Genomic DNA, 129,491 nt, shown 5'->3' on the forward strand with positions numbered 1-129,491 from the left:
CCACTGATTGATCGTTATCGATTAATTTCGCAGCCTATTGATTAGGGCTTAATCTATAGGTCCATGCCTCTCAGTGCTCCAATTATCGGAGACTCTCCATCTCTCTCGCTCTCTCTCTCTCTCTCTCTCTCTCTCTCCCTCTCTCTCTGTGTCTCTCTCACGAGCAGCAGCGTTTGGCTCGGAGCCACGCTCGCCCTGCCGCGCCAGGCTGTAATTATCCCCGGTGAGGCCGAGCTAACACAGCGTGGCGCGCCTGTGGGGAACCGGTTAGCCCTACAACACCGGTGGGGGCGCGTGACTGCCTGCTAGCGTGGCGTGCGTGTGACCAAAAGGGGGGGGGGGGGGGGGGGTATAAAACTGCTCATGCAGTTATTTCAGTAGTTTTGTTTTTCAGAGCTATTGCAAGTCCTCACATGAATAGATTTAAAACAACTGAAGAACGCACAGGAAAGTCACCTGTACTGTCATTGCTGAGGCGAACAAAGCAGAATCACTGACTGTAGACTTATTACACCACCACCCCACCCCACCCCACCCCCCAAAATGTTCCTATGTTTAGCAAGCCTATATGTCTATTGATTGCCCGCGTGCCCGTGCCTGTGCGTGCTTTCGAGTTGCTCATGCAAGTTTCTGCGTGTGTGAGTCGCAGTAAGCGATCCATAACGATCTGCAGGTGGATTGTGCTGATTAGTACCGGCTGCTGTGGACTGAGCTGCGTGCAAAAAGCTTCCTGCAATCTGAGCCTTCCGACCGAAAGCGTGTGTCTGTGCGTGCGCAGCGTCGTGCTCGCCTGTGTGTTGGCAGGCAGCCCTTTGAAAATGTGTGTCGGGGCTGTGTGGTTTCGTCTCCGTTTTTAGGCATAACTGACGAAACGAGTAGGCCACGGAAGATGTGCGTGTACGCGTGTGCGCGTCCCATGCGCACGTGTGATCTTGCCGTGCAAACGTGTGTGTTCGCCAGAGCGCTGCTTCAGTGTCTGATTGCAACAGCAGATGGCTGGATCACTGTGACCTCCCAGAGTGCGGCGCTTTTTAGTGTGCGTGCGCGTGTGCGTTCACGCTGTTTTGGTTTTTACAAGACACACACCTATGCGCACGAATCCCCGGCAAGACATAAAATGACAACCGGAGGAGGGGACCGCGGTTTTAAGCGCGTTTTTCAGTCGAGTCGGAGCGTTGTCAAAGGCACATGTTGTTCTCAGGCTGGCTCCAAACCACAAAGTTCACACACAGCCATAAAAGCGTAGCCATAAAAAAAAAAAGAGGTCTGCACTGGCTCTCCAGACCTGTTTTTGTGTCGCTCCCTCACTCAGCTAAGATGTTTTTCCTGAAGCTATACGACGGTGTGTTTTTGTGTCCAGCGCCAGAAAATTTGGTTTGCCCTGCGGTTTCTCGGTGCAATATTCCTCTTGATCCAGTTTTCCAGTCAGTGATGGAAGGAGCCGCTTGGCTTCAGCGTCCTCTGAGTCAGTACAGGAGGGAGAGAAATGAGCAAAGACCTGTTGTGTGCCGAGAATTTCTTCTTTCCTACTCCCTTTTGAAATTTCAACACGATTATAGGAGTAATATTTGCACGGTTTTTCAGTGTTTACTCCTTGGTGGACTTTGTGGTTCCTATTCAATTGTGCTTCCCAGTTAGGTGGACTGCGGGGAGTAAAAAAAAAGCCTGATTTGGGCTTTCATACACTTTCATTCATCTTGTAACTGACATTTCTGAAAACCAGCACATCAAGGCCTTGCACAGACCCATATTTATACTGATTGTACGACACAATCAGCACATGCCATGGTAGAGGTGACAGGGTTGCCAGGTTGGACGCTAAAATCTGGGCAGCATAAGTGAATGGGACATATGGTGCATTGTGGCTGAACATGTGGGGCATGACACTCACATTGCCAAGGCTAAAGATGGTGGTATATGTCCTGGGGAAATCAATGTTGGCCCGGTTCTGTAGACAAATTACTCTTCAACAGAAAACAACAAAAAAAAAGTGCTGGTTTAGCCTCTGAGAGCGCAAATTTGTCTCAGCCTGCTGAGTTCATTGGACTAAAAAGCCCTGAATATGGCAGTAGGTGACGGGTCTGGACTGCAGGCAGGCCACTGTAGCACTTTAAACTGAGCTGAGCTGCTTTAATGCCGCAGAATGTGGTTTGACATTGTTTTGCTGAGATAAGTAAGACCTTCCCTGAAGCAGACTCCCACCTGGATGGAAGCAGTTGTTGTCCAAAAAAAAAAAAGCTGTTTATATCATTCAGCATTTCTGCTTCCGTCACGGATGCGCAGGTTACAGAGGCTGGCTTTGGGTAGGCTATGTGCTGCTGATGTTCCCTGCGTTCGTGGTTTCTAGAGGGAATTTCTGATTTGGATTTTTATGCCACTGGACGGTTTTCTGTCTCACCTCAGTCCATCTTAGATAAACTCTACCTCACAGGCAGCGTTCCTTTATCTCGTCGATAGGGTTTTCTTTCTTTGTGTGGTAGAGTTTGAACTTGAATTTGTTTTCAATAGTGCACCCGAGCCCATGTGATGACTGACAGAATCATGTCTGCTCTTAACGCATTGCATTGGTGGACCGGTGGCGTAAAGATGGCGGCCATTCAGTGTTGGTTTGTAGAATACCTCTTGTACAAATCTATTTTACAGGATTCTCTCAAACTTTTATGTATCACGTGCCGAAGACGACTCTAAATTATTAAACCAATTGCCCCTTCAGTCTTTCAGAGTGATGAGCCCCTCATACTTTCAAAGCACTCAACCTGTCAACGATACTCTTTCTGTGCAAAAGTATCCCATTGGCCCGTTAATAAACCCAACCAAATGTTCCTCCAGATCTTTGCGTGACACGACTTGTCCAATTTTTTTCTTCTCGTCTCAGCTTTTTAAGAACTATGCGGCGTGATTTCAAAGTGAGCACATCTTTCAAAAAGGCAATAAAACTTCTCAGTTTAAGTATTTGAATTGTCGTCCTTGGGCTAGTTGTAGGGTTTCGGTTATTTGCCAGTCGCTGCGTGCTGCTTTAATTACCTTTCACACGTGCTTGCCAACTTTTGGGAGAAAACAGTTGAAACGAACATCTTTCTCAGCCCTTGTTCTCTCAAGGTGAGGCCATTCTTTTCAGAGACGTTCGTCGACATCCATCCACTGTCACGTTTGTGGGAAAAAAAGACTTGATTTAATGGCGCGTGTTGCATTCTGCACTCCATCCAATCTGTCAGCAGCTCGGAGAACGGAGCAACAGACTACGACCACTCTGACCTGCTAAAAGCACCATTGTTCATACATTCTAGCCCCCTATCTGTGCTAAGATATTATTTTAAAAAAGAGTGGAGAAACGGCTCACTGAGCTTTTTGAAAGGCAGTGATTTAAACCCACGGCCTCTCTCTCTGTCCCTTTATTTTTTGCGAGGTGACTTTGCAGCCACGTCTTCTGTCTACAGTCTCGGTTGCAGCAGCAGCAGCAGCAGAGCGGTTGCCACTCTCGTTTTTTTTGTGCACGCGGAACGCCACACGGCACCTTGTCAGGTGATGTCTGCGGGCAGTTCTGTGTTTTTGTTGTTTGTTTTCGTGCAGCAGCCGTCTGCAGGGGAACCCCTGCTGCGTCAATGGAGAGCTGCCTTCAAATGCATTTCCTTTTTTTTCCCCCCCAGATAGCTAATTTCACTCTGAAAGCAGCCGGGCTGTCAGATAAAAGCTTGGACTCAGCCCGCCAATTTAGGCTTGCTTAGCCATCTGAGAGCACAGAAACATGTGTGAACTAACAGCTATTTAGCATGTCTGCTTTATTGTCTCAGCAGAGAAACTGGACTGAGTCTGTCCTGAAGTTTTCAGAGCCCCCCCCCCCCCCCTCCACAAACGCTACTTTTGAGATGGAGATGTGTGATCATAGCCTCTGCTATCATGTGGTTTAGCAGCTGTGGTCATAGTGGGTAACTCACAGTTATGAGAGGTGAAGAGTGTGGAGCTGAGCGGAGCATTTCACCCTGAATTTGAGTTTAAAGAAAGTTTTCATCACTATTTCTATCGTTGTCATTTTCCAACAAATTGCTTGTCATTGGGTGTCAGGTGAATGTTTTGGGTTTTTTGTTTTTTGTTCCTTTGTCGTTTAACATCCGCCCAGCTACCTTTTCTTTTGATTTCACAGAGAGAGGAAGTCCTTCTTTCAGTTCCTCCGGCCTCTTAATCCAAACTTTTGGACAGTGTGGCCTTCGAGATGAGTTTAGCTTTTTTTTCTTTTTTTTTAAACGCATCCATATGTGAGCGCTCTGTGAGCTTTGTGTTTATTTGTGTATGACTGTCTGGTTTAACTCCCACTTTCAACAGCTGCGGCAAATACAGCCAGGGCTTCCATTGCCAAGTCTCCCTCGTACTCCTACTCTGCTTCTGTCTGTCTGTCTGTCTGCCGGCCTTTCTTTCTCCGAGTCCGTTTCTGCTTCTCTCCTACACACACACACACACACACACACACTCTCACACATGCAGGCACATGATGCACACACCTCAGGCTTGATATTCATAGCCTCCTCCTCCTTTACTTGACATGGGAGCCTTAACAGATGTGCCCCAGCCTTGAGCTGCCTCCCCCTCCATCCCCCACTCTCTCTCTCTCTCTCTCTGTGCGTCTCTACTGCCCTGCGTTTAACAGATTTATCTCATATTTTAGCTTGGACAAAACAAAAAAAAGAAAAGAAAAAGAAGCTAAACTGATATTTCACTTGAATATATCCTCATAGTCTCAATTGATTAAATGAAATATGCTGAAAATGAGCGGATAGTTAAGAGTTTAGGTCAGTTTAATTCAAACAGAACAGCTTTAAATGTTGTTGTCATTATTGTTATTATTCACATTTCCCATTTATTATCATTAAACAAATAACTTGGCCTATAAAGCTGATTCTCTACACTGTATATCCCTCATTTGGAAATACAGACTCTGTGTTATATTATTACCCCATACTGATCATTAAAGTAACTTTTTTTTGTAAGATTTTCATTTCATTGTTCTTGTGACTCAGATTATTGACGTATTTGCCGCCGAATGTCTGCTTAAAACCTGTATTTGAGTGTCAGCGGAGCTTGTGTGTGTGCGCGCGTGTGAGTGTTTCTGTGTGTCTCACCGTGTGTGCGTGCGCGCGCAGCCAGTGCCGTGCGCTGGAGGCTTATGGTAATTGCGGTCTCCCGACTGGCCTTCTGGGTAGAGTCTGCGCGAGTGGGAGTGGAGCGAGTCGCTCGGTCTCGGCAGCGTTCATACATTCTGTGCGGCACTCCCCGTACAGCTCCGTGCGTCCTCGGTGCGAACCGAGGGGCTCCGACCGGGCTGTTTCTCTACCATTCTGGAAAGAGGGAAAGCGGAAGGAAAAAGCGAAGCGGAATAACCTTCAGCGAACCCTCCGACACACGGGCTCCGCCGTCGCAGAGGACATGGAGTGACGGAGAGCGGGAGAAAGGGGCTTTTTCCGAGGACGGCGTGCTCCGTTGAAACCCAACATGGCGCTGCTGCGAGGTACGGCCGAGCTGAATTAATTTCTCCGCGAATCCGCCGACCTCGCCACCTGTATCCTTTTGAGGGCCCGGGTCGATCGGCGCAGAGCTTTCTGACTTCCAGGACCTTGAAGGATTTTTCTTTTGTGGATTTCTCCGTGCCCCGACGTGTGTCTTTTTTGTTGTTTTTTTTTTCTCCGCGGCGCAAGATCTTTCTTTTTTTTTTTTTGGTTGCTCTCTGGAAACCCAAGTGACATTTTTTTCAGCTTCAAAAAGTCCGCTTTGAATAGAAGATACGGGCAAGAGTTGTCCGTAGACAATAAAATCGAGCCATCGTGGTTTATATGTAAGATTTGTGTCGTTTCGTGACAAGTGGATAACCTGTTAGACACTTTTAGTCGTCTTTTTCTTTTTCTTTTTTTTTCTTTGGTCGGGATCGTCTGTCTCCAGCAGACGGGACCGTAACTGGGGCCAGTCTACGTACGCAGCCGATCGCTGCCCTCCGAGTTAACTTGACAAAAACAGGAAAGAGACGCGAGTCGGACCACGGCTGGAACTTGCACCAATTACCCAGGTGAGGCAATCAATGACATATGAGAACGTTTTTTTTTCCATCAACATGTGTGATGTGCGATGTGAAATCCCCTGCCCGGGGACAGAAAACGTGCTGCGCTGTGTGCGCTTTAATGGTACCTACTGTAACGGCCAAGATGTTTTAAATGATCCAGTGCTTTCACGTGACGTGCTTTTTTTTTTTTAAATCAAAAACAGCCTTCTTGTGTGTTTGAGTCCGATCCCGTTAATCCCGATGTGCTGCGCAGAGACTGGGAGAGGATCGGCCACTTCTAAGAATAGCGCATAGGGTGGTCTTTGTGCGTTTCGGCGGGGCAGTGGCATGTGGTTGATAAATAACACGCGCGCGCGCGCATACACACACACACACACACAGACGATGATCCCAGCGCGAGTTTTGTCTTTTAACAACTGTTCTGTCAACCGGACGGAGGTGAGAAGGACGTCCTGGAGATTAGCGAACTTGAAAGTGGCGCCGTCCTCGGCGGTGACTGTTGAGGCTTTTCGCACCCCGTTGTGTGACGAAGAGAGTGAGCGCTTGTGGGGCTGAGGGATGGAGTGTGTATGCACGCGTGTGCGTGCGCGCACACGGAACTTCTGCGCTAAACAAGGTTACGGAATCGAGCCTCGCCCTACCAAAGGCGAGCGAGCGGTGCTGTTGACACACAGCTCAGCTCGGCTCAGTTCAGTTGGAGGGCATCCCCGCGATGTATGCGTGCTGCTGTGACAGCTGAGTGTGTGCGCGTGGGGCGGGTGGGTGGCGGGGCTTTGTTTGCACAGAGTGGACGTTGATCAGTCGTCTCATCGGTCCCAGAGGTGGTGTTGGGGAAAGGTGCGGGGGCTTAGGGCCAGAGACTGGACGCGGGACTGCACCGCTCACCTTCCTGTCGAGTTGATGGAAACCGCTTTGGCTTTGTGCCATCTCTCTCTGCCTGTCTCTCTCATCACGTCTTGCAGATGTTCTCGGATATGACTTCCACTACACAGCGTGTTGTTCCACTCTCTCTCTCTCTCTCTCTCACGCACGCACACACGCACGCACACAGTCTTACTGTGCGATTCGTTGCTTTCCAGATGAATATTCGTTGCGCACGGAGGATCAGTGTGAGGCCAGTTAGCGCGTGTGTCACCTCTCACACTTTCATATCATCGACACTGCCTACTCTAATCAACATTCTCTTCTTATTTTCCCAACGATTTCCCTCATAGTTTTACGGGCTTTGCCTCAGCCGTTTTTCTTTCTTTTTCATCTGCATCTTTTAAATATTTATTCCCCCCCTCATGCACCTTTGTGGGTGACAGCAGTCAACTTGAACCACAATTTTATAAAGTTGCTGCCTAATTGAAACGTGTACTGTAAGGCGTGTTTGGATGTGTTCCAGACGGTATTATAACAATTCTTTAAAGCTCCTCTGCGGGCTACAAAGACCAGCAAAGCAGCCTTTAGCGGCACTTTATATATGTGTTTTAAGTTTATCGGGACCGGTTCCAAAGCGCAGAGAGCGACTCCTGTCCGGGGAATGTTCCCTCTCGTCCTGCCTGTCCTGGAGCCACACGGGCGCTAATTAGGGGGACGCTCTCTCCCGGGACGATCGATGCGCCTCATATTGGCTGGCTCCAGCTCGTTGACGAGCTTAGCGATGGAAACGGCGCCTGAAAAGACCACTTCGGTCAAAGCAGCCAATCCGCGCGGGGGAGACTGTGCGAGATCGCTCAGAACGCAAACGTCTGCACGGTTGACTGCGCGAACAGATTGGAGTAACAGGACGTCGCGTTGGGGGCGTTTCGAAGAAACGGGGCAGGGGATTACCTGGTCTGTGTGTGTTTGCTTGGGTGGGTAGGGGGGGTACTTTAAGGGGGCTTTGATGCAGAATGAAAGCTTTGTTGTGTTGGGATTAAACGGCGCTCTTAATTGGCGCAGCGAGGTAAAGGACACCTGCAGTTCGATTTTTTTATTTTTTTTTTATTTTTTAAACGCACAAAGGGGGGAAAAAACCTAAAACGTTTGGTAAATCTGGACTGTTTGGATGTGCGATAAGAGCATGTAGTTATTCCCTATAAATAGCTTGTTTTTGTGCTGCAGTGGCGCTCTGCTTCCTTGGCTTTAATTTGGATGCAAATGACAGGTTACAGAGACTCGCTCTTCCGTTTCAAGTGCGTAACGTTATGACCTCTGGTGTGAGTGTTTTTCTGTGCCACTTTGGTGGGTTTTAAATGTCTGTAAACATTAAGGGTGTGTGTGTGTGTGTGTGTGTGGAGAGAGTGACATCTCCGTCCTACCTCGAAACTTCTATTTGAGCAAACCACAAACTCTGATGGCTGCTGATCCTTCAGTAATGGACCAACAGACGAAGAAAAAATACTTCACATTTTGTGTGGGCCGAGTTTATTTTTAGTGCCCCCGTGTTTTGTGCATCATTTTTCCACTGCGCGGTGAAGTCGGCGTGAGACTGATCTGTTTTCCAGGTGTTGGAGCACATAAGGGGAGAGCTGCTTGCCATGCTACCCCCCCCCCCCCTCTTTTCTCTCCCCTTTCACACGAGAGGACTTCGCATTTCTTTCACCCGCGGTGTTTAATTGCCGGGGCCTATTAGCAGTCAAAATGAGGTGTGAAGGTTCTAATGTTCTTTTCTACGACATAAAGAAAGCAGCGCCACGAATCATCCGTCCAAGTTTACATAGTGTGGATTCATGATAAACGTTCCGCAATTTCCGTTGTGTGAATTAATGTCTGAATCATTACACACCCGAGAGACCACGCTTTAAAGCGGTCTACAGTAGTTACGGTTACTTGCAAGTTGATGGACGCACGCGCACACAAAAATAAATAAGAAATAACCCGAAGGCGGCACCAGCTCCGGGCCTGATGGGGCTCGTCGTCACGCTGAGTGATGTGTGACAGTGGTTGTGTCAGTGTGAGGCTCCGTGGGGCGGATAAAGGACCTGCTGCGCTGAAGAGAAAAGGGACAAGCACACCGCCTCCATTTTAAACCCATTAGCCTCCTGTTTGTCCCTATTTTCTAATCTGGAATCAATAGGGAACACGCGGGGAATATTACGCACAGAGAGAGTATGTCAATACAATCACGGGGCCACTTTTGCTCATCAAACCTAATGTGTTTGGAAGGGAAATGGGCGAGGAAATGGGTATAATTCGTGAAAAGAAATGCCGGTGTTGTGTTTTGTATCAAGACAAGAGGCACCGAGAGCTGTTTTTATTGTTGTCGCGCTCGCTTTTTTTTTTCTTCCTTCTCTTTTTTTTTTTTCCTTTTTCTTGCCTGGATATAAAACAACAGTCTTCATTGCTGCCGGCGCTGCACTCGCTGCCGAGGCGACATGCATGTGAACAAAAGCTGAGGCACGACACAGAGCCGCGGAGAGATCGGTTTTCCAGGCGCTGCGCTGCTCCCGGAGGAGACGTCACGGTTTGATTGAAGCTATGCTCCGTGCTGGCCTCCCGGGAGTTTGCGATGAAACGGGAGAGCCCCCCTCCCTCCCTTCCCTCCCCCCTCCTTTTCTCTCTCTCTCTCTCTCTCTTTCCTTTCAGCGCTCTACAAAGCTTTTTGTTTCGACGAGGTCTGGTGCGCACGGGTCACTTCCCCGCAGAGACGTGTCGGCCCCCGGTACGGTGTTACCCGGGCGCAGGGACGAGCGGGGACGCAGCCACATCGCTTTCTTCTCCACCCCTACAGCCGCCTGACATATTAAAGCTGATGTTTCCACAGCCGATTACCCTCAGATGTTTAAGTCGTGTTCCTAGACATTAAGCTCTCCCAACTGTTCAAAGCGTTAGAAGTCACCAAAAGCAACATCTGGACGGATTCGCTTATAAAAGCCAGACCAGTTTGAATGATTTGAATACAGGGATCTATAAATAAGATCTAAATCTCCCCAAGATTGCATTCAGCTCACTGACCTCGTTGTGGCCTATCGGAAGATTGATTTGGCAGCAGAGGACTGATGACACACCTCTCCTCCCTCCTCTGCGTCTGTGCAGGCACGGTCTTGATCGGGCCTCCTCGTTTGCTTATAGGCGTCGGTGCCTCGGGCATCTCTGACGAAATCCCACAGACTCTTGGCAGCGCAGCAGGGTAACAGCTCGAGGAGTTTATTACACCACTTGCCTTCAAAGCTGGAATGTGTTATCTGCAGTTTGGAAGGAGCTCGAGTTAGCTCCAAAGCTTTTTGACATGGAGTTGGAGGGTTTTAAACCACCAAGTCAATGTGCACGAGCCTTTCTTTTGGGTATCTCGTGCTCATATTGGTCAGAAATACGTAAAACATGCGTGACAGTAACCGAGCTTCCTTCAACCAGCCGTCCTACTTGTAAAAGTGCGCCATAAGTTCGGATGGTCTGCTTAGCGTTGTGAGATGGTTCAACGTCACGAGTTTTTTAGTCCGGAACGTTCAACACGAGAGCGATGTCAGCATTATTGAAACAAAAAGGCCAAGAAAGCTCCTTTAGGCTCGTGCATGCGCATCTCTATTACAATCGAGTCCTTTGGTGACATAAAGGGCCATTTAGTCCTCATTTGGCCCGGGATGAATAGAGCCAGTTCAGCGGGTGCCGCCCGGGCCCCAGTAACAGAGGGAGGGTGGGGAGGGGTGGGGGTGCGCACAATGTCACCGTTGTTGACGGCCGTGCTGCTGTTGCTGGGGGGTTTGAACCGTGCACCGACTTGCATGCGGCTGTGTAGCGGCCCGGGAGGACGCAGGGGCCCCTTGTTTACAACTCGGCCGCTAATAATGTGACAGCTGAAGGGCCGCCGCCATCTCCTTCCAGCTCTGCGCTCCAGCAGCAGCAGCAGCACTCTCCCCCCCCCCCCCCCCCCCCCCCCCTGCTCCCTCCGTTAAATCTAAAACTACAGTGAGAAACGGCGTGTCAACTTTTCACAGGGTCTTCATCGTGACGATCAATTGGACCATTTGGCACGCGTCAGCCTGATGATCAATAACAATTAAAATTGCGCTGGCGTTCTCTTCCTCGCCTTTTCTCATTACGACGCTGGGTGTTGAAGCCGGTGAGCGCGTGGCACGAGGCGGAGCAGTTTTTACCCGGGCTGCCCTTTCGGTCCACGCTCCTCGCTTATTCCTCTGAGATTTGTTCCCACTGATTCCTTGTTTTGCTCACCTGCGCGTTCAGAATTCCTCTCGCTCTGGGCGCACGTACCGGTGAAGTGTGTGTGTATGTTTGTGTGTGTGTGTGTGTGTGTGTGCGCGCGCGCGCGTGCGCCCGCATTTAATCCGTGTTTATCCTCACCCCACCCCCGTCGCTGCGGAGATTATCCTGCGTCACACTGCATTTTTTTCCCCCTTTAGAGCTGATCGGAGCTCTGCGCTTCAGAGAGCTTGGCCCTGGCAAAGCTCCAGGGACAAAGAGCGCGAGGGCGCCTTCAGCCGACGCACGGTTAGACCTAGATTCCTCGCTTCGCAGCCACTCCGCGCACCGTGAAAACGGGACGGCGCAAAGACCAGATCACAAAGACGGTGCTTGTTTGCATATATTCACATTTTCACCTCGTGTTTGCCTCGGTCTTGGTCGTGAATCAACTTGTGAGGAGAGATGGAAAAGCTTCTGCTGGTGACATCGCACCACTTCTCTCACCAGCACGCGCGCGCCGTCGCACAGACGAGCCCGCATGTGGTGCTGCTCTGCACAGGGAACAGGGAGGCCTCCGTCGTGGTGGAGGAGATGATGCGCGTTGCCGGTGTTTGTTTTCGTTCGCACACGGCGGGTCAAGGAGAGTTCAAGTCAGAAACGAAGGAAGAGGACGGTCTTGTTTCCTCTGATTTGTTGTTATCACTTTGTCCCGGTTTATTCGTCGTCTTTTAATGAGGACCAAGTGCAGAAATACAAACCCAGCTCCCCTCCAAAAAAAGAACCGGGGGGAGGAAGGGGAGCAGTGGTTTTCTGTTTAATCATGCGAGTCGGAGCTGCGCTCAGCAGTCTCCTTTTTAAACGCAGCACCGACCGCTGTGCTCCCCCCGTTGTTCCCCCCCCTGCCTGCTGCTGCTGCCGCTGCCGCCGACCAGTGTGATGGATTGGACGGCCGTCGGGAGTTGTTTGTTGCACAAACTATTCTTAGCTGCGGGGATGGGCGTCAACACGCTGCCTTTTCCTCCTTTCCTATCCCCTGCCTGTTCTCCTCTCTCTCCTTCCCCTCATGGTGTGATATTAGATCCGGATTTGGTCCCAGATTCTACTCAGACACCAGACTTGTTGGCTTCTCGTTCAAGGCTGTTGGACATTTGACTCCCCACAGGCCCGCATTTCATCTCTCCCATGGATTATTGATGCCAGTGTTAGATGAGCATTATTGCCTTAAGTATAGCCTAAAAAATCAGTCCACACCAGCCCACTGAAAATATCTATATGTTCTATTTGAGTGCTTTTGCAATATTTACAGGCTCGTGGCTCGGGCTGTTTAGTGCTTTTTAAGAATATGGGAGTACTTCAGAGCCTGGAAAATATAAGACATTTGAGTGGGCTATTCCGTGCAGACCATGCGGTTCGTCATTGACATTTGCCCTGTAGCCTCTCATCTTTGCTGGATGCTCTTCAGTTGATGTGCGAATATCCAGACAAGCCATGACTACCGCGCTGTGTACGAGATGACGTCAGAAGCCACCAGAAAGCATGTTTGTTGCCGCTGAGCAGTCTGTTCCCCGCTGTCTTTTTTTTTTTTTTTAAATAAAAAAATCTTTATCAACATAGAGCTATGTTTATGCCAGAGTGAAATAGGACTGCGTTGTCGGTTGAGGTTTTGTTTTGGTTGAACAAAACTGTCCATAAACTCTTGAAATCATCGCCTTACTGCACGTGTGACGCCTCACGCGAGACAGGAAACGGGAGAGATGAGATTTCTCAATAAGTCTCTGCGCTGGGGAGGTGGAAACGCACACGTGGCCCGCCCGCACGCACGCCCGCACGCACGCTCGTTGCGCTTCTGACCAAGCGCGCGCGCACCGTTTCGGTTCCGTCAGATGCGGATGTCGTCGAAACGGCGAGGAACTGTGCCCGGCGGGGGTGGATGGGGTTGTTGGGGGCTCTCAGCAGGCTGATTAATGTGCCCCGGGTCACGGCAATAAAAGCGGCGTGCCAGCGGCGCGGCAGCGAGGCGTTTTCTCTGCGGTGATCGAGGAGCCGAGTTTCTCCTCTGCTCTCCGCGAAGCCTCGCTTTTTCTATTTAAAGCCTCTCTTACTCACCGTCTCCCACTTCATTCCTCCGCTGGCTCCTGTGACAGGGCTGCTTTGTGGAAACAGCCGCACTAAAGAGCGATCAAGTCATTTCTCGAACTTGCACATTTGCCTTGAATTGGAAGCTAAGAGGGGCGATATCGTCACGTTTCTCCGTCATTGTTTGGATCGTGCCTCTCGAGACCAGGAAGACCACGTTAAGATGCCACTTGACCCAGTAAAGCCCATACATGTTCAGTGATGTAGCTGTTTTTAACCACGGAGCAGATTTATGAATACCATATTTGTGTGGCTGGTCAGGTGTCGAATCCCCCCCCCCCCCCCCCCCCCCCCCCCCCAAAAAAAGGTTGTGGTCTCACTAATGTAAGAGCACAGCTCTTAAAAGGTAGAGCTTTATTTTGCCACCATATGAACATAACATAAGCACAATTGGGAGAAAATTTCTCAAAAATTGCCATTACCACAGTTTTAAGTTTATTAAGCCCCCCCCCCCCCCCAAAAAAAAAACAGCACCAAACTGATAGGAGCACTGGTTCAGCAGCAAATTGTGGAATTTGTCCTTTAACAAACTGTGGCCAGCATGAATGATGTGTATCTGGATTGTGTGTATTCTAAGCATTCAGAAATGAAAGGACATTCCACACAGACAGAGCGATCTTGATGGCTTTTTTTCTATTGAACTTAAAAATAAAAAATAAAAAAAAAACCTTTTCGCATGGTGTTTTTCTAAAGCTGTTTTTTTTTTTTTCCCTTCCAAACTCAGTTCGGGGTTCGTGGTAAAAACTGTTCTTAGTTGTCTTCCTTTTCCTGGACTCTAGCTTTGAGTGTGTGCTCTGGTGTGAGTATGTTGTTGATCTGTGGCTCTGTGTTGGCGGGTGGTAAATGGTCTCCCACCGAAGTGGTCTGTGATGCATAATCTTCCCTCGCTCTGCTGGCTGAGGCAGCCGAGAGAGCAGGTCAAAGAGGGCAAAGGAAAATCAGTGTGTGAGGAACGTGACTGAATAGACGCGGCCCCGCTGTGCTCGTCAAGCCCACAGGGTGGGCAGTGTGGGGATAAAGGGAGGGAGGGGGGGGGGGGGGGGTGTTGACAGATGAGAGGGGAGCCCACTTACACATCGTCACTTGATTGAAATTCTATGTAGCTGTGATGCATACATTGATTTTCTTTTTTTTGGTAACCTTGCTTTTAAGTACGTGTAACCCTAAATTATAAAGTGTTGTTTCTTTAGAAACTGACAATTTTGTCTTGTCAAAATTTTTGTGGCAGTGGTATGGCAACATAGCTGTGGTGTGTGTGTGCGTGCGTGTGTGTGTGTGTGTGAGACAGAGCCAAGATACTGACTGCTAACCGTTTGTTCATCTCCACAGGGCAACATCTGTTCGTGATGTCGATGCTGAGGCACAAACTAATCTGGAACTGAGACAAGGAAACCACATCACACAAAACATGGCAAGTCCCCAGGTTCATTCTAAATATCAGTTGACACAATTCATTGTCATATGGGGGGGGGGGTGCTTTTGCATGCGTGCAATCTGAACCACAGCTGTTCTCATAATCAATTTACTCTCTTTTTCTTTTCTTTTTTTCCTTATCTTTGTAGGTGGATGCCAGGTTGACGCCCCTTGCGGCGATGGGGCTGGATCGAAGCACTCTGATACATGACGGTCTTCGGCTCCATAGTGGGGTCGTGTACCCGGGGATCAGAGCACTGTCAGCGGAGAAGAGCCGAGACACGCCATCCCTGCCACTCACTTATAACAGGGATGGTCTCCCAGAACTCATTTACAAGCCCGATGGTCCTCTTGACAGTCGTAAGGTTGCAAATGGATACTTGGGCCTCTACAAGAGCACCCATCCAAGTCTCCACAAGCCTGTGCTGGTTCCTGGAGCTGAGGGTCTAGGCTTGGAACGCAGAGTGGGGCCAGGAGAAAAAGCCTCAGAACTTGGCCTGGGTGGTGGTGGTGGATACCTCCGAATGCCTTGGCTTAGCCCTTACCCCGAGGCGAGCATGTATCCTTTCATGGACACATCCAAGTACGCAGCTCTAAACATGTACAAAGCCTCCTTGCTCAGCCAGCCCAACCCGTATCTTCCTCAGCACCTGCCATACCCACCTCTGTGTGCAGCCCAGGGGGCCAGCGTCACCTCTGCTGCAGCTGTTTCTGCTGCTGAGAGACTCTATTATATGCCCCCCTACCCTCCCTCCCCCATCTCTTCTCCCCTGGTGGCACCCCCGATGAGGATTCCCGCAGTCACAGTTGCCCCCACGTCACTGGTACACTGCCAAGACAAGGGACTTGGTGTTGCGTCTCCGTTTGCACAGCAGCTTCATCCTCAGCACCATCAGGCTGCTATGGACAGAGAACGGTCCCCGAGCAGGAGCAGCAGACCAAGCAGACCTCCCTCCAGGAAGGGCTCCAGCAACAACAATAACACCAGTAGTACCAGCACTAGTGGCACCAGTGTTGGGAATAATAACAGTGTACCTGCTGATTCCTCTCATATGTCTTCTCGCCTCCCCCAGCCTCCCCCTCCGCCTACTCTCCTTGACAAAGCACTGGATTTGCAAAGGCCAGTTGCCAGGATAGGACAACCATCCACCTCCTCCACATCTTCAATATCTGTGTCATCCTCCTCTACGCAGTCCATTCCTCATCCTTTCTCTGTTAGCAGCATGGCATCTGAGCAGCCCTGTCCTGCCCGACCCAGCCCCCACAAACCCAGGCCGAGGGATGGGGCCCCTGAGCACAGAAGTGCAGGGGCTGAGAAAGGACGCAGCAGGTCTCCTTCCAAAGTAAATTTCGAGAGGCCAGCTCCCCCACCCCAAGCAACCAAAGACTCAGCAGAGAAGCCACTTGATTTGTCTGGAAGAATGCTGGAGTTAGGACTGCCTGCCAATGGATTTCCAGTTAAGATGGACACTATCTCATCAGGTGCTCGTTACGGACTCCCACCTAGTCGGGAGCTACTAAAGGAAAATCTGTCCCTCTCTCCTTCCTCCCATCCTCATTCTGTTGTCAGCAGCACTTCTTCAAAGGTCTCAGAGAGGCCAGAAATGATCAGCACTTTACACTCCTCCTGGGTTGTACCAAGCCCATCTCCCTCCCACACTCAGCACACACTAGGCTTGCCGCCCTCTCCGAGGCCAACCGCAGATTTGGGCCTTTCACAAGCCAAAGGCTCCTCACCGTCTGTTATCAAAAACAAGGGCCTGGAGAGAGTTCTTCCGCAGCAACGAAGCTCATCCTGTCCAAGGATGGGAGAACCTAATCATAATGTTCCTTCCACTCAACACTGTAGCTCCTCTCTGGTCAGCTCAAGGGCACATTCTCCCAAACCGAACGGCGAGTGGGTCAAACATGGCCACAGTCAGTCAGAGAATCACAGAGAGGGAACGGAGAAGTCCTCGCAGACCACTAAGAGAGGCGAAACGGCTCAAGATGTGTCGTCCTACAAGAGGCCATGTTTAGAGAATGGTCACCTTTACCTTCCTCAAAGTGAAGCTTATCTGAACCACAGTTTGGCTTATGCCAACAGATATCTGCACTACCCCATCCCTGATGGCATGGCGCTACACTCTGTGCCAATTTCAGGGAAAGGCCCAGTCTATCCTCACCCAGTATTGCTGGGCAACAATAGCCTTTACCCAACCCACCTGGTGCCAAAACACCCTTTATCCTACCACAACCTCCCAGCTGGTCCAGGGGGGGAATACCTCACTTATAACTCACAGGAGATGGCCCATCCCTTGATGCAGACGCACACTGACAGCAAGCTCCCAGAGAGGGCAGATGCAGCATTGAAGCCTCGGGGACAGGAGAAATCTCGGGGAGCTGTGGAAGAAAGCGGGAACCACAGAGATCACAACACAGGGAAAGACACAGGCGAAGGAAACCAAATTAAGTCAGACAGGGAAGCAGGAGTTCAAGGACAGGGTGGCAGTCAAAACAAAAACTCGTCCTCATCTGCAGTATCCAGAGAAAAGATTGTCTGCATCGACCTTGTACATTCTGACACTGATATTGAGTCTACTCCGACAGTCCACAGACAACCCTCTGCTGAGGCTGGCACAAAGGTTAACCAAAATGAATGTCATAATAACAAAACTCTGACAAAGACTGACTATGAGCCAAAACACCAACACCATCCATATCCGATCCACTCTGGAGAGAACGCCAACCTAAAGCCGAGCCACACCGATGGACAGCCAGACCCTCTCTTTGGGAAGGCAAAGGTTCACCAGGATGCTGCCTGTCCTGTGGTGACATCGAGCACATCTCCAACTTCTCCGGGGCAGGTGTCCCAAGGAGAGGAGAGCTCAGAGGAGCAGAGCTCCAGCCTGGACCCTGGAGAGCAGGACCAGAGCACCTTGCGCTGTGCCCGCACCTCTGGGGAGCGCAGCTCTGGTAAGGACAAAGCAGACCGCGACGTCCGAGCTCCTCATCTGACGCATCACTGCGCTGGGTTTGCGAAGGAGTCGGAGCGGGAACAAGTGTGCAAGACGGAGGCTGAAAAGGAGGACAGTATTGTTGATCTTGGGGAGTCCCAAGGAGAAGGGGACGATGACGAAGAAGAGGGTGGCCAGACTTCATCTAAAAACTCTCGTAGATCCAGCCTGGCCAAAAGGATCGCCAACTCCTCTGGCTACGTTGGCGACCGCTTTAAATGTGTCACCACTGAGCTGTACGCTGACTCCAGCAAGCTGAGCCGCGAACAGAGAGCGCTGCAGGTAAGTGCCGTAGCATTTGTTGTGTGTCTTTACAGTAAATCAATTTGTTATTGGGCTCTAGAGAGGTCATTATGACCAATTGTGTTCATGTGCAGACATTTCAGACACACCTTGACGTATAACACATAAAACTACACAGAAATGAACCCCACGTAAGCCGCTGTCTATTCCTTGCTGCAACATTCAGAACTGCCTCTGTAACGATCCCTGCATGAAATTGGCGTACTCTGCATTTACAACACAGTAGAAAACCATATAAGAGCCGCCATGCTACTGTCTTGGCCATAGATTTGGCCTCCTCTTTAGTTTATCATTGTCTTGAGTTTAGGCCTTCTTTCAGGTGTGGGCGGTTCAAAGGTTAAACATGACTGCCATCTCTGTGTGTTGATTAGCGAGCAGCCATTGTAAAGGTTATTTCTGTGCGTGCGTGCGTGTTTGTGTGTCCGTACGTGCCTGTCCTTGTGTGACTGCCTTGGGGGCTAAAGCATGTGTTAGTGCTGACTGTGCTATACAGACACATACAGTGGCTTCAGAGCATGACTGTGACACCCTCACAGTTCACACTGCCTTTGGCTATGCTTAACCCCAAGGTTAGGGGCAGTGGAGGGCTTGTAGTGCACTTAACAACCAACAGCTGCCCTTTTTGGGGTTCCTCTAAGGCTTTCTGCATGCCCACACCCTCCAGTCACTATCCTCCCCCAACCCACCTCCCTCTGATGGCCAATGCTGCCCTGCCTGTTTGCTGTCCAAGGTCATAATTCTCCCCATCCCATTGGCTAAAAGACCCTGTCTCATAACATGCATCACATGACCTCTATAAACACACAATTACGGCAATATCCCCATACACTTGGCTCTCATCCAGTGTCATTCATACACACAGATTGAGTTACTCATTTTGAACTGTTATCTCTTGGGTTCCTCACTTTCAATGCTCAGGAATACAAAGAAACAAAGATATACCAACTATTTGCTCTGAGGCAGATATCTTAATAGGTTGCACATGTCTGTCTATGTTGTGAATGCACTCTAGAAAATGTGGGTTTTGTCTGTGTCATGCTTGTCGATGCACAGCTGCAACAAAGCTATCAACACTGCATTTCTGATCATGTGAAAATGGGATGTGCAAAAAAAAAAAGAAGAAAAGATTTTTTTTTTTAATGAGAGGGCTAAAACTGAATTAATGTTTTCAATTATCTTAATGTTATATTGATTTCCTGTTTTTTCTTTCTCAGATTTGCCACCCCGTACAGTTCAGAATTGACTTTGTAGCTTTGATGCAGTGTTACTTGACCTGTTGAGTCACTTTAATTTAATTGTGTCATTTTGTGGGTTTGTGGCTGCCTATTGTGTGTGTAAAGAAACATGTGGAGAAACGTTAATCAATTTAAAAAGAAAGATGAAATGCTGGACAGATATATTGAGCCCCCCATTCTAATTGCTTAGATGGAAGTCATATCACGAGAGGGGAGTAATATAAGCCAACCTGCAGCTAACTGGGAGGTCAGTTCTTTACATTTCTTATCACATCTGCCTCTGACGGGCTCTGTCTCCTTTTGTATCGCTGCACACTCCTTTCCCTGCTCCCTTCTTTCCTCTTCTTCTCTCCTCTCTCTGCCTCAGGGCTTAGATGTATATGTTTCTTAGCCATGTTTATGTTTCAGGAAGGGAGATGCCAGGACTTAAGCCCCAGAGCGCATGGACTCACAGTGGCTGCAGTTGTCTAACCTGTGTCTTGATGTCATGCTTGTGATTTATCTGTCTTCCTTTTTGTCCTGTGTGTGTTTGTTTGTGTGTGTGGGTTTAATTTCTTTGGCGTTTTCTTTTATTTCATGACAATGTGATTTCTGATGCAATTTTTATTTTTTTTTTTGCTTCTGTAGCTGTTGAGGCCAGATTGAGGCTTAGAGAGGTGTATGTGCGCGTTGTGGGCAGATGATGAGTGGTTTTCATGGGTTCTATCTGCATTTTTGTGTGTGTACGCGCAGCGGGCAATGATGCGGTTCTCAGAACTGGAGCTGAAGGAGAAGGAGGGCGGCGGCGGCGGTGTGTGTGTGTCTGCCTCGGCAGCAGCAGCAGCAGCAGGACGGGAGCTGGCAGACGGCCAGCATAGAGAGCAAGCGCTGGAGCACTGCCAGCACATCACCAGGCAGGCAGAGAGGGAGGGTGAGTAACAGCACCACACACACTAACACACACACACATCAAGAAGAGGCGCACAAACAATAGAAAAGGTGCGTGTGCACTCCCGCTCACGTGCATTTGCAGCAAATGCTGAGGCAAGTCTGGGGTCACTCTAAAAAAAGGCACAAAAACACATTTGCACACACAAGCCAGGGCAGGCCAATGAGCGCACAAGGGAGACGGTGAGGGGGAGTTTTATTTTCAAGAAGCCTTTTGTGTTTATCTGCGCAGAGAGGCGAAGGAGAGGGAGGGCAAGAAGGGAAGGAGGAGCAGAGATTGCGTGAGTGAAAGCGGGGGGGAGAGTTAGTGGGTGAAAGCGGATGGGAGAGCGCAACGGAAAGAGGAGGCAAAGGGGGGGTAGTTACATTGGCTGGGAGCCCAGCTGTGTGTTGGAGCGAGGCCGCGGCTGACGTGTGAGCCTAATTATGGCATGGAGAGAGACGGAGAGAGGGAGTCGGGGAGAAAGAGGGGAGGGGGGGGGGGCAGTGTAGAGTCACGCTCTATGTGAGAAGGGCGTGGTGCGGTCATGCTGTGGGGGTGGACAGAGAGGAGGGATGGGAGTCGCGGTGCGCAAAGTGGACGCAGGATGTTTTCTTGCCTGTCTACGCTGGAAGTGCAAGCGGCTGCACTGAACCATCAGCCCGCTGGCTCAGCTCACATCAGATTAAAAAGTCTTTACCCCATCAAAGTTTTACTGCCTGTCTTTAAAGCAGAATAAAAGCTGCCTGGTGTTTAACTGGCATTCTCCCTCTGTCAATCCCCCCCCCACCTCTTCTCGCTTTCTGTCTGGTTTGTGGCCCTTTCATCTTCCGTTGCCCACTCCTCTTGTTCCTCCGTGCCACTCTGCTTTGCTCAGGTGTCCGACCGGCGTACACCAACAACAGAGTTCCAGTCCTCCAGAGGTGCGGGGGCCATAGGGAGCTTTTGTCCCCAGGTCACGGGACCCAAGATGAGGCCCACCAAGGAGGGCTGAAGGATGGAGCCAGGAAGAGAGAGTCTGAGGAAGGTCTTTGTGTGCCTCCCACTCTCACACTGTCAAAAGGGTTTCTGGAGGAGAAGGCCTGCCCCGGCTTTGGACCCGCTAGGAAACGCCCAGTCGCTCTCAAGGCAGAGCAGGAAGACACACAGGAAGGAGAGAGGGCGTCCCACCCAGAGAAGAGAGCCAAGCTTTCTACGGGTGAGAATTTCATAAAACGTGCCTTGTCACCCACAATTCCACCCTGTGCTTTAAATCATCCTCTAACGCTTTTCATCTCCTTTCCATGCATCTCTCGTGCAGTTTTTGTTCCCCCTTGTGTGCGATGCTGAGTCCTCTCTTATCCCCTGTTCCTTCTTCAAATCTTCATATTCCTTTTGTTGCTCCCTCCTTCCCAATCAATCCCACGTTAAACCTGCGCCATCACGACGCTCGCGCTTCCTCTCCCTTCCCACTCTCTGTCCTGTTGTTTCGCTCTGTGTGGCAGCCAACTCTGAGGAGTGTTTAATCCTGCCTTTGAGCGGCGCGCGGGAGAGAAGCGAGGAAGAGGGACAGCCATTCTTTCTCCCTCTTCTTTCAACTCTGCCGTTCCACCACTGTGCTTACCCACCCTCTTCAAAGCTGCTCTTTTCTTCCACTTTCATCTCCTTTCTTTTTTCCCCTCATCTGTTTGGGTTACTTTTTCCTTTTTTTTTTCTTTTTTTTGTTGGCATGTGGTATCCGGCTTGCTCTGGCAGATGAGTCAAATACCCATCCCCTGTGAATTTCTTCAGAGAGAATCCTCTCTCTCTAGTTTTTATTGCTCTGTTTCTCTCCGATTCTTAACTTTTCTCTCCCTTTACTCCTCTGTAGGCTTTCTCTTGTGTGTGTGTGTGTGTGTGTGTGTGTGTGTTAAATTGAAGGCTTAGATAAGGTTTTGCCATTCATATGCATTTAGAAATTGAGGCTTTTGTTCTGTAGCTTTTATGTCCCTATTCACAGCATTCATGTATGTTGTAATTGGTGTCTTCAGGAAGACTGAAAAACATCTGTCTAAAATGTCAGTCACTTGAAAGAAAAACTGACATTTCTAAGGTTGTTTTGTCTTGAATTTTCCTCTCATAAGTGGGAGCGAGTGATCTTCTTTTAAGCATTCAGGTTTTACATTATTTTTCTGCAGATGAGCGCGAGCAGGCGAGTCCTGAGGAAGACGATGACGAGGAGGTGCGGAAGCTCAAGGTCTGCATCGAGCTCAAGGGACTGCGACTCAGCAAGCCTGCAGCAGGTGCTGCTTCACCTGACGGGCCCCACGTCAAACAGGAAAGGCCGTGGCCCCAGTCCCGGCTGGTGACCCCGGCCCAGAGCCAACGGGAACGCAAAAACAGGGCAGGAGAGCCCGAGGACAGAGCCACAGCGCAGAGGAATGACATCAACAGGAAATGGGGCTGCGAGAAACTGCTTAATGGTAAGAATGAACCACCAGTCGCACAAACCACAGTTGTTTTTTTTTTTTTTTTTTCTCTCTTTCTGAGTTCAGCTAGGGTAACGGAAATCTATCTTTGGCTCACGTTTCACTTTCTTCTTGAGCAGTCTGTCTGTTTAGGGGATTTCCCAAGAGCAGTAAGAGAAGTGTGGGCAGGAAAGGGGGGGTGGGGGTGGGGGGGGGGGGTGGCAGGCAGAGGAAACAAGGTAGGGGACTCTTCCTTCCGCCAGGGGAAAGGATGGGGAGTTGGAAAAGGGTCACGGGGACCACAAAACTCCAATTCAAGCCACCACACCCTCCCCTGAGTTTGGGCTTTTCTTCTTTTTTTTTTTGTGTTGAAATGCTCTGCTCTGTGAGGACGATGAAAGAGCAAATGAGGGAAGTGGCCGGTGGAGATACGCGTGGGCAGGTTCAGTGTGACTAATGTGTGATCAATGATTTTCTTTTCATTTTTCCTTTCTTTTCTTTTTTTTTTCCCCCCCCTCAAGACCAATCTCAGGGACGGGTGGATGGAGGATGCGGGCGGTGTATTATTAAAAGGAGGGTTTTTCCATTTTTCATATGCCCGAGCGGAGGCCAGGAGTGGCTCTGATGAAGAGCAGAGAATAAAAGAGCAGGGGAGATGCTAAAGGAAGAGAACAAACACGGGAAGGTTCTGGCTTTGTCGTCGCTACAGAAATTGTAGGCCTTGATTGGGCGCTGAATCTTTTTCTTTTTTTTCCCCCCTGTCTTTCAGCTTTATAGATAACATCACCGTGGTAACGGCTGTATTTCACAACAAGTACAGTTGTTCCACTGCGTGTCAGGGCTGTGATCTTTTTATTATTTTCTCAAAATGGCACTAATTTACTAATTGCACAAAGCACATTCATTTGGCGGTTAAAAATGTCAGACTCTACGGTGTCATTCCTTCTGGGATTACAATGCGACACTCAATCTCACTTTGCCTCTCTTTTGCTTTCAGTTTGGAGATAGTTTAATGGGTTTTTAAAAGGTTATTCTTCAAGTTGTACTGAAACCAGAATGTTATCCGAGTACATTGAAAATCACAAATGTATTTCCAATAAGCTGTTAAACCGTATCTTGACATTGCGGTTTCAAGGGCAGGTTTTTATTTTTATTTTTTTTGAATGAAAATGGATTATCGGCAGATCAAACCCAACGGTGCCACATTCGTTTGCAGATATTGCTCCCAGAGGTGTCCCTGCGGCAGTGAAAAAGTGCATGCAAGACACTCTGGGGGTGTTTATCTGAGCCTGTGTGGTGCGTGTGAGGGCGTTTTTTTCCTTTTTAAATTTTTTTTTCTTTGGCCAGCAGGCGTGCTGTGCTCCCAGACAGCTCTGTGTGCTCATTAATAAACCAACACAGGGTGAGAGATGGCCTTGCAATACCTTCCTGTCCTCCCTTTCCACTGAGCTCTCACACTCTTCCTCCCTCTTTTCCTCTCCTCCTGCTCCAGGAGTGGCTGCTCCTACCCTTCCCCCCAGCCAGCTGAAGGACAGAGCGCATCCGCCGAACCCCTTCTCAGGTGACCGTGGCCTCAAAGAGCCCAGGAGGGGCCCTCCTTCCCCAGCCCCAGAGCCGTGCATTGGAGGAACCCCTCCTCTCAAGCCCCGTCGCCATAGTGACACGGACAAACCCAAGGGCAAGCGACCGTGCAAGACCAAACACACCAGCCAGAGGGAGCGAGAACGGGAGAAGAGGAAAGAGGCCGCACCTAATAGCCCGGGCCAGCTCTCTGCGGCTGATCTGGGAGCAGCTGAGGATGACAAGGTGAGTGCTGATATGGTGTTTGGCCACGATACAGGCGTCTGGATGTTTGCAGCAACAGAGGCTGTTTCAGTATGCCTGTCGGCGCCTCTGATTATGCAGCTGGGAAAGGGAGGGAGGGAGGGACGGAGGAAGGAAGTATGTTTACAATGTTTAGAGGGCTGCTGGAGCTTTGACCTCCCCGTGCCCTTAGCGACTCCCTGCGGAGGCCCCGCGTGCGTGTGTGTTTGTCTCTGGCCTTAATTGTCGAACGTGTGTCATCTGTGCTATTTTGCGTGTGAGTGAGTGTCTACGTGTTGGCAAGCGCTCCCTGACAACAAAACCCCGGAGCAATTATACATCACGCTCGGTCCTGAGTGAGCGTGAGGAATGTGGCAGCCCTGGTGGAGCGCATGAAGTTCAAAGCGGAGGGGAAAAAAAAAAAAAAATGAGCACGAGGGAAAAATTGAGGGGAAAGGGGGGGGGGAGGCTATTCTTTTTCCGCCTGCGCTGCTCTCCTCCCCTGCTCCTCCTCAGCCTGACAGCTGCTTCGACATGGAATTCCACTGAGAGGGCACACACTCTCACACGGGCAACTCCCTTTTTGGTGTGTTGCGCTCTGGAGGGCTCTTTTGGTTTAGCGGTTAAAGAAAAGTAGCGTGCCAGCCTGCAGTGTTTCGGGTGGAAACGCTTGGTGCGAAAGCTGAGTTTGTATTTATTTGTTTATTTTTTTTCCTTTTTTAGATGTATAATGTGTCCTTCGGATACAGTCACATGTTGCGGAAATAAGAAAATAATCTTTACACGATTAGCATGATGAAGAGGTAATCTAGATGTCACGAGAGATAATGAGTGAAAATAAAGCTTGGAAACTTAGAATTATGGTTGGTTTATTTAGAGACGAAAGGACGTAGTTTGTTGTTTTTAAGCGAAGCGAAATGTCATTCTTAAGTCAAGTTTGGATGACTTCTGCTTGTGCAAATATGCGTAGTCTCATGCATGTGCCTTTGAGTGTTGCTGTCCCGTCTATGTGGCAGCGGCTCTTACACTTCTCTCCCTATCTCACTCTCTCCTCAGCTGACTGAGCAGCGCACCGCTCCGAGGAAGAGAGCCGCCTCTCCTAATCATTATCCCTGCTCTCCAGTCAAGCCCTGCTCCCCCACTGCGCTCTGTCCACCCACCCTGCAGCCCCAAGCGAACGGCAGAGCTCTGCCAGAGGTGGTGGGACTGCAGAGGACCCCCCCTGCCGAGCCCTCCGCTGTGCGTCCCATCCCGCCGGAGGCCCGGCGTCTCATTGTGAACAAAAACGCCGGAGAGACTCTGCTGCAGAGAGCTGCACGGCTGGGCTACGAGGTAATAGGCTTCACTTGAAGTCGTCCCCTCTCCTTATCTCTCGCTTTCTTTCTCACATTTTACGCTGTTCCACTTCGTCTCCTCCAGATCTTCACTCTCGTTTCTTAAACTGAGCTCATTTTCTCCCCCGACTTTGTTCCTGTCTGTGACTCTGGCAGACGTTGCGTGGCTCTTTTAAGAATTCTTCAGATTCCTCTCTTGCATCTCTCCTGTTCTCCCTCTTTCTAGCTCCTTGTGTTTTTCTTTTGTTTTAAATTTTATTTCATCATTTCTCTCTATCTCACCCTTACTCATGATTTTATCTTCGCACGCTCCATCTTTTTGCTCGTACACTCGTTCTCTCTCAGGTTTCCACTCTCTCCCTCCCCCCCTTTCCTCTCAGCGCTCTCTTTCTCTTCCTCTCTTTGTGACTCAGATTGTCGTTGGCACCCCCCCCCCTCCAGAAACCACCTCCTCCTCACCCTTCTCACATGTGCACTCGCTCAAACACACACACCACAGACTCTCTGCCTCCCCTCCTCTCGCTTCGCAACGCTCTCACATCTCATTAATTTTCCGTGAGGCGAAGTGTGACACACACACACACGCAGGCGCGCATGTACGTGCGCAGGCTGCATGAGGGATCACTGGGATCATTACACGGAGACTGATGCTCGCCGCCTCTCTCCGGCATCGGGAGTTTATTTTCCGTCTTTGTGCGTAGCTGCCGATCTTTCGCTCCTAATCCAGATACTCTCATTCTCTGCACACACACAAAAGAAGAAGCGTTTGTGTGTATTCTGCTGAATCGCTCAGCCCCCGTTGCTCTGAAAGCTTTTAATTAAAGTTGGGTGGCCCGCTGTCTTGTTCTCCCGTGCGTTTCCGTTCGCATGCCTAAACGTTTCTCCCTCGATGTTGACAGGTTTTACAAACTGATTTATTGATCCTACTAGTTTTAATACCTCTTGAGCCGTGGACTGCGCGGTATCCCCCTTTATGCTGTCCTAATGTGTGTGTGTGTGTGTGTGTGTGTGTGTGTGTGTGCACATGAACAGCAGATCCTTCCCCTCGGTGTAGCGTTTGTTGTTTATCCTTAAGTTGCTTCACTGTTGTGCGTGTTTGTTGGACGCTTATGATGACGAGGGGAGTGTGTGTCAGGGATTGTGTGCGAGGCTGAATGGGAGAGTGCAAGAGTGTGAATGAGAGGTAAGCACTGGGAGTATAATCGCGTTCTAATGGCCCTCTAATGTGCCGTGGTGACTGTGGTTAGCAGTGGCGGCGGCTGTTTTTCTCCCTGGCTTTCACACACACACATACATGCGCACACACACACACACACGAGGTGCAGCGCAGCAGCAGGGTTCAGTCAGCCGTGCTCGAGAGTAGCTGGCTCGTCTCTCTGATTTATGCGTCTCTCTCGAACGTTTTTTTCCCTCCCTCTCCTCTCCTCTTTTTTTTTCCTTTTTCTTTTTTTTTCATCCCCCTTCACATTTTTTCCCTTCCTGCGCTCCTCGTGTGGAGAGACAAAGAGGGAGGAGGGAGGAGAAAACCTGAGACTACACAAACAAGGCGCTGACCGCTGCGCAAACAACACCGCCAACCACCCCCCCTCACCCACCCCTCGCTCCCTCCCACCCTTTCTTTCTTTCCCTCTCCCTCTCTCAGGAAGCTCGTCTCTCACTGCCTGTGTGTGATAAGCCTGGGGCAGGCCCCTGGGGCTCCCAAGTGCACACACACACACACACACACACACACATGCATACACAAGGATGTGCACAGAGAGACACACCAGTTTAAGTATACTGCCACACACACACACACACACACGCGCACACAAGCCTGTAGCTGCTCAGAGCGCTTGTCTCACGCTGGTGTTTTAGCGCCGCAAGCTCTGGGCTTATCACACACAGGCAGAGAGATACGAGGGCCTGTGAGACAGAGGCACACACACAGCTCACATGCTGATTATGAGCGTGCAAGGAAATATGCACAGAAAAACACCCGCTCTGACCCAGTAAGCACATGCACAAGCATCCCCGACGTGTTCTTCTCCATATGCTGCAGAGAGACGACACGCCACGCTCGCTCGCTGCCGCTGCCGCCGCCGCCGCACACCCACACAGACCTGCGCGCACGCATTCACAAGCACCTCGTGCTTTCACTCGGACGCGCACAAAGTGCGACTCGGAGCCACCACAGAGAAAGGCTGGTTCTTTGCACACGCACAGGTATCCCTTCCTGTTAGACCTGCGCACGCAGAAGGCAGAAGCACCTCATGCGTGTAATCTAGCACACACGCACTGTTCTGTGCTGTTCCCGATGCCCGGCCGGCACTGTGCATATTTCATGTTCATTTAGGTTTGCAATCCGTGCCTCTGCACATGAAAGCCCACTCTCTCTGTCTTTCTTCCTCCCTCACTCCCCTTTTATTCTCCCGCTCTCCCTCGTCTGCCTTGCTCTTCGAACATTTGAAATGGTAATGAGGAGAGATTCTGCGGATGTCTTCATCCCTCTCATGCCGGTGCTCGGGGCCCCTCAGCTCTGCCCATTGAACGCTCAGATAAAGGTGCAGTCTGTCATTTATTCTCCCCCCTCGAAACACTTCTGATTTTTTTTTTTTTTTTTCCTCTCAAATCATAGTGGGATCCAAGAGAAGACTGAAACTGCATTTCATTTAAGTGCCCCGTTGGATCAGCATCTATGATAGCAAAACTTTCAGGGGAATCACTGCCAGTAGATTTGATTAGTTAATGCACGCTACCTTTAAAGATAAACTGACTGATGGCAAAAGTCATGAACGACAGGCTCTAATCTATAAAACAGAGTGCTCATCACACGAGCAGCATCAGCCTGTCCAATTTCATACTTCATGCTTTCCTTGGCTTGAGTCTACACCTCACCTCCAGAGGAATGAATGGTCTGTAGCCCGGTGAGAAGGACCAGTACCAATACAGTCTCCCAACTACCTTCAAATTGATGCTAAGTTGGCTCTTAAGCTAATTAGCCTAAGTTCACACCTATCTGGGCTCTGTGCAGATCCTTCCTCGAATACCAGCTTTCAAAGTGCAGTCCAAAACGAGGAACTCGGTGGATAGTGGAAAATGCACGCACTGCAACTGCAAATGAGCCAGGGTTATAAACCGCTTTGTGTAGCCTGTTCAGAGCGCAGAATATTTAAAGATGATTCAGCAACATGTTCATCATTAAGACTACGAGTCTACATGGAAATGCTTTGTTGTTGGTGTTTTTTTTTTTTGGTACCAGGCTATAAATATATTAATTTCTGCCATAAAGCTGTTTTTTTTTCGCCATGGCAGTCTATGGGATTTGACTCACTTTTGGAGGCTCATGTGGCCAATCAGAGAACTGATTTTGGCACTCTGGCATTTGCTTCCTTTCTTTAACTATATTAGGATTACCTGGTAGCTTAACGGGGTACCTAACAAGCAGGATAGCAGTCAGCAAGCTTACTAGCTCCACAAATGGCTACAAGACCAAGCTTTCACCAGCTCGTATTTTCAAGGGATCTCCGTCGTCTTTGCTGTGCCCCTTTGGTACTCCAACATCCCACCAGAACTGTCAACGACTTCCATAAAACCCCTTGGATGATTAGATTTGTATGTGGCTGATGAGTGTTAATATGCGGAGCAAATTGCTGATTGATAATGATGGCATTTCAGATGAACGAATACACAGAAAACGGATGATTTTTTTTATTTTTTATTTTTCTTAGTGGGGTTGATAGCATTTGAATGTGTCTGTGGTAGATTATTTGATTAACTCTGATCATCAGAGGCTGCGTTCTACTTCCAGCAAAAGGAAGGCTCTTGCACGCCACAAAGGCATACACTCGGTTTTCCACGCGTTTAACTTGCCTGAGCACGCACCAACTTTCCTGCGAATTTAATCACGCAGGCAAAGCCAGTCGTGCATCGACTACACGTGTGATATGCATTCATATACATGCACACATCCTCTGTATGCGGGGACTCGGGAGGCTGTGCTGCAAGGGGTTAAATGTCTGAGTGATGCATTGATTGCAGAGGAGCGCAGGGAAGCATTCTAGAGAGGGAGATTAGAGGACGGAGGGAAAGAGCAAAAGAGAGGAGGGGGGAGGGTTGTCTCATTTTACTGCGGAGGAGTGTGTGTGTGTGTGTGTGTGTGTCTCTGGCGGAAAGCCGGGGCTCTCGTGCTAAGCTCCTCGCTCTCTCCCAGCGATATTAAACACAGCTCCGGAGGTTTAGCGCTGTGCCTCCTCCACAGCCACACGCACACATAAGCTCTACAAAAATACACATGTGGAGACACACGCACACACTTTGGCAAACTGCATATCAACACTCCCTGCCCGTCAGTCTCTAACACTTGCTCTCAGTCACAAATACACACACACACACACACACACACACACGCACAAAGTGAGTGGAATCCCCCAGAGGGGAGCTTCAGCACGGCGCTCCTGAATCTCTCTCCAGCAGGCAAACAGAGTGTTGGCAGCGAGCGGAAAAACCAGCATATTCTAACCCCCCACACTCATTTCTCTTCTTCTTTTGCACTTTCATTTCCTCGCACTTGCTCACTATTTTGTCTCGATCCCGATTTCCGCTTCTCCCTCTTTTCCTCGCTATCGCGCCGTCCTCCCCAGTCGTTCTCAGTATCACTTCTATCGCTGCTACCCCCCCCAGTTTCACACTACCACCCACACACCCCGCCCTTTCATCTCTTGTTATTATCAGCTGTGGCCCAAAGGACGGCCCCAGCAGATTTCATCCACAGATTCATTTATCTGTCATCTGTTGGGGTGTTTGCCTCTCGTCTCTCTCCCGTTTCTCCGTCCTCTGCTCATCCCTCTGTCAGACTGTTTTTTCTCTCCATTGCCTGATTTTTTATTTATTTTTTATTTTTTTATTTCCTCTCTCTCCATCCTCTCCTCACTGAGAGCGAGGGAGTGAGAACGAGATAAACACTTGGACTAGATGGGAGACCAGAATTAGCATAGAAATGGAAGTTGGGAGTCGTTTCCCCGGTTCAGATGAGCAGCTCTCCTCTCCTGAGTACAGAACTGTTTGCAGGACAGGGGTATGAATGTGTCTGGATGACTCTCACTTTCATATACGTATATAAATACATGATAAATGATTAAAAAATGTGGGATTTTGTTTGTTTCTTAAAGGGTTCCCTTAGTCCCACATTAAACTGTATATCCACAAACAGCCATAGTGTAGAAACACACTTGTCCAACTTTGACAAACCCTGTATAGATGCACTGCCAGGCAGCTTTCTCTCTCTGTTTCCTCTCTGTTTAATAGCAGCAGACGCTCCTCCAGTCTAATAAAAAAAAAAGTCTGACTACTTAGTGCTGGACAGGCAACTGTCACCGCCTTAGACCAGAGAAAATGCTTCCAGCTCTTGAGCGCCTCTATCAAATCTCTTTGTTCCGCTTCCATTATGCTGTGTTCAGAGCCCAGCCATTGTAACTGGCTGCCACGGTGGCGTCCAGTCCCAGCCATGACACACACACACACACACACACACACACACACACACACACGTACGAGCGCAGTCTGGCAGGCAACATACAGTTGAGTCACTCTTGGTCTCCTCAATGTGTTTGGCGCCAGCTCTAGTATTATGGAGCATTTGCGAAGGCCTGTGCATGTTTGTCCGGCACAGGAACACACTCAGTTCCTCATTTCCCTAATTTTTCTCCCACAGGAACTGTAAAGGGAAGTACTGTTTGCATATGCGTCTGCTCCATGTGACTCGTGTGTTTGGTCTTGCAGCACTTGGTTCGTCATCAGACATTTAAAAAAACACACAAAAAAAAACAGTCCTTAACCCTGCTCTCCCTCTGTTTGCTCTGTTCTTTTTCTGCTTTAGGAGGTGGTGCTGTACTGTCTGGAGAACAGAGTCTGTGAGGTGAATCACAGAGACTACGCTGGCTACTGTGCTCTTCACGAGGCGTGCGCCCGTGGCTGGCTCAGCATAGTCCAGCACCTGCTGGATTATGGGGCTGACATCAACTGCAGCGCACAGGATGGCACCAGGTAAACAGGCGTTCATACGCACACATAAACCCAAGCTTGCATAGACTCCCTCCTTTGCACAGTGCAAACATGATGCCATTTATTTATTTTTCTCCGTCCAATAAGGCGAGCCAAAGTCATCAAAGCTGTGACCGGGGGTGAGCTTGCTCATAACGGCATTTCTAGGATTTAGTGAACATGTAGTTTTTAAAGTTTCCCCCAAGTGGCAAATAATGCTATTTAAATGACCTCATGCAACGCGCTAATTCTCATCAGTTGCCACCAAAGCGTGCGTACACAGATTTAAACTTGCCACTGAATAGAAAACCGAGTTTGGGAAGCAAACTAGATTTGAAAGAAGCACAAGATTTGGTTCTATATCTGATCCCCCTTTAACCTGTGCTCTTTTGTGTTTCCAGGCCGATCCACGATGCTGTGGAGAATGACCACCTGGATGTGGTGAGAGTCCTGCTGTCTTATGGAGCCGACCCCACTCTGGCCACGTACTCTGGCCGTGGCCTCCTGAAAATGACCCACAGCGACGGCATGGAGCGGTTCCTCTCTGGTAAATCTGATTTCCAACATACCAAAGTTGCAGTTAGCTCTGTGTTTGATTTTTCAGTGGAAAAACTGTGGCTTTTTTGTTCTTTTTTTCAAGGTTTATAGGTAGTAATACATTAGGATGCTAGATATTCTAGGAAAAAATGGACTGCACGCCATGCACGTGTAGATTTTTGGCCTGATTGTGTTAAGTGTTAAGAAAAATGACTTCCAAACAGCAGGCCCACAGAGAGTTGCACACCATGTGCTCATGGGCAAGTTTAATTCTGTAAATTGTAAAAAAAAACAAAAAAAAACAACAAATCCCCACACAAAATGAAATACACAGTTTGGAATCTACAAGCCAGAATATAATTAGGGTTATTAATGCCTTCAACTGACCTACTGGCAGCAATTTTCTGGATGGATGAAATGGATTGGGGAAAAAAAGGGCATATAAAAATAATAAAGCACCCTTTGAATACAGATCATAAAATGACAAATGCTAGAAAAGGGGGTGACAGGCCAACGAGGCACACCAGAGAGTAGACCTCAAGGTTAGGGCAGGGTAAACTGTTCAGAAGATTGGTCACCAACCCAGTTCCCAAAAGCCCCCATCTTGGCTCATTCACTGTTTGCTGTTCTTTCAATGCTCTGACCTCTGTGCAGCATTCCTGGCATGAGTCCCGCTCTGTAAATCCTCATCCTCCGCCTCTGAGCAACAGCTCGACATGTCCATCTCTGTCATCCCATCTCCCCTCCGGTGCCCTCCCACACTCCTCTTCCCCTCCCTCGGCCACCTGTTAGATAGGGAGTCTCAGCCCGCCGGGGTGCGGGCTGCTGCTGCTTCTGAGCTCCTCTATCTGGTTACTAAGCAACGGCGACTGTGTTTGCTCAACGTACGTGCGGAAAAAGGGGCTTCGCTTCTGCCGGAGAGTCTGCTTTCATATGCGAGCTCTTGTCGTTTCACAAGGCTGCCACGTTGGAGTCTGACATGGTCTGTGTTTGGAGCATGTGTGCTGCGAGAGCGCTTGTCTGGATGTTTGTAGTTGAGTTGAGTCAACATGAGTCTGTATACAGAAGGAGAGGGAAATGAAAGCCCTCACAGGCACACACTTCCTCTGTAGCCAGCTGCCTTATATTACCTGAGCACCTAACTATCGCGTGAGAGAAAGCAGAGGCTCGTACTGGGAGGAATGATCGTCGGAACGAGGGTGAAAATGAACAGGTGGCAGAGGGAGGTTTTGCACGCAGACAACTGGAAAGATGGTGTTGAATTTTGAATGGAGCGTGGACGGATAGATCGATGTCGGGAGAGAGATGGAGCACCGGAGAAAATGAGCGAGCGCGAGCGATTGCTGCCCTCCCTCCACCTGGTCCCACTCATCTGGAGGCCATTAATCCCTCCAAACACACGCCAGACGCCCCACGCCTCAGCACTGGCACAAAGCCCAGCTCTCACTCTGCAAATGTGCGCGTGTGCGTGCGCGCGTGCCGAATTCACACTCCGCGCCGGCTGTGTGTGCTGATGCAGCTCTCTCTGCTTGTTTGTTCCCAGCTCGCTCTCGCCCTGCGTGTGTATGTGTGTGCGCGCACTCGGCGACTGTGTGTGGTTCTTGTTTGATTCCTGGCAGCCGTCTGTGGCCCGGCTCTAAACTGAGCCAGTTCAAACCCAGCGGAGACAGCCACTCTCCTCCCCCGCTGTACAGCCGCTGGCCTCTGACCACCACCCCCCACCACCCCCCCTTTTTCCTCCCCCAGACACATTTGCTCTGTTTGTTTCTCTTTTCTCTCCTCTGACACTCCCCCTCCTCCCCCTCCTCTTCTTCTTCTTTTTTTTTTTTTTTACTGTGCTCTTTATCCATTTTTCTGCTGTAGCCTCCAAGGGCAATTGTATTTGCCTCGTTGCCTGTCCCCGGGGCTCTGGCTCTTGAATAACAGGCTTCGCCTCTCTCCTCTCTCCACAGATTATTTTGCTGACCTTCAGGGCCGCTCAGATGACGACCCAGGGCTTTATTGGGAATTCTATGGCAGCGCTGTGTGCGGTGAGTACTGATCAGCACTCTGTGTGTGTCCTGTAATGCTTACAAGATCTTTATTTTTAAATATCATCCGAGTCAGTACATCCCCTCCTTTAATCAAGGCAGATTTATGATGGTGTTGACTCTTTCTGTGTCAGAGTCTAGCGAAGAAGGCGGCATTTATGACATCCTGGCAGACCCCCCAGGCCCAGACGACGAGGAAGAGGATGATAAAAGGGAGTTGTTTGAGTTTGAGTTCTCTGACCGACCCCTGCTGCCCTGCTACAACATCCAGGTGTCCCTGTCCCAGGGGTGAGCTTTGATCTCAGGAGCAGACACGTTTTTCTAAATTCTTTTCGCTTCAGCCGGTCTCATTTCTCAGCACTTGTCCTCCTTTCAGACCGAGGAACTGGCTGCTGCTGTCCGACGTGCTGCGGCGGCTGCGGATGTCGGCTCGCGGGTTCCGACAAGCCTTCCCCCACATGGAGGTGGTGACGGTGGCGGAGGCGGAGTTCTACCGGCAAGCATCTCTGTCGCAGCTCTTCTCTTGCCCCGAGGAGCTGGAAGGCTTCCACCCAGACAGCAAGGAGCTGCTGGACTTGGTGGAAGACAGCGCGGAGCTGGCCGCTCTGCTGGGCTCAACACTGGAGTGTCTGGACGACCGCTGGGACCACCCAGGCGACAAACTTAAAGACAAAATCAAGGCAGTTGGCAAGTTAGGCTCATCCTGACCCTTTGACCTGCCGAACTCTGACCTTGTTCTTTACCGACTAGAGTTTGCTTTAGAACCAACCAGAGGTTACGATGACATGCCTTAGCCTGACCCTTAGTTCCTGCGCTTCGGCCCTTCTCTGGACCGGCACTGGTGAACTGTACAGATGGACTGACCCTACTGGCTGACCGGGCTGCTGAAACATTTCCCTCCGTTAACTGAGGATCAACACATTTATGACTCAAGAGACTTAATGATGGTCTTATTTTTATAAATTAATATATGTATAAATAAAAAAAATATATATATACGGTCTATATAATATCAAGAGAGTTTTTTTTGTTTTGTTTTTGTTTGTTTTTTTCCTTTTTTGAGATGTTGCTTACGACTCCACAAAGATTTTGTATGGCAACAGAGTGCAGTCGTGTTGTCAGCGATTAGATGGAGTGTGTGAGCCCGCAGCACATTGTGCATGTGTGTAGCTGTACAGAATAGTACTGAGGCTGTGCTATTGAATGTGGTATTTGTGTTTATAGGAAGCACATGATGTTCCTTTTTTTTTCCTTTTCTCTCTCTCTCCTCGCTCGCTTGAGCCTCAGGGGCTATTTTGTTATATTTCTTTTTATTGTTTTATTTTTTTATTTTCAAGTTTTGCTTCCTGTTCAGTCTGTAATTTAACATGCAAAACGGCAATGTTGTTTATATAATAAAGTTTTAAGATGATGTTGATATTCACCCTGCGGCACAGAGCTTGTATATAACGAGGAGGCTTCTGCAGTAAAGTAATTTTTTGGTGTGTTAATTTTTGTTTTAACTTTGTAATTAAACTATCTCATAATTTGTATTTATATTTTACAAAAGAAGTTGCTTTAAAATAAATATACAAACTGCAAGATGAATAAAGTCTTCTGCTGCTTATTGTGTCGCTAAGTGATTTCAAGTCTGAGATTTCGAGTTTCGAGAGTGTGCCAAACCGGTTTAATTGACTAATTATCGCGTATTTGAACGCGGTCCTGCATTGCCATCTCTTGGAAAGAATTGGTATCGTAGGTGTCGAGCAATTTACTGCTGCAGCCCCGAGAGAAGAAGCCGCCAACTCCAACTTCGCCACTGAAAAGTTAGTGGTCCGCAGCGCCATCTTGTGTACAAAACTGCAAACTACATCTAATGTTGCTGAAGTTCAAATGGCTGTTGATGGGTAATACACTGGCAGAAAAACACTATTTAAACCTGTCAAACCAAAATGATTAATATTTATAATTATTTGCTTACATCAATGCCAGATTAACAATAAAACCTTGGAATGTGTGTCAAAGTTTGAGTAAACGCACTATTTGATGAAGTTCTTGGCTAAAATAAGGATGTTAATCATCTAATCTCACTGCCACGTTTTATATTTTCCTCTTGCTATGAACCAAGAAAAGCATCAGTGACTTGTTTCGTCCGTAAACCGCTTTTTGGGATCCCCGTCTCTATAAGAGTTTGGGAGGGTGTAATAAATGTAAATCGATATGAAATTCAGGAATGTACAAAACATTTAAACCCGATAAGTGATTAGTACACGTCAAACGCCAAAACCTGTTTTCAGAATTTGATAACAGCCACATGCTTCCAAAGTTGGAACAGGGGTATCAAAAGACTTGAAAGGCTGTTTTATGCTGAATAAAATGATTTGGTGGAACAGAACCTTTAAGGTTAATTGACAATGGGTTGTTAAAATTGTTGGGTATGAAGAAGATGGAATCTCAGAAGAGCCAAGTCATTAAAAATTGTGTTCATCAACATAATACTTCATCATCTGCAATCTAAAACATGATTCAGAGACCTGGAGAATCGGATAGAAATCTCTGCAAGCACTGAGAACCAACTTTGAATGGCTTTGATCTTCTGGCCCTCAGGCAGCCCTGCTTTAAGAGCAGAGCTGATTCTGTGGTGGCAGTTACCACTGGACTGGTGAACACCTCTTAAAGCCATCATCAGAAAACACAGTTTTCAACCCCAAATAAAAAATGTTCCTGTGAAAACAGAAAAGCGCTGCGATTCCTCACATTTGCATTTATTTTCATTTAATCGCTGACAGCATTAACACAAGGCGTTTCACGTTTTTTTCCTTTTCAACTTCTTTATCTAATGCACGTTTGTTTTGCACTTTGCCTGCAATGCATAGAAAAATTCATAGATAAAGAATTAGATGGAGGAAATCTAGGGGCTGTGAGGTGGTGGAAGAAAAACCGATGTTACCTGGAACCAGTGATGTCAGGAGGTGATTGTAATGTTGACTCAGTATTCATTATTTGCAGATGCAAATTAAGACTCTACCATGCAAAGAAAAAGGGGAATAAAAAGATGATTAAAACATTAAAATTGACATCAATTTCAAAGCATTTGAGTGTTGTTAAAAGAAGCAGTGATGTAACATAATGACAAACATGTCCCTGTCTTTGCTATCAGAACCATGTTGCTGATATAGTTTAAATTCAAAATTAGCATATGTTCTTAATTGATAACAATATATTTATATTTTAAAAAAAGCTTCCAAATGTTTGGGAAATCACAGTGTTCTGCGTTTTATTGTACAACACAATTGCCACACGCTCCTGTCCTGCTGCCACAAATACTATCGCACAAACCTGCTCATATAATCCCGACACATTTGCTACAAATGCTATTGCGGCTCATGTTGAAATGATTACATCTCAGTAAGAAGCAAAGGTTTGCGGCTTAGAGACAGACACATTTTTTGACATTTTCTCCTTCTTTCAGAGATTCCTGTGACTTTCTCAACAGACAGTTCTCACAGAGTGTGCCGCTTGCTTCAAAGTCTGGGGGAACTGGCTGGTATTTAAGGCTTTAAGCAAATTATAATGTGAGCTGGGACTGGATGCATTCAGTGATGTTTGGTGCTGCTCACAGAACTACCTTGATAACCCAGAGTGGATTTATCCAACAATTATTTGCCACACAACTTGAGGAGTCTTTTCTTTCTCTCTCCTATGAATGCCTCCAATCAGTTACTGAATATCTGGATTGAAAGCTGCTGCAGACAAAAGCAACAATCTGTGAGGCTGTGAGGAATGTACTGAAGTCGCTCAAACAAAGCACTTGAGAGTTCAGCCAACTGCTTTGTGCTTGCAAAGTGTTTGCAAAAAGATCCATTTCAATCTGCAAATGCAGAAAAACTCTTCTTTGGCGAGCTACAAGCTAAGATTAAAGAGGGACATGGGCAGCCCAACCTCTTCAGGTCATAAATAAACCTGTAGAGAAACACTGGGTGACATGGTTCAAGAGAGCTCTGTGGGATGAGGTCTGAGATTTCCACATACAGAGGGGAGGTGGTCTGCTGCACGTATCCAGGTAAAGGTGACTAGTATCAGCTGTCAGAGGCGGTCAGACAGCCGACTGAGATGCTGAAAAAGAAGCTGGTTTTCCGAGCCCAATCTGTGAAGTCGTTCCCTGAGGCAAAAGGTGCAAGAGGGCTACATTCAGCGTGGAATACGCCATTCTGGCTGAATTCTGTCTCTTGTGAATAGCAGCATTTAATTACAGATTTAACGACTTGCCTTTGAACATAACCAGCTATTATGGTTTATGAATGGACGTCATCTAAGTGAAAAAGAGGTGTAGATATCACACGGGGATTGCAGTGTATGGCCACCTACTTTAAAGAAAGAGGCTTTTCCCTCTTAAGTGTTGAAGAAATCATGGAAAAATTATTGCTCGTGCAAACCTCCATTTGGGAGTTAGTGTACGATTCAATGAGATTTTCATAATCATTCATTCGGTCTGGAAAGATGTTAAAGTTATGCCGAACATTTTATGATTTCTATTGAATGTTGTGGGAAATACATTAGATATGTACTGAAGTGTCTCAGGGCCATCAGAGCTTATCAGAACAATATTTTCAATCACACAAGTGCTGTTGAAAGGCAGCTTTTTTCTTTGTGTGCCAACCGGTTTTGACTATTTCAGAGCAGCCCTCTCCAACTGAGACAGAGCTCAAGAAGAAGCTGTATTTAACTTTGTCGTTCTCAAACTGCGAGCTTCTTGACATCCTGCTGAGTGAGGGTGACAGATTTGGTCATGTTCCCATTGCTGTCTACCATGGATGTCTTTATTTTCCGCAGTATTTCTAGTCTTAGGTTTTCTTCTTTTGTAACTGTCAGGTGAATTGAAAAATCGCATACTTGCGCGAAAAAGGTTCTGTTGTGTTTTGTAGGTTCTCCCTTTGCCTGTAAATGATTTTTAATCAATTTCCAACTGAGAGAAAATAAATGTGGCTGCATAAAAGCTAGAAAGTAATCTCCAGAGGAACAGCATGAGAGATGTGTGGCCGTGGATGAAAAAGACCACAGGCTTTAAGATAATAGAAGATCAGGCTGATGGAAGTCTGGACAGAGTCAATGAGCTCAACATATATTTCAGTAGCTCAGTTCAGATCAACACTCGGCATGCTCCACCCTTGCCTCCAGCAACACATCCTCCTTTACACACCTTCATCATGTCACTCTCTACCTCAGTCAGGGATCTTAACACAGCCTCACCAACCTCTTCCCCCAACATTGGGACTCACCGAAACCTCCTCTATACCTCCACCCTTTCTATCTCCTGCGGTCAGGTTAAGAGGCAGCTGGAGAGACTGAACTAGATAACAATACATACCGGAAGCCGTACAGAGTGTTTCAAATAAATAGATAAATACTGCAACGATATGATTTCCCTTCAGGATAAATAGTGTTTACTTTTTTTTTTGTGATTTCATAAAAGACAAAAGAAGACTTTATCTTCTGTCTCTGAAAATAATGGGGAAAAAAATATGCTAAAACAGCTGAGTGACATTTTATTGGGCAAATCAAAGTTTAAGTGTGTCAACATGGACTGTCATTGACTGACCCAGCAAGGTGTGGTTAAACATGAAATCACAAAACATCAGTTCAAATAATATACCACACCCAGTGTAAAATATAAAGAGGCAGAGATACTGACTCCTATTTTGCAGGAGTCCCCTTTTAGAAAGAATTTATGATTATATTTGCTGTGGACTGATTGATCGTTTAATCCCTTTTTAATGAAATGTCAGAAATATGTTTTTAAAAGTACAAATTTTTCACAGCGGCATCTTCAAATTGCTTTATTGACATCTAGTCCAAAGACAACTTTATTTGTGACTAGATAGGCGGTAGAAGCTGTTTGCTTCTTCGAGGATTAATTACGAATAAAAATGATTGATTTGTGTTTCCAGCTGCAGTCCCAAACTTATAACAAAACCAAGAACACTACAAAATACACCTTAAAAAAAGCTGAAATCAATAGGGTTGCCACAATATCAAGTTTTTCACCAAACTAATATTGTGTCCAAAGCAGTTTACAAAAGAAATTGAGATATCTATTGTGAATAAAAATAACAACAGTAACTGTATCAGTCAAATTCCTCTTTGTTTATTGTGTTAGTGCAGGGAGGTGGGGATATAATCTATTAATGCAAATGCACAACAGTGTAAAGGCAGGTAGGTTACGGTTACTGGAAAACCAAAAAGCCAACCAGATGAGCCAAACATCTTCCATATTTACACTGTCAGCTGAATATTAGTCAAAATGTCACTGAATTTATCACGAAAGCAAGATCAGCGTTTCACTTTATGAATATCAGTTCTCTGTCATGCTCCTAACACCCCAGATATTTACACAAGTCTCACAAAGATTAAGTTAGAGCTCTTGAATAATATTTCGTGGTTGAGTGAGAGAAAACATTTCATTTGGAGTCTTTAAAATAAAATAGAAAAGGGTGACTAACCGAGATCGAATATATCTTGGTGGAATGGAAACGGTCCCATCTGAGTTTTATATCTGGCATTTGATCTTTTTTGATAGAAGTGTTTCTGTTTTAGCTGATCTGATCCCATATGTATTTCATGTTCTTGCTCTGAAGTCTGAAAATTGATTGCTGCTGCTCATCAACAGTGTATGGGGCCTGTACAGTTTGCCTACACTATAGAAGAAACAAGGTTTGCCTATAGTATGGTGCATATGATACTAATAAGGATTGTGATCCGTTTCGTGAACAAGAGGAAGTGTTGTGTTTGAACTACAGAGCCGAGGAGGGAAAGAAACATTTTTGTACGAAAAAACAGCAAAATAGACACATATAAATACTCAGATGAGACATTTGTACAAGATGTACACGAAGAAAAAAGGACAAACTTGATCACAATTGTAAACCCTTTGCAAAGTTCTCAACAGATACCCTTTGAGTCAAACTGTATCAACACAGTTAATGAAACAGTTGTTTCAGATGTGGGCGGAGATTTTCCGCGTGTTTTAGTTTAAATTGTTGGTTGGAAAAATGCTCTGAGGTATTTTGAATGTTTTCTCTTTCATTTCACTTGATATTATTCTGACAAACGGTGGTAGCTGTTAGCAGGTAGCAGCTCTGTGTCTCTCACTGTCCCGTCGTGCTTTGCTCTGTCGTGACGTCAGGTCAGCTGACCACTGCTGTAGCAAGGAGAAAGATGTCGCTGACGAAGTGCTTGAGGATGGAGGCTGTTTTTTCCGTCGCGTTTGTCCTCTGCTTGCTTGTCAGAACCGGTAAGAGAAGGCTAACGTTTGAGAGCAGTTATTCACTTTTTGTACCGCTTTTGTTTGGTTTAATCATAACGCGACAGCGTCGTGCTTGAACTGAATCTGTCAATGACAGGTCCCAAATGAATCCAGGAACATCGTTAGCGTTTTCGTGTAGCTTACTTTGTCAAGTCTCGTTATGTCGCAAGAATATGGATTGGGATGTGTAAAAAATCTGTCTACAGTCCAGGTGATTTGAATAATGAATCAGCTTGGATGTTAACAACCTGGTTAACGGCGGCCGAAGATCTTAACGTTAGCTCGTTGCTATCAGTTTCAGCGCATTAGCAATTTTGACGCTAGCAACGAGGAGGATGCGTATGTTTTTTTTATATGTATTGTGGAGAATAAAACGTATTTGAGTGGAATTTATAAGTAGAGTACTTCGTAGTAGCTTGTTACTAATTAGTCTGCGCTGTCATGTGACAGGCCTCTGACTTGTAGTTCCTCTTCAAGATCCATCATCTGCTTTCTGTCACGAGTTTATGACCCCTGTCGAGAAAAAAGAAAAACGTGTATTAAGTTTTAGCATGCTTGAGTGTACTTGCAAGTCAGCCTAATCCTTATGATACTTAAAGTGTGGTAATGATTAGTTAGAACGTGAAGCTTACTATTTTGGAACGACTAGTTCTGTACTAACTAACAAACTACGTACGTAACAAAGAACGTACTTTGTTTTTCAAAGAACACTAAACTTTTATTGCAGAAGTGCCACTAACATGAAGGCAATATGCCTTTTATCATCTTATTCTATTGATAGTATGCTCAATGACGCATGCGCGTTTGTATTACTGACGATTTGTGTTTAATAGTAACTTAGCAACATACTTTGCTGTATAGGTCTAAATGCAAGTATAAGAATTGCATTTAAAATGATGCTCAAATGTAAATTGAAATTTACAAAAAACTAGGAAATTGTAGGAAATGGGGTTAGGAAATTATAAATCTTGTAAACCCCTCTTCATTAGGGACTCGGATGTAATTGGCCAGTTGACTTGAAAGCTGTTGCATGGACAGATGGGGCTTGTCCCTTTATTTCCTCATGTGGGACTCATTATGGGAGGGAAAAAAAACAAAACTTTTTTTTCCCTTCCCTTTGCTTAAGAGCACATATTTGAGTGTCTGAAGTCACCACCAATGTAAAAGCTTAATTTTACCTTACTTAATTTTACCCCCCCCCCCCCTTCAGATTTGCACGGATAAGCCGTGTCTCTCTGAAGAATTGAAGTAGGGCTTCCGCAACGAGAGTGGGTGTTCTTCAGTCACAAGATGTAATAGGCCAATTATACTTAAAGCTTGCGTATACCATTATCGTCATCGTAGTGCTGAGAGACCCTCTGAGACTTTTTTCTCCCCAAAGGAACATCTGAGGACAAATCTGGAGACTTTTAGGTTGAAATGATGGAAATTCTTACTGTGACCGCCATGTGCACTGTTACTGGAATGTCATGCACTGCTGTGTCTGAAATATCCCTGCCTCTATTCATATTTCTCTTTAAAATCGCACTTGTTTCATACTACTGCCAGTGTTTGGCACACTTGTCATGACGTTTTTTTTTTTTTGTTACCACCTGGTGCATACATTTCTCACTTGAGAAACTGTGTAGTCAAAGTCATTGCAAGCTATAGCTAGTTGTTTCAAACCCAGTGCTGAATATTATTGAGGATGCTTTTTAACATATTAAGTACGCATTTCGCATAGCTTCTGAACACACTTTTTCTCTGTGAGGTTGTGAAAATAATAGTTTTCTTCTTATATGAAAGGGAGTTTTGCTTGGATTGACAGTCCTCTCATTTGTCCCACAGGTGTCCATGGCGACAGCTTGACTGTGCTGCAGGCCCCCGAGTTTGTGTCCTTCCAGAAGGGCGACTGGCCTATATCAGGAGAGAAGATTCCTGACCTGGTGGCTCTAACCATGGGCTTCTCTGTCCTGGAGGTTCTTTATTTTTATTTATTTTTTATGATAATGCTCCAAAATTTTACGACACCTCTTGTTTATAGAAGTAGTTTAAAACTGTGGTTAGTCTAATATTTGCAGTGCGTTTGTTTTTTTTACTTGCACAGGATCTGTCCTGGCCAGGCCTGCAGGCTGGCCCGTTATTTCAGCGGCCCCGGGCTAATGTGCTGGTGGTGGTGAGAGGAGTCGATAGCCTCTCCCTAACTCAGAGTGTGGCTTCCTACCCCCTGGAGAACGTGAGTCCCACAGTTTTGTACATCTTGAATAGATGAAAAATGACGATGTAATATGTTGGCTTACTTTGTCTTTGGGTTGCTTTCTTTCTTCCAGCCGGTGCCCTTCACCCTGGATAGTGTTGCAGAGACTGTACACTCTTTGTTTTCCGAGTACACCCCTGTAGTGCTGCAGCTGGCCCCCAGTGAGGAGGTACAGAAATTCTGCTAACACAGGACAGAGAACAACGAGCATCTGTGACAGCACTATAAAGACACTTCCCCTGTTACATTGTTGACCTGTTGTTATATCTCTCAGCGGCTCTATATGCTTGGCAAGGCCAATGCTGTGTTTGAGGACCTACCGGTCACCTTGCAGCAAATCCGCGCTCGTCTGTCCCAGGACGGCTCAGTGCTGACTTCTCTTCCCCTCAACTCCCTCAGCAGAAATTCCGAGGTTAGTTGCTAACACCAGAGCACCGAGGTTTAGCTTTAATTGGTCTTTCAGATGTTTATAAAGCAAAATCCCTCTTTATCTTTTCTTTTAATCTTTCTTCTTTTCTTTTTTTTATTACAGGCTGATTTGCTCTTCCTGTCTGAGGTCCAAGTACTGCATGATATCACAGCTCTGGTAAGCTGCCACAGCCAGTTGACGCCATTTTTTTTCCCCCCTCCTGACAAAGAAAGTAATAAACCAGGTTTGACTTAAAAGTCCATGTCATCTTCCCCTTTTCCTACAGCTGCAGAGGCACAGACACTTGGCTAAGGACTACTCACCCGACCTTTACTCCTTAGAGCTGTCTGGCTTGGAGGAGCTCAGTCGAATTTATGGCAAAGACTCTCCTCAGTACCGCGATGCCACAGCCATTCTTGCTTCTGTCCTTCAGAAGGTAAGCAGGAGATGAGAAGGTGTGATACAGCTCCAAAGCCTTGAATTTAACCTCCTTTTCAGTGATAACAAATAACTTTTTTTTTATTATTGTAGTTTGGAGAGGATTTGTACCGTCTCTATGGCAACAGGGCTGTGGTGGAGGTTGTTACAGTGAAGACCTTTGAAGCTCCTTTGACAAGGAAGTCCCGTTCCATCCTGGAATCTAAACAGATTGTAAGTCTAGTGCAGTTTTGGTTTCGTGCCAACAGAAAAATTCTCCCACCAGAAGTTTTAAAAAGGTGTCCAACTGTCCGTATCAGTACAGTCATCTGAGTCATGTGGGAATTGTTGCCGTGGTGCTTGTCCGCAGCAGTATGACTAGGTCGGACCGAGTAAGATGCGAATCACTTCAACATGGCACAAGTCTGAAGCCTTTGCTGATGTTATCAATATTTTCAACTCCTCCCATCTGCCGCCATTTCGTTTGGGGGACATGTATGACAACGGTGTGGCTTCTCTTCTGTGTAACAGCGGTCACTGCGTGGACACACACACACACACAAATCTAATTGGTCTGACATTTATACCAACTATGCTCTTTACCGTTGTTCTATTAAACCCTCGCAAGTATAACAGCAACTGTTCGTGTGCAAAATTGACATTTTCAGCTCCATCCATCCACCGCACCTGCGTTTTCTACAGGCACTGTGCAGTTCGCACACTTGTGAACATTATGATATGACATTCCTATTAAAACTGTGACTTTGTTTAGACCAGTGTTTCTCAATCCTGGTCCTCAAGGCACCCCGCCCTGCATGTTTTGCATGTTGTCCATGTTTCCCTGCTCCAGCACACCTGATTCAAATGAATGGGTCAGGTCTTTAAGCTCTGCCGAAGGCTGAGGACGACCCGTTCATTTGAATCACATGCAGGGCGGTGTGCCTTGAGGACCAGGATTGAGAAACACTGGTTTAGACTGTAATGGCATCCCTCACTTTATGTACTGTTCAGTCTCATGTGACTGAAGATTATTGCGTGCGCAGCGCTGCTTTCTGCTTCTTTTTCGCTGCCATTTCTTGAATGAAGGGTGATGAACATGAGAGGAGGACGAACCAACGACTGAATGTTGAAGGTTAACAGATTGTCAGTGTTACATATCTCATGTGAAAGAGGCTTAAGTTGCCATTAGATGCTTTTAAACCCCTTGAATTTGGTTGATGACATCACAGACGTATGTTCTTTAGTTATGTTTAGACTGCAGAATTATTTTGGTGGTCAGGCTCTTGTTTCTTTTTTTCAGAGTAACCCGGGCAGCCCGTACAACCTGGCCTACAAGTACAACTTTCAATACGCCGTGATCTTCAACATCGTGCTGTGGCTGATGATCGCTCTGGTCCTCGCCGTCATCGTCATAGCCTACAACCTGTGGAACATGGACCCAGGATATGACAGCATCATTTATAGGATGACCAATCAGAAGATCCGGATGGACTGAAGTCCCGACCATCAACTCTCCCGTCGAGCCCTTTTAGTGAATGTTTGTGTTTTGTGTAAGGTGTTGTGATGTAAAAACAAACGGAGAAAAAAAAAAAAAGTGAGTTTGAGAGGAGGAAGAGCACAGTACGGACACGGTAACATCGACACGGTAATGGACAAAAATATCTTAGCATTACTGTGTTGGTCCTTAAGGGAGACATATTATGCTGATTTATTATTGTTTTTTTCACGAGCTGACAGTTTACTGAGGTCTTAATGAAATGTCTGTGACATCTCCAGGCAGCTCCTGTGCGATCCATTCATTTACATTTGTGTTCAGGGGGGCTATTTTAGGGCCATGGGGTGACCCACTTGACTTCAATCTTCCCCTCTGTTCCTCAGGTACTGATATAGTTAATAGCCAGAGAGCTCAGAGTACACGACCTACTTGAATAACCCTCATCTGCAGTTTGGCAGTTACCGCTCAGATCTTGTTTTGTAACTACTCTGGGCTGCCATTTAGCTCCATTCCTCTTGAGTTTGGTTTTTAGCGGCTAACATTGATAAAAGTTGCTTATATGGGCAATATTTTTTTTGTTTTTTTTGTGATGTTATTGCTGCTGAACTGGTGATACATTTGAGTTCAAATGGAAAATTGGAATTTTTATCTTTCTGACCAGTGAAAAGATCAAAGAACGACGTTTAGAAGAGCTAAAATGGTAGTACAGTGGTATTAGCTCATTATTTTCGTTAAGTTAACAACTGTGCATCTAGTTATAAGATTTTATTCTAAAAGTGATGCAAGTTTCAACTTCTGAGGTACAGCGAATGCAGCATCAAATGAAGTTGAAGCTAAGAGGAGATAGAGGAGGTAGGATAAGAGAGACAGAAGTTTCCACTGCAAATCTGGACAGCTCATTGACACATTTTCAGATATATGGGAAAGCGGTTTTAAATTAGGTGCCAGGGTTTAAACGTATGCTCTCGAGTACAGAAAAGGGACAAATCCGTAATATGTCCCCTTTAAGCTTGACTACTCCATACGTACTCCATCCTCATCTGGAGTACGTAATGAACAAAATTCAGACTTCCTCCCTTCAACTTCACGGCTCGCATCATTCCCTACAACTTCAACTCCTCACTAACTGTTTCGCCCCCCTCCCCCCACTGTTGATTGCAACTGTATTTTTTATTGTAAAAAGAATGTTATGAAAGAATATGATCCGTCTGGGTTCATACTTGTGCTTGTTTTGCTGTGTGAGAACCGTTTTAAGTTAAATTAAATCTATGTGTATATATTGAATAAGCAAATGCAAGTGAAACTGCTGTATTCATATTGTGAGACGATACGTCCAGGTAGGTCTATTCCAAATGATAGATGTTTATTGGGATAAACTGTAAAAAAAGGTTTACCATAATCTTTGTTAAGATTGAAGGAAAACAAATTAAGCTCAGTAAAGAAATTGAATAAATATAATAAATTATTACAGGGATTACCTTGTGTGCTGACTCCGGTAGACCGCAATGTAAAAAGTTATTTTAGGAGTAGGGTTTTCATGGAGATGTACAAATTTCTCATAGCTGTTAAGCAAATGATTGATAAAGTTATTTAATTCCAGTGGAATACAAGCTAAGAAGTCTATTTACAAGTATGAAACTGAAAGCTACTGTTAAGGGATGAGACTGAAGCAAGAATTGTAGGAAGTTATAATAGATAAATCCCAATCGATTGCTAATTAAATGCTTTTTTGTCTGTTAGATAATAAGAAATATTTGAATGAAACTTTTAAGAAAGTGACTCCTCAAGTGTGTCAAGTATACAAATAGTGGAAAAATGAAACACTTTCACCTTTTATTTCTTAGTATAAAAGTATTTCAATCTTAACCAGTGTCTATAAGGAAGTGAACGTGTTTCAAGAAATGCTGGTAAAGTTGTGTTACATGAAAAGAAACCTGTCTTAAAGTTATCACGTCACATTCCACCTCGGGCGTGGCTCATCTCTATCCTCTTAACCTTTATGTTTTCTTTCTCCTCCGTCACGTGTGTATGTGTGTTTTACATTGCGTAACCGCTCGCCCAATCAGAATATAGATCTCAGGTCTAAGTCCCGCCTCTGATGTTATGCGCGGTATGTAATTGGTCGTGCGCTTTTGTAACGTTCCGGTATTAAAGCACGAAGACTGAGGCAGCGGCATCAAGTGAGACAGACTAGATTGTCGAATCTGAGCACGGAAACGAGACAAGATAATGGTGTGACTGCTAATAAAAGGTAAAAATGTTTTTTTTTATTGTGATTCATTTTTGTATTGAACATCACACGTGGCCGTGCAGAGACAGCGTTGTTTGTACTTATCGTTCTATTCTCCCCAGAGGTCTGTTGTGTGAACCGAAACCACAAAAACAGAGTAATTACATTTTCTCAAGTTCTGTTCTGTACTGTATGTTATTATAGATGTTGCTCTTTTGTAATTTTGCTGCATCGCCCATTTTACTTTTGTATGTGTTATTATCTATTAATCAACATATTGTTACATAGAGTACTTAGAACGTGTCCCAGCTATACATATATTCAACGTTAATGTAGCAATAACTGACGTCCAGTAATGTGTTTGTTATTGTGCGTTTGAATATGCTGAATGTGTTCTATACTCTATTTGTTTATTTACTTTTTGAATGTATGTTGTAGTGCACTGTGATAACTTTTATTCACAAATAAATTCAGGTAACCTCTAACGATAGTAGGTATAAGAAGACTTTTGATTTAAAACTGTGGTCATTCTGGTGTTCTAATGACAGCAAGAAAACAGGGTTGGGTTATATGAACAGAGCTTCTAAATATTTGAAAAAAACAAATTGGTTTTGTACCTCCTCACAATGCAGCCACTTATTGTTTGACATTACAGCTGGTGCCTACGTGGTCAGGAAGATCCAGGCTTCCATTTCTGAGGGAGAGAAACTGGAAAAGCCCTTCCTAACACCATGTAGCGCTAAAGGTAAGACTTTGATTACAAATTCCAATAGATAGTCCTCATAGAGGGCAGGATTCTCACCTCATGTCATATAATATTTTGCATAATGTTAAGCCTTCAGAGAATGTGAGACCTTCGTTACTGCTCCCATGGTCACTGTGGAATATGTCAGCAAATTCACGATTTTATGACTTTATTTCGATGCCATCATATTCTGATCCAACAAACCTGTATCACATTTTGTACGTTTACCTGCTCTTATATCAGTGTTCCTAATTTATCTGACCATTACATCATGAAGCATGTCCATGAGATTAGGGGTATTAGAGGTAAAGACAGAGACTACTGGGTTTTTGGTGGAGTGTTAATCTGGATCTGTCATATCTAACTTGGGTTTGCCTTGCAGCTGAAATGAAAGCGGGGCAGAAGTCGCTCGGATCCGCCTCTGCTGCTGCACTGACTCCAGAACCCGATGAAGGTGTTGGTGGAGCAGCAGCCACGGTGACGTCCTCAGCGACAGCTGTGCAGAAATCTGGCTCCTGACGCTAAAGATCTGGCTGGACACTGGGGCTGTGGTCAACTCGATGGCAAAATAAAATTAGTTAAATGTGTATATTTGAAGTACATGAAAAATTATTTAATTGAAAACAAAGTGGTCAATTTTTAATTTTTTTTTTTGGCAAAACAAAACTTTCATTCCAGCATTTGGCAGCATCCAAATTGTAATCAGTTACCAGTGTACAGCTCAGGATGACACACAACATGGCCTTTTTCACATCGTAAGTGTAACAAATAACAAATAATAATAATAATAATCACTTTTCTGGCGTGCTACCCTGTACCGAACAGGACTGTGGTCTAGCACATCTGAATGTAATGAAAACATAAATCTGATCAAGTGTGAATGGATGGTCAAAAACTCTCCCTGTGAGAAAGGTCCTCAATTTATGTACTGCAGTGTTTGAAGGCTGACTCACCAACCTCTCCACCCAGGGGATGAGTGGGCCTGATGTTTCTGTTGTTGCATAAATTAATAAATTAATTTGATAAATAAAATCTGTTTGTGTGGCATTATACTTGCATCTTTTCATGTCAGGTAGGGTAGTAAAAGTGCTATTAGATAATATAACTGTGATGTAAATAAATATAATGAAGTGATTTAGGTTAATATTTTCTTAATAAAAGAAGGTTGCAGCTGCAAAAAAAATAATTTTAAATCCTTTGTAATAATAAGGATTTCTGTATTGCTTCGTCATAAATTGTGTTCAACTGTTTAAAATTTAAAGGAAGACGTGCACTGCTACACATGTAAATTGTGGACTTGGCTTAGTGGCGTTTCCGAGCAAATTGCCTTGTTCAACAAAAGGCCCAAATTTTGTAAATGGCTCAAATGACGAAGCAGAAGTTTTCGCCCCTTCAAACGTTTATTTACAACCCTGTAATTTGCAAATTCAGATATTGATATTCCATAATTTAGCTTACTTTGATATTCAATAATTTTTTAATCTTGTTGTTTTTTACATTGCAAAATTGATCGGGTTTTTTCATATTGATCGTTTAATTTCATTGTATATTTAGAAATAGAAATATATCATTAGACTACTCACTGAAATATGAAATAATCAACGGGTAAAAAGTTGGTGATGTTCTATGTCTATATTTCAGTTTTCATGCCGTATAATCAGTTGCGCGATTCATGAATTAATTCATTCATAAAGTGTAGTTCTACCTAACATTTATTTCTCCTGTTTTACCTTCTGGATGTACTTCCGTTTCTTACCGGAAGTTGCTGCGGAAAATTGAAACGCCTGTTGAGTACGGAATTGGACCCAGGAAAATGTGTTCCATCTGCACCTGCAAGGTACAGATGGAAACATCCATGGAAGAGTAATTTTCTCCATTTAGTGTGCGACGATCAGAAGAGGCCCTGGTCTGGGGTAAGCTCTGGCTTTGCTACATTTAGCCTGCATCATGGATATGGTGTAGCATTAACGCGGCTAGCTAAGTCGGCTAGCGCTAGCTGATACGATTTGTTTTTACTTTCAGTTGGATTCACGAAGAGAAAAATCATCTAAAAAAAAAAAACAAACCAACAAAAACCCCAAACATAAATATTGCAGATGCGGAGGTGCTTGTGACATAAGCAGGGTTGGTGTTTTATTTCAATGAGAAACGATGCACGTGCTAAAGAAGTGACACAAACATCAGCCTCAATGACAAAAGAAATAATCAGTTTTGTTTGCTAAAACCTGCAAAGTGAGTCCCTCTGTTGAGCTGCAAGCTTGTATAATAATTTGAGCATAAGTTTTCGTTTTACGTGTTCGTCTAAACGTTTCAAAGTCCAAACTCGCATGTGCATAATTCCTATTGTAGCTGTTTTGATGTCCCCGTGTCTTTGTATTGCAACACTTATTGTAGCTTATTCTGCTCCACTGGCCCAGTAGAGCTCTGATCGTCAAAAAGAAACACGATTCAGCAATATTTGCATGATTTTTAAAAAATGTATTAATTCAGACTCCATTCCTTTGATAAACATTCGGGTTATCATAAAGAGGTTAGCAGTTTGATATGTAGCTTCTTATATAGCAACCTAATAACAAAGGTATCTGATTGAGCCACCGACACTGGACCTTTTACAACCTTATCTCTAAGAGATAAAAAAAAAAAAAAAAAGTCAGGACACTTGGTAAAATGTAAATAAAAACGCAGTGATTTGCAAATAGCATGAGGCAGTATCCTATTTCAGTATGTTAGCCCGATGGAAGCCCAAGAACAAATCGGAAAAATCTTCAGTTCACAGGCGAAGTATTTATTTTGGTCACAGGTAAAGTACGGCAGCGCTGGGCTCCGTCAGAACGAGCCCTGATCTCTGGAAATAGTTCATATTTATCTTCTTCACATTTATCTCACAGAGAGGTTGGACTTACGAGTATAATTGGAAAGTTACTAGTGACATGAACAAGCCAACCACTGTCAAAGGCATGTTCTTGGGAAGTGATAAACAACGTGTGTAACAGACCTATCTGACAAGACAGAGAAGCTTCATCTGGCCCAGTTATTTAGTCCAGTTATGCTATCTTAAAGCCTTGGACCATTCAAGGACATACATTGTGTAGTATGACCAGCACATGTCAAAAGTGTGAGGCAACGAAAGGATGTAAAAGTAAGCGGTCGAGGAATATGTTGCAATTCATGAGAATGATTGGCAACAGTTCTATAGCATGATTGAGAAAGAAAGAGCATCTAGGAGAGGCAGAGTCTCTCAGAAGTAAAACATGACAGCGGATTGGCAAAAAAAAAGCGTTTACTAATCATGTACAGTTCCATAATAATGTTCCTCATCTTGAAATTGTGAAGATTTTGAATATTGTGCCGTTTTCTCTGGGCTAAACTTCCTTTGAAGTGGGCTGAGGCCAATCGGAAGTCTGCTCTGTGGAGAAATTCCCTTCGGAAATGATGGAATTGGAGCGACCATCCGGCTCGTTGTCAGCGCTCACTGAAACAAACTTGCATCTCTGATGGGATGCGGGGTGCATCAGTGCCTATGGAGCTGGTAGCCCGCACATCTGGGAAGGGCACTATCCATGCTGACGGGGACATACAACTTTTTTAAAGCAACATCTGCTCCCATCGGCATGAGGTCATTTTCAGAGAAGGCCTAGCATATTTCGGCAAGACTAGCATTGTCAAGCTGCTGCATTAGATGCAGTACGTGGTTTGGCATTAACCACATACTGCATCTAGGTCAGCAGCATGGCTTCATAGAAAAGGGGGTGCTGCACAGTGGTAAACATGTGGTAAACCATGCGACATGGTGCTGCCATCAAATTCAACATGAGCTTATCTGTTCCACGATGTGGTAAAATGTCTCACTTTTATTATTTGATACGCTTTCTGTGTTCGGTTGTTGAGTAAATATCGGTTTAGTAGGACACCCTTGTTTTTATTTCCATTCTTTCTTTCTTGCAGGGTTTTTGCCGTGCCTTATAACACTGTGAACCATGATGGAGCGGAGAAGAGCCTTGACTATTCCATTTACAGTTGACAAAGAGAAAATGGTAAAACAAAGAAGTTCTTGTAACACCCGGCTCCATGTATATGCGTGTTGGCTTGCGAGCTTGCAGCATTTCCAGCATTTCATTAAGACGTGCTTGAATAGCGATGCTAGCTTTTTGGCTGCCACGAGCTCTATTAAAGGGATATTTCGCTTTAAAAAAGAAAAAAGAAAAGTAAGGCTGTTTTTATCGCTTATCAGTTGGTCCGCTCCTTTTCTTTTTGCCCTCACATGAGTCAGCTAGAAGTGATGACAAGTCGCAATGGAATTTATCTCTTAAATGGAAAGGAATATGTTTGCCAGTGGGAGGAGGCGTCACTTTAAAACAACTGCGATCTGGCAGAGGAATCAAGGGTTAGGGTTAGAACGATGGTAAGTGCCAAAGTGGGAAAAAATGACTAGCATTCATTTGCTGGTTACTATGCTGCATGGAATACATTACATTCAGCAGAGTTGACTTCTGCGTGTGCGCCGGCTGATACGCCATTTAGATGGAGTCCCAACTCTGCCCACTCAGAATCAGACAAGTCAAGTCTCAAGTCTTTTGACCCAAGTCAAAGTCAAGTCTCAAATGACTGAAATGAACGTTCTATCATTAGACACATGCCATTTGGTCTAGATAAGACTGCATTGCTGCATGTTATGACATGAAAGCTTGTACTTTATACACTGCAGGATCAGAATTGATCAGAGCATGGTCACTTAAGGGGGCTATTTCAATCCAATGTGACGAAACGCCACAAAAGCTTGTTTGAAGTATATAAATGTATTTGGAAATATGTGTGCTTGCTCTGCACCTTAGGATACATTAACAGACATATTAATAACTGGCTGTGTAGCCCGAACTTCTCATGCACAACATTTTTCAGCGCAATTTCAGTGCATTTTTCAGTTTTTTTGACAGTGTCAACCTGGAATTTTATCAGGTGTCCCTGAAATTGTAAAAGTGGGCTATTTTAAAACAGCAGTTAGATTAACGTTAAGCTACACCCACTTAGACTTGGCTTAGCAATTCATTTGGTAACTGTTAACCTGGGCTACTTAACTAAAGTCCTTCTCAAATTATACAGGCTGCTGCAGATAAATCAGCAACGGCGTGTAGTGAACAATGAAGCTTTAATCTGCATATAGTTTCCCTTTCACATTACAAAGAGACTGACCTATCTGTGTGCGTTTTCAGGTGCCTGATGAAGTCGGACGTTATTGAGCCGGCATCATTTATCCTGATGCCACACACTTTGCAAGTGGCCGTTTGCAGTCTGCGTGAACACTTTATAACCAAATGTGACAACATGTGGCACAGTTCAAGACGGGCTTGACGCTGCCGTGGTTAGAGTAGTTTTGATATCAGTGGCTGCACGCATGTGTGAGACTATGTTGCGCTCAGCCTGCCATCACCGTGTCATACATCAGAATGAATGAAATAAAGATCAGAAACTTTAATTTCATGAAATGAAGATTGTTTACCCAAACCTAGAGTCTCAAGTCAAGTCTCAAGTCTTTTGAGGTTAAGTCTCGAGTCTTTCTTTGTGCGACTTAAGTGCGACTCGAGTCCCCATCTCTGCCCAGAATGCCGCTCATTGAACCTACCTGTGTGGTGCAGAGCCAGTGTCTTATGTGCAATAGACGGCAGTCGGAGTGCTTTCAGTTTGCAGAATCGGACACAAATCGTAAAGGGTGAACCAAGCTAAGGGAAACATAAAAGGAGCAAATTTTTCACCATCTGAAGCAACCTGTTTAGAAATGTATGTGTCACTTCTGCATCAGACACTTGTTTATTTTGTCATTATGTTTTTTAATTTCAGTTAATTTATATGCGTCAGTGTACAACATAAGTTATCTAAGAGCGCTGACATTAAACAAGTTTCAGTTATACAGCAACCGTACACTGATTAGATGGCGCCCAGTTAAAACCAACTATGATACAATTCAGTCATAACTGTATTCTCTGGATTCCAACTCATAAAAAGTAGGCTTAAGCCAACAGACTGCGTTCGATTCAGTCCTCGTGCTGATCGTGCATGTCACCTCGTGATCAAAGGAGAGCGAAGAGAAAGAACCCCCTGTTAACAGCAACGGACCTTGACCTGGACCACATTTCAGGAAGGGCAGCCGTCTGCCTCAACCTGTATGGAGGTGAGGTGACAGGACAGAGGCTCAAACAGGCAAAGCAACATCAGGACAGGGATACCTGCCATTGAAGAATATAAAGCCGCTGACAACGATGATGGTATATACATAGATATGGAGTAAAGAGGGCAGAGCGAGGAGAGGTACTCAGTCTATCCAGCAGAGTGCAGCCAGAGCAGCATAACTGAAATAACGGCTCAGAGTCATTCAGAGCAACGCTAACAAAAAGCTTTGTCAAAAAGGAAAGTTTGAGCTATGCAAATCATCTGAACAGTTGAACATTTGTGCTGTAAAAATAGTCTGCCACAACATGTGTGATGCAGAGAGGCTTTCACAAAGGATGTGTGGCCAAGCTCTGCTCAGAACAGGGTCATACATGCGGTCTGTGTGCTCTGCATTCAAGTAACCTCACCTGACCACCCACCTCGGAAATATTGCCCGACCTACTAAGTGGTGGAATATATTTCGGTTGCTGTTAGAGAATAATGCTGAAGTTGCTCCTCTGATGTTGTGTGTCGTGTCTTATCAACAACCCCAAACCAGAAATTGAATCTGGAGTCACACAAAACTGAGACGTTCCAAATCCTCCATCCTGCTTTGCATATTCGCGCTTGCTTTGCTTGCAGTTCTGTGGTAGAAGTCGTAAGCCTTTGGTTGTCGCTTGTAGTAGATTTGAATCAAACTTAATAATGAATCACCCTGTGCCTGTCTTGTGTTTTAGATGGAAAACCCACTCAGAATCCCCATAACGTGTCGTTCATCCGACTGCGGGAAGTTGGAAGGACAGGTACAGCAAATCAATGGCTCTGTCTGACCACATGAACAAATGCTATCAGGGACTAACATGCACTGTTTTTCTTCCATTTACAAAAAAAAAAAAAGGTTTCCTGGACTGCAATTGCAGGATGCAATTTCAGACATAAAAATGGATCCATGATGTTCGATCACAACCGTGCAGCTATGATCAATTTGGAAATGGCCAGGTAAGCAGGCAAAGAGAGAGCTCTGATGGAAGGATTTTTTACCCCCCAAAAAAATAGATTCTTTGAGACGTGTGTCCCTGTCTATCTTCAATAAACCCTTGAAGACCCGGCTCATCACAGAGCGTCTCCTATCCTCGCACTTACCCATTACTTCCCTTCCCCCTCTGCTGCACTTTCTCCCTCTGTACTTCCCTCTGTGCCTGCACTCTGTTTCTACTCTTTCACCTCTGACAGAGCCTGACTCGTGGTTTCCTTCTATGTAGCTTGTTGTCAGCTTTGACGTTAGCTGTAAGGTTACATGCTCACTTGTAAGTGGCTTTGGATAAAAGCGTCTGCGAAATGCATAAACAACAGCATAAAAAAACAAGACGTTAATTGTCGTGAAAGACGAGGATCTGAATATTTAAAAAAAGGGTTTGGTCCTGTTGATTGCACACTTGGGGACTCTTGTGCCGCTCAGCTGAGAGTGACAAACGCCGTGTAATTCTTCTGGTGTTTCCATTGCAATTTCCCAGACTCTCATAAGATGGGGCACTCGCACTGTGTGAGGCACAGCAGACTGCCTTGGGCCTGTCTCAGAAGCACAGGAAAATGAAAACGCCTCTGAGGGAGATCCCTATTTAAGACCTAAATACAGGCTGCACCGTGAAGGTTTTCGGCAATAAATTCATGCTAGATAAACGTGTATTTCTAAGCTACACTCTTTAATAAATTGAAATCTTCCATTTAGTCGTAGAAAGGTTTAACAGGATATCCCAGAAAGTGTGTTTTTCCCTAACCACTGCAGTTGCACGTTTATTTTTCCATAATTCCACAAATGCCATCTTATGAGCGTTTTTTCATCTAATGACACAATACAAATATGTTCTGTAATGATTTGAAGGCTTTTATTAACCTGTACTGCTGAAATAACATCCAGGATTCACCTGATTTGTCAAGATAACATTCAGAATCTTTTGTATCATCAATTAGATTGTCTGACTGTATAATAGGAGTTCTGAATTATTATTATTATTCTTAGTAGTTGTAATAACAATAATCTTTAATCATCTTTACTTTGTAGAGGTTCTGCCACTCGAGGTGCTTTTTTTGTTTTTTTAGTTTACACCCCATCATGTCACTGATCTGTTGCCAATTCACCTGATTAGTTGCAACGTGATCCTCCGGCTGCTACATTTTAATACTTCTGTGGCCCCCGTTCCAAGCATTTTGAGACTAGTTGCTGCCATCACATTCAAGATGGGCAAATGTTTTTGACGGCGTAGTAAAATCTGTTGAAATAAAATATCGGTTTCTTTCCCCCCATATATCTGAAACTGGTGTTTTTCGTGGTGCAAGTAACATTCTGTCCCACCACTGATACAGACGCAGCCAGCTGCATGACTCATCATTTCCTCACATTTCATTCAATTGGTTCACTAGTTAAGCAATGGTGATCTTTTGATGTGAGTAAACGTGATATTGTTTCAAGGAAGATTCAGCATTTTCTCTGCTTTTGTGTCAAATTCACCATATTCGGTGAATTTCATACATGTCCACTGCCTGCATGCACAGTAATATTTCCCTACGCTGCTCCAAGTTGCATTACTTGAAGGAAGCATTGCCTCTAAGCATCGTGACTTAAATGCGAAGCTTATCTTGACAGCACATGTGTCTTATCTATAGCACTCAACCCCTCCCCGTTGATCATCTGGTTTGCACAAAGTGTCGTCTGCAATGAAAAATGACCTTTAAGTCAGAAAACCTTGATGGCTTATGATGTCGCAGAGAAACCATTTGTTTAGGAAAGTTGGAAGTAAATATTTCTCCGTTTCATTCCTCAGGAGGAAGCCCCTGCTGATCTTAACAGATGTTTTAAAGACGGAGCTGGGAAAGGCTTACATGGAAAAGCTAGAAAATATTGGCACCATGAGCAACAGAGAACAGCTGACAAGTCCACGGAGGGAGAGTGGTCGGTGCAGGGAAGAACCTCCACTGACCCGCAGAGACGCTCGGTCCAGTCAGAACCAGGAAACCAGGAATAACAGGAGCAAGAGTGTAACCCATAAACGCAACCAGAAGACCACCCCTTCCTCGTCTTCTCAGAGGTAGGAAAACATTGTTAGAAGATAGTTTTTTTTGGGGAAGATTTTGGAAATTGGATGAACGAAAAGACCAATTCCAGCCCCATATCCTTCCAAAATAAGCCTAAAGCTTCTTAGCTGGCAAAAGGAAACAGTTAGCTTAAGAAAAACTCATATATATGTCATGTACTTTGAGGTATGTGTGCTTAAATGTGAAGTTCCTGGTTGACAGCAGTTTGCTGAATTGCTATTTCTTGCTTGGGAGTCACAGTCAACGAAGAGTCAGATTGTGGGGATTTGACTCATTCCAGTGAAAGCTGATCAGTCTGTACTTCATATTTGGATAACCCGTAATGTTCTCCACTGTCACCGTTAGAGCTCTCACTTCAAAAATCAAACCCAGACACGTTTCAAGTCGACATGCGGCTCTTTGTATGAATGCAGTCGTCGGCGACGGCTCCAACCGCTTCACGGGAGTTGTTGAATTCATCCAGCGTGCTGTTCACATGAAGGGCTGCGTGTCCTCCTCTCAGTGCCTTAGTACACAGGACTCAACAGTCAAATATATCCGAGCTCCACATCCGTCATGATTATCATAAGTACCTGAAGACCCCCAAACAGCACCGATGAGTCGCATATCTTTGCATAGAAATCTTGCCGTTGACGGCATTTTAAATATTTTTTTACTGATCTCTGGCAAACGTTAACTATTCTGGGCGTGAACCTGCTGCTGTACTGTATGTACAAATGCTTCCACTGCCTCACTTGGGTATAAAGCCAGCAGGCGAGTGTGCAGATTCATGTCGACTTAAAGTAAGACAGTAAGTCAGCTTTTGTCATTTGAGATTATTTGACGTCGTGATTTTCCTCTGAGGATTGCTTTGTTTGCCAGTTTCCTCCATTTTCGTAGTAATATGGCAAGTATATTACAGCCTAACAATATTAGTTTCTTTTGCTGAGAGGCCGGCGTGGCAAACATAAGGCCAAACTGATATTAAGCCCCCACTCTGCAGGATCATAAAACAAACTCAAACTCCAATTTCCAACCATTTCGTATTTCAAACTCTTCTTAAGATACATTTTACCTGCTTTTTTTTCTGTTTTACATTTAAGGAAGTGTTCAGACCCTTTTTTGGGACACTTGCATTTAACACAAAGTGTCTGAAAACTGAATTTCATACAAATGTTTATTTAAAAAAAGTAAAAATATATATAATAGAACTTTTTTGCATCACTTTTGTGGAGAATTGTTTATTCTATTTTAAGGGAGAAATTGCTTTTTTTGCATGAATAAAATCGAGCCATCAAGTGCTTGTTGAAGATTGAATTTCAGTCAACGCTTCCTCTTACGCATGATGTCATAGTGATATTTGTTGAAAGCGGACTAATCTTCGAATGTCGCAGTATTGTTTCGGGTAGCCATAAAATGCTACAAAACGGTATTCTTTATTAGCACATTTTCATTAGCTTCTTTTCCATTAGCTTCGGGAGAAGCAGCTTCAGTAGATTTAGGCTTCACTTGATTTTTTGGCTGCTCGAGGTGAAATCTTGTAATTTTGCCGATTGGTTTTTAACGAGATCAGACGTGGATATTTTCCCATCCTCAGGTCGAGACTGAGGAGAAAACTACAAAATGCGGACGAGGAGGAAGACAACGACGAAAGCGAAGATATCGAGGAGGTGATTCTGGGCAGAGACAGTGGAGAGGAGGACAAGTTTGCGGAGGTTGTAGGTGCGTTTGCTTCTCTGTTGAACTCCGTTTCTTTTCTTTTTGTTTTGAGGAAATTGTACAAAACAACAAAATAAAAACCAAGGGTTTAACATGAAGGAATTGTTCCTGATGCTTGGAAAGCATGTCCATTTCCTCACTGTGCCTTGATCCTTGCTGAAGGAGAGGTTTTTAACTTGGATGTTTTCCATATTTAATGCCAATTAGAAATTGATTTCAGATAAAGATAAAGCACAACAGCACTGGACAGGAAGGAAAAAAGCATGAGGAAGAAGGACTGGAGCCTTTATCTGGCTTGTTCACAACAAAAACAGATGAGCAACCGCCACATATAGTCCTCTGACCGTGTATCAATAAGCGCCGGCACCTCCTCACTGCGCCACGTCTGCCCACAAGACATTTTCCGAGTTTGGTCGAGCTTTTGCACCTGCCCGAATGAAGCGGACCATCCGAGGAAAGAAACTCCGGTCTGTTTTAAAGCGGACCAAACGGCTCCGGTGGGAAAGCGTCTTAATTGAGGCTTCAGGTTTTATTCAGCCAGTTTACATAAAGAACCCGTCTGGCCTTTTTTCCACAATGAATAAACAAATTCTGCACTTTAAAGCTGCACAAAACAACAGGTGTATAAAGCAGAATTTACTCCATTTAGCTATGTGCATGGTGGAGGTAACAGTTTAGCAATACATTATTATTATTTTTTATTTAGTTTAATACCTCGAGGACAGGAAGTTTAGTTTGTAGGTGGTCATTGATATACGTGTTAATTTTAGCATCACAGGTTGTTTGTCGTCTCCTACAGACTGTGGGTTGTCATTGAGCTGGGAGCATGAAAAGGATGCTGCAGGCTGTAATAAATTCTCCCGAGACGGCATCAAGCGCAGGTTGTCTGAGCGGGAAAATGATGTACAGCACAGTTTGGTGAGTACTGCCTTTTAAAGCCGAAAATTTACTCGGAAGAAGACCTCTTCCACGTAGAGGGAATAAGTCAAAAGTGCGGCTGTACATTTTGGCCTCAAAGTTACGTCTTGGCCATTATCAGGCAGTTGTCTGGAGTCAATGCATTGCTGTTGCTGTGGTTGAATTTAGAAAGATAATGTCCTTGGGACTTTTTAGTGACGAGTGCAAAAGTGATAAATGAATAGATCACAGCTCACAAAGAGACCTTTGCAGCATGTCGCCACCCTCTCTTCTAGATGTTGTCATAGAAAAACACTGTTTCTGCCACGTGTGTCCTCTACGGCTTTGGTTAACTGCATAAAGAGCACCTGAACGGAGCCCCCATTGAACAGCCTTAGGGACAGATAATCATATAAGGATTATTTATTATAGCTCTGTATTTATTGCCCTATAAATTTGTAATCTTTGCTGTAACTGTCCCCCCCAGAAGCGTAAAAGGAAGGGCTCGGTGTCGCAGTGCAATGGAGAAAGCAGCCCCAAACGGCACCGTGAGAGTGTGCTTCGCTTTACCATTGAAGACGAAGGAGCTAGAGGACCAACCCCTACATCAGTTAGTCAGGAGGACGGGGAGGAAGAAATAGATATGGAGAATCTGGGCCGCTGCATTGTACAGTTCACGGTCGGAGAAGATGATCAGATGGAGGCTCTGGTTCCGGTCCTTACCCCTTCTTTGGAAGCTGGAGACATTATTAGCAACCTGAGGCAAAGCTTATTATCCAGGGAGGACAGTGCAACTCAGACCAGCCCCACTGAACCCAGTGAGTAAACCAACACAGGACTGGTTGTCCTCACTACCTGCTCGCTTGTTTTTAGGCAGAGAGTCTGTGTGAAGGCAGATTTATATTATTCTGCAGTTTGTGCTGTTAAAGCAGGTCAGAAATGTGTAAATTGAACAACTCAACACCTGTGTCTGATACCGCAGTCAACTTCACAGAATTCAGTCCTCGACAGGTTAGAAAAGACTTGTTGAAATGAGAGGGAGCTGAATAATATTAGGCTGATGGTTTTGATAACGTAGCTGATGGGTGTGTACGGCCTAACTGTTGGTGGAGCTTGATACTGAGCTTTCACGTCTAAGGAGGATGAATAGAATGGCATACAGATTCGTGCGTAATGTGTATCTGGTTTTGGTTAATAAAGTATATGTCAGGCTTTTAAGCCAAAACCTGTTTGCAATGAAAGTACGTGTATGTACACCTTCAACTTCAGTGCCAAAACAAATTGGGATTCCATGTAAAATGTAGATTGAAAAAAGAGCGGAATGATTTGCATATCTGGTAAACAAATATTTTATCCGCAGTAGAACATAGAAAAAAACGTAGAAAATGTTGGAAGTGAGGCAGCTTACAATTGCATGGAAAATATTTGCTTATCTCGCATTTGGTTGCATCGAATTTGCATCAAATGTTTGCAACTGAGGAGATCAGCTGTTGGATCTTTGGAAGAGGAGTGGTGCCCCATTTGTGTCTGATATAGGATTCTAGCTTTTCTGTCATATTTTGTGTTCAATGATACACCAAAATGTTCCCAGTGGGCCGAAAGGTGTTGAAGGTAGGCAGGCAGGCCCGTCCAGCACCTGGACTTTCCCACGACGAAGCCGTGCTGTTGTAATAGAAATCAGTCTGTGGTGTAGCATCATCATCAGATATTCAAGGTCCTTTTTGAAGAAGGATTCGTCTAGATTGGCATCATCAGTTCAATGGGCACTAGTTAACCCTCATACCGTCGGATGTGGTGGCTTTTTAGCTTAGTGCTGATAATAAGCCAGATTGTCCATCTCCTCTTTCGTCTAGAGGATGCAGTGTCTATTGGCCCTTTTCCATTAGTATCTACTCGGGTCGAGCAAGATGAGTCGAGCCAAAAATGCAACGTCTACTGCAGGCCGCTGATTGGTCAGGGAGCGAACACTGGGCGAGTCACGGAAGAGTCTCCTTCACAAGAACCGCCGACATGTTTAAAAAGCCGGCCACAGCGACCGTGCGGTTTTATTATTTCAGCAGGTATTCCATCGCCTCGATGTCCTCCGCTGTTGTGCAGTGTTGGTGTCGCCCACGCTGAGGTGGAACATGACCTAAAATGACCTAAACCGAGCGGAGTCAAGTCGAGTAGAGCGCCATGTGATGTCCAAAAAGAATTTCAAACTTTGATTGATCTGACCACAGAAACGGTTTAAAAAGTGTTTCTTTAGTCTATTTTAAATGAGATCTGGCCCAGTGAAGACAGCAGTGTTCCTGGATCATGTTCTCATATGACTTTGCATCACAAGAGCGTTGTTCTGAAATTTCTCCAGTTTGTGGCCGCAGTTATGCTCCTCTTTATGTAAAGAAGAAGTAAAGATGAGCATAACTGCGGCCACAAACTGGAGAAATTTCAGAACAACGCTCTTGTGATGCAGAGAGAGTGGATTAGATATTAGTTTATTTGGTTTGAAAAGCATGGCATTCTGTGTCATCTCGCACAACGTCTAAACTTTCTGGAATTGAGGTTGAACATATGTGATTATTCTACTGGGCAGGTTTTACTCTGCTCCGTAGTTAGCTGCTGCTCTGGCAGAGGTGGGAATGTTCTCTTTATAAGCTTTTAAAAAGCACACGTCGATCTTTGCAAACAAGCAAAGATCAGCTTGTCGTGGAAGCTGTCATTTCAAACACACAGAAAATTGAATCCGGGGTCATCTTAATCACATTTCCCGAGGTTGCATTTCACGTGCATCTCATTTGTGTTTCAGTTGTGCTGTCCAGTGATGAAGAGGAAAATGGTGAGCGCTCTGAGCACCGCAGTCGAGCGCTCCGTGAGGACAGAGAAGTACAGGGAAAACCCTCACTGGAAGCTGTGTCCGAACAGCAGGAGGCCCCTGACATGGTAGGAAGTGCAGTTACTTACTACATCAGAACCATGTTTCGTAATGATCTGAAAAGCGCTTCCAAGATTGTTATTCAATTTGTGCTTTTTTTAAAAACTACGCACAGAAAACGACCTCATGCTGGTTTCTAAACTGAGCCGAGTTAATGCCTGGATTAACATGACTTCACGATGTTTTCGTGACACCATGTTGGGACCTAAGGTTTTAATTCAGCCCCAGGGTGTCCTGCTGACTGCATGTTAATTGAATAAAACTAGTAAGAACACTTTGTCTATGCAGCAGCCTCTTTGTTTTGTATCTGACTTAATGACACGAGAGCACAGATTGGTCATACCAGGGAAGGGTCTTCCATCATACAAAAGGGTTAGTTCTCTATTGGACCATGATCTAACAAAAAATACCTTTTTACATTAAACCATAAATGTTAGAGCTACTAGATAAGATATACTTATGGATTATTAATTCAAAGGTGCAAAACCGACAAGTAATTAACATAATAGTCATTAAAAACAAACCACAATAGGCTGATGAAAGATTGAAATGGCAACATCAACAAAGGAGAGAATTGAAAGTTTTATACTTACTATATACAAAAACATTGAAAATGTCTTTACTCTTGGATTTCTGTTTTTTTTTTTTTGGCACTGATCTTAGCTGAAATTACACATTTAGACTTGGTTTAGGTAATAAATGTTTAATAAAACAATATTACACCCCGATATAACAACGTGGCATATATTTTGCAGTGGAACTTGCCACCTTACCATAGAATGCTGCATGTCAGGCTAAATGTGCTCGTTAATTACTTGAATACGTAATTAGACAAAAGTAAGCTTTAAGTCACAGATTACAGTGCTGCACATTTGGAAGCCTTTGGTCTGTTCTTCAGGGTTTGCTGTCTGCTCGTTTGGTGTGCACCGTGATGCCAGATGACAGCATTACACTTACTTAACTTTGTTAGCAGCCAACTTTACAAACAGAATAATTGCATCAGAGTTCAATTTAATTGAACTCAGTCTGTCGAGTTTAAACACACCCTTTGTTCCCGCAGAAAACGGGATCTGCCAAGAGAAAGGTGTTCTCCCTAACCAGTTTCATACAATACTTAATGAGAAATTAGCTTTGGTCTTCATGTATAATCTGATTAAATAACTTTGTTGCTAAGAGCATGCAGTCAAGCATGCACAATGATGCTTTAAAACAGAGCTGATCACACAGGAGCTTCATTCATTCATTCATTCATTCATTCATTCATTCATTCATCCATCCATCGGTCGCACGGCGAGTCAGGATGATAGATTATAAAACCAAAGTTACCTCCTATAGGCAAGCTTTAATCTGAGTTTTGCACAGAGTTGTGTCTCTGATTGGTTTTTACCCCAGTTTTGTGATGTCTTGATAACTCTTGCTGTGCATTGCCATCAAACTCAGTGTAAGTCTTCTGTCCACCACTAGATGGCGGCATTGAAAGGAATTTTCCAAAGCCTAAAAGTAGTGTCTTAAGAATGTTGATTTGGTTAATTTAAGAATAAAAAAGCAGCCATTAGGACGTGCTCTTGCTGTGCCTTCTGCACCACCATCTTTCCACCAATTTTGCGTACGTGTGCTTTTGCGTTGCAGATGTTTCAATTGGATGTCGAGGGGTCTCCTTGTTCAGCGCCAGCGTCTCCTGTCCACCACATGGACTACTCCTGTATGAGTGTGGCCTTCTGCACCCTGCACTATGGAGGTTACCAAGGGAGAGCAAATGGAGGCCTCATGGTAACACCAATGTGAAAATCACAATCCTTTATTTATTTATTTTTTGAGTATTCATATCAGAATGTAGACGTATAACACCTCTTTCTCTCCATCCACAGATAGCAGAAAACCAAATCATCATCCCACTCAAAGGTAACTATGAGGTCTAACTATTTGTTTTTTTTTCCCTATTCATAATGCACTTGATCATTTATAGTAATTCCCTCTGGTCACAATCTCTGAGACATTTCTTATTCCTTATGAATCCTGAAGACGACATGCTTAGATACACTTGTCTGACTGAAGAGTGTACAGGGATGTCAAGACATGTAGCTTATGTGTGACCTTTTGGGTTGTATTTGTTACAAAAAGAGCCCATCCTGCTGTCTGCATACCATCCTCTCTGAGCTTAGTGGTCTATTTCAGTTAGTTAAGAGCGTTTGTGCTCTTGGATTAGAGCTTCTAGACCACAGATCACTTTCACCTCTGAGCCTCTGAATGTCCCCTCCAGTGAACTAAGGTGGGCGTTCAGTGACTTGTGACCTTGGCTTTGTTTCTGTAACAAATATATCTATTAAAGAAAAAATGTAAACATCAAAAACATGTTTGTTTCCTTTAAAAATATATTTCAGTCTTAAATAACCCTAAGTTGTAAAATTTCTAGAAGTTCTAGAAAATGTGCAAAATATGAGCAACTCAGTATCCGGAAAAATTCTGATAATTATTATAATTAGAATTATTTTAGACTTTTCTTTTATGCTACATGTGAGTTTCAGAGGACAGCTGAGCCAACTCTATGCATGCTAAACAATTGCATAGTGTCTGATAAACTAAAATTCATGTGTCAATAAATGAAAAATCCCATCCATCCATCCATTTTCTGTACCTGCCTAATCCAACTCAGGGTCATGGGCTGGAGCGTATCCCAGCAGTCATTGGGTGAGGGGCAGGGCTCACCCTGGACAGGTCGCCAGTCCATCACAGGGCCCCACAGAGACAAAATAAGACAAACAACCATCCACGCTCACACTCACTGATTTAGTGTCACCGATTAACCTTGACATGCGTGTTTTTGGGCGGTGGGAGGAAGCTGGAGGACCTGGAGAGAACCCACGCATGGGTCCTATGTGAAAGCTGCTTAAGATCCTGGATAAGGTTTAGCGTCTGTACTGAAGTTCCCACCAACATGTAACTTTTTCTGCCACATTGGGCTATTGTTCAGAATATGTGGAACAACTTGAAATGTTGTTTTTTCCTTTGTGAGTTCTTGTCCAGAGGTAAGAGGCCATTGTGGAAATAGACCGATGGCTTAAATATATTTAGAGTGTCAGATAACTATATTAAAGGCAAAAGCTGTATGCAAAATACAGTAAATTAACATTCTAAAACATTCATTTAAAGGCAACCTGGTAATGGTTGTTGTTGCTCCTCTGCTGCTACTTTAGCTTGTTTTGCTTATAATGGACTGAAAACAAAATGGATAGGAAACATTGTTTGGTCTGTTTTTAATATCCCAACCTATTTATTTATTTATTTTTTTCGAAGTCGCATCCTTGCTACTATGCAACAAGAACGTGGGATGGGCGTAACACAGCCAGGTCATGCAGTTCAATCTTCCAGCAGGACCCACGAAACGCTTAATCAAGAAACAATAAACTTACTTTTAATCTGTCACAAGAAGACAATGATGCAATAAAAGGCGTCCTTTTGGATGCACAGCTCTTCCCTTTTGGGTATTCACACAGTGCAAAGAGAAGGGTCTCAGTGCTGCATCAGTGTGTGCTTGCACACATCGAGTGGAATCAGCTGAGTGAACACAGCATTGTTGGTTTGTTCTGCTGTGCTGGGTGGCCTCACACACCCACTTCTACACCTCTATGAATGCCTCTGTTGTCAGTTCAGAGGCATACTGGTAATATATAAACTTTGACCCCTGTTGTGCTTCTGCACCGATGCAAAACAAAGGCGCATCCGTCCCACCTTGAACACAGACGGGTAGAAAAGGGCTATTGACAGTGTTTGGTTACAGTGGTTGATTGCATGCTTTTACTTTCATGTGTTTTATTTAGATTTATCTGTATTATGTGTGTGGTTAAAAATGAGAAATCCGTGTTCACCGTTTGATTCCCAAGATAGCAGGTGTTAAGTTTACCTGTCCTCCTCTCATCCTCAGGGTCAAGTAAGCAGCTGAATGCGATGTTAACTTTTGAGCGCAAAGAGCTGAGGAGGTACAGCATCTGGGAGCACGAGGAGCTGGAGGAACGGCTGATTCGCTTCGAGGGTGACGAGAAGCCTTTTCCCGCCGCTGTTCTGATGTTTTATGTGTCAGAAACGGCAGCAGCAGCTATACAACAGGACCTTCTCCAGCTCTGCATCAAAGAAGATGTAGCCATAAATACTGGTGAGACAACTGGAACATTCTAAACCTGTTCAGATGACCAATTGCTTGACTTTCTTTGGTCCCTGTGCTGAATGTTTCCAATTTGGTAGTTTGAATTGACAAAATTCATAGTTTTTGTTAGTGCTTTCTAATATAATTTCTTTTTGATATTGGAATGTGTTTTATTTATTTTGATAGAGAAAGCCAGCCCCTTTGTTCTGCTAACTTTGAGAGATCCTCTGGTGGGAATGGAGGGAGCTTTATTGCGTTCTGTCCTGGAACTAGACTGCATCAACAATCTGGCACATTCACAAAACTTTGAAGCCCACGGTGAAGACAGAGTTAGTGGTTTGGAACATATAAGTACTCCTTTTCTATCTCTGGATGAAAGTGTAGAGCTGATTGAAAGAACCGGACTGGACTCGCACCTGCTCGTCATGCTGAGCGTGAAAAGCGCTGACCCAGAACTGAACACTGACTGGGGCGGTTCACATTCCGATGTGGACGAAATCCCCACAGCTCATATCTGGGTGGACCCAGACTTGGAGAAAGAGTCTGATCTGGAGCTGGAGACAGCACCAAAGGAAGACACAGAGACACAACCCGAACTCAAGGAGGATCAGAAAGAGGAAGCGCTCGATAAACCCCCCGAGGTAAATGGTTCCCAACTTCTTTGGGTTGTGACCTGTTAAAGTGATCAGAGCCATGTCTTTACATCCCTTTAAACATCTCTTCCAATATATGTCTACATGTGTTCTATGATTGATATCATCCTACTATTAAAAGTATTCTGATTTATTATAGAGGAACACGGTGCAGGTAGACAGTTGATCTTTAATGTCTTTATATCACCCATCTAGTTTTTTTACATTGTTCTACAACATTCGGTGTTTGTGATTGCTGCTTGCCGTGCCAACTGTCCTTTTTTCAAACTGATATTTATGGATGGCACTGCAGAGTTATGTGAAGGATCTGTATATGCCAGCATGCAATCATTAAACGCGTCCAAGTTCAGAGGAAAAAAGTTATTTTGAACGCCACTCTTTATGAGCGCATTAGGCATCGTTCACAAATGCGACTTTAAAACATGAAACTAGTGAAAAATGGGTCGAAACAGAACTTTCTCGAAGCTAGCCTCTGGCTCCAAACCAGCACTGGACCCTCTATGGCGGAAAAGCCTCCTCGGTAAACTTCTTGCTTCCTCTCAGTTTTACTATGCGTCACTTTACATTGGGTTCTGACCCCCAGGGTGACAACCTCTGACCTATCAAATGCATTTACTCCCACAGAGCAGAAAAGAGGAAGCCAAGCCTATATACACACTTCGCCGTTGTCGAGCCAAAGGATCCTACTCTGTGTCGCTGAGTAAACCAGATTCCAAATGGATTAAATACAAGCATCAGGGTCTAACTCGCAGGCAAGTTACCGACATACATTATCATGTCTTACATTGGTTACTGTTGTGGCTGCATGTGTCCTTTGTAGCCCAGTGCAAGCTGCATCGTACATGCATGCATCAGTTGACGTAATGATTAGGAATTCACTCATCAGAACCTTAATGCAGCTGACACTGGTTTTGCCTTTTCATTTCCCATTGTTGAAGTAAATTCCCTCATTATAAACCCCTCCTTCTCTGCTTAGGTTGATCCAGTTTCCTCCTCCGCCCTTGAAAGGAGGAATAACTGTTACAATGGAAGACCTGCAGTGCCTTGACAGTGGGCAGTATCTCAATGACGTCATCATTGATTTTTACCTCAAGTACGTGACATAAATATTTATCTCGAGGCAATAAACTGAGGCGTTTCTCATTAGGGCTGTGCGATTATATCAGAAATGTATCATCACTGCTACATCAGTATCAACATGTACAATATGAATATGGCAAAAGATTGTTTGGAGTGCATGAAATGTTTTGAACCTTTGTTAAGCAGATATTTTGACTTGAAATAGTACAACAAGCCATGGTGTATTAATGAGGGCAGCATACCACTTAGATGAGGTTCTGCCTTTGTGCATGATCAGGTTTGGAAGTGGGATTCAATCCTTGTTAATGCACCTGAGCTTAACACCATCTACTGCGTTTGTTTATATATCGCAAATCATATCGTTATCGGAATATCCGTCCATACCACACATTAGCCTTGTTCCTCATGGGTTTGAATTGATCGCACCGATGTGTTTTTGAACCAGATACCTCCTCCAGAATGCTTCTGCCGCTGTGGCCGAGCGCTCCCACATCTTCAGCAGCTTCTTCTACAAGCAGCTGACGCGCAGGGACAATGCCAGTGAAGGCGGCAGCAATGACTCGTAAGTACATTGCCCGGTATCTACTTTTCCCTGGTTTTAGGAAGTATAACGCCATTTTCAAAAGGTTGAGACGTCGTGCAAGATCCAAAGAAAGTCAGAAATCGACAATTTGCAAATGATTTAAACCATTGATGTAATCAGCAACAGTTCATCAGTTCATGATTTGTTGAAACTGAGAAATGTTCTGCTTATCTTGAGGTCGATGGCTTCCAGACTCGGCCTCAGTTGAGTCATGACACTAACCTGTCGTTAGAACTTCTGTCCAAATTAGTTGTGGGATATTCCACAATCGCATTCCAATGAGTTGTTTAAACCTGCATTGTTTCCTGCACCCAGCTGTCAGAGGCAGAGGCGACACCAACGTGTAAAGACATGGACGCGACATGTGGACATCTTCAAAAAGGACTTCCTGTTTGTTCCTGTCAATCAGGAGTGAGTTAAATACCCAAAAAGATGTATTGGATAGCTCTTTTTCATTTTTTTTCTTTAATAATAGACTTAAACATTGCTCTTTCTGTGTTTAGAGCTCATTGGTATTTGGTGGTCATTTGCTTTCCTGGACTGGATGAGCCTAAATGTGAGGACTGGAGAGGAGAGTCACCGAGTGAGGATGAGGCCCAAGGATGTAAAATCTCTAATGGTGATGATGAAACGCCACCAACGTTAAACCCTAGTGACAGCGGGGACACAGAAGCAGGTGAGAATGTCTTCTTTGTCTGGGACAGTTTAGTTAACATGATTGTTTGAAGTCTTTATTTGGATCGTGATGTTATAATGGCTGAAAAATGCTGAAAGTGATGTTTGGTTCGTGTGTGTTTTAGAAAAAACCCCAGAAGAAACAACCACAGACCCACCACCTTGTCCAGCAGTAAGGAATATTCTGCTGTGAATTTTTTTAATTAATTTTGTTTGATTTGTTGCTCTTAATCTGCTAACTGCACCGTTGTCTCTGTTTGTAGAGCTGCACAGAGAGGACATGCAAGAGAAGGACAGTTTGCAAGAGGTGAGTTTGGCTGCTTCGCCTCAGTGATTTCTTGACATTTAAGCGCTGGTGCCGTTTCTTTTTTTTTCCCTTTCTGTCTTGAAATTGTTTGGTTTTCTGCAGGCATCAGTGGTACGGTGCAGCATAAGGTGCATTTCTACCTAATTCAGAGTGTACTATGACAGTCTATATGCTGCCAATGGTGCTTTCTCATTGCACCGTGCAGAACGGTTCGGTATGGTGCTGGTCACTTGAAAATTTTTTTCTCTTGTAGCTAGTTCCAAGTAACTGATACAACCCGATTTATTTATTTTTTTTTTCGCGTTACCTCGGCCGCGGCTCCAAGTGAAGCCGAGCCGATACTTTACGATCACGCTGACACTTCCGTGTTCTGTGACGTCATCTGAAAGTCGGACACACAATTTACAACGTAAATCCTATGTCGGATATTGTGTGCATGTGTGCATATGGCTCTCTTAGCCGCTGAAGTCGGGTATTTATTTATTAATTTTTTCAATGCAAATAGTCAGAAGTGCAGTTCTCCACAAAGCTTCCCACACAGCCCTCGGAGATGATGCTACATGTTTACTGAATGTGGATTGGCTGAATGTTGGCACAAGTTTTCATAGCAAAGAGGCACCAAAAACCATCAATAAAAAAAAAAAAAACCAAGTTGCCCCCCTCTGGGTAGCTTCTAGTTTTAACACGCGATTATCCAAACTTAAAGCGCTCTGGTAGACACGGGACTACCCACTGGTACTTCACACAACCCCTCGTTAAAAAAAAAAGATGAATAAAATTACAAAACAAAATATCATTTTAGGGTAGTTTGTGCCTTTTTTTATTTTAAACAAAGGGGGGAAAAAGAGAGAAAGCGAACAAAAAACTTTCTGATGCAGTTAACCTTTTAATGCCTGATCACATGAATGTTTGGCTGTTTTCTGTCTCCATAGAATAAACACTGCTCATACTCACTAACATCAAAGTGTTGTTGATTCTGCAGTTGTTTATTCACCGTTTTAAGAATTTGCGAAAAGGCACCGCTTAACATTCACATCTCTCCTCTCTGCAGGCCATGTATTCTGATCATGGACTCCCTCAAACTTTCTCTCCACGAGCGAGTCTTCAAACTCTTACGGGAGTAAGTAAGGCATAGTGAATCCACCTGGGTTTGTGTGTTGATCAGTGTGCTCAAGAATGACTCGTATTCGTCTCCCAGGTACTTGCAGTCAGAATGGGAGGTCCGACAGGGTTCATCCAGGGACTTTAGTCCCGATCAGATGAAAAGCTCACATTGCCAAGTTCCCCTTCAGGACAACAGCAGCGACTGTGGCCTTTACCTGCTCCAATATGTCGAGTGTTTCTTAAAGGTAAAAATGGGATCTACTCCTATGTAAGACTTGAATTTTATGGCGTGGACTTACACGCCTTAATATTGAAACCACAACAGCTTTAAACATTAGGTTTAGCTGAAAACTTCATGAGGCTGAATGTTTTTATATCTAAATTTTGCTTCTGTTCGTAGGACCCCGTGGTACACTTTGACCTCCCTCTAAACCTACAACAGTGGTTCCCACGGCAGCAGGTTCGGAGGAAACGAGATGAAATCAGAGATCTGATTCTTAACCTTTATCGACATCAGAACCTGGACATTGAGCACACAAAGCAGCTCTCCTGTTGAGCCGTTTGCATTCCTGTTAGCCGTTATACATCACTGCTCATACTGAGCAACAGACATTTCAGTTTGAACTGAAACTAGTTCCTTTAATTTAGATTTAGTTGTTTTAGTCATCAGTTGCAAGGCATCACAGAAACTTCTACCTGTGTTGGTCCTCTGCAGGCATTAGCTAACATGAAATAAGGTGTCTGTACATCCAATCAAAAAGTACATCTACATGTCCAAAAGGTTTGATCACTGCAAGACTTTTTACAGTTTGTTTTTATGCTGGTTAGATATTTTATAAAGAATATATTTGTATTTAAATCTCTAGCCACAGTCATAAATCAAACCACATACTGGTTTGGCTTGTGAAAGTGCAACAGTGGTAAAACTTTGGCAGAATTTGGAAGAGTTTAACTGACATTTGTTAGAGAGTTTATGCTCTCTGTGACTACAAGTGGTTTAGTTCAGTGCTTCTCGATCACAGCTTCTCTAATTAAAGTAGTTCTGATTCTTTAGCATTAGTCCATGTTAACTAAATGAGATAAAGTCAAACGCTGTTGAATCCTCAGGACTTTTCTTCACCGTTGGCCTCCCTTTTTAGAGAGATAAAAGCTTTACTTTGTCCACTTTGAGATAAAGTAAAGCTCTTCAGTTGTGCATGTGCAACTCCCATCCAATCCGTCACAGGCCTACAGATATTACTGGTGTTAGCTGATGACAACTATCTGTTGTGTGACCTTGCATTGAAAAAGTTCAAAACCATCTGTTTGTCCTCGTACGACAACAAACTTTAGCTTCTTAGCTTCGAATAGAAAATGTTTTGGTACAAACTTGCAGGACAGTTGGTTGCACATCATATTTTCCAAACCATAGGAAGGTGCATGTTAAAAAAAAAAGTAATTTATTTGAACAGGAACTTTATTTTATTTTTTAACATTCAACATATAGGAAATGAATTTTGTTGAAATTAGGTCTAACCTGCCGAAGGCTTAGGGCCACACTTTCATTGACGTGCTGCTTTCAAATAAAAGCTGAAGACCCATCGTCGCGCTTTGGTACTTTTACTATTGTGCGAATTTATCTTGGCAAAGATTAATCTTGTTGTTTCTTTGCTCTTTGTTTAGATGTATTGTGTTTCTTTTCTTACATTAAAACATCCTCAATTTTCTTTTTTTTTTTTTTTTAGTTTTTTTTTTAAGACGTGTGTGATGGACTTCAAAATGGTTCCAAAATGCATTTGGTTTCATAGGTGTATTAAAACTTGTAGACTGAATTATTTGTTACTGTTTTTAATTTAACGTTTCAAACTGTTGCTTTGACCGCGCCCTGTCAGGTCTTAATTAATTGTTGGCCAAAGATTTACAGACTCTACTAGATTTGGGGTATAGATTAGATTTTTCTCTCTTTCACTTCATGGTTTTCTTAGCAAATGAGCACGAGAGTTTGATAAACACGCCGAATGCCTTTGCCATTGCCATACAGTAGTTTTCATTCCATACAAATGGTCTTCTTTGTCACGAAATCTATTTTGTTCGCTCATCACCTTTCCTCTTAAGTAAAAGTTTAATCTGAAAGCACCTTTACATTGCCAGTGCTTGCCACTATAATCTGCCCACAGTGTTACATGGTCAGTTTAGGTGTATTTACTGTCTCAGTCAGATCTCCTCACTGTCTGATTCAATAATCCTCACGCTGATCTGTACGGCATTGTGTTACAGCCATTCAAACAAATAAAACAGTATTTATGTAACCAAAACGTGATGGAGAGCAAACCCTCCCCACCGTAGGCACACAGTGTTGCTTATGGTCATGTTATAAGCAGAGGATCGCAGCGTCAGTGACTCCTCAAATACATTTAAACTACCAGGGTGAAGCCGGTGCCATGTTCTTGGCTTCATAGGTTCAGTTTACAGGATCAGTCGCACACAGAGTTAAATATTGTTCGGTGTCCTGCTGCACAGCGGCCATGACTCTACAGGTTTCTGGCTTCATGCCTTAAACAGAGAGAACAAGTTTAGCACCTCTTTGATTTGATTACTTACTCTTGGGAAAAAGATACTTTTAAAATCTGCTAGCCTCTGTGTGTGCGGTGGCTCAAGGATGTAGTGGTCCAGATCATATTAGCTGGTAATTTTCAAATTTCAAAGAAAAGCAATCACAAAGACATTGCAAAATTGTGGGGGGAAAAAAAGAGCAAAATGACCAAACACTAAACTGCGAGAGGAAAACATTCAAAATGTACGTAAAACTGCAATTAAAGACAAACAAATACAAGAGATTTAAAGTGTTGAAAAATGGGGGAAAAAACTAAATGCATAAAACAACATAAAAGACGAATTAACTACCCAGAATGTTGTAAGATTGAACAAACTTATAAAATGGACAGAAACACACATTAAAGCTGAAGTCTTATTTATATCGTGCAAATCCTTTCAATCGTGTTTTTTTTTGTTTTTTTTAATTTACACTTATATATTACGGCTATATAAAGATAAAGACAAGCAGATCTCTCTTATACAAACAGTATTAGGAGGAGGAAGAGTTTTGGACCAACAATTGACTTTCACTGCTGTTGGTATATAACCAGTGAGAGGATTTCAGTTGTTTTATTGTGTAAGTGGCTGGACAGGTGAGGCCTCTTACGACTTCCTATCTCCTTTATTATCCTGTTGCATTTGAACTAATACTTTTTGAAATTTTTGGGATGGGATCATATCTATTTCACTGATTGCGTGACACCTAAAGGGACCACCTGTCAACTGTGTGACAACAGTTTTTTGTGCAAACATTTGCCCAAAAAGTCCAAAGTAATTGTAGAGCACATTGAATTCTAACAAACCACCCAACCTCCATCATGGTCCTCCTGATATGTTCATGCATGTCATTGCTTGCTGTTTTTGTGCCAATTTTGGCATCTCATTTTATGTTTCCTCCACACTCTGTGCCCTCCCTTCACACAGTTGCTCCAGTAACTTCTTGGCGAGCGCTTCTAACAGGCTTAAAGTAGACGAGATTAGAGAGCATTAAAAAAATCCCCCTCTCTCCACAAGCCATCTGCCTCTTTACCTGAGTCCGGAGCTGTATCCTGTACTGTCACACACACCTTTCTTTAGCCACAGAGGAAAACAAGAAATTGTGGCGTCAAATGCTTTCTTCTTATTACTATTTTGCGTCTGGAGAATTCTGAACTATGCAAACTTGTAAGAAGTTATTCAGATCGCTGTTACATTACTTGAGAGGAAATACATATCTCCTTGATCCTTTTCCGAGTCCACGGATTTAAACACGATCACGGATTTAACATGGGCACCGTATCCCGGAAAGGTGTTATCTACTCTGTTCTATTTACTCTTGTGGTCACATTCTTTAACAGATGGACAGGTATGTATCAGTTGTGAACTAACTGTACAATCTATCTTTTTTCTGAATGCACCAAAGGCAAACTCTTAACTTTTCAGTTTTGTTACTGTTGGTGTGGTACTCCAGATGCAACACTGGAAGGCTCCTCTATGGGATACCTAGCTCCACCTCATGCTCGGAAGCCTGAGGTGTTTCCACACATCATTCGTGTGTCTGATGTGAAGGCATCTCATGAAGGCCAAGCAGTTATTTCTCGACAAAAAAGGAACATCTTTTATCAAGGTGGGCTCCAACTGTGTGGGGAAGAGACTGCTGAGCAGGTTGTTGCGAACCATCTGAGCTACTTTCATCTCAGAGGTAAGATTCGAGTAGCGGGCAGTGATGTCATCAGCAATAACAATGTACTACAATGCCATAATGCCGATGAATTTTGCAGTGTTACATTGGTAGGTATTAGACGTTTAAGCCACCGTCCAATCAAAATCACACGTTTAACCTTATTACTACACCCAGAAGATGTTGTTTTTTTAACGGGTTACAAGACATATGATGATTAAAATCAACCATCAATGTTATAGCTGTGGATTTCTGCTTTGAATCTGCAGAGCACCCCCTACAGTCTTAGACAGGCAAGGTCCGATTAGCCTGTATGTTCTACCCAGAAGACTGGAGAAACCAGTTCTGAGTACTTGCTGAGTGGTTTTGCATGCTCTCCGGGAAGAAGAGGAGAAATTAGCATGAGCTTTGCTGAGAAGACAATGAAAGCAAGGCTGAGGAGAGAACCCACAACTCTCTGCCCTAAGCTACAATCAAATATAGTATAAAGCTATAGATTTAGCCTGCTCTTCTTGAGAGTGCCTTCCTCAGGGGAGACTGGACAGGCAGTGGCACCTTTCCAGAGCAGATTTTAGTCAAAACTTTTGATGATGAGGAATGAAGAAATTTGAATTACGCAGATGAGTGTTTAGAGAACTGATAACTGCTGGAGTGGAGTGAGACTTCAAGAGATTTGCATGTTGACGAGCTCAGTTCACTTAGATTACCAACAAAAGTATCTCAGACTTGTATTATTCAATTACCACCATGTCCTCCATAAAAAACGAGACAAAACAAAGAAAAAACTTATCTCCATTGGAGGTGATTCTACTTAATTTGACCATGCTACACTATAATTGGTGTAGTGTTACACACAATGTGACATTATCAGAATCACGAGATGCAGTTAGAAAAGATCAAGTTCATGCAGCAGATCCAGATGTAGTGCTCTTATTCCCTGCCTTCTTTTTTTTTTCTTGTTAGCCTTTCATTGCCCACAGCACAGCTAAACAAAAGTTCAAAAGACAAAGCCTTTACACAATGTTAGAACGCCATCACATTCAGGGATGACCGTTCATAACACTATTAAGTTACTGCTGGGAGATTTTTTTAAATGAACATTCCATGCTTGGAAAATTAGATAAATAGTATTTATGGATGCAACATCTACAAAAATGGTAACTGTAATTTTTGATAATAGTAATTCAATGATAATACTTGATATTTTTCTTATTTGTCTTGTTATGTCGCATAAGAGTATATCTGCTGTAGTTTAACAAATATATTTCACCAGACAGAAAAATATGAACTTATCCAAAAGTCTGCCCGACTGACAAAGGGTGATCCACATCACCAATACACAGCACAAACCAGCTGAGAGCCTTTCTGTTTCTTGAGATATAGTAAAACGTCAGTGACGGAATAATTCTGTCTGATGTTCCTATCTGTGGACATTTATAGTGTCATTACTTTTAGAAGCTTATGTAACCTCAGGTTGCCTTTGTCACCTTCCAACACCCTCCTCAGCCTAAACTGATCTAGCCTCAGATAACATAGCTTGGGAGGCTTTATCAAAATGAAAACAGCATCCCCTGGAGGAACAAACAAACAAACAAAAAAACTTTCAAATTTAGGCTCAATTGCAATTCCCTCCTTTGCTCCACCACTTGAGCCTGGCTCTCTATTTAATAGGGATAAGGCGCAAATTTTGTTTTAGGGATCGAGGAGTAGAGGTTATTTGGCCCTGGGTCCATCTGGCCCAAATGGACTTCAAGCTGGGGGCATTGGGGTCCATTTGGATGGATACGTCACCACTCGTTTGTTCCCAAAAGACAAGGCGCGTCTTATCCCTGCAAATTGGAGGGAAGGGCCATGCGGTGAGGCCAAGGGGAAGAAATAAACTTAGGCACAACTCTGGATTTGATTTGATTTAAACAGATTTTGATTTGTTGAACATACTATTTTTCTATTTTTACTATTATTAATCAGCGACCTGGCTGGGTGGACAGTGTTGACAAAACTCTGACTAAACCCATGCTGCTCGTAGGCATCTAAATGGTCATATATCTGTATTTATATCTATATGTGTCTGGCACAACATCTGTGAAGTGGCAGACCAGGATGGTGCCCTTGGTGAGTGGTGGGATCACGTTATCGGCCTCCCAGGGAATGTTTACTCAAGGGTGTTGGAAAGGAGGCTCCGACTGACTGTCGATTCTCAGATTCAAGTGGAACAGTGTGGTTTTCTCCAAGGTTATGCTACAGTAGACTGGACCTTCACCCTTGCAGAATTATCCAGGCGGGTCTTGGTAGTTTGGGCTACAGTCTACATGTGTTTTGTTGACTTGGAGAAGGCTTATGACTCCTTCACCCGAGGGGTTCTGTGGGAGTTGCTGCGGGAATATGGGGTATCAGAGTTGCTTGCTGGCTGTTTAGTCCCTGTATACCCAAAGCAAGAGCTTGTGGCTTGACTTGTCTTGTCATCCTTGGCACAAAGCTGAGCTTGTTTACGGTGCGTGCTGAACTCTACCTGGGCTGCCCCTTGTCACCAATCCTATTTGTGATTTACATGGACAGGATCTTGAGGTATAGTTGGGGCGATGAGGTGACTTATTTGGGAACCTCGGGGTTGCAGCTGATGTAGTTCTGTTGGCTTCTTCATGCCGTGCTTTTTAGTGTGAACTTGAGCGGTTCGCAGCTGAGTGTAAAGGGGCCGGGATGAGAGTAAGTCACTGCAAGTTCAAGGCCATGGTTTTCAACTAAAAAGAATGTCTAGTGCTCCCTCTGGGTCGTAGACGAGTCTCTGCTTCAAGAGGAGTTTAAATACCTTAAATATCTTGTTCTCAAGTGATGGCAACTTGAATTAGAGATGGACAGATGAACTGGGTCTTAGTCAGCCGTAATGAGGGCACTGAGCCAGTACATTATAGTGAAGAGGGAGCTGAGCTGACACGCAAAGTTTTCAATTTACTGATTCATCTTTGTGTGTAAGTATATATTCATAAATATACATGGATATATATACATGCATAATATACATATGCATATGCATTTACATGTTTATGTATATATATATATATATATATATATATATATGATTTTTGTTTTTATGTTAAAATTCCCCCAAAATCTATTAAAATTACAGTTAAGACAATGTGATACTTTCACAATCAGATTCCCGGTATGATGCGTTATTGCTCTACAAAAATGTCACTGGACCTTGAACTGATCCTCAGTTTGTGCCGCAGAACTTATGTTGAGCTGACTTTGTTAGAAATATTTGAAGATTTTATATACCTGCGCATGAATAGTTGTCGTATTTATATCGTAGCATACATCATTCCAGTGAACACCATTTAGAATTGTAAAACATCAAGATTGAGGTTCTGCTGGTTTGGTTATTAAGTGGATATTTTCCCTGGTCTGACCAGTATGCCAGGAGACCGTATGGGAGGCTTTTAAGATCTTCTGGGCTCACATCCCTGAACAACAAGAGTACCAAAGCTGGATGAGCCAGTGTCAGGAGGGTACAGTCACAGCACGAGATATTGGCATCTACTTTAGCCAATCAGAGCAGCATCACCTTCATGTTAAGCAGGTAAGTAGAGCACTAATGATTGAGAAAATTTTAAATCTGAGCGTAACAAATCATTTTTCAGGGAAGGTGATATTTAGCTTTTCTTGCTGTCTTCCATTTTCAGATAATGTCACATTCAGGTTTGAAAAGGTAACGGAAACTCTCCACTTGTTACTCTTGTAACATTTCAGTGATGCATGTCTTTTCTTATCATGAAGTCTGTGTTTTTTGTAAATGTGTCATTCTTCCCGCTGTCTGTAGTGAGCCCACCAGGTCCTGGCAGCACATGTGCAGGTAAGGTTGCAGGTTCATGTTCGCACTCATCAGTTATTAAACATGACTGTCATCATTGTCATCCTTAAACCATTAAAGAACACATATGGGTTGGGTCATTGGGCCGCTCCAATTAGGTTTTCACATTTTTTCTTTTTCAAATGTAGGTAGTTGTACGACTGCTTTTAGATTTCTTGGCCATCAAGTTACAAAATTATAAAATTTTTCAAAGGAAAACAAAAAGCCAAAAGGGCAATGATGCTGCCAACTGGCTGTGTTAAAAGTAACAACGAAGATTATTCAATCTTACTGTTAAACATTGCAGCACTAAAGTTAGAAAGGTTAGTTATATAGCTAAATGGATGATGATTACACAGAGTAGCTGCATTTTGAGTGAAAAAAATTATCTTGCATTTAAATTTTATGGATCAATTCCATACAAGAAATGTGCCACGGATGATTCAAAGTAACTGTATTTTTCACAACTCAGTGTGCTATAATGTATTTTTTTTAGACTAATTTTGGGATGTGGTATTAGCCTTGTTTCAGCAAATGTTTCATCTTTTACAGCACACCAACATCAGCAACAGCAGATACTGTTGAACCTCCTAATTTAGGTCAGTGCCACTCTTGAATACACTTCACAAAGGACATGGTAGCTGCAGCAAAACCACATTCTTTATCATAAACAAAAGCAGTGCCTGTGCACATGCACTGATTTTGTTGTGTTAGCCTGTTATCGAGCATGTGCTTTCTGAGTCTGTGGTATTCTTGGTTGCAAACTCTGTATGTCGAATGTCAGCTGGTCTTTCTGTGTGTTTGGTGTGTGAGATGGACTTTAGGTCAGCCTAAGATTTAGAGAGAATTCAGGGTCAGAACATTGTAATCCATACACCCAACAGCTATCTTGGCACTTGCCAAATGCCTAAGATAACATTGCCAGATTGCCTCCTTTTTTATGTGTACAGATGATGTCAACCACCTAGAAGACAAAGGTAAAGAAAGGAAGGGGGATGATGTAGCTACCATTTCAGCAGAAGTGGAGGAAAATCCAGTGAGTGTAAACACAAGTTTGTTCAGAAAATGAAGTTTCACAGATTTGTGCGCTTATCTACAGTGTAACTATGTGTGTGTTTCTCTTTGCACAGCTGTTGAATGACATCACCCTGCAGCCTACAGCCACCACTGAGCTGGAGCAGGTGGTGGAGCTGAGCATCCTCCTGAGTGGAGAGATGTTCAGTGACGAACTCAACGATCCAGCCAGCCTCCAGTTCCAGACGCTTAGAAGAGATGTTGCTGAAAAGGTTTGTCTCTAGTCCATCTCGTCTGTTAATATCTTGTCTCTCTATTCCTCACCTTAGTGCTGCTGTGTATTTGCAATGACTGATGGGGTTTTAGCTTGTATATGTATGTAATAACTATTGTATGTGCTGAATATAAAGCTTCGTGAATTTTTTAGGGACTAAATAAGCTTGCACATGCAGGGCAGTCAGACGAACATACAAATGCAACGGCCACACAAACACACACTTTACCGGCAATTAATAATATCATATACAACACTGCAATCAGTATGTTTTCAATTCAATTCAATTCAGTTTTATTTATATAGCGCCACATTACAACAATTGTCATCTCAAGGCACTTAAATAATATAGTCCAATTCAAGCCAATTGGAATTCAATTAATTGTAATCATAATCCAATTAATTCATATAGAGCCAATTCAAAAAATAATATCCTAGCTAAGGAAACCAACAGATTGCACCGTTTTCACCGTTTGCACCGTGCATTTTCAAGTTTGTCTTGTGCACATGCTTGATTTTGCGCGATGGTGTGCGTTTGGGATTACTGTGGTGCTTTTTTTTCCTGGTTGCTGACCTGCTTTGTGTTCTTTGTAGGGATTTCTTAGACGCATAAATCTGCAAACACCTTCACGTACAGCCCTACATACCAACACTCATTCTGCATACATGTGGGCTAGAGAGGAGGGCAGGGATTGAAGACTGATATAAATCAGTGTAAAGAGGGAAGGATTGGAGGGCAGGTCAGCAGACTCAAGGCCCTTAAGCCCTTTATGCATCCATCTTTTTCCAAAAGAAAAACTGAAACTGGGTCAGCAGAACAATTTTTTTTTCTTTGTGTCGAAAAGCAAGGCCTTCTATAACAAAAAGGAGATCCTTAGGAGTTAACCAAAATGCAGCATCATTCTAGAACAATTAAGAGGATTTATTTAGCCAGGCCAATTCATGACAACCACCTTAAATGAAGAAAGAAATGAGGAGTTGCTTTAGTCTGATGCCAGATAATCTTTGTCTGTGCAGATAGAAAAGGCTCTTGAGGGGCTTCCTGGATTTAAGAGTCTGTCTGTAATCGACTTCAGGTCAGTTTGTCTCCCATATTTTGATGGACCAAACAACTGGCCTCACATTAGGCCAAAACCATCTTATACTGTTGCATTAATACCATCTCTGCTCTCAGCAGAAGTTTAACAGCTCCTCCTTGTCTTGTGTAGACCACAGAAGGACACGCAAGGGTGAGTCATTAGTAGCGATAATTTGACCCTGAATAGTTCCCCACATGCTATGTTGTGTTTAATCCCACAGATCCCTGTCATCTTAGTTAGACCTCTAAACCTGTGAACTGAGCACGTGTTAAGGTGTATCACTAGTTGCCTGTGTTAATGGTCTTAGTGCAGTCACTCACCTGTTAAGTGGGATCACGATGGGCCCTACCAGGTAAACAGTTGCTCCTCTAAAGAGACGATTATCAGCGCTTTGTGACCTCGGCTGTCAGTATCTGGCTGAAAGGTGGTGAGGAGGAGGATTATAGGGTGTGTGATATGATGTGGGTTAAGAGAAACATGACAAAGTCAAAGAATGTGAAAACAGGAGGGGAAATTTTTTTTAAAGAAGATCAGTCTTTTTCATCCCCGAAGGGTGACTTGGTCTGCAGCTAGCAGTGATACGCAAAATGAAAACAGTGAACAAGAACACACGTCAGCAGAGATTGTACTTAAATTGTACATTGTGAGATTGTACAATACAATTCATTTACAAGACTGATAACAGCAGAAAAAAAGGATATTAAAATGTTTAAAGAATAGTTTGACCATTTGGAAAATGTTCACTCGATTAAAAACGCCATAAGAATCAATGACTTTCATTCCTCCTTTTATTCTATGAGGTTGATATCAGTTACATATTTGCATGGCGTACATCCATCAGCATTAACATTGCGATCCATCAAATTTCGAGTCAGTCCTTGTTATGCTGGAAGAGCTCTGACCAGACATAGAACATCTGAGGGTATGTGGGAAGAGTTTTGGGATGGTGTCTTTGTGGACTGCGCTTGCTTCCCACACATGCCATTGGATCCGAGTTGAATAGTGTATGGGGAGTTTGGAGGTTTACTGTACACCTCAAGCTCTTTGTTTTGCTCTTGGAGCCCTTCCTAAGAAGGGGTAACTCGTCTGCAAATACTTTAAAAGCAAGTGTCAAAATAACATGAATGGGAATGCCAGGATGCAGGTTTTCCAACCAGAACATTGCATTGTGACAAAGAGAAGAGAGTTGCTCGCTTCACCTGTCAGTGATTTTAATGTTGTGGCTGATCGGTGTATTTAAAACTGCAGCCAACTCCTCATTAGCGTTGCACAAAGACTGGGAACAGAGGGAAACTCTATCCTAAAATAGCAAACACTGTCTTATGACACTTCTAAAGAACACTAACTTTTTTAATGGTTTGTTTAATCAGGACAAAAACAGCAGAGTAGATATCGCTATGTAGCATTTTATTTCCATTGTGTCTTACTGTTTTTGGCCAGACCAACACCTCCCGGAGTCTTTACTGAGCCAAGAGACAGTCCTGTATATTGTTATTCCTAAAACAGTAGCTTTGAAAAAATTCTGTTTTCCATATTAGATACACACGATTTAATGGGTTTTGTGTGTACTTCTTGTGGAGTTTGTTACCTTTAGACAAAGCACGGTCAGCTGCTTCCACGTTTTCAGCTAATGTAAATAGATGTGGCTTCATGTTCACAATGCTTTTTAATTTTATTTCTATGAATACTTGAAATGTCACAGTGTCATATGTGAACAACGCATGAAGTAATGAGATAAACGTATGCTAATTTAAGCCCAGTGGACCTAAAGCTCTGCACTTGACATCTCCAATTTTTTCTGTTTTTTTTGGTTACAGATTTGTTTATATTTCATCTGGGAGAAGTTGCAGTTCAGCTCACAATTGGCAGGCTTCCAAAAATTGGCCAATCAGAGACAGAATACACATCTAACTCCACTTTATATATGCTATTTAGTCAGAAATGCGCAAACTTATACTTTAGCTACATTAAGAAATATGTTGATTACTCTTATAAGTCTTGTATGTGATTGCTGAATGCAGATATCAGGGCACGGCAAAAGCAGAGCTTGGTCCGTCTGCCTGTCTGTTAGACTATAAGGGAAAACTGGATCGCTTTCAAAATGGGGCCAACTTTGGGCCTGCACGTGCTCAGCTGTCTGCCAAATAAGCCAATAAACTAGGTCAGAGTGGACGGCTCCCAGTAGTAGGCTGATGGATGGCTTTTTCCAGGGCCCGGAGTCCGTTGCAAGGTTTCCATGTTTATTATGATGATAATGATAATTCTGCTGACTCGGCTGTTTTTGCCCTATACAGTTGCACTCCTGCGCTCCAAGTAGAAATTAATTTCTGGAGTCATCAGTCATGTGTAAGCAACACCGTTCGTTTTACGGGACTGATGTTGAATCAAGTTCATGCCTGAGCACTTGTCATCTTCTCAGATAATAATTCTCTAATTCTGTTAGCAATACTTTCATCCTGTGAATCTGTTCATAAGATCAAGGCCGCCTAATGCAAATGTGTTTGAACGCTGTGTTTGAACACACATGACAGTTGAATGATGAATAAAAGTATTTCTGACCTCATAATCTACCAAATAACCAAACTGATGTGTAATTCAATCATTTCTTTACATATTTTTTTTTTTTTACTATTACTTTGGACAGACCGCTCTGGCAAAACTGTGACACTAGATAATTTGACTACACGTTTCCTCCAGAAGTCTTCACGTAAGAATTTTTGTCCAGTGCTGACCAGAGTATAGTCTTGATGTAACAGCCTCATATTTGTATTCCCAGGCCGGATGGCATAGTGGTGGACTATGCGGTCACAGTGGTCGTGGATGGAGCGGGCGTGACCTCTGAACAACTGAACTACTTGACCCTGCAGTCAAACCTGGTGGAGGACTCGTATCGTGAGATTGAGGAGCGCTCCACAGTGGTCTACACCATCAGTGAGGCCAAAAACATTTTCACTGAAGCTCTTCACATCAACGAGCTGGAGAGTGGTAAGATAGCATATTTAGTTCAGGGGACGGTTGAATCCTTGCCATTAAATCGTCTGCAAATGGCTCCTACACTGTAGACCTTACAGTTAACCTTTAAAATAGCACCTCACTGACTGACTGAGCATTGGATCCCTATTAAACTGTGACTCATGATCTCTGACTGTATAAAAGAATTCAAATTACCCACCATCTATTGAACAACTGTCACACTAGTATTTGGCCACTGTCATATTTTTCCTTTGAAACCACAAAGAGGCCATATTGGAATAATAGGTAAGAATGCTGTTATAAGCAAATGCTAGTACTGGCTTCCTTGGCAAGGCGCACTGTTGTCAACACACGGCCCTTTTCCATTAGGTGGTTTGGCTTGTATCTGTTCTGGGTTTTGGTTTGTCAGTTGTAGGTTGCACCATGTAAGCGATGCTTCTTTTAAAAGAAGCTCCAAGGGAGCAGGTCTGATACTAGCCCATGACTCTGGAGACCACTGCTTGGTTCAAGTGAATCCCTGCTTAAGGTCATATCAACGTTTCTGCAGCAGTGTGTCCAGGTGTCTGGAAATTGTTTTAAACCAGCGGTGAATTCTGTAGCTCACAGTTTTTGTTTTTTTTTGCAACTCACAGATTGACTCTGTACACACTTGTGAACGATGTGTTCTGTTTCTGTGTCACTGCAGCTTGACACTGTGCAGCACACTCATGTTTAGGAGTCAAGTTGAACTGTACCTTATACGGGGAAACTTGCATCAACTAGTTTGTTGCTAAGTTGAGCTACTGTTCAAACCAGAATAAATCCTGAAGCACGGATGTGTGAGCTACCTTTGGGTAGTCACTGTCTTCCCTGCAGCAGACAGCAGTAAGAGTTCTCTCAGTTTGGAGAACTAGAAAGGTTTTGTGACAGGCTGAGATAAAAGATGCTCAGACGAGGGCCTAAAAAAACCCAAATCTTTCTCCATCTAAAACTGAGACCTCAAAAATTTCAATGTGGTTTGAGCGAACACTACAGTATCGATTTTTACTCTGCTTCGCTTCAATCACAATTACAGACAGTTACAAGTGAAGAGCAAAACATTTTTTTAATTATTTTCTTGACCTCGTTGGAAGCGTGAGAATCTGACCGAAACTGCAGATATTCAATAAATACTCTACAAAAAGTGCCTTAGACATGTCTACTGCAATCTTATATATATATATATATACACAGAACAACAAATACAGCATATGTGATCATCTTCTTATGATAATCTAAAAAGGAAAGACAAGGCACAGAAATGAAAGATATTGTTACAGGCTGTTCACTCTCTAGCTCCTGTCCTCATATTTGTCCTCACAAATCCCAATTAGTATGCCCTGATGAACATAATCGAGTGTTGCGCTGCTCAGATGCCTCTGGGTAATTTCATTACGTTAGGAACCCTCTTAGGCAAACTAGCAAAACTGTTCAACAAAAAAAAAACTATTCGACTGGACAAAATGACTGAAGCCTGTGTTGTGACACTGTGCAACAATGGACCAATGACCTTGTTGCAACGTGGATATTCTGTGGTTCAGAAAATGTTGTGACAAAGAAAATAATGGATTTTCATCTCCACCTCCATAATGTTAGAGCGTAAGTGACATTACTTGAGTAAAACAGACTTTTTCAAGTGAGATTAGTGCAAGAGACTTCTTTAAATTTCAGCTCCTGTACACACAAAACCTGCACATACAATATCGAGTCAGTAAGTAGCTTAACGTCTTTTTGTCAGGGCGCTTGAGTGATGTGATAATGTCTCCTTTTGCTCCCTTGAGACTTCTCCTTGCTCATGTTTTTAAAGAAAGCGTGTAATTAGTTCACTGTTAGTGAACTGCTCTGGAGATGGATGCCCTCTGATGCTCACATTAGTTAGAGGCTGTGACATCTGAAATGTTGGCTAAACACTCTCACATGTGTGGCCAGAGGAAGAAAAAGACACAGCTTGGCTTAGTTTTTCTGCTTTGGCTGTGGTGCCGAAACTGGCTTGGCCTAAAGTGGCTGACGCGCGAGCCATATTTTGGTAGTAATTCAGAGACATTTACCGCTGCAGAATGTTACTGCTGAAATAGTTAAAGTTAAACAGCATTTTCTAGACTCTACTAGGCAAACATATTTTAGTTGCCTTTTATCAGGCACTGTGTATTGATACTTGTTTCTTTATTGGTTCCTCAGTGTCCGAGATTCCTGCACCCATCAGCACTGCAGACAGAGCCACGGTAAGTAACCTCCACAACTATCCTGACGGCAATCTGTCTATCGACAATCCAGCCCTTTTTTTTTTTTTTTATCACCCATAAAAAACATTTATCACTCGTGTGTAAGGATGCTGACCTTTGTAGTATGACTTGTAGGATGACTGATGTTGTGATAACCTGTGAATGGCTTGAGATGTTATCCAGACTTCACCAGTGCAGATAGCGGATGAGCTCACCAGGAAGGATGAAGTGAAGCTTTGAGGATTAGGGTGGCTCTTGCTATAATAATCCACTGCTATTCTGGGGCAAAGACAACAGTTCAGCACACCACTCAATGCCCACAGGAGAGACTGCACATATGATTTTATTCAGGAAACTAAAACCATCTGAAGTCTGTCTTTAATCGTGGTGTCGTCTTTGCTCTTTGATGACAATCTGAGTTTGGGTTGCATTCAATTGGCCTGCTGCTTCGGGTTATACATCAGCTGGCGAAGTAATTAATTTGACTCTTTGTAAGAGATGGGAGAGTTTGGCAATTTTCGCATCCGTTATTGAATTACAGGTGAGTGCACCAAGCTGCACTGTGACTCTTAAGTATTTTTCTGTCCTGGTTTGGATCTGGAACATTTTAGATGAAGTTGCTGGTTGCCAAAGCCGTAATTTCCATAGAAACGATGGCAGACTTTTGCGGCATCATTATAATATATGCAGTTTACGAAAGATTCAAGACAACATTATGGGCAAGGGGAAAAATTTAGGAATGATGATAAGTATTTCCTCTTATGACCACATTGCTACTAGGGTACTTACACTCTAAATATGAAATTTAAACAAACTTAAATGTTTGATTTTATTGTAAATGATCAAGTTAGTGATGTTTAAAAAGACTACTGATTGGCCAGGATTTCACTAATGAGAAAAAAAAAGATTATGCCTGTAGTTTTTTCCAAACGTGCCCCATGGGTCATATGTTTATGCCGGCAGATAAGACCTACAATTACATTAGAAGAATATCATTCAGTATCCATCCAATATTGTTCCTCCCTTTGAAGCCTTTGTGGTTTCTAAAATGAATGACTTGAGAACGACGTCTACTTCAGTGTGGAAATGTTAATATGGGTCGTATAAGCATATGCATTCTTTTTAGAAAGATATGAAACTCTTAGGTGAGACACCTGCTAAGGGAATAGTTGGCATCGGTTTCAGAACTTTGAGCATGTTATCAAACTGCTTCTTTGTCAAACTAAACTTACTTCCCATGCCTACCAAGTCTGCAATCACACTCAAGTTTGATATTTACATCAAAGCAGTTTGATTCTTGATATATCATCAAGATCACGTTCAGTTAAGGAATTAGTTATAAGTCATTCTTAATTTGTAGCTGCAGTTTAAAGTTAGATTTCAAAAATTTATCGTCAAGCTGCTCCTCTCCGGAGATTAGCATTCCCTTGAACTAGCTTGAACAGGCTACGCTAATAAAGTCACTACAGCAGCTGTGAAATAAGTTGGTCAAAGAGTAAAATCCTTTTTTTTTTGCACTATGTATGAAAGTGAACTGGTAGTTTGAATAATTATTCAAGGGCAAAGAAGTTTTTGGTGTTTTAGGCATCCTTTGACGACTCATTAGATCTCACAGTCATTATCAGCAACATGACACCTGATGATATCATGAGTAAAATAGGGAAATTATATTAAAAGATAGAGTAAATTAAATGGAATGACACATTATTTGAATCAAATAGTACTCCTTTTTTCCATTTGTCTGAAATTTCAAAAGGGAGGCGTTGCCTGAGCAGTCACCTGTAAGGAGCCAGCCAATAAAATGGTATTTCAATCCAAAAACTTCACTCTATGGGGAGAAGTTAGTCTATGACTGAAAATAGATTTGCAAAATTTACATGACAAGAACAGTGGAGCTCTCGAGGAAAAATGATTCAGAGATCAAAAAGAAAAATAAAGACTCAGTTTAGAGTTTTAAGAAATTAGATGGTTTCAAACAACATTAAAGCATTTGGAGGAAAAAACAAAAGAGGAAGTTTGCAATAGTTTTCTATAGTACTAGTTCTTCCTGCTTAACATTTTATATTTCAGGATGGCTTTAATCATACCATTGAAAAGAAGTCTAATCACAGAGCAGCAGTGAGTGCTCTAATCAGACTGATTTCATGTGGAACTCCTGCTTTCTTCCCACTCCTGGCCAACCAGAGCTCCTGTATGTCTGGCATGGAGCAGGAGAAGTGTAGAGGTGGACACACGCCAGAGGGTTGAGATAATAAAACCTGTTTATGATACAGGTCACTGCTGCAGATGAGCTACCAAAGGCAGAGGACACTGGAGATGACATCCTCCCTGAGCCATCAGAAACCAACACAGCTGCAACAACGGAAGAGGATGTTGTTGTTATGGAAGAGAGTGAAATTGTGTCTCCTGCTGTTGCAGTCACCACCGATGCACCTGAAACTGGCAGTAAGTGTTGACACAAACATTCTGATTCTCTCAAGGTATATAATTTCTCTTTGGGATTTTGGAAAAACATAGCCAGTTTCTCTAAAAGGAATCCAAGAAATTCATTTTCTTTTCATTTTTGGTTTTCAAGGCATTGAAGAGGAGGGTCTGTTGCGAGAAAACACTTCAGAGAGTCCTACCACAGAGACCCCCCTAACTCAAGAGCTCCCACCGGAAGATCCTACACCTGACCTGCCAGCGAACGCCCCACTGCCTGAATCCCCACTGGAAATTGAGGCCTCCGGATCAGGCCCACAAGAACTGGACAACCTAACTGAACCACCTACAGCCGCAACAGGAGATGTTGAAGTGTCTCTTGAGGAGACTAGATCAGAGGTTGGGTTGATAACAGAAGAAATCAGCATCAGTACAGAAGCTTCATCTGAAGATGGAGAGAAAGTTGTTACTGATGCAGTGGGAGAAGAACCTATTATTGCAACAGAGAGTCCAGAGGTGCTTGAGATCCCTACAGTTGCAATAGAAACCACAGAAGAAGATAGCCTGCCTGCCTTAGTGCCACTATCGGAGGCTGTAGATATAAAAGTTGAAGCATCAGAGCCAGATGATGCAACAGAAACAGCTCTGTTTCCTGATGCTGATAACCCAGTGGTGTTGGCTCCAGAGGCCTCTGACCTCACGGTTCCACCTGCGAGCGAAGATGTTAACCCCAAACAGCCTGAGGAAAATGCAGTCATCGATGTGGTGGTGATCCAACCGGAGGAGCCTTCATTTGAAGAGGAGAGCTCAGAGGAGGCAACAGGGAACGAGGGAGAGGAGCTGAAGGAGGACACTTCGGCCGAAGCTCCAGTTGTAGACGAAGAGGCGCAACAAGCACCAAAGATCTCAACAGAGAATCTTACAGAGGATGACATTTTACTTGTGAACATAAACGACCCAGAACCACTAGTGACAGATTCTCCAGCGCCTCCTCAACCAACTGTCTTGTCTCCAGAGACGGTATCCCCTTTCACCCTTATCTCTGACATCGGCTCAAATTCTGAGGGCCAACCTGACACAGATATGCCATCACTTGAGGAGGTAAAGCAAGAGAAAATGAACCAACATTTGTCTGTTGCCTCTTTTAGATGTGCTGTAAGATGATTTTCTTTTCTTTTCAACAAGTCCACATACACAGACCTGTTAACTGACAACAATTTACAAGCCTGAATCCAAAAATGTTGGAAAGCCGTCTGATTGAACTGTGTTCAGTTTTCAGTTTCAGAGTTCATGCAGTGGTGTTTTTCCAGTCGAGTCACTTTTTTTAAAAAGATATTTTGCTGAATCAATGGATGTATCATGCATAGTATATGAACAAAGCCCCAAATTCTATGGAATTTAATTTTGAGAAACATTTAGCTAACTTGCCCAGCTTCTTGCCCTTGCACTGTTTAACGAAGATGAGAATCCCCTCCCTATATTTGCTCATAAAACACTTTTATACCCAATTACATGTTGTCACTTAACCTTATTAGTTGTGAGATGTTCCGTCCTGTGTCTTTTGTTAAATTTCTCCTGTTCCATCCTTTCTGAAGCCTCAGCAAATTCTGTAACCTCAGATCACAGACAGAGCTATACAAACCGCTAACAGCTCACTTCAGCTGGGTAAACTTTATGCATGCTTGTTAGAATTGAAGCAATATTTGAATTATTTGCATCCATGTCTTCATAGTCTTCATAGATTTTGAACCAAACAAACTGGAAAAATAGACAGAACTGAAGCCAAAATAATGTCTAAGGATGCTCGCATTGACTTATTTGAAGGAATTTCTTTAACAGTCTTTTAAGCTGTAAAAAAATTTAAGCAAACCTGTCAGAAATCATTTTGCAAAATTCTGCTCCCCCCCGATTCAGACCTCTCATGAGGACTTGGAGGATGCCACCACTGGCGACCACGGGTACGATGTGGTTTCTTATGGTCATGGTTTGACCAACCACACAGAGGAGGGCAGCACCGGCTTCCCGTTCAGTGTGGCGCACGGCACAGACCAGGCCAATGTGGCCATGCCTGTAAACCCCGGACGAGCTCTGATGGTGTTCTTTAGCCTGAGGGTGACCAACATGATATTTTCCGAGGACCTCTTTAACAAGAGTTCCGCAGAGTACAAAGCTTTAGAGCAACGCTTCCTGGAGCTGGTAAACGCACACACTTCACGACACTTGTGCTTTACAGTAACCTCCCTTTTTGCATGGTTTCCAACATCATTTCTTCTATTTTCGATCCTTTCCCAGCTCGTGCCCTACCTCCAGTCCAACCTAAGTCACTTTGAGAACCTGGAGATCCTGAACTTCAGGAATGGGAGCATCGTGGTTAACAGTCGGATGAAATTTGGGAAACCTGTGGCTCGTGGCGTCACCACCACTGTTTATCTGATCCTGGAAGACTTCTGTAACACAGCCTACCAGACCATGAACCTGGCCATTGATAAATACTCGCTGGACGTGGAGTCAGGTGGGTTTTTACAGATTGCTTTGCTCATGGTGACGGCAAAGAAGTCACTGTGTAAAAATTATAAGCGCTTGTGAATAGTGATCCATCCATTTGGAGGCAGATGAGTTTTGTTACATTTGGACAGAGCAAGGTTAACAGCTTCCTTGGTTAACAGTCTTTGTGATAAGCTAAGCAAACTGGTTGCTCATTTATTCATTTTCACATTTCTTGTACATCCTTTTCTTCTAATCTAATTGACGACAAGAAAGCAAATGGAGTATTTCTGGAGTGTTATTTAAGAAAATTGTTTTTATACAGTCCTTTTTTTTTTACTAAAAGGGAAAGTGCCACTCCATTTCCACAATAAGGTTTTCTGTGGAAGAGCATCAGGCAGCCTGGCGTTCATGATCAGTGGCTCAGGCTTTGGTTACAAAGTTTGACACTGCTAAAACCCAGTATGCATCATAGCTGATGCTGCCTTGGAAGAATTGGAGAATGGTAACCATTTGTATCGCTCTGTATTTGAAAAAAGTATTTATGTCATTTTTAAAACTATATTTGAGCTATTTAGATTCTGGCGCAAGACAGTATCATTACCAGCTGGGTTGGTGTAGATGGTATTGTTTTCACATCGTGAGCCTGTGTGTGAGTCTCATCGTGGCCAAATGTGCTCCCAAAGACCGTTACTGTAGCATTGATTACCACAGATGTGGTTTTTAGTGCTTTGGCAGGTGTTTATATGTCTGTCTGGATGTCAGGCGGGCAGACTAAAAGATTTTGTCAACACCCTGGCTGGGACATACAGTACAGACGAAAAACTCCTGGTAAAGGTCTTTGCCCCTCCACTTTACACTCCTATCCCGTTCTTTTTTCCCCCTTATCAATGTATTTGTAGTGCCTCATGCCATTTCTGGTGTATTAACATGCAAAAATGTTCATAGAAGCCTATGGTGTGAGAACTCACAGGCTGATTGTGTCAGCCTCCATTGGTTCCTTTTGGTGCATTTTTATTTAATTTTGTGATATACGAGTATATTGTGGAATTCGATTCATCCATATAATTAATTGCTGATCATGTACAACTCTTAGGATATCTGAAGATGTGTAAAGATGACAAATTATTTTTCCTTTGAGTCGCTTAGGACAAATCAACAAACATCAAAGTCACATAAGAGTTGTTTAAACATTACCACAGATTCACAATAGAAATAAAATGGAACTGAAAATGAACATGGATATGCCGATAAAATCCGATTTGCCCTGATTGAGGATTTTTCACTAACGGAGCATCAAACAAGGCAAGTTTAATAAAGTAAAAAGTGTTACATGAAATTTAATGACACGTTTATCCCTTTCATTTCTTATTTTAGCCGATGAAGCTGTATGTTTTAAAGTATTGCATCTTATATCTGCATCTAACAGCAGGTCATGATGACAAAAGTAGGAATAATAAATTGTTAATATCACAACATGAGGGTCTTCTGTAAAGCTGGTTGTTTCTGCAACCGAACCAAAGTTACGGGCACAGCTGTGTAGTTCTGGTTTGATCAGATTTGACTGACCTGTAACATAAAAGCATCCTCACAATCATCCTGATTGGTGGACTGAAGTACATTTTTTTTTCTACTCAGCTGAGCCAACAACATATGAAACATTCAAAAGTTTTCCAAATTTCCACTGCGGGGAAAAAAATTAATTTCCCGTGGAACTTGAAACGAGGCAAAAGTGCAAACGAAACGAGAAAGTTGATGAAAAGACAAAAACAACTGCATTTGGTGTAGTTTTGCCCTGTAATTCACGTCAACTCCTCTGTTTCTTTATTTTCTAGGTGATCAGGCTGACCCCTGTAAGTTCCAGGCTTGCAACGAGTATGCAGAGTGTAAAGTCAACAAATGGTCGGGCGAGGCCGAGTGTGTCTGTAATGCCGGCTATTTCAGTGTAGACGGCCTACCCTGCCAAAGTATCTGTGAGCTGCAGACAGACTTCTGCCTCAATGACGGCAAGTGTGACATCATCCCTGGCAAGGGAGCCATCTGCAGGTTGGTCAGGATTTGGGGGAAGTTATCTTCCTGTGTGTGTGTGTTTACGGTAAAGTGTGTCTAAGTTTGCACTTTTGTGAGGCAGGTATACCAGTACGTAACACAAACAGACTCAGAGTCTCTCAGTCTTAAAGCTGGTCTGCATGGCGACGTGGCTCATGGGGGGATGAAGGGTTTAGCTTGGAATTGCAGACACAGATGACTTGATTAGATTTTGTTTTACGCCGTTGTTGGCTTTAAGAAACAATGAATCATTTTAATTTTCTGTCATTTTGACGAGAGTGCATTTAATGTGCTGTTCATAAATGAAAACAATCTCTACCACTTGTTCAGGTATAATTGCTAAGGTTTGATAAAGATTTTAATGAATTTTCCTGCTCCGAGGTGGATTTAACCTCCTTTTTAAACAGGTCATGAGTTTTTATATCCCAGGTTTATTTGTAATTCTTGAAAATTCAGTTTTTTAAAATGACACAGAAACATATTCTGCTGGATGCATTCTTGTATCCACGCATGTTTTCTTGTTTGGACGGACATTTGAAATGGTTACTGTGCGTACGATGTGTTAAAGATGAAAAGCCAATAATCCTGATCAGTGACAGAAATGTGCTGCTGGCTCTGCTCATGCTTTTTTTTTTTCTAAAAATACGGTCCACTTTAACGTGGGTGATCATAAACAGACACAGGGGCACTTTTGTGTGCCAAAAGTAGTGCTAACCTTTGTTTCACACCCACTACCACGTCATGAAAAATGCAGGCAGCTCCAGATGCTGCTGGATTTTTATCTACCTTGTGATATCCAGCCAAAAGTATTACATCGCTCCATGGAGACAGGAAACAAACAAAAGACTTTGTTCCACAACAAGGTATCAAAAGATTTAATGACACGTGCAGAACTGCAGAGAACTTTATCAGCTTTTTCAGGACAAAAATGAAAACATTGTCGTGTGTTTCATCATCAGTTTTTACATCAGTTGATCATTCGGCTTCTTATGGTGTTATTGCTGTAACATTTTGATCCTCTGCTGTTCTCGTCTATCTGTTGTTCTGTCATCTGTTCTTCCAGCATGAGAAATCCCTTTCTCATACTGTTCATCATCCCCAGGTGCCGTGTCGGTGAGAACTGGTGGTACAGAGGTGAGCACTGTGAGGAGTACGTATCCGAGCCGCTGGTGGTCGGCATAGCGATCGCCTCTGTGGCAGGCTTCCTGTTGGTGGCGTCTGGAGTCCTCTTCTTCCTGGCCAGGACGTTACGGGATCAGTACGACAAGGATGAGTCAGAGGACCCCATACGGTGAGAACTACCAGTCAAATACTTTTCACCCTGATTAGAGATGTGCATGAGGAGGCCATCTGCGCCATTTCACTTTAAACGGCATTAGCAGGTGGACCTATTCTAGAAGGATACGATTACTGTTCAGAATTAATACTTGTTTGACTGCTGTTCCAATTAAGAGTTTATAAAATGTTATATATGTTGTTTGAGAAGCACATTGTTTTCACCCTTGGCCTTTATGTACTTAATGGTTTCACATTCTTATTTGTTACAAGTGTAATAAAAGTGTTCCCCGATTTCACCCCTGAATTTGAAGTGATTCCTAAACTTGGAAAAACCCTTGAACCTTCTCTTATCCGCTTAACATTTATCTACTTTTTGTTGTGTTTGCAAAGTAATGACTAGATAGTGCATTGGTAAGATTGCCACCAAGATTGTGGGTGATTGGGGGTTCAAATCCTGACCTCCCCCTTGCATGAAAGGTACTACCACCAGTAGGGGTTCTTAGGCATTTATGTATTTTTTTTTTGCTTATTTGCTGAAAAATTATTTATTTAATTTTGGATTTGTTGCTCGCAACACAAACATTTTTGGACAGGTTTGTTACAGGTTGGTACAGGTTACCACTGTACCGATTTTTTCCTTATCTTGGCTTTTAGCTTCTCAGCATTTTGCGGCCTCTTCTGACATATTTTTCATTTCATAATGCTCCAAATGTTTTCCGTGGGTAACAGGCCCTTGACTGTATGGAGTCAATACAGTTTCTACTATGTTCATGGTGCTGTAATATGTGCAAGAATGTTTTTTTATAAGCAAAAAATAAGCAAAATCGTCCCTGAAAAAGATGCTGTCCGGGTGACAGTAGTTGGTGCTCCAAAACTTCAATGAATTATGAATTAATTTCAGATTTATTTAATTAGAACGCAGGACACTTTTCCACTTTGCTTTTGTCCCTCTGTAAAGAGTTTGTGCTTTTGGATCTTCTTCATGGATACTTTCTTTGAATTTTAACATTTCTTTGTGAGTCTACAGATAACTGTGTTCGCTGATTGGGATTTTCAGAGCTGCTCTGAAGTCCAGGCTGTTGTTTCCACCACAGAATCATGCCTTTTGTTTTTTTTTTTGTTTTGTTTTTCACCAGTCCAGCTGAGGGCTTGGAAGTCCCAGCCATCTAATACTGGCTTTCAAACCTTGGCCATTGCATGCAAACATTTCTCTGGGTTCTCTGAATCATTACATAATTCACAATATTTGGTGAAATCCCCAAACTCTTGGCAGTTTTTCAGTAACAAACTTTCCTAAATTGATAAACTACGTGCAGTCTTACAGTCTTTCACAATGTGATGAATCCCTTCACGTCTTTTCCGATGAAGGCTTCTCTGGCACGCTCTCTCTTTATTCATTTCTGACCTGTTAGTGGGTTTGGAAACGGCAGAATCTGAACATGCGGTTTATAATGTATTGACATACATTATTCAAAATCTTATCGATCGTTCAGACAAATTTCAAGATTGATAGTTTAACAGTATTGTTTTGTCAGCTTACAATAGCTGTCAATTCTCTGCATGAATGTGTGTAAACTTAGTTTTTCTGTTTGATAGCGAGCAGAGCTGCTCAAGCCTATATGAAGGAGGCCTGGTTATTTTATTTAGGGTGCAAATTTAGATGACAAATTCTTTGTTTGCAAAGTTAGCACAAACTCACAGCAGTCTGGACACTGTCTCCTTTGGTCTGGCGGTTTGGTGTCTGGTGTTTCTTTTATATTCTTCTGGTTAGCCTCATCCTTTGTCTTGGTCTCCCAGAACAGCCTGTTCAGAATCATTGTGTTAACCTCCACCAAACAACTGATCAGATTTGGTACATATCTATTTATAAAAAAGTCTTAAACTTCAAAATGATTGATCTGTTTCCATATTGTGGTTGATTTCTCTGTTATTACATTTCTCCATCTCATTTTGCAGAAGAGCGGAGAGTCTTCCATCTTTGGAAAGAGCAACCAAGTACAACCCCATGTATGAGAGTGAGGCCACAACTGGCTACAGCCACTACTACAGACGCTACCCTGAAGCTCCGGCGTTCAGCAGTGCCAGTGTGGAGGCCTCCACTGACTTCAGCAGCGAGGAGATACGACACATCTATGAAAACAACGAACTGACCAAAGAGGTGTGTAGGGACTGCCATCTACTGGATCTCCTGGTCGTATCCTTAAGAGGATGCTTACTTTACTCCACTACCTTAACTTTCAAATAAAATGTTAGCCCAACTTTTTGTACTACGGTGTTTAGTTATATATTTATAGTTTGGGGTTGCTTTGCTGTCTCAAAGCATGGGCAGCTTTTCACTTTCTGATTCAATAATGAGCGGGAGTTTAAAGATAGCGAACAGCCGAAATCGCCTTTGAACTCGAAGACAACCTTTCAACAGGGTAATGCTCCTTAGTGCATGTGAAAGTGAAAGGAACGTAATTCGTTCAATGAAGAACTGGAGAGTTTCGGAATGACTGAGTCATAGCCCACTGAATCCCACTAAAGGCAGTTATAGCAGTTCTTGCTCCTTGCTGTGAGTTCTTTCTCAGGATATAGTCTAGGAGGAAACGTGTTTCCACAGTCTAATTCCTTACCAACCCTTACTAAAAACAAAACTGAAACTGCATGTCCCTCTGGTTCTTGGCTAGTTGAACTCACACTGCATTAAACACGCTCAAACATTATAATGCACTGAAGCTGGCACCCAGCATTGCCACTGTGATTAGCGTTTGGCTGAGAAGATTATTACATACATTTAATTTGAAACAAAATATTACTATTCCTTATTTTACTTGTTCTGCTGTTCTCCTTTATCTCTATGCAGTCTAACATTGAGGGTACTCATTGAATTTGTGACTTTTAAAACCTTTTTGACAAAGCTTGATTTTTCCATGTGCGTACAGCCAAAAGATGTATCTTTAAGTACCTACCTTCAAATGTAAACATTTCTATGGTTTTCTAAAGTGGAGATAGAAATGGACTTTTATCTGAAGACATCTGGAAGCTGTTCCTGACCCAGGCAGACACGGATTATTTTCCATTTATGCATCCCAAATTTGACCGTATCAGGAGAACTGAGGTTATAAACTTTGGTTTGTCAGCATCTTGTTTGTGCAGCCTTAAAATGATCACGATGGTTATTGCTATCAAAGTTTGTTCCGACACTGAAATGTTCTTCATTCATCCACAGCCGGTTCAGTTTGCTGTTTTAACTGTCTGTGCCTGTGCATGTAATGTTCCGGCTCCACTGATATCTCGTCTTTTTGCAGGAAATCCAAGATAGGATACGTATCATTGAACTCTACGCTAAGGACCGGCAGTTTGCAGACTTTGTGAGGCACCACCAAGCGTGAGTGCTCTACATGTTTTCCCCTTTTAGATTTAGATGAGATAAAGAAATAGGCAGGAAATGAGGGGAGAAAGGGAAATGGGCTTGAGATACAAGAGGGCTGACAGATTTGAGTTAAAAGCGGGGGTAGTTTGTTTGTCCAGGGCTAGTGGAGACAAGGAGTTGAGTTTATCTTTGCTAAATAGACACTATTCAGGCCTGGAGCTGATGCAATTAGACAGAAGCCACGAGATGCAGACATTCATTTTACTGCCAACAGCCTGGCAGTAGCAGTATGTTGGTGTGTAATGATGGTGATTGTTCTTTGTGTTCAGTTGGGGGTGCTTTTCTTTATGCAGTAAACAATGTGACTGATTGACCCAGACATGTTATGTTTGATTTATTTCTTCATGTCCTGCAGTGTCCTGGATACCCGCAGAGAGAGTTCGTCCGCGCAGACATGAAACTGTCCTGCGGACAACAAGGTGTTTTGTCTTTAAATTCAACACTTCCCTGTGCAATTTCAGGTCACGTGAGGAATTTTTATACATGATAATGAATACAAGTAAAGCGATCCACTAAATGACACAGTGAGGAGAATGGTTTATCGCTTCAGATTCTAAAGAAATACCACAGAACTGGCTTGGACTGGTTTGCACAAAACACTGTGAAACTAGATGGGGAGAAACTGAGCAAGTGTACATGTTTTACTAATCACAAGTTATAGAGTCACTACAGATGGGAAAGAAATTCATCTTTCAAATATTTATCAGTACTATGACCCCACAGTGTTTTTGAAAATGAGCTTCTCTCTTAAGAAGAGATGGATTAGCTGATCCATTCTGTTTATGGGAAAACCAAAAACAAAGCTACCTCGAGCTGCCAAAGTCAAATATTTTCTTCAATGTCCGAGATGATATTAGCACCCAAAGATAAAGCAGCAGAGGACTGTGTAGCTTCTGTGACATGTATTTTGGTATATTTTCATGCTGACATGCCTTCTTCTGCTTCACAGAAACATGCGTCTCTGATTAAACGTGAGGCTCCCTGTAGAGACGCTCTTCTTGTTCGCCATGGTCTTCAAAGCCTGGATGGCACTCTTTGTAATGTACTGTCTTCCGGCGCTTTTAGAATCTTGACAGTAAGCATGTGTTTGAGACTCTATGTTCCTCTGTGCCTTTTCTTGACTGGGTGAGCTTGCTGTGACATTAAGGCTCGTGTCTGCTCATGTGTTTGCTGCTTATCTGCTGAATGTCTCCCTTTAAAGGCAAAGTGGACAGCATCCTTTTACTTGAAATGTTGACAGACACACAAATATACCAAGCTGTTTATTGGCATCTTTTTTTTTCTTTTTACCATGTTGGGTCAACCCTTACATAAAAGGAAGAACATAAACTGTGAGAATGTAAATAGTTAAACTGACATTGCTTAGTAAAGGTTGTATTTAAACAGTTTTCTCTACTCTGCTTCTCTTTTTTGTCTCTATTGCTCAGATTTACTTTTTAGGTCTCTGGAAGGCGTTGAGAGAGCTGTTCTGTTTTAGTCCATGGTGCTATTATAATTCAAAATACTTTTTGAAACATATTGATCTATCATTAATCATCTAGTCTGAAACACCAGTAGATCAGCTTTTGCACAGTACATTAAAAGAATAGCTCAACATTGTGGGAAAAACACAAGATGCCAAATCATGGTTGACACACTGATGCTGACTTTTGCAAGCAGACAGCGGACGCACATTCTTCCATTCATATGACAAAGGGTATCTTGTGTAGATGGGTTGGATTACTGCCCCCCACATCGAAAACTGGAAATCAGACAATGCCCCAGTGGATGTTAGACTTAAAGGCTGACTTTTTCATGACTGTTTCCAGCAAAATTGAAGCTGTTGTAAGCTGCCTGAATCCATCAGAATCAGCTCAGGGGATGGCAAACCGTCGTTTCTACACTTTAACTTTTGCATTTATTCCACAAACGGAACCCATGTGTACATTTTATAGTGGAACGTTGGTTCAGTGGTTAGTTCTGTAGCCAATGAAAGCCCGATTAATCAAAACAGTAAAGTTGAGGACATATGAATAGATTAAATTTGAGGTCATGCTTCACTAAATCTGCCGAAGGAAAACCATGGTCTTCTACCATTAAAAAAAAAAAGCCCCAAAATCTGTTGTGATGATCATGCTTAAAAAAGTTCTTTCTGTATGGATTCGCCATCAGAGGTGCTGATTTTGCAACCACAACCAGACAGAACTGTACAATAAATTTCCTCCTTGTTTCCAGGCTTTGTGCTAAGCTAAATGGCTGCTGGCTGTAGCATTATATTTAATGCACAGATGTGAAAGTGTATCGGCCCTCCAATTTACACCTAAATGTCAGAAAGACAATATGATTTCCTTTAAAGCCGCCAAATATATGCTTCTGTATGTATAGTATAATTTATTAATATCAACATAGGATTTGGCAGTCTGAAGGTTTAGCGTCAGCTTTTTTCTTCTCCTGGCAGGTGATTTTTCTGCCTTTTCTAAGAGCTGCATCAGTGAGAAGCCTTTGTGTCTGCACATGCATGACAAGGTAGGCGAGAGAGAAAAGAAACTGTGCAGAGGAAAGAGAGGCTGAGAGCATGAACCCTCGCTCCTGAAATAAGTGAAAACACATTTCAGTGGAAAAATTCTCTGAGGCATGCGGCCCAGGGATTTGGTCAAATAGTGTGCTTTCAGATGTCACATGTAATGCAAATTAGAGGACAAGAAAAAGACTAAGAAATGCAGGAAGATAAACAACATATGCTCTCTGGAAAAAGACCATCTCTAGCTGCATCCAGTGTTGAAAAAGCAGGAATTCTGAGTGAAGGATCAGTCCCGTGACTACCTATTTGGCTGCAGTCCTGCTCCTCAATCTGAAACCTTCAGACAGACTAATTCTGGTGTTTTCTTTGGTATTCATATGCGTTCCTCTCCGGATTTGTTGTACTTGACCTTTATCGTCCATCGAGTGGACCCTCACAGCTGCAGCTGATTATGATCTGTGGGCTTTCGTTTGTTGTCGGCCAGTGTGACCGTCAGTTCTGTTCGGAGGTCACAGTCTCACACATAGCTCACGTCTTAGCTTCTTGTTTACATTTCATGCTTCGTGTACTTTGCACTTCTTTTAGCTTTTAACAGTGGTAGAGCAGACCCTTGTGACATTGTCATGCCTTTTGCATTCTGTATGTTCAGTTTTTTATAATTCTCCCTTTTTTTCCTTCAGCATCTGTCACCTGGACAAACAGCCAGTTATAAGATACAGTGTTCTGTCTTGTAAATGACATTGTAGATATTATCAGTAGTTGTATCGTTTTGTTGGATGTCAATCACGTGAGTCTGTTTCAATATGCGAACATCTTCCTTTTATACTTATGACTCTTTCACCATGTTAACACTGTTATCATCTTGTGCAGCTGTGTATAATAAAAAGTGTAATGGGTATAAAAATAAAAGGTTTTATATAAAAGTGCATAAACCAGTCTGGTGATTAACTGCAAAAAGGGTGCATTCACTCCAACTTTGCACTTCCGCTCTATAAAATTTCAGAGGCCTTTTATCATTCTGTGCTACATTCAATACATTACATAAGATAATATTTTTCAAATCAGCATCTGGAATATGATCATTTGTTACAGATAAACTACCCAACTGTGAGTAAAAGCACCACCACAATGTAAAATACTGCTTCACACATCTGGAAGGTAAAAAACTATTAACAGGCAACATTGCAGGTATAAATCTTTTACTTGGGACGAAACTGAATATTGGTGTAGAAGTGGAGAGTAGACGTTGCTCTTTCTAATGTGAAGCTGCTGTGGGTGTTTAGCTGTTCTCCGGATAATCCGAAGATGAGATTAACCTAAAAAAGTATGGCTTATAGGCTCATCTGCAGCCTTTACAGTTTCTAAAAGAGTGCATGCCAGTAATCAGCCTGTGTGACTACGAGCTCATGTGCTGAGATCAAGCCATGTAATTTATCGCCTATTCACAAGCACTAGACACTGTAAACATACCACTAACGTGGTGAAACAATACAGCTATAAACAGGGTGTCATTATACTGCATGCAGGAAATATTGGATCCAGCTGCTCCCTCTCCTGCCTCCACGTTGGCGCCAGATGTAGCTGGAAGCTTTATGTTTTCTGGGGTGTCCGTCCATCTAATTCTTTGACAGCAATATTTCAAGAACACCTTATGGGAATTACTTCAGATTTGTAGCAATGTTCACCTAGAGTCACGAATGGATTGATTAGAATGCCATATTTTTGTTTTGGCCTTTGCCTTTTTCATTATGTTTTTGGGGCCAAAAGTAACTTTGGAAAGTGGCAAAACTTTAAAAAAAGGTGGTGGAGCTTAAAAAGAGTCTTTTGAAATACTACATACTACTTCATGGTTACTAACGAGCATGTCAATAACACTGCAGGAACGTTAGCAAACAAGGACACTTAATTTTTCCATTACTAATTAACTGCATGCACAGTACTGTGGAAAGAAAATTCTTGATCTGCCCTTCATTTTTTTGGATTTTGATTCCAAGCAGCGAGACTATCTTGCAATCTTGGGGTCTTGAGCAGGCTTTCTGAAGGTCTTTCAAAGTTTTTCTTTGGACATTGGTTGCTCTCACACTCATTCACAGTCCAGTCCTTCAACCTGATCATTTTCAGAGGAGTGTGTGTGTGTGTGTGTGTGTGTGTGTGTTTTTGTTAAGGCACTACACACTGAATAGCGAATCGTTCATGCATAGGAAGGCGTCTAACTCGAGGGATGAATCAGTGTTGTGTCTACACATGGCAGACTGAAAACTTGGCACATCTCAGCATTGAGTGCAGTGTGGACTTAAATGATTAGAGGAAACTGGAGCAGGTGCAGGACAAAAGAAGAAGTGTCAGGCCTAAAAACTATTTACAGCAGATGAAGAGTATCTGAAAGTGATGTTCTTAAGAATAGGAAAAAGACCAGATGCATCTGGACCTTCAGTTGATACATCTACTGAAGCCTTTTCAGAAATGGTCTCCATGGAGGGGTGGCTTTCGAGAAGTCATTTTCAAGGAAGGCAAACAGGGTGAAAAGCCTAAATTATGCCAAATGGCATCCTGGAGACATGTCGTTGCCAGCTGTAACAATTATTGTAATGAGAGCTGTTTAGAGAGATGAAGAACCAGGTAATTGAATCCTTGACAGAAGCCAATCCTCACAGGCTGAAACAGATGAATATTAATCTTTTTTGCACTCAAGGGCATTGGATTTTTTTTTAAAAGGAACCGGACAAAGACATTTTAGAGCCACTTTGCTACATATAAAATGTGTGAGCGCTTCTTCAACTCTTCAAATGGGATTATAAATCATTATTCATTCATATCATTGTTGTTTTTTTGTCCACTACCAATGTTTTTACATTTTGTAATGGATCTGATTAAATGTCTGACTGGAAAACTCTTTTGCATTCACACATGGCTGATCTCCTTTTTGCCTCGACAACAGCTTGTAATTATGCTAATGAGTCTGTGGAGGTGTTCCTCGATATGGCAAGTCTTTCCTTGTGTCTCATTTCGTTGTGTGTCTGCCGACTCTTGTTAAGTGTCTTATAAACGTCGACTGATTTATGAGCAGATAAATGACAGAAGGAGCAGGAAGTGAACCTTGGCTGTCACCAGCTGGTTGTGGAACGTGGTCTATAGTTGGTCTTGTAACAATACAATAACTGAAAATGTTTGCTTTGAGCAAGCTGGTACTTCTCTATGCGATCCTAGAGGGCATTCTTTGTTAAAGATCATACTAAATTGATATGTCCTGAGGCACATCAGCTTTTATTAAGACGGTATTTTACTGCAACAAATAAAGCCAGAAGACAGTTTATTGCGAGATTGTCTGTGACTTTCCACTGACTTTCATGATAATTTTGCACTCCTACTTTTAACACTGGTGCCTCCTCAGATTGTTTCCTCCTTTAGTTTATCTCATTGTAGTTTCTTTGTATGTCTGGTGGGGACCTTTGAATGTGTGAAATATGTTCCCTGTCATATATATTCCCCCGATGGGAGTGAAGGGGGAAGAGTCACAAAAGGCACATTGCTGGATTATTGCCCTCTTTTTACTTCACGTGTTTTCCCAGCCGTGTAATGGATGCTTTGGGTGTTTAGGAAATCACTGACTGATAGGAGATTAACCCAAGACCATTAAGGTTGGGTGATTTTCATCCATGCAATGCACATGTCCCAGGAACGGGTGGAGTGAAGAACAAATCCCCAGATCTATTTTTTTTTTTCCATGAATCTCATTAATGACTCCCTAATTTTTCACTCATTTTAGAACCCTTTTATTGGGTCCCGCCATAGTACTTTTTTTTGTTTTTATCTGCAGTTGTATAGCTGGAAATAAAAGAAGAGTACTTTAATTTGCCATGTGTTGTTGAGCTTTGATACGTTTTGATGAGAAAAAAATTTATTGTGGGCTATATTATATCGGGTAAAATGCACCCAACGTTAGTGATGGTTACAGAAATGTATGGCAGTATTCAAAAATGTCAGGGCACTCACATGCTAATCAATCAAGAATAAACAAACAAGTAAACAAATTAACATGAAGATACAATTGACATTAATACACACGCATTAGATGCTATTTATATTTGGCTGAGGATGCATAAACAGGCAGCTGCGGGACTATGGACATGTAGTTGTTGCAACTATAAGGCTAATATAGTTTAATTCATTTGTGCTTCCTTGTCTCTTTTCTCCTTAATCCTCCTACCTGTGACCTAGATTGCAGCAAAAGCTTTTGAAGGAAATTCTGTTTTGCAAAGAATTTAGTGTGTTCTCAGCCTGGTTCCACCAACAAATGCTGAATATGTACTTATTATAATATTATCTATAATGTTTGTTCACTGCGGTTATGCTGATGTTTTCTGTCAGGCAGTATTCATGAATGGTAAAATGTCAGCCTTAACCATGTCGATTTTTGTAACTCTGCAACCACATATTTTATAATATCTAAACCTATCCATGCACTTTCAATTCTTCACCTCAGACATTTGCAGAAAATGGCAATAATAGTGGAAACGTACTGCAAGACAAAATCTCTTCTATAAACATCCAATGGATTAGGGCTCTCTGCCGTCACCTCCTTAGAAACGTTTGTGGCCAAACGAACAAGGGCGAGACGTGGAAAGTGGACACCAAAGTAGAAACAGGTGAAGAGACGCTGAATGTTGACTTATAAGCTATGTCTGTGAGGGCAAAGCATAGTTATGCAATGTTTGATCCTTTACTGTGAAACTGCAATATTTTGCACTGTGGACTGATGAAGCTACTGCATGTACTGCCATGAGTTTGGGTTTTATTCTCTTCTCGTGTTAAACCCCAAGTCATGAAGTGAGGTAAAAGGTAGAGGATCAAAACACACAGAGCAAACAAGGAGGGAGGCGGCAGGTGAAGAGCAAACTCAAACTTTATGATGTGACGAAGCTGGAGTAAAAAAACAACTGCTGTCGATATATATATATCATATGTATGAATTTACTTTATATAATAATAGTGAACATAAATAACAGAATCCAAAGCAAGGCAGATGACAAGACAATGATCTGGCAGGGACCAAAGGAGACTAGGCAGCATATATACTGAAAGGGTTGGTAGCAATCAGCCTGGTGTGACAAGAGCCTAACTGAAATAACTAAGGAAGACCAGCTCAACAAAATAAATCAGGAGGTGACGTAAACCAGAACATATAGCATGTAAATATGGCAAAAGAGACATATCTTATTGATAATAATAAAATCAAGATTAACTTAGATATACATGACATCGAAAACCAAGACAGCAGAAGACAAAACCCAAACTTGAACACAAAAAGGCACCGACCATCAAGCATGCACAGTGTTTTTTTGATGGGCAGGAATGAATGGAAACAGAGCTGAAATCCACATTGTGCCTCTTCATGATGATTATATGGTTCACAGCCACAGCAAGGAAGAGAACTTTGCTTGATAAATGTCCTATTCTGTGTTTTCAATAAAAAATCTTTTCACTCCATTTGACTTTGTAAGTTTCCATTATTGTTTAACTTATTCTGACATGGATCCACAGGCAACAGATGACCCTCAGCCAACTGCCTGTTAGCATAATATATGGACTTCCCTTTCTGTCTCATATAATTCATAGTAGCATGGTAGCATCCAAGGTAGATCATGCAGGCCTCTGGAGATATATTTACCATAATGGGGTGTTGATTTCAACTTGCCGTTGCATCATCTCATTTCATAGCCTGCTTCTATTTCTCACCCACAAATCCCTCTCAGAGCATCATTTTAGTGTTTTATCAATTAAAATTGATGTATTGCTGTTTGTGATTGTAAAATTGCCAGTGGGCTTCTCTCTCTTAGTCACCCTGAGAGGTGATTTATTCCACACAGATGTTTCGGGATGAGCAGTTATCCTGCTGGGACGTAAGTGTGTGGTTGTGTGGTGACTGAGTGTAACGTTATTGGCTGTGACACAGAGTAGTCCAAAGTAGACTGTTATGGAAACCCTTAAGGTCCTGTAATGAAAAAATAGAGTTTTTCTTAATCTATTTTCCTCTCCAACAGAATTGACTTTCCTTCTTTTAAGTATCTGTTTAAATAGGCACATTTTTTGCAGTTATAGTTCTATCAGATGTACTCAAGATTGAAGCTGTGTCTACTCAGAGAGTGTTTTAACTGCTTTTTCAGTCGTCCATTTCATGCGTCTTTGACGCCGCTGTTCATCAACTCAGCTGCACTCACAGACAGCATGTATTCTACAGCAGAGTTCACACTGCAGGAAGTATTTCTTCTTTGATAAAATTAATCTATGTTCTTAAACAAACCTGTATCAAAGAAACTCAGATCGATCAAAAACAGCTTCACCAAGTTTCACCAAAGAGTTCTTGGCAGCAACACTATTTTTTCATGTCCTAATTTTGTTACTGGTTGTCCCGTCCCTTTGCTTTGGTGAATTATTGTTGTGTTGCACAAACACTCAACGCACAGTCACAGGCTGGGAAAGCCGATGTTACAAACTTTGAAACTTTGGATTTAATGAGACATTTGTTCCCACTGAAATCATGAAAACAAAACAAAAAATTAGAAATGTGATGATTAATCTTTTCCAGTCATGTTTCTGTTCTACTACATTGGTGTAATGGAGCATTTGTGCTGGGATATTGTTCATAACTGCACTGAAATGCGAAATCAAGGTTGTGAAAGACATGATCTCAGCTGTTTTGTTCCAGACCATCTGCCAGCAGAGACCTCAGCAGGGGCGGCTGGGAACAAACATGTTGCAGGGAAACCTCCTCTGGCTTATGGGGCCGGTCTTCTCTGGTTGAGGAAGAAGTTGTTCACCTAATTTCTGAGGTAACGGTCCTGTATAATTCTGATTTAAATGGGCACTCTGCTGAATGTTAGAATTAGAAGAAACTGTTTTGTGATAAATTGTCTTTGAGATATTGTTGGTGGTCATCTTGAACTTGTACTGTCATGACCTGAGACCGTCCAGATGGATTCAATTGCACAACTCAGGAGCCGAGATAATCCAACAAAAAGCATTTATGTTCCAAAACAACAAAAGACGCTCTCGAGGATGACAATAATAATTCTAACTTGACTTGAAACACGATAATTCCTGAAGACTGGAAGGTCACACTTGACATACACTTAACTTGGACAGAACAACACGAACTGACAAAAAAAAACAGGGGTAATGGGGAACAGGTGCAAACAATCAGAAATCAGAGGAAGACAATCAGACCGGTGACACGTGAGGGAAGAGCAAGTGACTTGAAATGAGAGGGAAAAGGTGAATACAAAATAAAACAGGAAGTGCTTGAACATAAAAACACTGAACATGAACATAACTAAATTGAACAAACTTGACAAGACATAGCAGGTATGGTGCCTTGCTCAAGGGCACCTCGGCCGTGGCAAGGAGGTGGACTGCCACCCCACCAGCTGTCAGTTCTTCGAGCAGTGAGAGCGAGAATCAAACTGCCAAACTTCAGGTTATTGGACGACCCACTCTACCACTGAGCCACGGCCGCATTGATGCAGTTCAATTTAAAAAAAAAAAGTTAAAATATAATGTTCACTGTGGCATTTGTAAACCACTTTCACATAGACATTTTTGATAAAAGACGATGCTTTTGTTTCTTTCAACAGAAGCTGAGAGCAGCCTTATCCTGCAATTAATCATTTTGATGCCATTATCTCAAGGTCATGAGTTGGTTATTCTGTTATCTTGTTTTTGCATGATTACAAGTTAATTAATCTAGTCTATTTTGAGAAAATGGCCTTTTGTTTTCTTGACATTATGACGTATAAAGAGAAAATAAACTTAGGTTTCAGACCGCGAACCAACAAAACTACAAAATATACTAACCTGTTATCTCAAGAAAACAGTTCTTATTATCTTGAGACAATTACATAACTAACCCATTATCAATGCATAATGAGCTTTGTTATCTTGAGGTATTGATGTCAAAAATGTTTTTCAAGCATGGCCTCTCTCAGCCTCCAGAATTTCTGGCACTTCATTGGACATGGAAAAGTGTATTGTATTGTTTTTGTCTTCAATATCCATTTCTTTATCTTGAGTGTTGCCGTTCTTGCTGGTTCCTTCTTACTGAATAAAGATCTGATCATTTTCAGATGTTATATTTGACAGTGCATCATAAACCATGTCAGTGTTGGCAATCAGACACGTTGTATTTGTTTTTAACTGCTAGACAATGATGTTGGGTGTATGTGCTGCTTTCGCTGCTAGATCCGTGTGTGGCATCCATCACACATGCACACAAATTTAGATTTACTCTTTGCTGTATCTACAGTCAGATTTTTAACTGTGGAATCAATCAAACTGTAGGGTCATTTACTGCTCAATGGTACATTCTGCTCATTTCAGAGTTCTGGTTCTTTTTGATGAAAATAAACACATGCCTGCACCATGTTTTTGGGGGTTTTTTTGTAGATGGAGCACATATGGCCACATTTGTAACCTGGAAATGGAGATTTCTAACATGGTTGACTTGTTTTCATTGAACAAGGTATTTAGACTTTAGGCTTAGGTTTAGGCTTAAACCCAATTAATCAGCAAGTGAAAGGGAAATTAAAAAGCAAGTGAAAAGTGAAGTAGAAATTTGAAACAAAACAGTATAAAGTGTTAAAACAATGGTACTGAGCAGGTCATAAACTGGGTCTTGATGGTCTTGTTGAAATCTTGTGATAATCCTCCTCCATTCCTGCAGCCTGCTACAATTTATTACATTTTGTGACAATTTTTGACACTTCTTCAGTGGTGCAAACGCCTTACAAATCAGCAGCTATTGTTTCACACGTTCTCTTTTAAAGAGTTCTTGTAACAGTCTTGTGTGCAAACATAATTCACGTGATTTCTTGAACCTTATTCTGCTGCACTTATTTACCTTTAATTCTTATCTGTATGCCCACTTGTTCACCTTTCCCAAGCACATAAACCTTTCTCCATTGTTTAGAAATATATCATCTTCAGATTTTCTGTTCCTATCAAGAATAAATCAAAGCTTGCATAGGATCTGAGATGCATGAAAGTTGTTGATAGAGTCTATAGTCGTTCTAGGGTTGGATATGTAGTTACCAGCGTCAGCATTATGGAAAAAAAAAATGTTGCCAATCACACAAGAGCTTCACAGAGGATGTCGGGTGGGAAGAAAGATAAACCCTTTATTGCAGAGAGGAGAAATGCAGATACAGCACACAAAGACAACATGCAGCATTTTTGAAGGTCAGCTCTCTGCAGCCACGATTTATACTGTCCTAGCAAGAATAGAGTGTAAGCTAGTTTCCTTACAAGGCCACCAGTTAGACTCTGTGGCAACAGACAAGAAAAATGGCACTGGGTATGTGCCTCTAATGTGCCTCTGCAACTATAGGCCTTTGTGCTATCCAGCTAGACCTCTAAACCCCAGTTTCACCCCACTATTGAGAAAAAAACTCCCTTTCATTCATTGGGATATTTCTGTTTTTACATTCAACATTCTACGATTTAATATATTTTACTATAAGCTTTTTTTTTTTCTGTAACCTCAAAGTTTCACTTTGGCTCTCTTTTTCAAAAAGCTCTCATTTGTCCGCTAATATTGTTAAAACAATTTGCTTGAACTTAGCTTATATTCAACCTGCTGAATACTTGTCTGTGATGTGGTTTATATAAAGTTGATTACTACTGCTGATTATTTTCTAAAGCCTGCCAGATGCAGATTTCCTGCCTCACAGGTGGTATGAAAATCGAATTTAGGAGACGGTAAATCTGTAGAACATTATCCATCAGAGTGAAAATGTGTTCCAGTTCTTTGCAGCTGGCAGAAGGAATTTATTTGAAGACTAAACTTGGCGGAGCGTGGTGAAGACAAACAATAACCAAGCACACAGTAGATGACAGGAAAAAAGGTAGTGTGAGTTGAAACTTAAAATTGCATCACCGCTGAGTGTAACTTTTTGTGTAACATTTTAACTCATTTTTTCATTGTGTGCTAAAAGTAATGGACAACAATAACTGCCCGAGGGGAGAATATCAATCAAATATCTTGGCCAGTGTGATGAAGAGTAGAATATACGCCACTGGCAGTGAGTGGACCAAAATATGTAACCAGTTACCTGTCTGATGGCTTAAAACAAGGCAGCACAGAACCGCTTTGTGTCACATCTTTAATGCTTGAATGAAGTAAGTCTTTCATCCTCCTGGATGTTTGACTGCATCACAACTGTTCATCCAGCTTTGCTTTTTCCCTCCATCTATTAGAAAGTAATCAATGTTTAACAACTGGTGGATGTAATAGTTAGATCGCCATGTATATTCCACGCATAGATCATTTATCTGTGGGCCAAAAATAACAGAGATAAAACTGTTCACTGTCTGAGCTGTGGACCAGATGAGGAGCAGATGATCTTCCCCAAGTTCCTATCTCTTTCTCTTGGGACGGCCAGTCCTCCTGGGCCTCAGAACAGCAATAAAGCCAGAACAGTAAAACACTGTGTGAGACCACGTGAAAACAAGCACAGGTTGCTGCAGCACCGCCAGACAACTCTTCTCATCAGGTGCTTTTTAAAAATCTTTCTAAGCAAAGACGTTTTTGAAACTTATTGTGGTGAGCTACTGTAGCAGGTTGTACTTTATCCACACTCAGGTAGATTTCAAAATATTCCACATCATAAAGATTTGTTTCTCTTGAATCCTTCTCTTTTTAAGGATTCAGAAAATGAGTATTTTACTGCAACTTCGTACATTCTTAGTGTTCACATTATAAGATAGACACCTCATACTGTATGTAAATGTTTGAAAAGAGTAAATGACTGAACGTAATCCCTCAGCCAGGTAAAATTACCTCTCTGCAAGGGAATGTCCCTTCTCATGAATAAACTTTCTCATAAACCACATTTATTGAACTGGTTAGACAGATTTTTCACATGTTGACAGAACCATACTTTTACCTCTTTTTCCCGTCTGGGCTTAGCAAAGATAACCGACTGCTGGCTCGATTGAAAACCAAAGGGAATACATTTAGGAAGTCATTTGATGTCATTTAAAGGAAAACTTCAAAGGAATGGTGAAGCTAAACAGATTTGATACAACTGTTTCTGTATCCGCCCTGCTGTGTTTCAGTTCCTCAGAATGTTTTGCTTGGACTTTTCACTGACATATTTCTCATCCTATCTGTGGTTGACAGCGATAATAGTTTAGATACACGGTGCTTTGTGGAGGAAACTGTGGCTTACCAACCAATTTAAAGCAGAAATAACATTCTGGGCTCAACATGAGAAGGTGTTTTATGTCATCTGTCATTGCAATACTTCTTATACAGAACCTTGTACTTCATGTTGCAGTTTGTTCACAGATGTGTTTTCTTCTTGCTCTGTCCAACATAATTCCATTCTTGGTTTACCTTCTCTTCTTGCCTACATGTCTTAATCTTTTTTATTCCACCCACTGCCTTTGAAAAAGCAAATTACATCATATTCCACTGTCTCCTCATGTTAAAATCCCACAGATGAGTTCAGTGATAAGTTTTAATAGCTGCGTAGACATACACAAAAAATGTTCCCCTTAAATGCATCAATGCAGCACCTTCCCATGGGATTTTGGGATTGGCGGTTTAAAACATAATCACTGTGAAACAATCAATCTTTTTAGGTTTCATTTATCTGACTTAATACTGTGTTCTGTGACTGACAGCAAAGCATTAAGGTTCAAATGCTGCATTTAGTTATATGAATTTAAGTCTGAGGCGCAACAAACAGCCCTTGCATGAAAAATCCATCTATTCCGATCAGAAGGTTCTCTGTTTTCCTTAGGAAGCTTGGCCAGCTGCCGATCATAACAATGCCGATTCGTTTTCATTTAAATATCCAGCCAATTGTTAGACATGTTTGTGACAGATAAATGGAAACCAGATGGTCTGTGCCCAAAGAAATTCTCCAACACTTTAACCATTCTGATTGTGGCTTTCACACTAACTTGCAAGCTGAAAATGAACAGTCTTGCATGTTGCATGCTGTTATAGTTATGGATTAGTATTTTTCACAAACCTCCTGACCTCCTTGCTGTCTTTATGTCAGAATTTTCTGCAGATCTTTATTAATTTAAGTTGATACTTTCCATACACACCCATGTACACTTCCATGCACTGGTAACATCATGCAGGACTGAAGAAATGATGTGTATCTGTGTGTTTGCACGTGTCTGGGTATGCTGTGTGTACAGTCGGCCAGGTGGATTAGGGAATATTTTGAAAATGAAAAAGGCCTGTGAGGGAGACGGGCCAGTTCGGGTGACTGTGGCATCTGGAAGAACAGGCAGTTTTTCCAGCCTGACTGCTGTTCCCCTGCCAATCACCTGCTCACAAACAGACCTAGATGACTTTGCTCTTCTCTCCTTCAGTGGCCTCTGAAATCACAGGGCACAATTGTCTTGTCACATTTTAAAGGCTAGGACCAAAGGATGAAATTATAGAAATACACTTTCATAGGGTTCTGCTTTAAGGCAATCAGCATAGGATTTGTTTGTGTACATAAAATGTTGGGTGTAAAGATTCTTTGTCCTCCCAAATTTTTCATGCAGGTTAAACATGTTGTTGAAAGAGTAGTTTAACTCAAGTTTAATGCATGCTGTGGTGGCCATCATTGGGAAATAATGGATTATCTAAAGATTCACAATTCAGTTTGAAATAAATGATTGTGTAAGAATGATTCTGGAGTCACTATAAAGGTATAATAAGTTAAGACTTAATTAAATCTAAAGCCTTTATTGTCAACTATGCTGTATGTGTATGGAGATTACATAATTAATACTGATTTTGTTTTTGAGTTTGGTAAAGTGTTGGCAAACTGGCTGAGCTTCTTGCTTTGTTTACCTGCAGGATCAGATGATGGCAGTCCAATTTTGATAGAAGCAGAGCTTTTCCACTTTCACTCATTTTTATCATGTCAGCTGCCATGCTGCTCCTTGTCCTCCTAGTTTGTGGTTGTGTTGGGATTACAATATGCTTATTTTGATGCTTGAGGTTTCAGATGGAGCCTTCTTCAGAGTTCTTCAAGTCGGGGAACTGGAGAAGGAGGAGGGATCAGGATGGTCCAAGGAAGACGAAGGAGGAGGTGGACTGAAAATGTTCTGGGTGAAGGTAATATTAGCAACAACTGGATTAATAGGCAATCATTTTAGTTTCAGTTGGATGGTTAGGCTTCGGCATTAAAGATTAGGGATTTGAACACACAATTTAATGTTGTAATGTAATATAATTTCATGACTGAAAGTCCCCTGCACTCAAAACTAATGCAACAAGCTAACCATATGTTGGGTTGGGAGTGAGAACTAATTGACAAACAGGTATAGAAAATGGATTAATAGACAGATGATGAGTTGATAAGGTTGTGGATTATTTTCATTATTTATTACTTTAACTATTTAATATATAAAAATATTTGATAAATAAAATTGAATTGAATTGAACTATTTCATTGATTGTCTCTCAGACAAGAGAAAAAAATAAGTCATGTTGATTTATGATTTCTCAGAATATAATTCTATTACTGCCTTGCCAGGCCAATATCCACATCCCTGAGTCAGTGGCGGAGAATGGTGTAGTTCAAATCTTGGGTATAGTTAGAAAGGATACTTTGTTTTTCTTTTAATATGTAGTCAAGCCAAATGTAATAATCCAGTGCTGCACCAAACCCAGGATGCAGGGCTTGTGTGTGTTCCAAAAAGTGTGAGAGTAGAGCTTATTTTGGTGGGAGAAAATATAAGAACATCCTTGTTAAGCAGTAAATGTCAATGTGTTATTCATAGGTCTTCGCAACCACCCACCAAAAGACCCAGACAGGCATACTTTCAAGTTAAAGTATCTACTGTGCCAGCTGAGCAAGTTCAACTTGTCTCAGGAGCTGCTGAGCCTCTTCTGTGAGGTGACCTGTCCTCCATTCTAGACCTTTACACATCCAGAATCAGGAAACACAGAGCAAAACAATGAAATCAGAAAAAAAAACAGAACCTGGACACCACATGTTCCAGCTTCAGCCCTCTGGTTGACATTGATTATAGATTCAAGAACAGCTCTTTTCAACAGGCAATAATCACCCCGATTTCCAACAAATAAATCAGCACCTGGTCATTCCTTGAACACTTAACATCTTTTGAATCTTTCCTTACTGTATGTACTGCACGCATACATGTAAATTCTGTACATGTTACATAGTGTAACAAAACTTGTACATCTTGTTCAATAGACACTTACACATAGTGATCACCCCATTTAATTCTGTGATACTTTGATTTTCATTTGTAGATAAATCCATTGTTTTTCTTCATTTCTTTTTAAGTTGTCATCTGTTTTATTTCTACTTCAATGAGAGAAAAGAATGTCAAATTCCTTGTTTGTGTGTTCATACATTGCCAACAAAGATGATTCTGATTGGGATTTATTTCATGATCAAATTCTTCTGAAGAACTTGCCCGAAACTGTAGTTGTTGAACTGTTTTTTCCATTATAGTGACAGTGATTATTAAAGCAGTAAGATATAGGAAACAGAAGGGGGAGGAAAATAAGAACAGAAGTTTTTCATCTGGATGAAACTCTGATAGAACTACTTTGATATACTCCCTGCCTTTTTTTCAGATATCTTACTTGACACACACTTTTTTATGTGGCCATCTCCAGAAACATTACTTTATTTACTTTAGACTGGTTCTAAGCAACAGGTGAGATTAAAAGGGAGACTCAAAAAATTCTATTCATGTGTTGCTCTAAGTGACAGAAGACACAGAGAAAACAGCAATCACCAGTCAATTTTCCTCTTTTTAAACACAGAATTATGACGTCCAAAGTCGTCTCTGTGTTTTGGATTAAAAGGAGGACTAGAACAAAATGTTTTGGAGCTGAAAGGTTGAAAGTTATCTGTATCGGAAAAGTTAAACATCAGGAGAAGAGTCTAGAAATCAGCCCAACTGTCTGGCAAAAGGTACTCAGGTACTACCTGAGGCTGACTCTTTCAAATCCTCTTCTCAGTGGTTGGAAACTATTTTAATGTGAAACACAGGGATGTATAGTAATAATAATAATAAAAAAGAGTTAAGAGCTGGAACTTCCCCCCTCTTCAGGCCCAATTAGCTGTTGGCCTGTTTCTGTCAGGAATCTTTCAGCAGTATTTCAGGGAATCATAGTTTATTACAGCAGCAGCTCATCTCCTCTTTACAGCACAGAGAGACAGAGAGTTTTAGAAAGAGTTCTGTATTGATATTTGTGTTTGCTGTGACTTGCCTGTTAGTAATAAATTGAAGCTTTAAGTAATAATTGCTTCTGGTATGTAGCCGAATAATGTGCTCATTTTTGTCAAATTATATGCAATCAAGCATTAGAGAGGTAGTTACAGACCTGGCTCTGACTGCTGTACTGTGGACTCCCACATGCTGCACATGTCAGGTTCACTGCAGCCTCCTCCACTTCCCGTTAGGCGCCTTTCTGGTGTGTATTTATGCACTTTTCCACTTTTTTCTGGATGCAGTTGTCCATGTTTGGGGGAATTTGGATTGGTGCCAGAATTTTCTGATGGGTTTGACTTGTGTTTGTTTCCTCTTGAGAAAGAAGAAAGTATGATTGTAGAAGAAAAAGTGTCTGGGAAAATATAAACTTGCAAGATAAACACTGGCAACTGTGACAGATGTGTGTGTGTGTGTGTCTTATAATTTATTGCATATGTGTTAGTCATATAGATACTGCAGCAAAGGCTTAATGCTTTTTTTGAGCACCTGTGTTCCACCATTTTCTGTCATTTTAAACATAAAATGTGGATTCTAAAAAATTTCTACACATTTCTACAGAGAAAAGTTCTGCAGAAGCTGCCTCTTATAAGTTGATCTTCAGACAATCCTGACATATACACCAAAAATAAACCTTTTCAACAAACATACCACACAGTGATAGTACACCATTGACAGCAAAATAGTAAAGCTGACAAAATGTTCTCTGTAATGGGCTAATTTAAGTAGAGTTTTTATAGGAAGCTAAACCCTCGTCGAACGTTTGAGAAATCAATTTAAACCAAAAAAAGCAGTTGGTATGCCTTAGACTATGTGTTGTGCAGCTCAAGTTTTTTAAATTTTTTTTTTGTTTTATTTGTTTAATATCTTGATCACATGCTTTATAACAATCTGCTTTGCTTGGATTATTTCTGATTAGCTGAGGAATTGATGAATTGCTGCAGTTTTCCTAAAATAATACAAGAGAATTTGGCAGATTTATTGCTCTTTGGCACCGCCTACAGTCGTGGGATGCCACACCAGGGTAATGAAAACTAATGACCGTATGAACCCTGCGAAAGTGCAGCTGTGCACAGGAACTTTTCACATGAATTTGAAAAAACAAGTTTAACAAGTTTATCAGATGAGAGGAATTTCTATTGTTAGATCAGCTTAGGCGTGATCAAAATATAAAACTGTGCTCTCACTCATTATTTGCATTTCGTGTAAGCATTTCTTGCTGCTCTTCTTTGGAGCAAGCGCTGCTGCTAAGTTTCTGCATGATAAGCAATTTTAAGTTGCTCTTTTGTCCAAAATGACATTTTGTGATCCTCCCCAGAATAGACTTCTCTCCTCTTTCATCCTGTGAGTCCATGTGATAAAAATTCAGGGTTTATGCCTTCGGAGATGGAAAACGTAGAAAACAACCACAGACCACTTGTTTACGTGTCTGTCTGACAGTTGGAGGATATCCGTCTCTGCCGTGACCTTTGCTTCAGGCAACGGCTCTTTGTTACAGGCTCACAATGGCTGATCTTTTAGATTCATTTTGCATGTTGGTCCTGAGGACACAGCATGCTTCACTAAAGATAAAATGTACTGAGTATCAGCATCTGTGCTGACTGGATTCATCACAATCAGACTTCAGTCTGCATCCAGTGTGTGCTCAGTCTTAGAGAATTTTGAAGACATTTTATTAAGCCTTTCCAACCTTTTGGGAGATGTTAATTTGGTGTCCTGAAGCCTTTGTCTGATATCTGTGGTTTTGTTTAATTGCTATCAGGTGTTTCAGGGTACAAGACAAGTTTCATGTTACGTTTGGGATGTTTTTGCAGTGAATAACATCTAATATTCCTTTAATCACTTGTACATTGCTTTTCTGACCTATCTTTATTTATTAGCTAGATTTAGTCTGTTGTTCTTTTTCTCTTACTGTCAAAATGTGTGTTTTTTTTTTTTTTTTTTAATAAATCACCAGAAACAGAAACATATTGTATGTTACATAATAAGTTGTTAATCCAATGCATCCATCCAGATTGTCAGATCTTGTCTTCTGGTTAGCTAACATGAGGCCAACTCATGCCCTTTTCTTTTTTAGGTTCCATTTGGATCTGTTGTCAAAAAAAGAAATATAATAACCTTTTATATGTGCGGGATCACATGAACAAAAAGATCATTGAGTCAATGTTTTTGGAAGATAAGTTTAACTCTATTCTGTTTGTCAGCTTCACCACTGGATATCACTAAATCACTAGATGTAGTCCAAAAGAGTTGTTAAAATCCTTTCTTTTATAATAAAAGGATCACAAAGTGTTTTAATAACTGCCCGCTATCTCTACACTGTCACCCCTGTCACTTCTGACAGAGTCTGACTAGTGGTTTCCTTCTATGTAGCTTATTGTTAGCTTTGATGTTCGCTGTAATGTTATATCCTCATTTGTGAGTCGCTTTGGATGAAAGCGTCTGTTAAATGCATAAACATTGATAACATAAAACATAAACTAGACATGTTTGCTTGCGGGCTGCACGGTAGTGTGGTGGTTAGCACCGTCACCTCACAGCAAGAGGGTTCCTGGTTCAATCCCTGCCTGGGGCCTTTCTGTGTGGAGTTTGCATGTTCTCCCCGGTATGCGTGGGTTCTCTCCAGGTACTCCAGCTTCCTCCCACCATCCAAAAACATGCATGTCAGGTTAATTGGTGACTCCAAATTGTCTGTAGGAGTGAGCGTGCATGGTTGTTTGTCTCTATGTGGCCCTGTGACGGACTGGTGACCTGTCCAGGGTGTACCCTGCCTTTCGCCCGATGACTGCTGGGATAGGCTCCAGCCCACCCGCTACCCGATTAACAGACTGTCGGTATAGAAAATGGATGGATGTTTGCTTGCAAATTTGTATGATGTCCTTAAAAAGGGGATAATGTGTTCAAATTACTACTGTGTTCAAAACTTGTTTATCTTGCCTCAAATGACCAGAAATATCACATTAAAATGTGATATTTTTGTTAATAATTCAACTTACTTACGCTTGTTATGTTACGCTTATAGTTTTAGTCTGCAATGGCAACATTTGACTGGTTTAAGTTTGTTTGGTTATGAGGTGGTGATTTACTTGCGTGGAGGTCTATTGATTTGATAAAATAGACGTAAGACTTCACTCTGATGTGGTAGTCAAGCAATCAGGAGACAAATGTCTTTCAAAATCCAAAGCGTCTCTTTTCCACAGATTGTTGCCCAAAGATTATTAGAGTTTTGCAGCTACTGATTGAATTTGGGGACTGTTTTCAGGTGAAATTTGGACAAAAATAGTTTGCGGATCACAGCCAAGTTTTCCATTCCTCATCAGGTCCAGCACATTGAGCCCCTCTCCAAGGCATTTTGAAAAAAAGAATGATAAACTTAGATGTAAACTGGGACCAATCATAATCAAGGAATTTTTCAGATTCTGATGCTTTCTACTGATGTTTCGGAACCCTTTTGTGCTACAGAAACAGTTGGTTTGCAGACCTATTTTTCTGACTAATTTGGACTACAGTGTAACTCCACTGTTAACTTACTGGTTGCACATTCCTCATCTGATCCTTTCAAACGGATTTGAAATTCAAACTTAGTTTCCGACTCCACTGATGTTTGGTATAATTATTTGTTGCATGACATCCAGTTTCAGGGTCTTTCAGCTATACTATACATCCTGCTTCTTTCTCCATAGCACAGTTCATATTTCATTTCAAACATGTATATCCCATTTAAAAATGATCACAATTGTCTCTAAATAGAAAGTAGATTTTGTTTAAGATTTTTTTTTTCTTGTTCAATTTGGCTCTATTTGAATGTTTTCCATGTTGCTTTTGTGGAGTAGAGGCCAGGAAACAATTTGTATGCTCATACTTGGCTAACAAACCTGATTCTTTGTTTTAAACTGGGCAGACAATCAATTTTCTCTACTAGCAATATGTCTTAAACTGTTTTCGGACTTTTTTCCGTTTTCTCTCCCATAATCTATCATACTGTGAATAAATCATAAGCCTAACCTTGCCAGCTCATGATGCAGTAACAGACTCTGCTGCTGTGCCAACCTTCCATCATTTGACATGATGACAAATAGACAAAGCTCTACAGAGACACCTGTTGAGAGTTATGTACATATGTATCTCCTGTGAGGTTAAACAAGGACTGCTCTGTATACATTTACAGCCTCTTCATCATCTATCACATGTTGATTTATTCTGGCTTCTGTCCAGTAAAATCCCTCATTCTTTCATTTCCATCTCACACTCCAAAAAGTTTGATAGACTCAATTAATTTCAAATTAATTCAATAATACCTTATCAATCCCCAAAAGGAAGTTATTCTATTACTGCAGTATTAATCATGATTGCATAAATGCTATTGCTATACATAGATAACAAAATGAAATAGAAATCAGCTGACAAACATGTAGAGAGTTGAAGTATAGCAGAAAGGAAGGTGTGGTAGGTATTATAAGAGGTCGCCATCACTGGGTTGCCGTGTTGTTTTTGTAGCTTGGCAACAACTTAGCTGATGAGTGCACACGCAACATTGGCAGGTAACACAGGTGAACTTTCTCAGTATACAACATAGACAGGAACTCACAGCCAACAGTTCAACATCTGGAGTGCAGAGATGCTCCTTCACAGGGACATGTTCAGGGTTACACCATCTGTTGTTAACAAGCTCTGTAATCCTTGTCCTTCACTGTTACCTCTCTGTCTGCAGTCTCTGTGTCCCGTATGGTCTTCAAGCTCATGTGCCAGTGATCTCGCACTTCCCATGATGATCGAGGGAAGAAATAGTTTAACTCTCTTTCACCTTTTTCTCCATTCTGTCTCTGCTCTGTATTACTTGAGTTTTGGAAAGCTCAGTCAGTTGCTCCTGTAGATTAAGAACTTTCTTTGTTGCGCTTTGGTTTTTGTTGTCTCAAACAAGCGAGAATTTGGTGGCAAAATGTATTTTGAATGACTTTTTATGATATATTTTATTTATTTATGATTTTTACAGTTTGTAGAGATTAAAGTATCATGCTTTGCCTGCACAGCAAATGTTTCCTTACATTATATAATCAGTTATCCTCATCAAGAAGCCAAAGCATCTGGGCTGAGTTAGTACATTGTGTTTTTCTTATGCTTTAGAATAGAATGTCCCTGTAGCTAGGAAAAGCAAAAAATGTAAACTTTATGGACGGAGTTGAGCTGTTTGAAAGTGTTGTTTAGTTGGGCATGTGTTTTCTTTCAGAAGACATTCTCAATTTGCCCAGAAATCAAAGCCAAGTTCTTTTATTTGGTCCAGAACTAAACAGCTCAATTCAAAGGAAGGCTGACTACTGTATATGGTTGAGCTATGCCATAGCTACAGTACAGACTCATCTATGTCAGAAAAAGAAAACTGTTTGCCGTCCAAAAGTGCGGCGTTAACTTCTACAATAAACAATGAAATTCAAAGTGGATGTGTGCCGTTTACTAATATATCTAAACAGTTTGTCTGTACACTTCTGAGGTCTCCTGTGTTTGCTCTGCTGTGTGCACACTGACACACTCTGTGTACTTGTGCACATAACAAGACTGCCCTCGCATAGCCTCTAAATGTTCCACTATGAAACATTATTTGATCGTGTCTCCTAACTCTAAGACAAACTGGGATGGTGGGTTTTTATTCAGAAGAAGGCCAAGTTGAATAGTTTTCAATGTGTCCCAGTCTGAAAATGATTTTTGCATGAGCTGCATCTGCTTTGTGATTTTAGTTGTAAATGTGTTACGTAAAGTATTTGCTGCTTTAAACATTGTCAGCCATCATCTGAACCTTGTGTTTCACTGGTCTCTGTTTTGAATTTGGATACTTAACGGACTGGAGAATGCAGCCTATGTTTTATGATGGTCAAATGGTAACACACCTCACTGACCTTCAAGTTGTGTTTGCGTTTTCTTAATCCACACTTCCCCCCTTATTTACAGAGCTTATTTGAGCAACTTTAGACTAAGAATTGTTTGTTCCTGTTGTAGAAAGTTTTTGTCAGAAACACGTCACAAAAAAAAAAAAAATCCTGACAACAGCAAAACATCAACACCAGTCAGTGCAGCACATGCTGAAGTGGTTTGCTTAGTTCAGCATAAATATTGGACATGGATGGAGTTGATGGAGGTACTGGCTATGTTAATTTCGCACAAAACATATGTGGAAATGAAAAGTTATTTTAGGAGGTCGTTACGTTGCAGAAGGAAATACATTAATAATGAGAAATTATGAGAAATGCCCATTAAGGGACTTTTGTTCTAGCCCAATCTTTAATAAATATGTTGCCTTTTTTGTGCCATGTGTATTTTCCACAGATAGGGATTGCATGTTTATTTTTGAACTATGTGGACACTATCTACATGTATTATTTTTCTGCAAATGGGATGGTATTGAACTCCTAGCCATATACTGTCCCCTAACCTTAACCAGGTATTATGTTTTCGTAACTTGTTGCTTAGGTGTCTTTGTGAAACCCAAGTTTGAAAAAACCCTACCACGCCATTCGCATGTGACCTCAAAGCTCTTTGCGCATGTGTTTCAAAAGTAAAACAAAATAGTCAATAAAAGGCCTGCAAATATTTGTGTGCTTTTCAATGGCTAGTGCTGCCTTAATATTGTTGTTTTTTTTAGTAAAAACAGGACGTCCAACTAATTGCACTTACACGTAAGAATGATGAATGGATATTTGTCTTTCTCTTTGACATTTAGAAAAAATTATATTTTTGGACTGGCAGGGGTTCTCATCGGCCCACCAGGCCTGTACATTTGCAGAGGAAACATTTGCTACAGTTTATTTCCATGTAAGGGTCAGAATAACCATAACTGACCAAATTTAGTTGTTTTTTCACAAAAGCAGAAAAGAAGGCCCCTGACAGAAACCTGTCGACCAATTGTTGTTGGACTGGGCTTAATACAAACCAGCTAGTCTACTTTTACCAACTGACATTGGGAATCTTATTCAGGATCTAGTTCATCATGTCTCATCTGTCGACATGCGGGATGGCAGGCAATCTGACGTCCAGAGCCAGATTCTTTCATTGGGTTATTTCAGCATCACAACATGTGTCAACATTGGTAACCCAGAACATGAAGGAAGAAGGGAGAAGAAGATGGAAATAACTGAGCTGCCTAATATAAGTTTAATTTCTTAAAGTTGTGCTTGTCAATCCAAACAGCAACAGCTTTCTAAACCTAAGCAAACAGCCACTGAGAAAAAATAAAGAACAACAATGAAATATACCAATAAAGAACATTTTAAATGGAGGCACAGGGCATGAACCTCAAAGTCATGTGGCTATTAACTTCAACACCCAACACAATACAGTACTGGCTTACTTCTGTTTGCCTTGAAAAATGCTGATAAAGCAGCATCCAGTGTGTTGAAACATGATTAATTGGCAGTGAAGGGTTGGTAGAGATAGATTTTAGAAGTTATTTTTCTTTTGGCTGCTATAAAAGTCTATTTGCATGCTGTAAAACCAACAACCCTCAAGGTTCATAGGTAATCATTAGCAGTCATGATTAACAATATTAAACGGATCATTTTACTGTCATTTTTGAAACACTGCTATTTTCTTTGTCACTTCTTGAAATTACTGGGTGTTAAATAAGCAGTGCAGAATGCATGTAAAACATTTCATGATACTGGAACTGATGTCTTTTTACAACAGAACCAGATTCTTGCTTTAACTCTCTGGATTTGTCCAGTATCCATCTACTGTCAGCTCTAAGCTGCAGGCCTCATCCTCCCTTGTAATGTGGTTATTTATCTCTCAGAACCCTTTAAAGTATGTGCACGTTTGCACAGGCGCAGTGATCATACACACACTTATACACAATCAAGCACACAAAATGAAAACCACATTGAGCTTTTGGTGGCTCTCTGCTGCCCTCAGAGACAAATTTAAAGTGGGTGAATTATGATTATCTTCTCTGTACTATAGTTCCGTCAAATCTCCCCCCTGCTTCATCATCCACATCACTGCTGTCCTCCACAGCTTTCCAGAGAGAAGATTTCCCAATCGCCACATGGCAGCTGGCAGCAGCGCTCGCCTGTCTTTCAAATGTCTTGACAATGTGGTCGAAGGTCTGGTTTTCTGAGACTAGTTACTGTAAACATGAGAAGACTTCGAACATACCGATCAAAGAGTCAGTGCTCTGGTTCTTTAACTTTTCGAAAGCATCTTCAGCAGATGTGGAAAGATGCACATATGCTATTCACCTGTTAAGTGTGTTTGTGGGAGAGCATAAAGTTGTAACACTGTGTAGTTTTGGAGCAACAAGCACGTCAACTGTTACAGCATTCAGCATGAAGTCATGCTCAGGGTGGATCTAGGTGCAGCTGAGATTTTCCAATTTATGACCTAATATTATCATCAGCTACAACAGAGCGATGAGCACCAGGATGATATGGTATTAAATGCACATAGAATAGAAAGTTTGTGTGTGAATATTCGGCAAACTATTTCATACATCATATTTTTCACTTTGTAACAGAATAAAGAGTCTGTTTATCGAGCAGGGAAGCCAGACTTAATGCATTGACACACATTCCAACAGTCGTGTAATAAATTTACAAAAATGGATCAAGGTCAGAAGTTCAATAAATCCATCAGTGTTGAGGTTATATTAAAACATGGCTGATATTGACAGGAGAGTCTCATTTCTGTGGTGTGGCCTGAGGGGCTGTCTTTTTCTGTCTGCGGCATTTTCATCCCTGAACTGCTTGACCTGGTGTGGAAGTCAGTAACTTAATAAGCCATTCAGTTCATGGCATCGAAAGGTAGGAAAAAGTGAGTGGAAAAAAAGTCAAAATTCTTGTCTTTTTTTTCCCCTATACTAGTAATCACAACCAGTCCAAGTGAGGAAGCTTGCACACACTCGACTGAGCTGTGAAAGACCTTCTGCTCTTGGCCACGGCTGAAAACATTTTCCAATCGTCTGCACTGACTGGAAGCAACAGCTCAAAGGAGGGAGCAAAAGAAAGAAAAAAAAAAGGAGCCATGACCTTAAAGTTTTAACATGTCAGTTTCATATTGGGAAATATTTGGTGAGGCCTTCTATAAGTGTTTTTCCGGCTGAAAATAGTGGGATATAGTGGCCAATAGCCTCTGCATAAGAAAGACCACAATTTTCACCTGTATCAGTGCTATGGAAATTGACAAATGCAAAAACTGATGTGTAAGTTTTTTTTGTACCAAAGGCCGATTAGTTTCTAACTGCGTGGCACATGTTGGCAGGTCTAGATGATGAATGTTGTAAAATGAAGGAGAGGAAAGACAAATCTGTGATGACAAAAGCAGAAAGAATACGGTTTGCCTGACCTTTTGTCCTTTACGATGCCCATCTCCAACAAATTAGGGAAGAAAGTAGAGCAGTTTTGGGTCGATTTTGGAAAATGGAAATAAAAGGCATCAGAGCAAGAAAAAATTGATGCCACACTAATTAATGACATCAGATGGAACATTTTTGTAAACTGCTTTTTTCAGGTGGAGAAAAATGTAAAGCTTGGAGCACTTTAACAAAATATTGGGAATTTAAATAACAAATTTGTATTCAAAGTAAAAATGTGAACGCACAAACTTTTACCTTCCAGGAAAAGAATGAAGAAGGCTCCAACAAGAGAAGACATCAAGCTCTAAACAGCTCAACAACACATGAAGGGGCCTGAAAAGCAATAAAGTAATGTCTCAAATCAAAATGTCTTTGAGTTTTACCACTTGGCAAATAACTGGTCAGGTGGGCCAAACTGCTGCAATGATGAAAGCCATGAGAAACTGAAATACGTGCTGCTGCATTATAAAACTTTTTATAAAAAATTTATTGTATTATCTATTATCATAGGACCCTTATAAACCAAGTTCACTTTAATTTTTTTAAGCTGATTTTCTTTAGATATCAGCTGATTCAAGATGATGCATGGCATCAATCTGATTGGCTTTGCAGCTATGTTACATTAATGTAACTTGAAATGTTTTATCTTTTTATGCATGCAGCTTAAATGATGAATTGATGCATGGACTTGCTAAACAATCTATATGATGCATTTGTTTGAAAAAGTGAAAAAACACTTACCCCAAGTTTTTCTATAAGCACATTGACATGACACTAAGATCTAAATGCATGTAAACATAACAAAGCTCTCAAAAGCAGACTAACACACCTAGAAAATTCAGTTGGGGTTCAAATGACTCCCGTGTAGATATGCTCAACTAGACTGAAATGGGCCCAGGTGCTTTGCACGTACTCCAAAGTTGTATGTTTATGTATATTTTTGTAAAAACAGTAAGGTCTAAGTGTATATTAATGCAGCTGATTCATTAATTCCCAATAAAGCTGCTCTCATTCACACATTTTTCAGTTTTTTGACAGACAGCTAAACGTGTCATAAATTGTAACTGAAAAATCAGCTGATTGAGACTACATGACAACTTGCACTCACTTAAAACATTTAAAGACTGTCGCTACTCTAATAAAATCCTGATTTTGTAACATCTATAATTTACATCTCGAAAAGTAACCTCAGAACTTGAGAAGGTGGTTTCACTCTATGGAGAAGACATCGTGGCACATTCGACACATTTTCAGTTTCCCCCTTTGTAGGTGCTAAAAGGGTTGTCTAATTGTGTCCAGCATCCATCCCCCACACCATTCTGACAACATATTAGGGGATACTGGGTCCAATTCTTGACATAAATTTCTGAAACATCCAATTAATATTTTTTTCAGTGACATAAATTTCCTGTAATAATTTTTTCACATGACATGGCCAACTGACCGTGCAAGCAACCATGTTCAACACTTTTTTTCCCCCCACTGTCTGCATATATATCAATGGTTGATGCCAAGCTCTGACAAGAAACAGTTTTCTTATATATGCACTTTAACCTTGCATTTTATCTTGTGCTTAGGTGCAAGCGATGGTGAGTGTTTCCTTCACCAACCCCTCTTTGACCATCTAGTCTAAATAACTTTATTGATTAAAAAACCTTGATTTAGTCAGAGAGAATACTAGAATCGCCGAGAGTGGAGACAATAGACAGAAAACAGACAATGACTGGTGTGTGTGTAAGGTGTACTGTGGTGCGTATAAATGAATGTGTGGAAATTGGTGTTGTGGTCTGTAAGTAACCTCTTTATCCACCAAAAAATAAAGCCTTCCAGCAGTCATTTATAGAGTAGGGATGTTGACCTTCAACAGTTACTCAGCATCAACCAGTGACCACAGCCAGTGACAGGCTGGATCATAGCTTGTGCTGGTGTGTTGGGCCAGTGCCACGCACCTCCAACAGTGCTCTAGATTGCCCCTCAGTCCCAGCAGGAACCATGCAGCCCAGCTAGACCCTGCCAGCAATAGAGCCAGCCAGGGCATGTGCCAACAGGAAAAAGGACCAGCCCAGAATCCAGGAAAGACACCAACCAGCACATCCTGAGTAAACCAGCGGCCCAGCGGGTAAGGTACGGAGGGTAGGGGGAGGGTAACACCCCGGCCCCCTACAACCGCATCGCCACCAACCCACAGGGAGGACCCAGGAGTCGAACAACACAGGCCCCCCAGTCAAGAGGGGTACAAGAGGGGCCACAGGTAAACATCCTGGCAGAGCTTGGTGGGAAAGCACCAGTGGGAAGGAGCGACCCAGGCAAAACCTGCAGCATTCCCCCACCCCCAGCAGGCCACCCCCCACAACAAAACTGCACCGGCCCCATGGGACACCCCCCACCACGGTCCCCCAAGAGTCGGGCCTCTTCACATGACAGGGCAAGCCAGGGGGACAGAGGGGGAGATCAGGGTGATGGAAAACGTACCTGTCCCCGGCCACATCGAGGAGGTCCACACCCCAGTAGCCTCGAGACCATAACCCATAACCTATGCGTTGGTGATGTTGAAGTTTAGGCTGTTTTCTAATTACCAGATCAGAAAACAGAATGTGCTACTAAAAACCTGTGCTGTGTGAACCCCATCTAAGTGACTAAGGATATGGGGTGCTTTAAAATTGGAGGGTAGAAGAAGGTTTTCCTGCCCCCC

General features: G+C 42.6%; 4 protein-coding genes across 7 annotated transcripts; all 4 read left to right on the plus strand.

The window, feature by feature from the left end:
- The first annotated feature begins 5,192 nt into the window (after positions 1-5,192).
- On the plus strand, positions 5,193-35,884 carry bcor (BCL6 corepressor). 2 transcript variants are annotated; one of them, XM_072396664.1, is made up of 14 exons: positions 5,193-6,052; positions 14,618-14,699; positions 14,851-17,979; positions 19,426-19,482; positions 19,968-20,145; positions 21,020-21,340; positions 22,299-22,583; positions 24,061-24,374; positions 25,428-25,703; positions 31,563-31,729; positions 32,128-32,273; positions 34,216-34,293; positions 34,428-34,581; positions 34,670-35,884. In XM_072396664.1, exons 2-14 carry the CDS (start codon positions 14,697-14,699, stop codon positions 34,998-35,000), a joined length of 5,439 nt encoding a protein of 1,812 aa, XP_072252765.1. In that variant the 5' UTR covers positions 5,193-6,052; positions 14,618-14,696; the 3' UTR covers positions 35,001-35,884. The 2 variants fall into 2 exon arrangements, with proteins under 2 accessions (XP_072252765.1, XP_072252766.1); XM_072396665.1 differs by lacking the exon at positions 19,426-19,482.
- A 5,563-nt stretch (positions 35,885-41,447) lies between these two features.
- Positions 41,448-50,139, plus strand: atp6ap2 (ATPase H+ transporting accessory protein 2). 2 transcript variants are annotated; one of them, XM_072396655.1, is made up of 11 exons: positions 41,448-41,563; positions 43,403-43,533; positions 43,662-43,790; positions 43,885-43,980; positions 44,086-44,223; positions 44,344-44,397; positions 44,507-44,656; positions 44,752-44,871; positions 45,938-48,383; positions 49,018-49,107; positions 49,490-50,139. In XM_072396655.1, exons 1-9 carry the CDS (start codon positions 41,488-41,490, stop codon positions 46,130-46,132), a joined length of 1,089 nt encoding a protein of 362 aa, XP_072252756.1. In that variant the 5' UTR covers positions 41,448-41,487; the 3' UTR covers positions 46,133-48,383; positions 49,018-49,107; positions 49,490-50,139. The 2 variants fall into 2 exon arrangements, with proteins under 2 accessions (XP_072252756.1, XP_072252757.1); XM_072396656.1 differs by having other exon boundaries at positions 49,502-50,139.
- A 737-nt stretch (positions 50,140-50,876) lies between these two features.
- LOC140319103 (sentrin-specific protease 7) lies at positions 50,877-74,207 on the plus strand. 2 transcript variants are annotated; one of them, XM_072396657.1, is made up of 23 exons: positions 50,877-51,020; positions 53,053-53,141; positions 55,989-56,054; positions 56,150-56,250; positions 58,074-58,337; positions 59,897-60,045; positions 60,842-60,960; positions 61,427-61,757; positions 63,728-63,861; positions 65,483-65,623; positions 65,722-65,755; positions 67,776-68,003; positions 68,181-68,635; positions 69,272-69,399; positions 69,624-69,740; positions 70,173-70,289; positions 70,626-70,721; positions 70,814-70,986; positions 71,111-71,157; positions 71,249-71,292; positions 72,344-72,412; positions 72,491-72,641; positions 72,797-74,207. In XM_072396657.1, the coding sequence occupies exons 2-23, from the start codon at positions 53,085-53,087 to the stop codon at positions 72,950-72,952; spliced, it is 3,177 nt and encodes a 1,058-aa protein (XP_072252758.1). In that variant the 5' UTR covers positions 50,877-51,020; positions 53,053-53,084; the 3' UTR covers positions 72,953-74,207. The 2 variants fall into 2 exon arrangements, with proteins under 2 accessions (XP_072252758.1, XP_072252759.1); XM_072396658.1 differs by having other exon boundaries at positions 59,921-60,045.
- A 2,029-nt stretch (positions 74,208-76,236) lies between these two features.
- On the plus strand, positions 76,237-100,961 carry impg2a (interphotoreceptor matrix proteoglycan 2a). Its single transcript, XM_072396786.1, has 23 exons — positions 76,237-76,315; positions 76,421-76,651; positions 80,041-80,207; positions 80,311-80,326; positions 80,448-80,480; positions 81,428-81,513; positions 81,608-81,763; positions 82,783-82,841; positions 82,974-82,994; positions 83,152-83,196; positions 85,621-85,829; positions 88,014-88,057; positions 88,241-88,285; positions 90,331-90,502; positions 90,633-91,579; positions 92,393-92,674; positions 92,771-92,990; positions 94,798-95,008; positions 96,114-96,302; positions 98,246-98,447; positions 99,580-99,659; positions 100,060-100,123; positions 100,654-100,961. The coding sequence occupies exons 1-22, from the start codon at positions 76,237-76,239 to the stop codon at positions 100,100-100,102; spliced, it is 3,537 nt and encodes a 1,178-aa protein (XP_072252887.1). The 3' UTR covers positions 100,103-100,123; positions 100,654-100,961.
- The last annotated feature ends 28,530 nt before the right edge of the window (positions 100,962-129,491 follow it).

Source organism: Leuresthes tenuis, unplaced genomic scaffold (genome assembly GCF_036924035.1).
Source record: "Leuresthes tenuis unplaced genomic scaffold, fLeuTen1.0.hap1 SCAF_12, whole genome shotgun sequence".
Lineage (NCBI taxonomy): Eukaryota > Metazoa > Chordata > Actinopteri > Atheriniformes > Atherinopsidae > Leuresthes > Leuresthes tenuis.

What these genes read in the sequence shown, in the direction of transcription:
- bcor (XM_072396664.1), top strand. An exon ending in CTGCGAGAAACTGCTTAATG is followed by an intron (nt 22,584 to 24,060) that starts GTAAGAATGAAC and finishes CTCCTGCTCCAG; the next exon opens with GAGTGGCTGCTCCTACCCTT. An exon ending in CTGCACGGCTGGGCTACGAG is followed by an intron (nt 25,704 to 31,562) that starts GTAATAGGCTTC and finishes TTTCTGCTTTAG; the next exon opens with GAGGTGGTGCTGTACTGTCT.
- atp6ap2 (XM_072396655.1), top strand. Translation starts at nt 41,488, where the DNA reads ATGTCGCTGACGAAGTGCTTGAGGATGGAGGCTGTTTTTTCCGTCGCG. An exon ending in TGGGCTTCTCTGTCCTGGAG is followed by an intron (nt 43,534 to 43,661) that starts GTTCTTTATTTT and finishes TTACTTGCACAG; the next exon opens with GATCTGTCCTGGCCAGGCCT. An exon ending in AGCTGGCCCCCAGTGAGGAG is followed by an intron (nt 43,981 to 44,085) that starts GTACAGAAATTC and finishes TATATCTCTCAG; the next exon opens with CGGCTCTATATGCTTGGCAA.
- LOC140319103 (XM_072396657.1), top strand. Translation starts at nt 53,085, where the DNA reads ATGATGGAGCGGAGAAGAGCCTTGACTATTCCATTTACAGTTGACAAA. An exon ending in CAAGTTTGCGGAGGTTGTAG is followed by an intron (nt 60,046 to 60,841) that starts GTGCGTTTGCTT and finishes CGTCTCCTACAG; the next exon opens with ACTGTGGGTTGTCATTGAGC. An exon ending in AATCATCATCCCACTCAAAG is followed by an intron (nt 65,756 to 67,775) that starts GTAACTATGAGG and finishes TCTCATCCTCAG; the next exon opens with GGTCAAGTAAGCAGCTGAAT.
- impg2a (XM_072396786.1), top strand. Translation starts at nt 76,237, where the DNA reads ATGGGCACCGTATCCCGGAAAGGTGTTATCTACTCTGTTCTATTTACT. An exon ending in TCCTGGCAGCACATGTGCAG is followed by an intron (nt 80,481 to 81,427) that starts GTAAGGTTGCAG and finishes TTATGTGTACAG; the next exon opens with ATGATGTCAACCACCTAGAA. An exon ending in AGCTCACCAGGAAGGATGAA is followed by an intron (nt 88,286 to 90,330) that starts GTGAAGCTTTGA and finishes TTTATGATACAG; the next exon opens with GTCACTGCTGCAGATGAGCT.